Here is a 144,179-nt window from a genome sequence, read left to right on the forward strand (position 1 = left end):
CATCAAGATCAAAAGCTTTTGCACAGCAAAGGAAACAGTTAACAAAATCAAAAGACAACTGACAGAATGGGAGAAGATATTTGCAAACGACATATCAGATAAAGGACTAGTGTCCAAAATCTATAAAGAACTTAGCAAATTCAACACCCAAAGAACAAATAATCCAATCAAGAAACGGGCAGAGGACATGAACAGACATTTCTGCAAAGAAGACATCCAGATGGCCAACAGACATATGAAAAAGTACTCCATATCACTTGGCATCAGGGAAATACAAATCAAAACCACAATGCGATATCACCTCACACCAGTCAGAATGGCTAAAATCAACAAGTCAGGAAATGACAGATGCTGGCGAGGATGCGGAGAAAGGGGAACCCTCCTACACTGTTGGTGGGAATGCAAGCAGGTGCAACCACTCTGGAAAACAGTATGGAGGTTCCTCAAAATGTTGAAAATAGAACTGCCCTATGACCCAGCAATTGCACTACTGGGTATTTACCCTAAAGATACAAACGTAATGATCCGAAGGGGCACGTGCACCCGAATGTTTATAGCAGCAATGTCCACAATAGCCAAACTATGGAAAGAACCTAGATGTCCATCAACAGATGAATGGATCAAGAAGATGTGGTATATATACACAATGGAATACTATGCAGCCATCAAAAGAAATGAAATCTTGCCATTTGCGACAACATGGATGGAACTAGAGCGTATCATGCTTAGCGAAATAAGTCAAGCGGAGAAAGACAACTATCATATGATCTCCGTGATATGAGGAAGTGGAGATGCAACATGGGGGCTTAAGTGGGTAGGAGAAGAATAAATGAAACAAGATGGGATTGGGAGGGAGACAAACCATAAATGACTCTTAATCTCACAAAACAAACTGAGGGTTGCTGGGGGGCAGGGGGTTGGGGGAAGGGGGGTGGGGTTATGGACATTGGGGAGGGTATGTGCTTTGGTGAGTGCTGTGAAGTGTGTAAACCTGGCGATTCACAGACTTGTACCCCTGGAGATAAAAATATATGTTTATAAAAAATAAAAAATTAAAAAAAAACTTTTGAATGCCTTAAAAATCTCAGGCATAATGAGGATAAATTACTCAAGGAAGGTAAAATCTTATTGAGAATTTTACCTCAAGGACAGGAGCTTGGTTAGGTGATAACTGTTAAATATGTAGTGAGGAGCATACTTGGCCCACATGTCACTGGAAAATTATATGTAGCATACACTATCAAGTTTAACAGTGTTGAATGCAGGGTGCCATCAATTTACATTTTGAATAGGAATTTGATTTCCTCCAAAACTAAAGCTTACTTCTCCTTATGCATTAGTATTTTGTTAATGGGAAGAATGCAGATTTACATTTTAAAATAAATTGCTACAGTTCATGTACAATATGAGAACCTCAAAAGAAGAAGTTAGACTTTTTTGGCCAAATATACAGTATGGAGAAGTGGGAAGAAGAACATGCAGCTAGGACCCAGTTTTCCCATCTCTACCAGTAATTAGCAACAAGAACTGGCAATCACCACCTATGCTAACCTCAGTTTCTTAGGAAAATGAAAGGGTTGGCATATGATTATTCCAAGGTTTCTTCTTTCTTCTTTTTTGCATAGATGAGAAGTGCTTCTAAGAAATACTGTTTTTCTGTTAGATTGTAGTTGGGTTTTTTATTTTGCTGTTTTAGGTTTGTTGTTGTTTTTGCCTTTTTAGCATTTTTAAAAAACACCAGTGTTTTCCATTTGGCCGTGAAGAGCAAAAATGGCCACCCCCAAATGGAATTATTTATAAAAATCACAAGAACTAGAATGCAGAAGAAGCTACCTGTATTTTTTGGAGTTAGTTTAGAAAAATGTATGGAAAAATGTAATTGGGTTACATACTTAGGTTTAATACCAGCAAACTGGCAATTATTCCTGTCATCCAAAAGATCATCTGAAAGATTTTATCAAAATGCAAAACAGCCAAGATTTTCTTTGCTTAATACAGTTGATGTCGTTGGCAGAAGAAAAAGTCCTGAGTAGCCTAGCTGTTAAGTTTCATTGGATCTTAGTATTTTTAATACTTGGGCAGCAGAAATTTGAAGTGAAACATTCACTACTGAAACAACTTCACTATTTCAGCTAATACTAAAACCAAGTATTACTTCCTCAAACTGCATATCCAACAGTAGTACTTAGTGAACTGGTAAATGAAAAGCAATCTTCATAATATTTTATGTAAATGAAAGTAAATGTAAAGCAATCTTCGCAATATTGTATGTAATTATTAAATCATTATCGATTATATGGTAAATTAATATATTATCAAAATCTAATGCTTCATTTGGTTCAAGTGCCCATTTAGTAACACTTCTACAAAATGGTGGTTCCCAAACTTTCTATATATCGGAATCACAGGGCTTTAAACACCCCAGTCAGTATGCTTTGATTGGCACAGGCCACTAGAAGCCACCAGAAACTCTAAAAGCTCCCTAGATTGTTCTAATGCTATGGAACATTGGTTCTGACTTTGGCTGCACACTGGAACCATCTGGTATATTTAACAACATATGGGATGCCAAGGCTTCATTCTAGAAAGAATTAAATCAGAATTTCTGAGAGTGAGCCTGAGCATTGCTGTGTTTTTAGGTACTCCCTCCCCCCAGGTGATGCTAATATGGCATTAGAATTACTACTACAGAATATTGCCAAAGCCACTCCTTATCCTCCTCAATACATTTGCATAAAGTCCCATAAGGCTTAGCTTCCAAACTAATGCAAACCTGGCCTAGTCTCAAATACTTAAAGCTGCACTGTGAGTGAGTGGGGTGCATGAAGACAGAAGTTGGGTTATTTCTTGGAATAACACACTGACATAGCACATGGACATTGGGCAACCAGATTCCTGGGCCATGAACCTGTCTTAAGAATCTTCTTAAAGCAATTCTTCCTTAATTGCACTTTTCTGGAAGAAGCCAGAATTTGGTGAAAAGAGTCAGAATTTGGTACGGAAGCACTTGTTATAAGGAATCACTAAATTAAATCATGCCTCAGTGAACATCCATTCTAAACTCCTCAGTGATGTTGACAGTTCTTTATAGTACTCAAAAGCCACATTTAAGAAAAATATTATTATTAATATTAAATATGCTTAAACTACTTTCGGTTCTTTTCATGACTCAAAAGAACAAACAAGGGGCGCCTGGGTGGCTCAGTGGGTTAAAGCCTCTGCCTTCAGCTCTGGTCATGGTTCCAGGGTCCTGGGATCGAGCCCCGCATCGGGCTCTCTGCTCCTCGGAGAGCCTGCTTCCTCCTCTCTCTCTCTCTGCCTGCCTCTCTGCCTACTTGTGATCTGTCTGTCAAATAAATAAATAAAAATCTTAAAACAAAACAAAACAAAACAAACAACATCAGTCATTCATGTTGCAGATATCAATAATCATTTGTTTAATTTCAGAGAATAGTGCTGTCCCTTGGCAGGTGTATGGGACACCTTGGGTGTTTTATTTTATTTTATTTTTTGTTTTTGTTTCATTTTCTCAAGAGAGGAGGACAGGGGAAAGGGGCAGAGGAAGAAGGAGAGAGAATCTTAAGCAGGTTCCATGCCCAGTGTGGAGCCTGACACAGTTCAATGTCATGACCCTCATGACCTGAGCTCATGACTTGAGCCAAATCAAGAGTTGGATGCTTAACACACTGAGTCACCCAGGTGCCCCCACCTCAGGTAGTTTTAAAATAAATCAGTAAGTGATACAAAAATGATCTATTCAAAAGTCAATTGAGAATGGAGAATAACATTGACCTGAGGACACTCAAACTAAAAGTGGGGATTTTAGGTATGAAGTTAGTATAGACCAAGTGATTTAGTACAAAGAACCTGGATTTGATATCAGAAAACGTAATTCTATGTGCTCTGAGCCAATTATATCTTGGGAAACTCACTTTAACTCTCTGAGCCTGTTTCCAGTCAAATGAGGCTAGTAATGCTAGTTATATCAGTAACCTGGCATACATGATCTGTTAGGAGATTTTAAAGCCAGGAAATATGTACCATACCTGAATAAGAATTATATATAAAAGCCTTAAATTGTGACTGAGGATGGAGAGGGTACAATTCAATTATGGTTAATAATACCGGTAAATGTTTTCTTTTGTTTTAATGATGAAAACTAACTTCAGAAAGCTTGAGTTATCTGAAGATGAAGCAGTAGCAACAGCACAGTCTGGGCAGTGGAGAGGGGCTGGTCGGCACTGGGCAAGTCAGGGAGACTGTGGGTATGAGTCGGGGGTTTGGAGAAGCCTGGGGTAGATGTCTGAGCAGGGCTGAATGCTCAGAAATGGAAGGGAAACTGACGACTATTACTGAGTAAGTGCAACTCAAGGGCTGTTGGGCTGGAGCAAACCAAAATGATCATACCTCTTCAGTGACTCAAAGATGAAACTTTAAAGGTGTAGGGTAAAGCAGTTTTACAAATAGACTATTTGGCATAGGGAGAGAAAGAAAAAAAAAAAAGCATTTCAAGGATGAAGGAAGTTGTATGGTCATGGACCAGCTGGCTGGTTAGTAAAACCTAAAGGGCAAATTTGAGTTTATTGAATTAAACAAGAGAACTGAAATTATGTGCTTTTAACAGCCCTATAAAATTGGAGTCCATTAGGCTAGAGCCAAGAATAAACCGTAAGGACAACTATATATATATATATAGAGAGAGAGAGAGAGAGAGAGAGAGAGAGTGTTAGTTTTCTTTGTATATACATATATTTTTTTGTTTTGTTCAGACCAAAAGAGCATAGAAGGGATGCTCCTACTTGAGATAAATAGACAACAAAGAGAACTCATTCCTTTCTTCTTCCTTATCATGAAAAAATAATCATTCAACTGAAAGAGTAAAATGAGCTCTGTGAGAACTAATTACAAACTTAGGTGAAGAATTTGCACGAAGATAACCTAGCTCCCTAAAGCTTAACTTCTCTTGTCTACAAAAATTATATCTCAGCAAGGAGAGTTTGCAAATAAGGACTTTCATCTCGAATCAGCACAGAGAGAGATGAACACTAAAAGACCAGAGATGGACAGGTAGAGTTCCAATTTTCAAAAAAGCAGCGCTTAGATTCCTGAAATTAAGACAAAGGGCTTTTTACATATCCTGAGAAAAATCAATAAACCTATTCTTACGGTAATATTTAGGCATTTAGAAAAGTCAGAAATCCAGGAGTTAAGAAGAATTCGCTAAGTAGTCATTTCCTTTTTTTGACAATGTTGCTATGCCAGTAGAGCAAGGACATCTCATAGACAACACATTTGTCTGTATCTGGGAGGAAGACGTTGCTTTTTCCTAATCCCTTGGCCTGGGTATGGGTGGGTAACTTTTTCTAATTTCTACAAAGATGCCAAGCACATATGCACTTTAGCTGCTGCTCTGGAACAAGAAAAGAAGATATGACTAAGTAACACGTGAGTCCTTCATTGATGAGAATATTCATCAACAGCGTGCTAATTCGGTGTTATTTGGCAGTGGGAAGTGCCTCAGAATGAGAACTTGAATGATGGCATGGCAAACAGACCAAATTTGCAGAAGACATATAATTGGGAGGTAGAATTACTCAATTAATTACATCAGTGATATTCAGCATGTCAACGAGCTAAAAGAAGAGGCGTGACAGACAGCACAATCCAACTTAACAGAATCATGTTAAGGGAGGAACACCAACTAGAATGCGTGTGGGTTGGGAAGATGTGTTTCCGAGTAGTCACGAAGAAGCCTTGACTACTTCAGAGTTTTAGGAGTAATCCAGGAGTCATTAGGGTAATACTGCTGCTCTAATAGCTCACAGGATTTACTTGAGGGAATACAGTAATTAGAACAAAGCCATTCAACATCCTTTTACTCTGTTATTTAGATGAAACCTTGAGTTTATTATTGGGGTCAGATTTTAAGAGGGACAATGGCAAAGGAAACTGCCTTCTAAGAGGTTTTCAGAAAGGATGCAGAAAAGCTGATGCATTTAGTTCCAGACAAACTGGAGAACTTTTCAGTGCAGTCAAGGTGCCAGACGCTTCCTGGAAGACACCAGGGGTCAAAGTTGCCAATCTTTGAAGCCTTTTGTAGAGGGGGCTTTTGCAAGGGGAAGATGTTATCCAAAAGCAGATTCTAGATCAATTGAAAGCAAAACTGGGGGTGAAGGGAAACAAATGACAATAGGTACTGTCACCTTTGAAGAGTTCTAGATCCTGGTTGCCCATTATGATCACCTGCGAAGAGATTTTAAAGGCTGCTGCTTAGATTCTAGCCCTAGAGATTCTGATTCATTGGTCTGGTGTGGGGCCCTCATTAAAAGTATTTTATCAAAGTCCCTCTGCTGATTTACTGTTCTAGGTTGGAAAATCGCTGACCTAGATGACTACTTGTTGAGAAGTTAAATAAATCAAACCAAATGCTTTTTCTAAGGTGCCTTCCAAATTCGAGAAGATCAATGGAAGTGAACACTTCTGGATTACTTTCTTTCTACAGCCAGGCACTTTCACAATTAATCCTCTCTAATTGAATTAATACATGTAAATCTCTTAGCACAGTGTCTGGCATGTAGTAACTCTCAAATATTAGTTATTTTTATTGTACAACCATTCAGCGGAGGTACTGTATCTCTACATTACTGATAAGGAAACCGAGACACTGCAGTTAGTTTTCCAAGGCCTCTAGTAATAAATCACAAATAAGAATTTAAAGCAGATTAAAGCCAGTTCTAAATTAGAGAGCCCTTTCTCCTCTGCTCCACAGGTCACCTTTAAAACTTCAGGAAATTTATGCAGATCAGTGGTTTACCTGAGTGAACATTTAAAAAAATTTAATGAAACCACTTCCTGCTGAACTGTAAGGAATCTCTCTTCAAGTGCATTTTTTTTTTTTTTAAAGGAGAAGTATAAAAGTAGACATCCACATTTTTCCTAATGTGGCCTAATGTGGAAGTTCCTGAGAACCTCTGATGACAAGGGAAATGGATGGAGGTGGCCTTTTAGAACCCAACAAAGCACTTTGAGGCAAACCCAGGAAAAACTGCCATCTGGTAAAACATCTCCGATTCTAATGAATGCGTAAACATCACTTTCGTACCCCTAGCTCTGGCAGGTTTGGTTACAGGCTAACACGGAGAGGCAAAAAGTCAGGCCTCAGGTGATGTCCTGGTCATATGGGACACCTTCCCGGAGTCAAGATGGACCAGGCTGCGTTGCGTGCAGTGGCTGCTTTAAGAAAAGGGAGGAAACTTCTCCGAAGAGGTTGTGACTACTAAGGTTGCAAATCCTCCACCTGAAAAACTTGGAGGGATCAGAGGTCTCTCTCCTCTCCCTCCTCCTTCCTCACCCTCCTCCCTACACGGGCCTAGGAGGTAAGGTAAAAGAAATTTCTTCTTGAAAGCCGAGAACCTCAAATGCTCTGTCCCAGATCCCTTTACCTTTGATGATTTAAAATCGGTTGAGTTTGCAGGGATCAGTGCTTTAGGATTTAGAGATCTCGTCAGTGCAGTTAAGGAGAGAACTGCTTCTAAGTAGGTGATTTCCTCCCTTCTCTCTGAGAGTAAAATCGAACGCAGGAAAAAAGGAGGAGTAACGATGGTGGAGAAGGGGAGGGGAGTGGGCCACAGCCCCGGGAGCAAGGTTTCCTCGATTTCCTTCCCAGACTCTGCGGAAGCATCAGCTCCTCCCCCCGGGCCTCCAAAAGTATCGCTCACAGTCGAACCCGAAGCGTGTGGGTCACTTGGAAACTAAAGGGACTCGGAGCCAAAGAGGCCTGGCAAGGCAGGGGTGCGTGGAGGGGAAGGGTGCGCGGGGCCCCAGTGGAGGGGAAGGCCGAACGCAGCGCGGAGCCCGGAGCCCGGAGTCCCCCGAGAGGAGGCGGGGAGAAGGCGGGGGCGGGCCGGAGGTCGGAGTCCGGCGAGGATTCGGGGGTCCCCGTTTCCCCCTCCCCATTCTCGCCTCCCCGGGCTCTGGTGACGTTGCGGTTTCCTCCTCCCTCCACCGAGCCTCAGCGCCGGCCGCGTCCCGCCCTCCTCCCGCTTCGCCCACACCCCACACCCGCCCGCCCGCCCGCCCGCCCAGCTCGCAGTAGCGCCGCCCGAGGCTGCAGCGGCGCATCCCGTGGCGCGGCGCCCACCGGCACCCTAGGCGCGGCGGGCGCGCGGAGGGCTCGGCTCTGAGGGCGCCGCGGGCCCGGGCGCCCTGGGGTGAGGGGGCCGGGAGGGGGCTCCGGAGCCTGGGCCGAAGCTGGGGAGACGACGCCCGAGAGGACGAAGCCGCGGCGAGGAGCGGTAAGCGGAGGGGCGCGCGCGGCGGGCGCCGTTCTGGGCCCCGCGCGGCGCAACTTTCTTCCGGGGTCTCGGGCGGGTCCCCGGGCGCCCGCGGCACAAGGAGAGCCACGTCCCCTGCCGGGCGCGGAGCGCTGCGGGCGGCTCGCCCGGGCCCGGCGCGGCTGGGCTGCTGGAGGGCGCGCGAGGCGTGGAGCCCGAGCCCTGGGCTTGCCGGGTTAGGGCAGCTCCTGGCCCCTTCCCGCTCCTGCAGCGCCCGGCGCGGAGTCGGCGCACCGTGAGGTCCGGGACACCGCTTTCGGCGCCGAGCTTCCCCGGCCCGCCCGCGGGGCTCCCGCTGCCCTCGGACGGGCCGGCCGGCACAGCCTCGCGCCCCTCTTCCCCCGCGTGCCCCGCTGGTTGGGGAGGGGGTGGTGGTGGTCGTGCGTGCGGACCCCTCGGTGCGCGGGCGGCCCTTCCGTGCGGCTGCGGAAGCGGGGGAAGCCCGTCCCGAGCCTCCCCCGGTGCCGGATTCCAGCGCCGCTTGGCTCCGCCGACGCTCGGAGACCGCGGGTAAAGCTCTCTCGCGGCAGCTCCTGGTGGTGGTGGTGGGACGCTTGACTCACTGGCTGGGAAGCTCTGTAAGCAATGCCACATGGGCTGGAGATCGGTCGCGGCTGCAATCTGAGCTAAGTTTGTGACCCGCGAACTTTCTCGTTTTCATCGCTCGTTTGAGGTGGCTGCCTCGGCTTAGCTGGCCGCCCCCGGAGCCTGAAACCAAACCCGCGGCTGAAACGCAGGAGCCTCATTTACCTGGAATTCCTTCGCTCGGGAAACGACACTTGGAGTTTCTAGGGATCTTCGTGTTGTCAAGTTCTTTAACTTTTCTTTCGTTCGACCTGGTTAATGAGACATTAAATTTGAGCAACGACGTCCTCACTTAGACATCTTTTCAAAACAGGCTTTTCAGTATTTTTGACAGAATTTAATCTTTCAGGAATTCCCTTTTCTTCAGCTTTTTAAAATCTTCTCAATAAATGATAACTTCTGAAATGACGTATGTGCCATATTTGGTAGACTGTTCAGACAGTACTACCAAAATGGGATCACAAAAATGTAATGACCTTGGAAGAATTGAGTATGGGATGATCTAAATATTTGTCCTGTGTTAACTTTTTTCTTTTAAGGTCACCCTATGGGCCTAAGTCCATTTCTGAAGTGTGTAGGTTAGATGTATTTCAGTAAAAGTGAGAAAGGGTGAAATTTAATGCCTCCATCATCTACCGACCCCGCTGTGTGGGTACAGCAAAAAATGCAAGACCGTGCTCCTAACTGAGGAGATCTGCAGACGTCTGTAAGAAACTGCCCTAGTTCTCGTGGCGTTGTCAAAATCCGATGGGAGAAAACAAAGCAGCAGCACCTGAGAGTTTGAGCCTGGGAAGTGTCATTTTCCATCATTGGTAGATCATGTCAGTGTCAGTTTCAACAATTTTTGGTTAATAAAGACAGTGGCCTGTGAAGTACATTTTTACATTCAGGTTAGTAACTACTTACAGTTCAGTCATCTCTGAGGTTAGGGGCCTCGTGTGAGAAGACACCGGTAGGAAATCAGCTAGGCTCGCCACATGAGGTCAGGGCCATTATAGTGGCTAACATTTGTGTGAGTGTCAACTTTAGTATTTATAAAATTAGTTCACAAATTAGCTAATACATGTTTTCAGTGAGATCTGTGGTCTGGCTAGTCCAGGTAATCTTGCACTGCTGCCTGGCGGGGACATGGTGGACATCCATGAAGTTCTTAACTTCGCAGATGTCCTGCCTTCCTCAGTGCTTCTTTTTAAAGCTTATTTAACCTCTGAAAAAGTGTTTTATGATTATAGGTGAAAGTGCATTCTGCAATTATGTAATAAAGTACTTATACATATTTTCATGTTCTTCGTGGTAGATTATTTTGGTATTGATTTGTACTGCCTCAGATTCACACTGTGTTGTGTGAAAGAAATTACATTATTCCCATTCAGTATTATGATTGCAGCAAATGGTTGGAAATGAATAAAGATAAAATATTTAAACTTGGCTTTTAATATATCATATTAATATGTCAAAATATATAATTTAATATACATATATGTCATGCAGTATATATACATATATATATACTTACTAAAATATAGTAAGTATTTTTATCATTTTTCAGCCCTCCCGCCCCTTCAAAAAAGAGAAATAGTGTTATTGTCCTGGATTGTGTTTGTGACAGGCCTTGGAGTGAGGAGCCCATGATAGAGGGAACTTCAGCATCTTAGTGGATATTGGTATTTCATTTACCGAGAGGGGCTGGACCTTTACTATTTTGAAGGAGTTGGTGAGGGACTTGATAAGGATCGATGGGCAGCAGCCTTTTGGAAGAATGTGTCCAAGCAGAGGACAGGACAGTTCTTGTTACTGATGCCTGAGGGGTTCTTCATCTTGGAATTACACTATCTTCCTCTAACTGACAGTCGCCCCATTAGCCAGAGATGTTTGGACGAGACAGTGAAATTCTCTAAACGTAGAATCAGTGCCCAACATGGGAGTTAGGCAAGTGTATAAGCCCCGACTACCAAAAAGAGAAAATGTTTTCCCATCAATTCATTGGGCGAGTTAGTGGCAGAATAGGAACTAGATATTAAAATCCCAGATTCCTGAGGCACTGATCTGTGCGTCCATCTGGTGACAATGATAATTAAGGATGGATGAATTTCAAAGTGTTGCCAACGTTAATGCCCGATTCTAATAGGAAATTCCCTTTTAAAAATTAAACTTTGGGGGCGTCTGGGTGGCTCAGTCCGTTAAGCTGCTGCCTTTGGCTCAGGTCATGATTCCAGGTTCCTGGGATGGAGCCCGGAATTGGGCTCCCTGCTCAGCGGGGAGCCTGCTTTTCCCTATCCTGCTTCCCCTGTTTGTGTTCTCTGTCAAATAAATAAAATCTTTTAAAAAATTAAACTCTGCATTAAGGGGATAATTTTTTAAAAAGATTTTATTTATTTATTTGACAGAGATCACAGGTAGGCCGAGAGGCAGGCAGAGAGATAGAGGGAAACAGGCTCCCTGCTGAGCAGGGAGCCCAATGTGGGACTCCATCCCAGCACCCTGAGATCACGACCTGAGCCGAAGGCAGAGGCTTAACCCACTGAGCCACCCAGGCGCCCCAAGGGGATAATATTTTTAATTGAAATAGTTGTTCTTTAAAGAAAATCTTTCTGGGGCACCTGGGTGGCTCAGTCATTGGGCATCTGCCTTTGGCTTGGGTCTTGATCCTGGGGTCCTGGAATCGAGCCCTGAGTGGGACTCCCTGCTAGGTGAGAAGCCTGCTTTTCCCTCTCCCACTCCCCCTGCCCGTGTTCCCTCTCTTGCTTTGTCTCTCTCTGTCAAATAAATAAATAAAACCTTAAAACATAAAAAAAAAAAAATAAAGTCTTTTTGTTAGTGAATAAACTTAGTCCCATGTTCTGATCTGTCTACACTTAGTGTTTCACAACTTCTAGTCACACACAGAAAAGTGGTTTGGTTAGCAGCTGGTGGAGAAGTGTCACAGAAAAGACTCAAACTAGTAGAAAGTGTTATGGGTGGGGTAAAGAAGTGCCATTAGGTTTAATAAACTCTTGCTCACAAATTCATATGTTTAGACAATTGAAGGAAAGGAAAAGTCCCTGATAGATCATATGGCTACATGAATACTTGCATTTTAAAATCGCCTAGTACAGTGAAGTATTTTTTCATATCTAGTATTTTCATATTTTAGCCTATGGAACTGAAGAGTGATACAGAGCAGGTGTCTTAGCCTCATTTTAGGGGTGTGGAAGTGCAAATACTGTGGAGGTAAGAGACTTGTCTGTCATTTTACAAATAATTAGTGGCCTACCTTAAGTATGAGGTGAACCTATATTGCACTTTTAATTCTGCTTTTCTCCTTCATGACTTCAAGTTCATGTGATTAAGACTCTTATATTTCATCTTCCTACAGATGTTGTGTATTATCCCTTTTTCTACTCACTACTGACCAGGGACTGTCAGCTCCATCCAATGCTTATGTGCTTCCCAGACTGCTGTAAACTGGCTGTTTACAGACCCTCTTCCCACAGCTCTGTCTTCTTCCACTCTAGGCCTTGTAAGGATTCCATTGTGGGGCCTCTTCTCATTCCCAAATTCCTACAGAGTCCTAGGCTCATGGCTCAGTTCTCATTAGCTGCCTTAAGGTCTTGGGGTGCTTTACCAGTTGTGTGGCTTGCTTCTGCCTCTCCAGGCAAGCTCCAGCCTGTTGAGGGTGTGGAATCCAGATCCTCTTTCAGACGCCCAGAAGAGTATAAACCTGCAGGAGGCAGAGTGAGCCTTCGCAGAGCCTGTTGGAGATCACAAAGAAGAAAAGGGAATGATTTTCATTTGGCAAGAGAAGAAAAGACTGTTGAGGCCATCTGTTTATTTCTTGAATGGGGTAGTTTGTTCAGTCCTTAATTCAGGAGAACACTATGAATTTTTAACGTGTATGGAGATTACCACTGGATTTCCTTCTAGTTGTTTCAACTCCTTTGAGATATTCCATAAGCATGAACTTGGTAAGTGTTGTCATCAAATGTTAGTAAACAATTCCTGAAAGAACTGAATTTGCCTCTTCAGTAATATCTAGAAGCTATAAACATACTGATAATAAGTGTGGTTTGTTTTGACATTTTATATTTGGGAATGGTTATTGTTGTTAGATAAGTATGGTCCTGTTTTTAAAAATATAACAGAAGACATATATGCTATTAACTCTCCATGGCTTGTACGTGACATACGCATCATTGGTTATCTGTGCCCATCTGCATTGTCCTAGACAGGGTCAGAGAGAGTTTGTGACTGAGCGTATATTTCTGCATGCCAAAAAAATTTTTTGGTATTCTTTATGGAATTAATATTGCCTCTCTTCTCCCCAGTTAATATGAAAAAAAAAAAAAAAAAGGATAATCATAGTAAACTTCTGTGTGTGTGTTTAAATTAGCATACATTGCTCTTTAGTAGAAATCAGATAGGTCCACAATCAGTTAAAGAGCTGTCATTGAAATCTTTCCGACTGAAATACTCATGGCATACACAGATGCCTTAGAGTTGTAAATTTGTATTGTTGATTAAATCAAGGCTTCTGCATTTTTCTCGCGTGTAACAAACTTAGCTACTAAGCCATACGCTCCTGATGCGTGCAGATGTTATACCACACTAAAGCTGAATCAGCATTTCATAACTCTCAAGAGGAATTTGTAAAGGAAATGGGCTTACCAAACTTGTGGGTCTATAATATTTTTATTGATGAAGTACACAGGCCATATACTGGCTTTACTGTTGGAGTCTCATGGCTAGTGCAGGAAAAATGGGGTTATTTGTTCGCAATTCATGAAGTGGGAGGTAACAAGCTTAGGCTGGTTATGTACGTTTCAGTGTACAATGTAGGAAGTACCTACACATGTAGTAGCACATGTCGTGACGCTAGCAGGAATTACTGATTTCCAGATGTCACAGACGACAGAGGGACGCTTCCATTTAGAAGACTGCCTTAGAGCGAAGCAGGGAAAGGGTTATTGCATTGCTAAAGTTAGTGTGCGTCCAGAAAGTTGCGTCAGTGACAAGAAACTCAAGAATTGCATGATAAAAATCACCAAGTAGTTTAAAAGTGTTCCCATGCCAAGGTACACTCAACAGCCTGACAGGCCCGGTAGAGGAGCAGGGAAGGTGGCCTGCCCCCGACAGCCCTGCTTACCTAACTCTCTGTAGCGCTGCCTGTCATTCTTCTTGAAGCAGCCCGGTTTTAGTTGAGCCTGCTGAGGTTAGACTGGCAATCATGGATCTCTAAATTCCACAGATTCTGGTGAAGAGCTCTTCTTGGGGCCTTGGCCGTTTACTGATAGCATTCTAGGAAGCACAAATGGGGCCAGACTTCCCAACCTTGTGGGAATCAGGGTTGGGCCAGCTGCATTTTGGAATCACCTGCAGTGTTTACGCTTCTCCCCTGGGGGGACTGGGCCTGGCAGGAAGGAAAAAGTAGCCTGAAAGGGAATGTTGAGCAGCTGTTTTCCATCGTCCCTGAAGAAAAAGTAGAGGAAATCAAATCGACTTACAGCAAGCATCAAGAGGGATTTATGCTAAATACAGGGAAGTTTTTTTTGAATGTTTTAACCTTTAGAATGGCTTTCTGAAGGAGGCCTTGGAGTTCTTCTGTGTTTAGAAAGGTTTAAGTGAGGCTGTCCTGGAGGGATGTTAGCATCTGTCTTCTCAGGTTCTGATTTTATGATGTTGGCTCATCTGGATATGAAAATCTTAGGAATTAAAAAGGATTTAATTATATGAATATAGAAGAAATGGTCAGTTTTAGTGTTACCTTTATGGTTTCTGTTTACCATTTTTGTTATCAGAACAAAATATTTGCTCACAGGCTAAATACTGATTATGTGTGAAAATCCATTAACCTTTCATTCAGGTACACATAATACCTGAAAATTCCTCTTCTCTATACTTAATATTTTCTCCCCCAAGGTTGCTTTTCTCCACATTTCTTTTTTATTCTAGAAAACCTTAAAAAAAGGTTTTGGCACCAGACTATAGTATTCCATTTGGGTTTTTCAGTAATATCTTTTATGTTTTTCTGCTCCCTCTTTTATGGCATAACTAGACCGGCAGTAGTGGCCACAGGAACATATGGGGCATTCATCAGTCATGTGGTCAAAATACAGAGGTTGCCTATGTTAGAGAGAGCCTGGAAACTTGTCTCATTTACCAAACTCCTTATAGCAGTATTTATGGTTAAAAATTAATAATGGTATTTATGAAAATGGAAAGTGAACTTTGTTTCAGTTTGTTTAAGAAAACAGAATCCCCAAGAGAACCAAGGGTTTCAGGCCGGTGGTTCTGTTTTTTTTCTCAATATTAAAAATTAGGCAGTACTTGAGGTGTAATTCTCTTAAAAGCAGGTTCATTTCGATACAATGCAAAGTGTTGGAAAAACCGCTCTCAGCCAGTGTATGAGGTTCAAGTAGAGTGATAGCAGTGCACAAGTAGTAGAACCTAGCAAAGTCAGGGTCTTAGGCTATTGGTGTTAGGTGTTTCAACTTAGTTTTACAGTACATGGTTTTAAAGCAGTTTTGAAATGTTTTCATAATTACTTTTCTCAAAGGAATTCTTGATTCTTGGAGGCACTGAAAAACCTGCAGACTTATCTTAGGTAAGAGTGTCTTTTGCTGGCCCCTTTGGTGGCAAGCTTAATTTCTTCTTTACCTCCTTTATCTTCACCTTAAATCTTCCATGAGTTAGAAGCTATATCAGTTCTACTCAGAACCCAGTAGAAGTAGAGAGCAAAGTAAGAATCTGTTAGGGTACCTACCTGGCCCCTAGCTGGAAGACCTAGTGAGTCTTGATCTCAGAGTCTTGAGTTCGAGCCCCACAGTGGGTATAGAGATTACTTAACTAAATGAACATTTAAAAAAATTTTTTATAAAGATTTTATTTATTTATTTGACAGAGACCACAAGTAGGCAGAGAGGCAGGCGGGGTGGGGGGAGCAGACTCCCTGCTGAGCAGAGGGCCCAATTGTGGGACTCGATCCCCGGACCCTTAGATCATGACCTGAGCTGAAGGGAGAGGCTTAACTCACCATTTAATTTAAAATTAAAAAAGTTAAAATTTTTAAAATTAAAAAAAAATTTTAAGCTCCGCCATTTCTTCTAAGGAAACAAACATTGTTCAGATTGGATTCACCACAAGTTAACCATGTACTATGCTATGGTTCTAAGGTTCTCACCATTAAAATTTTTAGACTTACTGGGACTTGCATAGAATTATTCCATATTAAATTCAAATTAACAAATAGTGCTATGAGTATCTGCTGCAAGAATTTGGGAACTTTACAAATTCAATTTCATTTCTAGTTGTTGAATTTCATCTTGCAAGTTTCAGGTTAAGTTGGACCACACTCAGTATCACTTCTTGGGGAAGAAATGTGTGTTGTATTTATATTACTAAATTGCCATAAAATGATAAATCCTATGCCTAAAGAGGGTGAATTGAGCTAGCAGTGTTCGGGCGGCTTCATAACAGATCCTTCTTTGTATGCTTACACCTTTTTTTCTTGTTGGTGAAGCCACTGAAGTTTGGTTCAGTGATTGCAAGTTTTAGAAAAGATAAATCTGTGTTACTTGGGAATGAATGCTTTGGTATATAACTTTTTCCAATGCACTTTTGAACCTGGAGAGTTAGATGAAAGAACATTATACTTCAGTGATAGAAATACTGAAAGGATTTAGTCATTCAGCAAGTATTTGCCAGGTACTTCTGTGTTTGAAGGGACGTCTGTGTGGAGGTGAAGAGGGAAAGCATACAAAATAAATATGACATGGTTTCCAGCCTTGGGGAACTATAAAATCTGGTGGGAGAAGGATAACCGAGTATGAAACTTCAGGAGAACAAGGAAGGGAGGACCAGACCCGAATGCATGCAGTAGAATTGCAGGAAGGAGGAGATCCGTAGTAGGATTCCCCAGGCACAGAACACCCAGCTGGGAGGGGTGAATGAACTGGGCCTCCGAGGACTTTATGCCAGAAAGGGGAAGGAAAAAAAGGCATGGCAAGCAGGGCAGCTGAGCCAAGGCACCCAGGAAGCAGAAAGGGAGTGGCTGCTAGGTTGAGGAGAACTTGGGAGAACTGTGGGAATCCACTTCTCTCCTGTAACATTCTCTCTCCTTTCTTCCCTTCATTCTGGATCTGTTCCTTCACTGTTTTCCCCGAGTATTTCTGGAAGGTCCGATTGCATGTAATCAGCTGTGCATGCCGCCAGAGGAAACAGACCAAGACCCCTGCCTTGCAGACCCCTTCGAGCCCAGTGGGTAAGATTTACCTCCAATCCAGAGAGGACTGAAACCGTAAATATGAGAGAGGAAGATAACATACACCTCCAAGTAACTCGGCATGCATGTAACTAGTACTAAATGCATACATTACCAAATGCATGTAAGGCTATAAACATTTTTATGGACCCCTTTTCGGGCCCAGGTCAGGCACCACCTCCCAGTCCATCTTTCTCCACTCCAGCTAGTTTGTCATTCTCATGCAAACATCCTTCGTTTTATTTTAGTGGTTTGGGTGAAAATTTCATTGCTTTTGCCATCTTATAAGATGGTGTAAGCACCTTCTTGGCTGGCATTGTTCCTGAATTCTCAAGGTCTATCGAACGGTCATATATGAGGCCACAGGGGAGACCGCTTACAGATGAGTTGCAGGAAAGGCATCGTAAAGAATGTTGCATTCTTTTTGAGAAAGACAAGAGGTTGGGTGTGAAGCATCATGGAGGGCAAACCCCAGGAAAGAGACTAACAATGGGAATAAAAATGTGAGTTGTGCTCAAGGAAGAGCAGGTAAGGGCAAAGGTCGAACTTTGTGTAGGGAGGAAATGAGTGATAAAGTGGCAGCAAGTGTTAGATTGTGGAAGCTCTTGGGTGGGAAATTTACTTATTGTGAGAAATAGAGGCTTTCTCGGCTCTTCACTGTCTGTGACCTTGGATAACTTAGAAAACCCACCTATGCCTCAGTTTCTTCATCTGTAAAAAGGGGATGATATTAATATCTACATTATGGGCCTGGTGAAGATTAAATGAGTTAATCCACTTGAAGTCCTTAAAACAGTTCCTGGCACTTGGTAAGCGCTATGTATATATATTGTTTATAGCAATAAGAATTATGATCTTTGCTTCAGAAATGAGAAAATTTAGAGCTAGGACTGTATTTGCTAGAGCTGTTGTAGCAAAGTGCCTCTGACTGTGTGGCTTAAACAGTTCTAGAAGTTAGACATCCATAATTCTAGAGGCTAGAAGTCCAGGATCAAGGCTTGGATGGGGTTGGTTCCTTCTAAGGCCACAAAGGAGAGTCTATTCCATGCCTCTCTGCTGGCTTCCGGCAGTGTCTGCCAATCTCTGGCATTCCTAGGCTTGGCAATACTTCACCCTGATCTCTGCCTTCATCATCCCATGGCATTCTCCCTGTGTGTCTCTCTGTCTCCGAATGTTCTCTTTTTAGAAACATACCATATTGGATTAGGGACCCATCCTAATGCAATATGAGTTTTTCTTTATTAATTATATCTGCATCAATCCTGCTTCTAAGTAAGGTCACATTCTGAGATGTGGGTGATTTGGACTTCTACATGATGAACTTTTACAAGACACAGTTCAACCTGTAGCAGACTCCAAGTCAGATCTTTTGAGTCTACCGCACTGTGACCATGGTGTGCCAGAAGGATTATGGAAAAGTGGAGGAATCTGTAGGTTTGTGTGAGAAACGGTTAATGAGCTCTCCTTGGTTCTTCTCTCTCCTGTTTGCCTGGACCCGCACCATTCCCTGAACGGCTGCAATGAGACATGTCACAGAGAGCCCTGGGATATCGGCGTATCCCGGTCTCCTGAAGGGATCTTTTGCATTTCTTTCTTCTTTCCAGAATAGCAGTCTTTTGCTTCTTTCCATTTGGGGATTGGAGATAAAGGTATTCAGAGAAGTTTAGGGATATTTTTACTTGCAGTGGATAATTTCAGTCTTCTCTATAAATTTGGATGATAGATCACTGTCCATAGTATAGGTGATAAAGGAAGAATTGAATACTTTGGGGAAGAGGTAAAAATCGAAAGTATCAACAGTAACGGTTTTACTGAAGAGTCGATGGAAGGTGAGTAAGCGGGTCAATATGCTGAGGTCAGATAGAAGCTGAGGCCTCTCGGGTTTATTGTTGGAATCGAGGTGGCATGGGCAAGTATGGTTGGGGTTTCTAAGTCACTGAGGACATTAGAAATATCCCCAAGCAATAGAAATTGCCTGTGATGGTTAAAAAGAGTACATCCACATGTGGGGATTTCAAGTGGCAAATGTACCAGGAGAGTTACTGAGAGAACCAAGGGGTGGGCCCCAGGAATCAAAAAGGCTCGCTTTACCTCCCTTGTGGGTTGGGAAGAATGAGGTTTGGCCTCCCAGAGAGCACAGCAGAGCATAGGGTGTCACTGAAAGAATCAAAGTTTCTTTTTTTTTTTTTTTTTTTTTTTAATATGTTTATCCCCAGGGGTACAGGTCTGTGAATCACCAGGTTTACACACTTCACAGCACTCACCAAAGCACATACCATCCCCAATGACCATAATCCCACCCCCCTTCTCCCAAACCCCCTCCCCCCAGCAACCCTCAGTTTGTTTTGTGAGATTAAGAGTCACTTATGGTTTGTCTAAGAATCAAAGTTTCTTTATAAAATCTTTAATTTGGAAGGAGCCTAAGTGACACCTGGTTCCCTGCCTCATTTAACTCAGGTAGTTGTCTTACCTCCACATTCATTTAGGACGATACATGAAAAGGAAGTTTAGAAAATAAGCTTAGCACAAAAGGAGTTTTCTCCAGCATCCAGCTCCACGAAGAGAATGCCATCAGGTTTGACCAAAAGAAATAGCTAGGTGGAATCTGCTTGTGAGCAGAGGTTGGGTGAGATGGGTAGGTGGAGATGGGAAGTGTGTGCCTAGATTAGGAGATGGGGAGAACAGGCTAACATTCCCAGAGTGGGATGCTACAGACAGTGCAACACAGAGACAGTTGATTCACCAAGACATCCAGTGAAGCATGCATGACCTTGGACATACAGACACAAACAGTAAATATCTGGCCATGTTTCAGGCTCTGACTTGGGGTATTTTTGTCAGGACACTTTTTTTTTTTTTTTTTTTTTGGCCTGCAGATCTGTGGCCAGGAGTTACTCTTTTGTTCTGCACGGTGATCATAGTTTCCAGCAGTCTAGTAAAGCTTTTCCTTAGATTGTTTCCTGGCTAGTAACACTTTATAGATCTATAGAAACTCACCATAATAAGATATTTAGCACAAAATAGTAGGAGTAGAATAGGTATATGAAAAATAATTCATTAGAGAGCATCCAGATTCTTTTGCATTCCTGGCTAAAAGAAATGTTATCAGTCCAGGAACTCTTTTTTTAAAAATTTACAAATAGCACTAATAAAGCCCTTATACCAAACCATTAAATAATAATCTTTGGGAATACAGTTAAAAATGAGGACACGAATCACTCTAAATTTCGAAACAGAACAACTTCAATAAATGTCTTAGCACCAGACAAGCAGCCATCCAGCAGAAGGAGAGGCCTGGCTGGTCTGGGCAGGAATAGTGGGAAAAGTGGTGGAATGTCTAATCCAGTGTGAGATGGGCTGAAAGCTTTGTGGTGGCCTTTAGAGAAAGATCTAGAGAAAAACCCATGAAAACCACCTATGGACCGTGGGAAACAGAATGGGATACTCAGGATGTGGAGTGTGGTCTGAGGTGAGCCAGGCACGTAACAAGGATGTGGCAAGGCTTGGGGGCACAGCAAGCCCCCCGCGGCCTGGGGCAGATACGGTGAGAGCTTGGTGCCTAAGGGAGGGTTGGGAAGGCAGCGGGTGCGGTGGCAGCTGTCAGTAAAGTGTCACCCTGAAAGGATCAAACACTGTAGTCCGTTTTACCTCCAAATGGTTTGTCTTGGCACACAGAGATTTTTATTGCTTCTTTTTATGTAATTATAGTAATATATTATATAATTATGTATATAGTTATCTCTGAGTTTTTAAAGGTTAACATTTTTTTAAAAAGATTTTTATTTATTTATTTTGAGAGAGAGAGAGAGAAAAAGTGAGAGAGAGCATGAGAGGGGAGGTCAGAGGGTGAAGCAGACTCCCCATGGAGCTGGGAGTCCAGTATGGGACTTGATCCCAGGACTCTGGGACCATGACCTGAGCTGAAGGCAGTTGCTTAACCAACTGAGCCACCCAGGTGCCCCAAGGTTAACATCTTGACACATTTCTGAATCCATTCAGTAAATTAACTCTGCATGTTTATTAAGTGTTGGGCACTCTTCTAGATGTTGGGGAAAGAGCAGAAAGCAAAGTGCCCTCATGGAGCTTGCTTTCTAGAAGAGGCAGCCAGGCAGACAAAAGAAATAATAAATTATGTAGTAGATTCGAAGGTTATAAGTATTATGAAGAAAAGTAAAATCTGGAAGGGAGTTAGGGAATGGTGATGATTGATTTAAATAACATGGTCACAGCCAGCCTTGCTGGGGAAGTCACATTTGAACAAAACCTTAAAGGAAGCAAGAGAGCAAGCCACGTAGGTGTCTGGGGGTTCGCATTCTCGGCAGAAGGAACACGGGCCCTGAGGAGGGGTGCGGAGGAGGGAGCGCGCCCCGTGAATACAAGGAGAGCAGGGAGGCCACATGGCTAGAATGGGGAGAGAGAGAGTTGGAGGTCAAGAGAGCAGAGAGGCAACACGGGCAGGCCATGCAGTACCTTAAGAGTAATTGTAAGCACTTTGGTTCTTGCTCTGAATGATGGGAAGCTACTGAAGGATATTTTATTTTATTTTACCTTAATTATTTATTTTTAAAGATTTTATTTATTTGACAGAGAGAGAGCAGGCAAGCATAAGCAGGGGGAGTGGGAGAGGGAGAGGTGAGACTCAATCCCAGGACCTGAGCCATCCAGGCACCCGGCTGAAGAATTTTAAACAGAACAGTGACATAACCTGAATTGTAATTGAACAAGGATGGCTCCGGCTCCTGTGTTGAGAACGGCCATTGGGAGGTAAGGCTGAAGGCCGGCAGACTAGTTTGGAACCTTTTGCAGTAATTCCGGCAAGACATGGCATGGCTTAGGCGTCATGGCAGTGGTGAAAGCGTCTGGATTCTGGATGTATTTTGAGGGTGGAGTCAACAGAATTGGCTGATGGTTTAGACATGGAGACAGAGTGGGTAAGGGAAGGAGGGGGGAGTTTGGGCCTCAATTGCTGGCAGGGTTGATTGCCAGTAACGGAGATGGGCAAGCCCTGAGAAGACAGTGCCTGTGTCTTTTTGGTTAATCACATGTATGTATCATTGTTTTACAAACCAAAGCTGTGGTATTCTGAGTTTTGATTATGATTCATAAGAGGACGTTTGGAAAGTACTCAGGGATTTTGGTGCCAAAGAACTGTGATCTGTGAGACAAAAATGAGAATTGAAAAAAGTGCATATAAAAATGTTTGAGAAAAAAGTTAAATGTTGTTATTGGTGAGTATTTGAAGACTAGAAAAATGGAAGAATGCTTGAATATAAATAAGGAATGAAAAAGAGCTTCATTATAGAGAGAAAAGCATCATTCTCCAAAATATACTCTGTATACATACTCATGAATATATATATACACTCATCCAATACATGAAATTTTTATTTTGATTGAATAAGCTGGAATTGTAGGTTTAATGCCAGCAAATTACTTTCCCATGGAACTCTTTTAAGCCTTTTGCCTAACATCTGTGTGTTTCATTTTTTTGGATAATACCTACAACTTTGAGACCATCTCTAAGTCTTGTACTATATATTTTGCTCTGTCCTTTGCTTCAACAACAGGATCCTTGGACAGAATCATTCTTCTGGGAATAAATCCTAGAAAAACAGCAGAAGTTGAGCACCATAAAAAGATTTGGTGAATAGTATCCCAGTACTTTCTAATGGGGCCAATTGTATGACAAGACTCGCACTTCTAATAAGAATTTAGAGGACTGGACTAAAAAGACTGGGGAGGGGGTTCCCCAAGACCACTGCCAGACCCAGTGATCCACTAGAAGCCACTCACAACAAGGTGTTTTAATCATGAATAAATATGGTTTGACACAGCCAAGGATACAGATTAAAATCAGCAAAGGGGGGTGCCTGGGTGGCTCAGTGGGTTAAGCCTCTGCCTTTGGCTTAGGTCATGATCTCAGGGTCCTGGGATCGAGTCCCATATCAGGCTCTCTGCTCAGCAGGGAACCTGCTTCCCTCTCTCTCTGCCTGCCTCTCTGCCTACTTGTGATCTCTCTCTGTCAAATAAATAAATAATCTTAAAAAAAAATCAGCAAAGGGAAAAGCTACATGGGGCAGAGTTCAGGAGAAACCAGGCACAGGCTTCCAGGTCTCCTCTCTTTGTGGAGTGGCACTCCTGATCACAGTAGGCGACAACATGTGCCAAGTGTTGCCAGCCAGGAGAGCTCACCCCAGCCTTGGTGTCCAGGGCTTTTACTGGGCTCCATTCATGTAGACATGCAGCACCCACATGACTGACTTCAGCTATTCCGAATCTAGCCCCTCAAAGCAAAGATAGTCGTTTGTCATCAGTCACACTGTTAGTATAAACCGTCTGGTCATGCTGGTACGACCCAGCCTGAGGCCGCAGGTACACAAACAAACTTGAATCTGGTAGAATAGAACAGGCCCTTTTTAGAAATTTTGCAGGGTTTGAGTGGTGAGCCTACCATTTCCTGCATAGGGTGGTTAGCATGGTAGGGCCTTGAGGATGGTATTAGTGTTTCCTAGAGTCATTATCAGAGGCTAACCCTATAGGACCAGATCCTGGAGGAGAACGATATCAGGATGTACCCCAAATATATATAGATTTAGCTAAATTCATAAATGAGTGACACTGAGTAGATTACAAATGAGAGGTTAAGTGTTTTGCAGTATGTAGCCTGAGAATCTGTAATTGATGTCATGGCTGGCCCCATGGAGGTTTGCAGATACTGGGCTAGAGGAGCAGGGGACCTGACCTACAAGGACATGTGGTGTTGACTGAAATCAGGAAAGAGGTGGAAAGGAAGAAAGGGAGCCTCTTTAAGCTGACCCTGCCGCAGAGGAATTGGTTCGTTCTAGTCTGGAGGCGGAGAAGTCCTATGATCTGCGCTCTGCAGGCTGGAGGCCAGGAAAGGTGTCGGTGTAACACCAATCCAAGGGCAGAAGAAGACTGATGGCCCAGCTCTGGCCAGCGGGCTGGCAGGCAGAGAGTGTGGAGAGAGTGAGTGCCCATGAATAAGAATGAATTCCCCCTCTTTCTTTTGTTCTGTTCAGACCCTCAGTGGGCTGAATAAGGCTCACCCACATCAAAGAGAACAGTCCCCTTTACTCTTATTTAGTCTGCTGATTCAAATGCTAACCTCTTACGGAAACCACTTCCTGGAGACACATCTAGAAGTAAAGTTTAGCAGATATCTGGTTGCCCATAGCCCATCAAGTTGACATATAAAATTAGCTATCACACCTGGTAAGAAAGAAAAAGAGAGTTGGTTATAGAATTACAGGTAGTTTTATCTACAAATTCTAGGAGTTACCTTACTAGCTGAAAGTTAATGTGTATTGCCTTTTAGGGGAAGTAGAAAAAGTACTTCAGTCAAACATCAGATTTTTTGAAGTTACATTTAGGTTCAAAGTGGGTTTTTTTTTTTTTCATCTTTTAAATTTTGTCAAGACTGGTGTTTCTGTATGTAGGATAATTTTCTTTTTTTTTTCTTTTAAAGATTTTATTTATTTGATGGAGACACAGCGAAAGAGGGAACACAAGCAGGGGGAGTGGGAGTGGGAGTGGGAGAAGCAGGCTTTCCGCTGAGCAGGGAGCCTGATAAGGGCCTTGATCCCAGGACCCTGGAATCATGACTCCAGCTGAAGGCAGATGCCCAACCACCGAGCCACCCAGGCGCCCCTGTAGGATGTTTTTCTGACTATAAACCCATGTGTGTCATTATGGTATATCAGAAAACTTTATCTCTCTATATAATTATTGGTTGATGAAGAAATAGTATTAGATTGAAGACTTCTTTTCTTTTTCAGATGTGTTGAGTTACTTGGAATACGTAGCCTGAAAGTTATAAATGTGCTGTTGAGAAGGAAGGAGGAGAAAACTCTTGGCTGCAGATACTTTATATTTGTGAAAATTATTTGATATTTTTAGGCTCCCGATGACTCTGCAAGGTCCTGAACACACGATGCATTGTACCTATTTTAAAAATAACATTCTGCGTGTGATAGTTTAGTGAGCGCTTCCGCCTGGTTTGATGGCACACTTCGTCTCCATTGGACTAACCTTGGTTTCGCTGAGAAGAGGGTGACTGCTAGTACTTACTGAGCACCTGATAAGTCCTAGACACCCTTTTAGTGTTTTAGGTGTATCAGCAAATTGAAGAGCACAGATACCCTATCAGGAAGGTATTATTTTATCCAGTATACTTAGGGGAAAACAGGCACCTAGCTAAGGCTGTGGTGGCACCGGGATTCAGACCTTGGAAGTCTGGCTCCAGCCTGTGGCCACAGCCACTAATCATGTTCTGAGGTGAACAGTGATGACTAGCATTTTTGGGGAAGTCTTAACCAGAAGGTGTTAAGTGCTGTGTAAGTGTTATCTCATTTAATATCCCAGCTGTTATATGAGATGAATACTATTTTCATCTTCATTGGAAATGAGGGACTGGGTTTCGATAGTTGGCTTGTCTAAAGTCACAGGTAACAAAAGCCACTCTGATCCCCCTGTGAGCTCTCTCAGCCACGTCACTGGTCTGCCCTTGTTGATCTATGGCAGGAAGAAAAATTGTGCTTTAGTTTTCATGATTATTTATGGTTTTGTTTAACTGTTGTTTGAAATTATATGAAGTTATATTTAGCCACCAGCTTCATTCTCTTTATCTTCTTTTCTATGCTTTCTATTTTTAGCCAGTAATAATAGAAAAGTGTTTTCATGGTTAAGGCTATTGCTGAGAAAGCCATAGCTGGATTTGTAGAACCTTCCAGAGAATTTGTGGTTACTTACTGTTTAGAAGAATTGTGAGGAAAAAAAAAAAATTGTTAATTTTCTTTTGGGGCCAGCTATAGTCAGTTAAATAAATTACATTAGACTAAGGGAGAATTCCTAATAATTTTTATTGTCAGAGTAATACAAGTTCAAGAGTTTAAAATGAACCAACTCAGGGGCTTGTGAATGGCTCAGTCGATTGAGTGGCTGACCCTTGATTTTGGCTCAGGTTGTGATCTTATGGTCATGGGATTGACCGGCGTGGGGCTCCGCTCCTGATGGGGAGTCTGCTTGGGATTCTCTCCCTCTGTTCCTCTCCCTGCTCATGTTCCCACGAATGTGCACCCTCTCTCAAATAAATAAATCCTTAAAAAAAAAAAACCCTCAGAAAAATCATTTTCTTAGATTTTTATCTTATAATTATTAATAGCAGAGCATAATTTTCCTTGTTTACTTTTTATCACTATGCCTACCAGGGTTCCTGGATTTAATAGTTTCTCAATACGTAGCTGAATTAATTAATTAATATTTACAAGAAATTCTTACCCCTGACATGGATGGGAAGTGGATCTTCCAGTTCTGGAAAACAATGCATTGGAAAACTTAATGTGCATAAATTACTACTTTTTTAGGGACACCTGTGTGGCTCACTGGGTTAAGCGTCTACCCTGAGCTCAAGTTGTGATCCTAGAACCCTGGGATGGAGTCCCATAGCAGGCTCCTTGCTCAACAGGAATCCTGTTTCTCCCTCTGCCTGCAGCTCCCCCTGCTTGTGTGCTCTCTCTCTCTCTCTGACAAATAAATTTTAAAAATCTTTTTAAAAATTACTACTTTTTAAAAGCTTTGGAATACCAAAAAGAAATACACTTAATTATATCGAACATTATATTATCAGAAAATAGTATCAGAATAAAAAAATTTCTTAACCATTTTATTTATTTATGTATTATTTTAAAATATTTTATTTATTTGACAGAGAGAGAGAGAGAGAGAGCGCGCATAAGCCAGGGAGAGGAGCAAAGGGAGAGGGAAAGCAGGCTCTCTGCTGAGCAAGGAGCCAGATGCAGGATGTGGGACTCAATCCCAAGACTCCAGGATCATGACCTGAGCTGAAGGCAGATGGTTAACCAACTGAGCCACCCAGGCACCTCCCAGAATTTTTTTTTTTTAAGGTATTTTCCTTATTCACTTGAGAGAGAGCAAGGGAGAGAGAGAGAGAGAGAGAACACAGAGGGAGAGGGAGAAGCAGAGTCCCTGCTGTGCAGGGAGCCCAATGTGGGGCTTGATCGCAAGACCCTGAGATCATGACCTGAGCCGAAGGCAGACATTTAACTGACTGAGCCACGCAGGTGCCCCTTGAATTAAAAAATTTGAAAATACTTGACATATTGTATTCTAACATCATCATTAAGAAGATCAATTAAAATTGTAATAAAGAGGTACCAATTAGAAGGTGTTCAATTGTTAGACTGCTAGGTAAACTAGTATTTACTTAGAGCTTAGAAAGTATAACCAACCATTTTATTTTTCTCATTTAGACTTTTTATAGGTAAAATTAGCTGCTTCATTGATCTCCTCAGTGACTTTGTAGCTTCTCCTCACCTCTACCCTGCTTTCTCTTTGCCTCCATGAAAGTACAGATTTTACTTCCTTCTTATTTTCTGTAAGACAGTCACACTCTCAAAAAGTGGATCTTATTTTTTTTTTTTTTTTAGGTAATACCTTTTCTTTCTTTCTTTCTTTATTTAAAGTATCGTCTATTCCCAACATGGGGCTTGAACTCACGATCTCAAGATCAAGAGTTGCATGCACTACTGACTAAGCGAGACAGGCTCCCCCAAAGCTGGATCTTAATGGTTCTTAGTTTTGTAGTAATGCACACCAGGCAGAGCTCTACCACGAAATGATGCCTTCAGTTTGATAGCCACTAAATTACTTACTCAAGTAGTCCTCTGGTGAATGGGAGATGGAGCCTTCATTTTAAACATAATTTAGGTTAACCATTCTTCTCACAGAAGGAAGTTATATAGGGTTCATTGTTGGTCTAGAAAGAAGTGAGCTTCAGATTACATTGTCAGAAAAAGTGTTATTTTCACAAAAAAACTTTCCCAGGAACAATATAGAAATGGTCTTGAACTGCACAGAGCTGCACTTAACTTACAAACCTAACTTAAACTTTCTCCAATGTTGAGTGTGAAGGTGGTGAGTACCATTATTATACACAGTGTGGTTTTGCTGTGTGGGTTCAAGGTTGTAATTACTCCCTCAGTAGTGTGTGTAAATTCTTAGGGGTTCCATATGCTATAATTTCATATTGTGGATTTTGTTTTGGAAATGACTTTTTGGGGAGATATATTTCATTTCACCCTAAATAAGGAAAACAATAAACCCTCAGTGAAAGGAACTTTTCATTTTGATTAAGAGCCCATGGTTTTTAAAATATTCTTTTTTGGCTGAGTCTACAGGCTTTTCACATCAGGGAATATAATTTTAGCAAATGATTGTGTAGTACCAAAGCCATATGTTTTCTTAGGATTTGATGTATGTAAGAATAATGTTAGATTTATTTCACTACAGAAATTTACCAAGGACATAAAAGGTTTTGATATTGAGGTAAAATTATTTTTCAAAAAAATGGATCCTAGGGGCACCTGGGTGGCTCAGTGGGTTAAGCTGCTGCCTTCGGCTCAGGTCATGATCTCGGAGTCCTGGGATCGAGTCCCGCATCGGGCTCTCTGCTCAGCAGAGAGCCTGCTTCCCTCTCTCTCTCTCTGGCTGCCTCTCCGTCTACTTGTGATTTCTCTCTGTCAAATTAATAAAATAAAATCTTTAAAAAAAAAATGGATCCTAATTATACATTTAATAAAATTGAAATAGAAAAGTAAGGAGAACTTTAAAAATATGTACCTTCTCTTCATTAAAATATGTGGAAACAGTGAAGTAGTATGTGTGAGGCCACAGCACGCTGGTTCTCAGATACTTGGAAATAGATTTCTCTGAGAGTTAAATCCTAAAATAGATTAAAGAAGGAAATGTGCAACTCTGTGAAGGTATATGTTAGTCCTCTCAGGGCGTCAGAGTTTGCCTGAAATCTGACTGGAGGCCTGAAAATGAGGGAACTTGGTTTTCAGTGGCGTTGTAGTTGCTAGCTTTTATAGCACCTATACATTTTCCAGGGAGTAGGATCCAAGGTCAGGGGCATTCTGTTGTCTGGTTTGCAGGACTGTTTTAGCCCCTCATGGATACGGGCACATCCAGTTCTAGTGTGGGAAGTCTTTAGCTGTCCTAATCAGGTAGCTGGCTACTGGGCCTCTCCATTGGCTTGGGCAAACAGGAACATGTACTCTCGAGCTAAAATCGGCGGGGGTGGTGGCAGGAGCTGTGGGGTATGTACATTTTGCTCTCTCTTAAATATCATTACAATTCAATTTAAAAATTTTTGTTTTTAATGATATCCCAAGGGCATCTGTGACAGATGCTACAGTGCAGCCTCCTTTCAAGCAAGTCATGGCGGTGCTCTTGACTGGTTGAGTTGCCCCAAGCCCAGGGCCCCTCACCCGTCAATTATCAAATAATTTCACTACCCGTGTGGTTTTCTGATGAAGCCAGAAAATATTTCCCAATCTGCTTGATAGTTGTATTTCTCATCAATGAAGGCACTGACATTGTGGTTCTATGTATGTTCGGGGAGGAGGGTTTTAGTTTTATTAATATCGGATAGCGTGTCCAGGGTGATCAGCTGAGATACTGATGACATGGCCTGAGTCAACTGTTTACCTTATCAGCTCAGGCGGGGCCAGCAGATGTCTCCCAAGTACTCATGTAGCGTTTCAGTCATATAAATTTATCGCTAGGAAATACTCTCCTGCCAGAGATTTTATTTTCCAGTCCCTGTTGTATCACTGGGCCTTTTTGAAAGAACATAGCAAGAAGCAGTCACCTTTTATACCCCACGAATTATGGGCCTTGGGAGGCAATCAAATTCAGATACCATTTATTTAATCATTATTCTTTTCTTGGAGGGCAAAACTCCTGACAAATACTTGAAAAATCTCAAGGGTTTTATGCTTTCTTTTCCAGTGAGTGTTGAGCTTACTAATGAATGATGTCTTAAAAAGTCAGGAGCATCGTGTTTGAGTTTCAGATGAGTTTCTAAAAAGTGACATTGACCTTGCCCAGTACTTAATATCTGTGATTCCCCTTCTTTTCCTTATAATATTCAGTTTCGTTCAAAAAAATATTTTATGGATAGGTTAATATAATCTTGCATGTCTGAAACTTCTTCCCTTTTATTAAAAATACTTATAGAGCTCTTCACGTCAGGGTCTATGCTAAGTACATCACTATGCTATGTGAAGTTGGGATTGGTTTATGGATGAGAGAATGGAGACTTTGAAAGCAGGAGTCAGTTGATCGAACCTAGCAGACAGCAAAGCAGGGGTTTATTCTTCTGTCCATGCCCAGTGTTAATCATAATGCTGTGCTCCTGGGACTTGACACATGCTGTAACTGCATTTTTAATCCATCTTAATTTGGAACATGTTTTATTTTCTACAGGGTAAGGTCACTCTTCAATCCTTATGCTTTCTGTATTTTCTAAAGCCAGGGAAATTGAAAGAACTTTTGTGCTACCATGTGTTTCATTTATAAACAGTCCCAGACCATTTGGAAACCTACTTCATTTTGAAACTTGATGTTTCTAATAGTTTTCAGTTCTTTTCCTTCTGAACGTATTCTTTCTGTGCTTTCTTTGTGTAAGGATGGCAAAAATGGGAACTTTAATGTCACTGAGTATTATTAAAAATTTGGTTAAAGAAAAGAATGTTGGCTTAGGATTTAAGAGATGGGTTCTAGTTCTTCCTCTAAGATACTGTTAGAGTATCAGTAGACACTAACTCTTAGTACTGTTTGTCACATCAAGTTATCGTAAAGTAAAAGATCAAATATTTGAAAAGGGTTTCACCAAAATTTCTGTGTGTCAGCAATCATAATAGCTACAGTGGATTGTTGGAACCAGGATTAAAGCAAAATAACTTTAGGCTTATTGTTGCTTTGTGAGGACCTACTTAAAATAATTAGAATTCAGGCATCTTGTTAAATACTTTTTGTAATATTTGGCTTGGTGTCCAACTTGGTGCCCAATATTTGGCATATTGTCCAACTTGGACTGCTGCAGAGATGGGCTGGGCATTCTGGCAGGGGGTTGATCAAATTGCTGTCTCAATTATCTGGTAGTGACAGGGTAATTCGTAAATGACTATATTGTACTCATTGATTAGGTGAAAATTTAGGAATGTTTTGCTTTCAGAGCTGTGTAGAGTGAGACAGAAGAATGAGAAGAAAACCAGATAACAAAAACTACTGTGTTATAGTGGAAGAGAAGAGAAAAGGCTTTTAGGGGAAATGAGGCTCCATCTGGGTCATTCAGAAACATCCTGAGAATTGAATTATGGGTAAACTGAAATATTAGTGGCAGGTACCACACGGGCAGTCGCCCATGATGTTGCCATGTTGAAAATGCCATGCTCTTGAGCTGGACTGAGTGCACCCTAAAGATTTAAGGGAGCCAGCAGTGCTCCGCTGTGTCTGCAACACACGATCTAGGGGGAGAATGGCTTGAGAGATCACCCACAGACATCTGAAAGTACAGACTTGTTCCATGTGTGAGTGTGAGTGTGTGTGTGTGTGTGTGTGTGGCGGGGCAGTGGGAGAGTCAGAGTTGGCCCTTCTGGTAAACTTAGTGGCCATTATTTCACTTAGCATTTCAGCATCTCCCAAACTTTCATCATTCAGCTACTACTCTCAACAATTTTTGCCCTATTTATTTTTTTGACTTTTAAATGTAAATGTGTTTTAAACAGAAACTATATATTTTAGATTGATGTTGAAATCTCCAGTTAGATGTACCAGTGATGGTTTTCCCATTGAAATCAGTTGGTGTAAAACCTGTCCCTCCGTGGCCCACCTGAAATGATCGTGAGAATCTCTCCTTTCATGTCATTTCAGCTCTTCTCTCTGCAGAGTGGTACGCAGAATGCTGAGGGTCGAAGGGGAAATCCAAAGCCTGGAAATGTGGGGGCTTTTCAAGGTGATTTACTGGACAGATTTAAGATGGCAGATGTCTCCCTTTAGGTTATCAGCTTAAAATAAGTTGAGCTAAACCTGAAGTTTAATTTCTTTCTTTTCTTTTCTTTCTTTGAAATTTGCTTTTAGGCTACAGAAGTTTCTCAGCCTTGTGAATATTTACCTCTATATAAGTTTTCTAGCAGAAATTTTTTCTGAAAAATTCCAAACTTGCTTTGGCTTCAAATAAGGGGGAATAAGTTTTCTCCTTGCTCATTTTAGTGACGATATCTACTCTGCCAGCGCCTAAGTCCAAGGGTTAATTCAGTTCACCCAGAATCTATGAGGTGGCTTTTCCTTGTGAAGCACAGTACTAAGTCCTGTGATGCAAAGAGGAAGCTACGCCCCCACCTTCTGTGAGGCACAGCATATAAAAAGCCCAAACAGGGGTGCCTGGGTGGCTCAGTGGGTTAGTAAGCCTCTGCCTTCAGCTCAGGTCATGATCTCAGGGTCCTGGGATCGATCCCCGCATCGGGCTCACTGCTCAGCAGGGATCCCGCTTCTTCCTCTCTCCGCCTGCCTCTCTCTGCCTACTTATGATCTCTGTCTATCAAATAAATAGATAATCTTTAAAAAAAAAAAAAGCCCAACCAGTTCCATGTGATACAGGTGTGATACAGGTACGTGCTAGATCCAAAGAAATGAACTCTTTGGATAGATCAACAAAGGCCTTAATCTCAGAAGACAGTGGAGGGAGGGTGAGTTGAGCGCAGTATAAAAGGAAAGCAACACACTCTGTGACATGATGAACGTTACAACCCTTTCTTCTCAGGCTGTCTGTGTGCCTGATTGTTCTGTGGAATTTCTGTGGGATCTGCATTGGCCCATGTGGTATCCCAACAAGAATTTAGGTTTTGAGTGTGCAGTAAGTAGCTCACAGCCTTGCTGCCCTGACGCCCTCACGTGAATCTGAAGCAATAAGGAGGGAAGTTTCACTAACAGTTGGCATACGGAGGGGGTGTGATTCCCAAACCAACATGGTAATGAGATTCTGGGCTTCAGGAGCAATTTTTCTTGTTTAAATATACTCGGGCATGAACTACGCCATGGGAAGTAATGTGGCTCACCTCCCCACAAACACCTAGAACGTGAGCTACACATTGAAAAACCAGTAATAGAGATCTTCTGTACTCTTCATGTAGGTGTCAGTTAAAGGAGAAACTTCCAATTAATCCTCACTTAGGGCGCCTAAAAAACCTCCACAATGTTAATTGCATTGATAACTGCATCCAATTTTAGGCTTTGAGGCATTTAATATAGGCAGGCTTTTTTCTTCTTCTTTTTTTTAAATTGTTCATATGAGTGTTCAATGAAAAGAGCAAAAAATAAACCTCAGGGTGGAGGGTGGGGGTATTGGGACCCAGCATTACTTTCGACCCAGCCATGTCTCTGTGTTGCCAGAGACCACACCCCCCTCAGACATAACCACAGAGGACTATTTCTTTTGGCCGGGTCTCTGACCTTGAAGGGTCTAGCCAGCCGCCTGGAAGCTTTGGGTGCTAGACATAATACAAGTACAGTCCAAGAATTATTTCTATTTTTTAAATTTTATTTAGCATGGTTATATCAATTTTTTTATTAATATGTTTGACTCTTGAAATACATCTAAAATGCTTTACAAAATTGCAACCCTTGAATTTCATATATATATAATATTCATACATATTCATATTATATATATATAATAGTCTAAAACACATTCAGAAATACAAAGAATACTAGAATTAATGGCAACATCCATAAGTAATGCCATATTGCCTTTCTCTGGGAAATACAGTAAGTTGAGAATAGGGATCGATCTCTAGTGTATGTTAAATCTTTGGTTTTCTTCCTTGTGAATGTGACGAGGCAGCTTTTCCTTAGAAAAATAGTTTGTGTTCAGCTGGGGAGGCTGATTTTTCTCCATCAGTTTCTCTCTTTAATAATTGAAAACTACTGTTCATTATTTACATAAAACTGTCTTTTTCTGGTCTGCTTCCTATAACCTTTCCCCTCTGAAGAATTTTAAGAATTCCCTTACTTTCCTCTGGGGGATTTTATGCCTGCTTTATCCCAGATGTGGGACATAGACTAGGCTGAGGTTTTTTGGTTTTTTGTTTTCTTTTTTTCTTTCTTTCTTCTTCTTTTTTTTTTCTTTTAAATATCCTTGTATTTGAAAGATGTTCTTTTAACCTGTGCCACTGGAAAAAGGATTTTTAAGAAAGTTAATCAGTTAAGAAAATACGAGCTTGGTTTCAACATCTGACTTACCGAGTAACACCAAAGTCCCATGCGCAAAATGAAAAAGTAGACAGCGGTTTCACATAATAAGGGGAGAATGCACACGTGTTATTTCAGCCTTTTGATTCTGGGATTTTATTTTCTGAATGCAGCCCTGTCTGTTTCTAGTCCCGGCAGCCCCTTGTCTGCAGAGCCTTTCCATACATGCCTGCTGATGTCAGCCCAGGGAACGCATGGGTTTGGCTGTCTGTCACCCTGCTTTTGTCTTTTCTGTCCCCACCTTCTGCTGACACAAAGAGGATATAGACTTACTCATAATATTTTGTCTGCTTGCACTCTTACAGTTGCATTCATCCTAATCCCTGCTTCAGAGTGTAGAATGTTAGGAAGCCTGAAGAAGCCAGAGTGATGGAGCCTATAATTAAGACAGGATCTTCTCTTTCTTTCCTGATGTCCATTCAGATTCCCAGACAAGATTTCGCCACCAGCTTTTGGTTATTGTGGTTTTCATGTTAATGTCTTAAAAAATACCTTAAGTTGTAAACTTTTTTGAGTTACAAAATATGAGAAAAATGCCAAGGAAAGTTGGTCTTCCCTTCCCTTGTGGTTTCCCCGAGTCCAGAGTTCTGTTTTCCTCAATGAATACATGCCTGAAGTATCATGTTCACTCAATTAATTCATCAGTAAAACTCTTAGATTTCTTATTTGAGTGTAGCTTTGTTTTTTTTTTTTTTTAAAGAATTTATTTATGAGAGAGAGAGAGAGAGAGAACCTGAGTGAAGGGTGGGGAGAGAGGCAGAGAGAGAGGGAAAGGGAAAAGCAGACTGCCCGCTAAGCGGGGAACCCCCTGTGCGGCTCAGTCCCAGGGCCCTGGGACCATGACCTGAGCTGAAGGCAAACACTTAACCGACTGAGCTCCCCACGCACCTCTGTTTGAGTATAGGTGACACACAATGTTATATTAGTTTCAGGTGCACAACTTAAGACATTTGGCAAGTTTGTACATTATGCTATGTTCACCCCAAGTATAGCTACTGTCTGTCACTATACAATGCTATTACAATATCATTGACCGTATTCCTTATGGTGTATCTTTTATTCCTGTGACTAAATTATTATGTTTTAGGAAGTCTCTTCCTAGTTCAAATTTTTGTTGTTTTTTTTTTAAAAAAAATCTAAGTTGATAAGCTTTAGTTTGTAATATTTAGACCTTCTCCCAGTAAGCAAGGTTGTCTTTCCTACTTTGTCCTGTTCCCCTGTTGATGTCCCCTTTTCTTTTTCCTCCTGTTAGGATCTTTCGAAGATGGTTTGGCTGCCTGGGAGATTTGGAGATCTGATGCCACGATGAGGACTCACACACGGGGGGCTCCCAGTGTGTTTTTCATATATTTGTTTTGCTTTGTGTCGGCTTACATCACCGACGAGAACCCAGAAGTCATGATTCCCTTCACCAATGCCAACTACGACAGCCACCCCATGCTGTACTTCTCCAGGGCGGAGGTGGCAGAGCTCCAGCTTCAGGCAGCCAGCTCCCATGAACACATCGCTGCCCGGCTCACTGAGGCTGTGCACACCATGCTGTCCAGCCCCTTGGAATATCTTCCTCCCTGGGACCCCAAGGACTATAGTGCTCGCTGGAATGAAATTTACGGCAACAACCTGGGCGCCTTGGCAATGTTTTGCGTGCTGTATCCTGAGAACATCGAAGCCCGAGACATGGCCAAAGACTACATGGAGAGGATGGCAGCTCAGCCTAGTTGGTAGATTTTTGTCTTTTTCTTCTTACTGTATTAACTCTGCAATTTAAAGAAGGAATCTATACACAATGAAACCTTAGAGGCCAGATTTTCCCATACATGTGTGAGTGAATGGGTGGGGTTCCTTGTTATTTGTGGTTTTAGTGGCCTATGAATGGCCCATAGTTTCAAAAGACCCAGTCATGTCCTTGTTTAAAGTTCGCAGGAAAATATTTAGATACAACCCAGCCAAAGAAAACATAATTTGCTGTGTTGAGTAAATACTATTATCTCGATGGTTGAGAATTCTTTCCTCCATGTTTAACAAGCATGTGTTACAGTCCTCTGGCGTTAGGCTCTTATTGCCCCCCAAGTGGTTAAAACCCTCTGCCAGCAAGAGATTTTTAGCTAATTAAGATTTATTTAAATTTTATGACAGTTAGGAGCTAAAAAGAATTGTGATAGGATTAATTGGCGATTTATAAACAAGATCTTATCCAGTAACTACCAAATTGCCCAAACCTGTAGGAAAACCTGTTGTATAATTATGTGAGGGATTCTAACTACATAGTAATTTATCTTCAGATGTTCTAAGATCTGGAAACAAACTTGCTGCCCCTTTTTGATTAGCTTAAATTTATTTTATTTGTTCATAATGGATATGTCTGCCTACTTCCAGAAAAATATGGGGTGGTGGGTTGATTAGGGATTCTGTGGGTATTCTTAACCAAATTGTGTTTTAATACATATTTATGGTACAATTGCACCAAAAAATTACAAACTCTATGAAATACCGTTTTACAATTACAGAAGCTTCGTCCTTATAGGGCTATAGGGAGCTCAATTTTAAATGTTTAGAAAAATCAGTGAATGCATTTAATGCTGTGATGTGTGACATCACACATCTCATAGGAGTGAAGAATGGTCTTTTGCAACCTTTCTGAATTCTGTCAATGTGATAACAAAATTTAATCTTTCCTAAATTTCTGCCAAAATGATAAAAATGCTATTTGCTTATAGAGTTTGAAGGATTTTCTGAAATTTCTTAGTGAAGAAGATTATGGAAGAGTTGCCATTAAATCCATAGCAGAGCTGAATTTTTTTTTAAGATTTTATTTATTTATTTGACAGAGACACAGTGAGAAAGGGAACACAAGGAGGGGGAGTGGGAGAGGAGGAAGCAGGCTTCCCGCTGAGATGGGAGCCTGATGTGGGGCTTGATCCCAGGACACTGGGATCATGACCTGAGCTGAAGGAAGATGCTTAAAGACTGAGCCACCCAGGTGCCCCTGCAAAGCTGAATTTTTAAGACTTTTTTTACTTACTGTGGGGTGCCTGGGTGGCTCAGATGGTTAAGCATCTGCTTGGGCTCAGGTCATGATTTCCAGGTCCTGGGAATCCCAGCTCAGCGGGAGCCTGCTTCTCCTGCTACCTCTGCCTCTCCCCTTACTTGTGCTCTCTCTCTCCCTCTCTCAAATGAATGAATAAAATCTTAAAAAAAATTTTCTGTAGATATGTATAAACATTTTGAAGTTTATAATATTTTTAAGTTGAAAAGAACATTTTTATTTGATTTGTTTCAAAACTGAGCCATGTATGCAATAGTTTCTGATTTTGATTCTAATTAATTGATTTTACTCTATTCTTGACATCAAGAAAGAAAATAAAAGATGTATGAGAATTTATTTGATATTTGAATTAGAAGATTATATTATCAAATGTTATAATTACTTGACATTGGTTCTAATTGGTTAAAAATGGCAACCATAACATACTTTAGGGAAAAGACCTCCATTGCCTGTAGAGCTACTTTTTTTTTTAAAGTCCATTTTTAGATAGACAAGTTAAATAAGATACTGATAAAAATGTTCCAGAGAAAAGTTACAGTAAAAAGCCATCAATTTCACTTCATAACAGAGTAGATAACTGGGAAGTACCATTGTTTCATGGAGATTTTTTAAAAACACAAATACAGTAACATTAAGAGAATTATACAAAACCAGTGCAAATGTTATAATCTAAAGCATTCAGGAGTATAAATACCACCTTGGATGCGTGCTATCATTAGGGAGGATTAGACTTCTAGGATAAAAAAAGGGAAAATTAAATAACTTCGAACAAGACTGGTCATTTCCATATTGTTTCTACAAGTTGAGATTTATCAGTTATTGGAGGTCTGTATAAATTTGCCAGAAGACTAGTACTTTATTCATGACAGTATTGATAAAAATAGGTATAACTCTATCTTATCTGGTCACTAAAAAGCCAGTCTGTGATTTAATAGAGCTGAACAGCGGACTTCTTTCTCTTGAAGCTGAATGTCAGAAATGGAAAATTTACCTTTACATCTGATTTCTAGTGCCAGAAGTGATCTTAGCAGAAAAAGTGGAGCTACTGGAACATTTTGTCTTGGCAAGTACTGTTACTAGATTATACTTCTAGATGATTTTATGGAAATTTTAACTCTGGGTTTTTTTTTTTTTTTTTTAGATTTTATTTATTTGAGAGAGCATGAGTGGTGGGGAGGGGCAGACGGAGAGGGAGAAGCAGGTTCCCACTGAGCAGGGAGCCTGACACGGGACTCGATTCCAGGACCCTGGGATCATAACTGGAGCCAAAGGCAGATGCTTAACCACTGAGCCACCCAGGTGCCCTGGAAATTTTAACTTCTTAGAAGCTACCACACCCAGCCCCTAGATTCTTATATTTTCATTTAGATTTATAGTTGAAGTAATTACTTTTTGTCAACTTAAATGTTTTTTCTAATTCAGCTTTGTGTTTAAATCAACTAACTCATATGTTTCCACAATGCACAGAGAAGTATATTGTGGATGTTGTCACTGTCTTAGGATATAGTTCACCTATACTGGTTTCAGTGGGAAAAAAAAAAGAACTAGCCCTTATTTACCAAAGAGATCAATAATTAATATCATACATTTGTTTTTTAGAAAGCTTCCTGCAATGGCTTTATCAAACTGAATACATTTGCCATTTTCCTTGAAGGGCATTTCTACCCTTTTTAAAACCAATGGCTAAATTGTGTTCACTCACTTAGTCAATCAGCTAACTTTTATTGAGCATCTACTGTGTGTCATGAACTAGGCTGGGTACCAGGGATTCACAGATGCAGTAATGGCCAAGAAATTGGATACGTCACCCCTAGAGTGAGGCGTGCAAGCCTTGGGTATTTGAAACCTAAGCCAGGGCTGTGCACTCTTCTCAGAAATGAGTTGTGAGATTCACTTAATGAGCGGTGTTATCGGTTTCATTCATGACAATAAGCGAAGGTCTGTATTGTGCGCACTCTGGTGCAGTAGAGAAGTGCTAACTCCAGAGTCTTTTTTTTTTTTTTTTTTCACTTATTTGACAGAGGGGGAGAGATCACAAGTAGGCAGAGCAGCAGGCAGATAGAGGGGGAAGCAGGCTCCCTGCTGAGCAGAGAGCCCGATTTGGGGCTCATCCCAGGACCCTGAGATCATGACCTAAGCCAAAGGCAGAGGCTTAACCCACTGAGCCACCCAGGCGCCCTAACTCCAGAGTCTTACTACGGCCTGGATTGGACTCCCAGGTCCCCACTCCTCAGCTGTGGTACTTCAGACAAGTGTTCTTCATTGGGCTGTGCCTTTAGCATCCTGATCCGTAAAGTGGCCCCAGCAGCAGTATCTCCCTCACAGCCTTGTTAGGAGGATTAAACAAGGTAACGGAAAGGACTTGGTGCAGTCCCTGTCACCCAGAAAGCTTTCGGTAAGTAAGAATAATGACATTAATGATAAGTAGTATTGCTGTTATTTACTCAGTACTTAGACCCTGTTTGACTTATCATTTAGTATATGTGGGCTCAAAGGAAATAGTATTGGGGATTTATTTGGAGATTATATTCATCTTTGTTCCAATGCCTCTCTAAACTAGAACATCTGTTTAACTCACAAAATTTCCCTTTTGGCTTTGTTCCATGAAAATGCTCAGAGATGCTCCCGAGGGCCCTTTTTTAATGCATATAAGAATCTGATGGGAAGGCCAGTGAGTAAGCCTTAGTGGAATGTACCAGTGATATGTCTTTTGTCTGGTATTAAAAAGAAGTACATCTGAGATACGCGTGCATACACATTTGTTAATATGGTTCATTTCATTTGAGTATTTTGTAAGTGAAGAGCTAAAAGGTAACATCTATATAGTGACTTATTTAAGGCTCTTGGGTCATTGTGAAAGAAAGATTAAAGAAAAATGTTGTCTGATCCACTGATTCTGCTTTTTATGTCCATTTTATGTGACACGTACCACAAAGTAGAAAGCGGAATCTGGAAGAGTGGTCGTGAGGATGGTAGTGATTGAAAACAGCAGCATGTGAAACTTCTTTCTTCTCTTGGAGTTACACTCGCATGTATCTCCCTGTCCACCCCCCCCCCCATAATCGGGCACCACGGAAAGACGCGTCCTGTCTGTGTGCTGGGTCTGCCTTTGCAGAGATGCCCCGACCTTGCTCACACACTCTGTTGTTCTTCTGACTTCTGCTAAGGCTCATATGTTCTTCGTAACAGGAAAATTAACAGTAATTTAAGCCTGTTCTTAGCCTACATCTAAAAATCAGATTTAAAAAGATGTCATTTTAACTTAGATATAAAGTGGCAAATCATTTTCAGCACCACCAAAAATGTCTCTAACCTTTGAATGAATAGCCTTTTTTGGGTCTTCTATAGATCTCGTCTTCCAAATGAAAACTAGGATTTGTATTTTATATAAAGGGTTGTATTTTATATAACTGAGTATTTTATTATGCTGGCTCTGTATTTTATATAAAGGCTTGATGAGACCTAAATATGCAGCCACTTGAAGAAAACTTATGAGCTGAGCCCCTAAGTCTAGAGCTGGTAACAATAGAAAATGCATTTTAATTCACTTCAAGTGAATTCACTTTTCATATTCTGTTGCCTAGTCATTAGAGCAAGGTCTGCATATGTCAGTTAGCATATGGGGATATTCTCACGTGTAAATGGTTGATTTCTGCCTTCAAAACTTACATTAGTTAAAAAAGAACACAGATTCCAAATAAATATTCTCCATTAGCTCCCCCCCCCCCAAAAGCTTAAGCCTTAAGGTAGAAAAATAATAAAAGCAGTTCTTAGTACAGATTTAAAAGAGATATCTAAAAAGTTCAATTTTTGGAGTTTTGGGAGTCAGCACATATTACTCTACTTTCTTAAAAATTTTATATATATATATATATATATGTATATATATATATATATTTTTTTTTTTATTTACTTATTTCTACTATAGGTTTCCCCCAGAAGATGAAGGAAACAAAATACAAGATTCAAATTAAAAGGAGTTGACAAAGAAAAGGGAAGAAAAATGTTAGAGACATCAGCTGAATTAGGAATGAGACAGTTGCTAAAATGTTGCATCTCACAGACCATGAGTGGTCCAAAGTGGGCTCTGGTTTTTTTAGCTGTACAAAGAGTAGGCTCAGGAAGTTTTGAAGTGTAGAGTGTCCATGGAGCAAAAACAGATCAGTTACTCTATAGAACTACTACTCAGTATCAGACAGAATTATCTCCTGGGTTTTTTGTGAAGAACCTTCACAACGGTCTCATGAACATCTCTACAATGCATATGTGATGGGTTGCATGAGACTTTTTTTTTTTTAATTAAGATTTTATTTATTTGAGAGAGCATGCGTGCATACAACCAGGGGCAGGGGATAGTGGGCAGAGGCAGAGTAAGAAGCAGGTTCCCAGCTGAATAAGGAGCCTGATGTGGAGCTCTGTCCGAGGACCCTGGAATCATGACCTGAGCGGAAGGCAGATGCTTAACTGAGCCCCCCAGGCGCCCAGTGAGGCTATTTTGTGCCAGATCAGACTCAAGGCAGGGTTGTGGCTTTAGCTTGCACATGTACCCTCTTCCTCTTAGCACGGTACATAGATTTCTGACCAGTGAATGAATGAATCAATGAATACTATAGCATCCCTGGATGAAGCATCTCCAAAATGAAGTTCATTGAAATCCAGGTATGGGAGTAGACGGGATGGATCTGTGGTTTAGCCCAGGCCACTTTGTCCCCTCGTCTAGCTTATTAATCTTCCAGGAGAATCTTGCGTACGTATCAGGCAGCCTCCCTGTACATCATGCATCTCACTCAAGCTCATGATAGATGCCATTACAGTCCTTAGGAAGTTCTTGCAGTGATCTGGGATTAAAAACGAGCCAAAGCAGCAAAAAAAAAATCACACAAATGATTATTGGAAAACAGTACAGATCCTGAATCGCTTAAGAAAGGCTCAGTTGGAGGGACACCTGGGTGGCTCAGTTGGTTAAGAAAGGCTCAGTTGGGGGCGCCTGGGTGGCTCAGTGGGTTAAGCCTCTGCCTTCAGCTCAGGTCGTGATCTCCATCCTGGGATCGAGCCCCACATATGTCTCTCTGCTTGACAGGGAGTCTGCTTCCCTCTCTCTTTGCCTGCCTCTCTGCCTACTTGTGCTCTGTCTCTCTCTGTCAAATAAATAAATAAAATCTTTAAAAAAGGGGGGGGGGCTCAGTTGGGGCTATTTCACATACTAATATGAAGAGATGAATGCATTTAAAAGAAATTTAAGATAGGATTGTAACAAAAAGGCCATGTTCAGCTCTCGTTGATAGTGCCTCGTTATCCTGTGTGCATTTCCAGGCAGCAGGCTTTTGTGCAGGCATTGTGAGTCCTGGAGAATGGGCGTCGTGGAGGGTCTTTGGAGGCCGAACAGTGCCCGTGCCTTGAGTCAAGTTTTATTAGCCTCGTATGCAGGTTTTTTAACCCCTGTAAACCACAGTGTCTTCATCTGTAAAATGTGGATGATCCTTCTGGTGCAGTGAGATAATGCATGTAAAGCTCTTTAGTTTTACTAAAAACTCTGTTGTTATTACACGGAAATAGGTATGAACGTGGAGCTTGATTCTCAAGCTTCTTGGTACACAGGACCCCGTTTTACCTGCTCTGTCACTCTGGAGTCCTGTTCTTGAGAAGGATTCACTGTGAATCGCACTTTCCTCCTTTCTTCATAGTAGTTTTGCTTACTGATGGTCAGCAAGTAAATCACAGAGGAAAGAAATTACTTCACCCTCGCATTGGAGCCAGTCAGCTACAGGAAGTCAGCGCTGGTGAGGGAAACAAAGAAAGTTGAACTTTTGGACAGAGAAGTAATTGTACTTTCGCTTGCAGCTGACTGAGTACTGAATCCTAACCGGCCGATTGCAGACTTCTGGAAAGTGACATCTGAGAGTGCATTTGCAAAATAAAGTAAAATAAACTAATAAGGTAAAGCGAAGGAGAGAGAAAAAGAAAAGCCTCTGGCATGTGGAAATGAACCAATCCGTTTCATTCCTGGACATTCCAGAATGAAGTGTGTGCCAGTCTTTCTCTGCAGAGCCCTGCTGGGCTCCAAGTACAGTTCCCTACAGTTGTTTCACAGACTTTTGACGTTTCTGAATTGTTCGTTAAGGCTGGGAATCCAAGGAAGGGGGAGGGTAGCTGGGTTCCCACATGTGGAGCCCCAGCGCCGTGAGTGAAAAGATCAGGTTTTCCTCTCATGACCTTACAGCGGTGAAGACTGGGAGGCTTAGCCCAGAATGCACCTGGAAACCATTGGGTTCCAGGAGACACATCCAGGGGACCTGGGGAAGCAAATGCTGGGCTCTCAGAATACCCAGCCCCCAAGTCCCCCAGCTTTTTCTCATTCCTCTTTACCTTCCTTTTACCCTTCCCCCACCTCTTCTTTTTGCTTCTCTTTTTCCTCTCCTTTTCATTCTGTAATCTGAAAGAAGTCATTCCCTTTTACCCGACTTCAGATCCTTGGAAATAGAAGACTAAAACTGAGGACTATGGGGCTTTTTAGGATGGTTAGGTTTTTTTTTTTTTCTTTTTAAGAGATCCTACATTTATTTTATTTATTTTTTTAAGTAACCTCTACCCTAACGTAGGGCTTGAACTTAGAACCCCAAGACTGAGAGTCTCTTGCTCTACCCAACTGAGCTAGCCAGGCACCCCTGATGAACGTTATGGAAACACATGTTAATAATCTCTTCTTGAAGAGAATTCTCTTCTTGAAGGCTATTTAATAGGCAGGTTATTGCCGCAGAATAAGAAACGAAACTCCTGGGCGAGAATTGAGGTCACGGGACCCAGAGCAGGAGGAAGCTTGTGAAAAGTTGCTAATCGAGAGGCAGCATGGGGTGTGCAGATTAGATGAGCATCTCCTTTAGAGTATGGTAGTTCAATACATGGCAGACAAAGTGCTCTCCATCTATTTCAAATGCACGTGAGGATAAAGTAGTTGTAACAGTGCTTCTTTCTAATAACAAATTTAAGATATTTTATAGCAGCTATAATCCTACACAAGTGAACAGAAATCCAAAGTTAATTTTCTTTGGGAGATCGGTTTGTTGTTTGACTCTGAGAGTCCGTATTGGTGATGAGTGACCCTCTCTCTCCTACCTCTTGACCTGTTAGTGTCATTTTCCTTTTTAAGTGTAACAGGGGCTTTCAGAGCAGCCAGAGAGAGCTGTGCTTAGGGCCGGGGGAATCCTTGTCCCTTTTTTAATAGGGTTCTAAGCCAGAGTCCATCGCCCCATATATACAAAAAGGGCAGCACCAATGTTCCACATAGTCTTGATAATCTGGCATTTAAATGTTTCTAATATGAAAAACTTACAAGCATGAGGTTTGAATTTTGTGCATTTCTTGCCCCTTATCTTGAGAGAAGATATTAATTGGCAAGTGCTGCCTGTGTATCTGTATTCTATTCTAATGATGCTTCTTAGTCATTTTTTTGTTAAGTTGGCTTTATCTGTTAAGTAAAATAACTGTTCATTTCTTTTTTTTTTTTCCCAAAACTTTATTTGTTCATTTGAGAGAAGAGAGAACAAGCACAAGCTAGGAGGAAGGGGAGAGGGAGAAGCAGACTCCCTGCTGAGCAGAGAGCCCCACGTGGGGCTTGACCCCAGAGCCCTGAGATCATGATCTGAGCTGAAGGCAGATGCGTAACCAACTGAGCCACCCAGGGGCCCAATAAGTATTTAGTTCTAATGATGACTTTAGTTCTAATGACTAAAGATGTAGAGTCTTGCTAACATTAGGTTCTTCCTAATGCTGGGCAGATATTTATAACTCCTAGAGTGTAATAATGCCATAAGTACGCCCATGGGGTCTCTTATAAGCCAGGTAGTTCATTTTACATTAGTTATCTTCAGAATGGCTTTTTTATTTCCTCACCTTCTGCTGCCATATCCACTAAGGAGACTTGTTTCAGCCATGCTCAACAGCCTCTCATCCCTCTGCCCTTTTCCTTTCTGGTGTCCATACGCAGTGTTAGGACAGCAGGAGGAGACATTGTTAGGGGCTGCCAGATCATTGTTTATCCTACATAAGCTGGCGGTTTGGAAGCTTTGTGCGTGGGACGGCTTGGAAGGGGAGGAATCAGGAGGAGGGGGAACTAGGTAGAAGCTCTTAATATCTGTTCGGGGAGGAAGTGAAGACCATAATTAAGACAGTGATGGTGGAAAGACAAAGGAGTGACTTAGGACAGAGAATCTGCATGGAGATTGATGGCATTTGAGACACTTTGTCTCACAGTGTCACAGTGTGCTGCCTTTCTTTTTTTTTTTTTTAAGATTTATTTATTTATTTATTTGGCAGAGAGAGAGAGAGATTCTAGAGATCACAAGTAGGCAGAGAGGCAGGCAAAGAGGGAGGGGGAAGCAGGCTCTTTGCTGAGCAGGGAGCCCAATGCGGGGCTCGAGCCCAGGACCCGGAGATCATGACCTGAGCTGAAGACAGAGGCTTAACCCACTGAGCCACCCAGGAGCCCCAGTGTGCTTCTTTTGTTAGAATTCTATAAATATCCTTTTTTTCGGGCAGGGGTAGTTAAAAATTACCTCTTTTCCTCTTAATCTTGAGTTTAGGCACCAGGTTGGGCATGAAGCCTACTAAAATAAGTAATAAAAATTTTAAAAATTGGGGCGCCTGGGTGGCTCAGTAGGTTAGAGCCTCTGCTTTTGGCTTGGATCATGATCTCAGGATCCTGGGATCGAGCCCTGCATCGGGCTCTCTGCTCAGCAGGAAGCCTGCTTCCCTTCTCTCTCTGCCTGCCTTTCTGCCTACTTGTGATCACTGTCAAATAAATAAAAATCTTTAAAAAATTTTTTTAAATTGTCTTTATTTCATATCTGCAAAATCATCCTATAAGTCCAATTCATTTATAACAAATGTGGTTACCAGTGAATTAGGGTTTTTTCTTTAATCGAAGTATAGTTGACATACAATAATAGTTTCAGGTGTATGACATAGTGATTGAACAAGCATATCAGTTAATAAATGCTCACTGTGATGAGTGTAGTCACCATCTGTCACCATACGACGTTATTACAATATTATTGATTCTATTTCCTGGGCTATATTTTCCATCCCTTTGACTTATTTTTTTTTTACTTCTAGTTTATACCTCTTAATCCCCTTCATCTATTTTGTCCATTCCTCCATACCCCCAGCTCTGGCACTTACAGTTCTCTGTATTTAGGAGTCTATTTCTGGGTTTTTGTTTGTTTGTTTGTTTGTTTTTTTTTTTTGGTGTGTATATGCTCATTTGTGTTCGTTTTCCTTAGGTTGCACATATAAGTGAAATCATATGGTACTTGTCTTTTTCTGTCTGACTTATTTCACTTAGCATAATACCCTCTAGGTCCATCTGTGCTGTCAAGAATGGCAAGATTCCATTCTTTTTGATGGTTGAGTAATATTCCACACATCTATATACCACATTTATACATTCATCTGTCAGTGGACACTTGCTTATTTCCAGGTCTTGGCTATTGCAAATAATTATAAAATAAACACGGGGTACATATATCTTTTTTTTTTAAGATTTTATTTATTTATTTGACAGAGAGAGGGATCACGAGTAGGCAGAGAGGCAGGTGTGGGGGAGAGGGAAGCAGGCTCCCCTCTGAGCAGAGAGCCCGATGCGGGGCTCCATCCCAGGACCCTGAGATCATGACCTGAGCCGAAGGCAGAGGCTTAACCCACTGAGCCACCCAGGAGCCCCAACACTCACTATTTCTTGTCTCTTTGTTACTAGCCATTCTGACTGATGAGAGATAGCATACAGTCCTAAAAAGGCAGATTCCTGGGCCCTACACAGACTCAGTGAACCTCCTTGTTTGGAGTGGGCCGAGTAACCTGTCCTTTTTAACAAGTCCCCCCATGTGACTCTGAGACACACTAAAATTTAAAAAGGAAAGGAAAGGGACGTTTTAAAAAAATGGCACTTGGTTTTCGTCTTGGGCTAGCTAACTGGTTGCACGGCGATGCCCAGAAGCGGGAGAGAATGGAGGAGAGAGAGGATGGTGAACTTTTTCCCTGTCTTTTGGTAAAGTGACAGTCTTTCTTCTATCCGATGTATCCATCTCACTTTGTTGATACCAACCGTGTAGACAGATGAATTTCAAAGCCTTGTGTCCCTCTTGTCATCACAAAGGCTCAGAGTTACCGGCGGTAGGTATCTTGCTGTGTATTTATTATTGTACTTACTTGGGCCTCCCGGCCGTATCTGTTCCTCACGGAAGTTCAGTGTCATCCGCTTTCACCTGTTCTGTGGCTTCTGCATTGTTGCTGCTACACTGTTGACCTCAGGCCGTTTTTCTCGTTCCTTGCCACTCTGCCCATGCATCTTGCTCTTGTTGGTGTCATTGCTGAATGTGGGCGAGCTCTTCAGGAAAAAGTATTTTTAGGTGTCAAAAAAATGATCAGCCTGTTCTCATCAGCATCATAAAACATGTCCCTATCCCGAGCTGACAGATGTTTTTTTAAAGTCTTATTTTTCCCAGAATTTTGTAATTTCAGTGTTTTAAGCTTTTCACTGACAGACATTGATGTGCATCTCCCCCGTGGTCCACCTGGACCACACGTGCTGGCATTTTCAACTCTGCCCCTAGTCTCGAGGCAGCCAGTTTACCATATAGCAGTGCGGAGTCCGCTTTCTGTCCTAGGAGTCCCAGCTGTGTCTGTCCCTTTCCCTCCAGCCCTCCTTGGACTTCAGGATCCAGTTTGCCTTTTCCTTCCTCTCTAAGATTTTTTCCAGCCTGTTACCCTTCTCAGTTTCCACAGTTACTATGTCTCATGTGACTTGTCAGTTTATAGTAGTAACTAGGTTATTTACTACTTGGTTTTCAAATCAGGAGTATATAGCTTCAAGACAAAGCCCCCAGAAATGTTTATCTGGAAACATCCTGGCCTCTAACTTCTACCCTTACCTTGTCCGGTGTGATTCAGAGATGCCAAGAGAACCATGCAAACTTCTTATAGGGTGTCTTGGCTGTACTAGAATTCTAGTTCGTTCTAGAATCCTCTTGTTTGTACTAGAATTCTCTTGTTTGTACTAGAATTTGCGTACCAGAGTTCTTGGTCCTACCCCACATCGTCATTTTTCACTTTTGAGTCCTGAAAGCCATATATGGTCACAAAGATGCTAATAAATGAGTGAACGCATGAGTTCATTTTGATTGAAAGTCTTTGCTTACCCAGAGCTAAAGTCCTGGATCTGTTTATAACTTTGCATCAGGTTTGGTACCTTGGGCAGCATGGGCATGAGTATGTGTCTGCCTCACTGTTGCTTCGAAGGCCTGCCTGTAATCACAAAGGTATTGTTCCTTGGCCCGGCTGGAGGCCAGTAAGAGGTATGTCAAGATTTGACATCTCAGTGTGGTCTGCTGGCAGAGTCAGATTACCTGCTCTCTGAAATGCCTGTTCAGATCCTCAAATTTTGGCATCCAGCATATTTTTTTTTTAAGATTTTATTTATTTATCTGACACAGAGAGAAAGGTCGTAAGTAGGCAGAGAGGCAGGCAGAGAGAGAGGGGGAAACAGGCTCCCCGCTGAGACTCATCTCCGGACCCTGAGATCATGACCTGAGCCGAAGGCAGAGGCTTAGCCCACTGAGCCACCCAGGTGCCCTGGCATCCAGCATCTTAATATGCATATCATATTTGTGGCTATTCCCTGTCAGTGACCTCAATAGAATTCTGTTCACTTTTCTGTTTTTTTCCCATTAAAACCACTTGCTTCAGTCTTTGAAATGTATGGTAGTGATGTTGGTTGGGCAGTGGGAGGTGATAGCTTATTGGAATTAGAGCAAGGACTGTGGAGGCAGATCCTGTGTTCTCATCCCATTTATGGGTCTGTGACCTGAAGCATGTTAGTTGGCTTCTCTGTGGTTCAGTTTCCTTACATATGAATTGGTGATAAATGTAATACTGATGTCGTAGTATTTAGAGCATTAAATGAGTTAATGAAAGAGTATCTAGCGTAATGTTATTGTTATCTTTATTACTTGGCTCGTATTTTGTTTTCTTATAAATGGATGCCAACAAAGGTAATTTTCATTTATCATAAATGGATGTATATATTCATTTTATTGATGTTTATTTTGTACTTATTCTGTTCTAGGCATTGTGGTAGGAAATTGGGGATATGTTAAGTTCTACATCTTGCCTTATTGTTGACCGGCAGAAGATATCCACTAATAAATATGAAAGCAGATACGAAATGCTGTGATTGGGAAAGGACAGTGTGTAATGGGTAGATGGAAGCGGACTTCACCCAACATTAAGGCATTGGGGAAGACTTTCCCACTGCGGCCTGAAGGATGAACAGGAATCACTAAGTGAAGGGGAAAGAGAGTGCATTTGATTTTTTTGAATGGCAGTAACTTATGTTCAAAGACCATGACATAAGAATGCACAGTACTTTTCAGGAACTGAAAATTTAATGTAGGGAGGAGACTAGTAATTGTTGAGGCTTTGAGTAGAGAGCCAGGTGCCACAAGACCTTGTCTACCGTGTGAAGGAAGGAGCTTGTACTTTTCCTGACAAGCACTGTGAGGCCATAGAAGGGTTTTAATGGGACAGTGACATGATCCAATTTCTGTGTGTGTGTGTGTGTTCTAATCTTTTCAATGCAAAGTGAAACAGAATGCCATATGAACAAGTGTGTAGCTTAATAAAGCAACTAAAGGAAACTCCCTGGTGACCACAGCACAGGCCAAGAAATAGCTCTTTGTCTGCCCCCCCGAGAAGCCCCCTCTGGGCGCCCATCCCAATCCCAGCTCCATCTGTCCTCACAGAGCCTTCCCTGACCTCAGACCTTCTGCCCTTGAGTTTCTTTATAGTTCATTCAGGTGTGCATCTCTTTTTCAAAGGTTAACTAAACCTTTTTTTTTTTTTTTTAATATGCTATTTCTCCTCCATCTATTTTTGTTACGATTTTCTATGGAAGAGCTTGGGACCTTTGGCCTGCGCAGCTCCCCACAGTCTGGAGGTTGCTGACTGTGTGCTCAGGGGGTTGCTGGGGGAGCTCTTCTACCCTTGCTGCTTCCTGCAGACCAATGAGTTGCAGCCAACTGCTGTGATCACTCTGACAAGCGTGGGCGGTGACTATGTTCTCGTCAGGAGACATAAAATGGCTGCTGTTTTCTCCATGTGATAGACTTTTGTTTTAGGAAGAGTCTCTGACCACATGGGGAGAGTAGATTGGCGAGGTCAAACGAGAAAGACCAGTTAGGCCTTTTGTGTTTATACAGATGAGAGCCCGGAATAAGGGCTCTGAGAGTGGAAAGAAGAGCTGCGTTCCAGAAAGTCCTAAGAATTCATGTGTCTAAGACTTGACAATTGTATTGGAGGACAAAGAGGACAAAGGAATTTCTTCATGGGATGCTGAGAAAATGATGAGACCTTTTGGTGAGGAGGCAACACGTGGAACTGTTAGGGAATGCTAATAAAGGGTTCGGTTTTGGATATACTAGGTACAAAGTACCTATGAACCCAAGAAGAGATACTGAGTTCACCACTCTCCAGCGTTATTTTTAGCAGCTTCCTGTTTGCCCTGAGTGTATTGTGACTTTAAAAAATAAAGTCACCACAAAAAAGATTTCATCAAGTATAAAATGTTCTTTCGAATACAACATACATCACTTCTGTGAACGATAGAAAAATGTAGAAGGAAAGTTCAAAGAAGGTCAGATTTAATTAAAGTAGGACTACCACAGTAAAGAAATGAATAGCAAAAAGAGAAGAGTGAAAAGAAAAGGCAAGGGCCTGACAGGGTGGTACAGCCACATGGCTGTTTTCATGTTACTTTGTGAAGCTGAAGCCAAAATGGAAAATTATGCAGGCAGCACTCCAGGAGGAAGGCATCAACTTGAGAGAATCCTCCTGTTTCTTTAAAGTGAGAAAAAGAGAAGAGATTCTTGAGGAAGCGTGCGTAACTATTCAGGCTTGTAACAACAGAGTAAGCAATTTTGAGTTCCCTTCTGTGATTCATGTACAGGAAATTCACTCTTAGAACAAAAAATCTGGGGAAAGGAGAAGATAAGAATAAATCCACAGATATTGTGAAAACCTTATATTAACTTTTATCTTCCTGCCCTAAACTTTTGGCCATAATTTTGAAAAATCAAATGGAATTTGCTGTTTTACCTTCTTTGGAGAACTTGTTGACACAGGAGAGATTTGAATATTACTGAATCCAGTTTGAATTTTTTCCTCTTGTTTGTTTGTTTTTACCACAGCCTGTCATTGGTCAGAAAAGGTGTGAGGATGAGATTGCATTCGGTTTTTGGGGTGGGGTCAACTTTTATTTTCAAAATGACGTAAGTCTAGAGTGAAACTTGGGAGTGTTTAATGCACATGGCATGTTGATGATAGCTTATAAGGTTAGCTCATAATTGAAACTTAGTTTATTCATTAATTTTTTTTTTCTGGCAACATATTAGATAGTACATCTTGCAAATGTTTTTATGATTCAAAAATCCTAAACTGACTTTTCCACTTTACTGCCAAACTGCTTTTTAAGAAGTACTCTAAAATTATGTCCCAAGGACATGAAATAAAAAAAAAAAAAAATTACTGATACAGACCACTGTTCGTAAGCATTATTTTATTGTCTCTCTTGAATGTAGTTGGCTTCAAAGCCAAACAGAATCACTTTGGGGAGGATGAGAGATGTTTTTTTGGATAGTGATAAAATAATTTTCCATTCCTGAATTGACTGCCTGGTTCTTGTTGGGTGTTTTCTGTCTGCCTTTATCCTACAGTACCTTCTGCCCTCTGCTTTCAACCAGACTGAGCTGGTGCTCTGGGTTCCTTCCTGGTGATCTCACAGTGGGATTTCCCACAGAATTGGCTTGGCCCTGTGCTGGAAAGTACTCTGGGTGGCCAGGTCTCAAGCAAGCTCCACCCGCTGAAGCAGGGCCTGGGCCCAGGTCCTCTCTGCCTGGAGGATGCATCTGGCTGGCCGCTTGTTTGGCGTCCAGGGTACCCTTTTCAAACCTTTTTGAATGTGCCCCATAGTAAGAAACAGAGTTGGCATCACAACCCAGTATACAGGTAACTATGTGTGTGTGTCTGTGTGTATAATACATAAATATAATATACAAATATGTGACATATAAGATAAATATGAGTGAAAGTTGCATGAATCGGCTCTTGTATATAAGCCATGCTTTTCACCACACAGTTTTCTGTTCTATTCCATTTCATTAAACTCAAATATATACAGATATACTAGTCATAATATACTAGTCATAATCCATTATATTTATTTCACAATCTATTAATGACTTGTGATTTAAAACTTGAAAACTCTAACATTCTGATAAACACATGATTCCTCTTCAGACGACCCTTTCTTAATATCCCACTCGAATCCTGCCAGTGAAGGGAATGCTCTATTCTTTGAGGTGGCTTCTTTCTTCCAATATTTGAGTGCTCAGAGTCCTTGTTTCTAAAATATATTAGGAAGCATCTTTTTTTCATTAGGAAGGAGTGTAAGTCTGTGATTGATGATGCATTTCAGGTTTTCAGGGCTGAATGGAATAAATTCTGCAGCACGTTGTTTCCTTTTGGTGCCCAAATAAAATCAGCCACCACTCACTGACTGTTTCAAAAAGGCAATTTCAATAAAATCCTTAGAAAGCATATTATAAGCGAATAGTTTTGATAAAGCATTGAAACATGGGACTCTTAAGTAAATATTAACCCTACTGAGGAGATTATAGGAGAAAGTAAAATATCTTTTCATGTATTCTAGCACCTTAAATTTGGCCTCACTTTGGTTTTGATATTTTCCTACCCTTACAGTGGCACGATTTAGCAATTTGAGTACAGTTTTTGCTTTGTTAAGCGTCCTCCAGTTTTTAAACTTGCTATTGCAGGTAATTCTTTTCTCTTTTGCATGTTGTGTGGTCAGACTAGTAGCGGATCGCTCTTTAAAATAAAGGGGAGCGGGGTGCCTGGGTGGCTCAGTCGGTTAAGCATCTGCCTTCAGCTCAGGTCATGATCCAGGGTCCTGGGATAGAGACCTGCATCAGACTCTGCTCAGTGGGGAATCTGCTTCTCCCTCTCTCTCTGCCCCTCCCCCTGCTTGTGTTCTCTTCTTCTCTCTCTCAAATAAAACATAAAATCTTAAAAAAAATAATAAATGGGAATATCCTCATGTTCAGCGGCAGGAAGATGGCGGGTACAGGATGACGGTGATGGCTGGTCAGGCTAGGGCAGCTGTTAACAAAGTATTCATTGCTGGGGCAGCTATAAAAAATACCACAGATGGTGTGTTAACAAACAAATAGAGGCCAGGAGTCTGCCATCAGTGGGGTAGGTTCCTTCCCGAGGCTCCAAGGGAGGAACTGGCCCATGCCACTCTCCTGGCTTCAGGTGGCTGTAGGCAGCCCTTGGCATTTCTTGGCTTGTAGATACATCACTAACCTCTCACACGTACCCTCCGCCACCCACACATGTATACTTCTTATCCCTCCATGCTTCCTATAGAGATATGTTGTAATTTTAGTTAGATAAATTTTAAGTGTTTGCCGGGCGCCTGGGTGGCTCAGAGGGTTAAGCCTCTGCCTTCGGCTCAGGTCATGATCTCAGGGTCCTGGGATCGAGTTCCGCATCGGGCTCTCTGCTCAGCGGGGAGCCTGCTTCCTCCTCTCTCTCTCTCTGCCTGCCACTCTACCTGCTTGTGATCTCTGTCTGTCAAATAAATAAATAAAATCTTTAAAAAAAAAATTTTAAGTGTTTGCATATTTTAACAAGGCAAAATTTGTTGACATCTAAGCCCTATTGTATACTATGATCTCTTTTCAGTTTGTATACAACTTTTGTTTTCTTTAGGATTAATAACAGCTTTCTTGTTTTTAGTTAGTTTCCTATATATTTAGCACTACTTATCAACCAGACTCTCACTCAGCTACATAAATCCTCTCTCAATTTACACAAGACATTCTTTTTTTTTTTTTTTTTTAGATTTTATTTATTTATTTATCGGAGAGAAAGTGAATGCACAAGCAGGCAGAGTGGCAGGCAGAGGTGGAGAGAGAAGCAGGTTCCCTGCCGATCAAGGAGCCCGATGCAGGACTTGATCCCAGGATCCTAAGATCATGAGCTGAAGGCAGCGGCTTAACCCACTGAGCCACCCAGGCATCCCACACACATGACATTCTTTTTTTTTTTTTTAAAGATTATATTTATTTATTTGATAGACAGAGATCACAAGTAGGCAGAGAGGCAGGCAGAGAGAGAGGAGGAAGCAGGCTCCCTGCTGAGCAGAGAGCCTGATATGGGACTCGATCCCAGGACCCTGAGATCATGACCTGAGCCGAAGGCAGCGGTTTAACCCACTGAGCCACCCAGGCGCCTCACACATGACATTCTTAATGACATTTTAGGTCCTCCCCATCCAAGAACATCTTTCCTATAAAAACTTACAGAAGCTGAAATGGCATAAAGCAAAGAGCCAGTTACCATTAATTTATATGGAAATATTTTTTAGTGAGCCTGGACCCCAAAAATATCCTGTCTTAGATTGTTCTGATGACTTCGGACGCAACTTACTAACAGTGCACAAAATAAATCCTGATAAAGCGTAGATGCTCAGACACAGTTTTGGCAGCCTGATGCTGAGATACTTGTGTAGTTCCCAGGGAAGGCGCCTGGTGGCGCCACTGTCACCGCTTAATTGTGAACAGCCTCCTCATTGCTTGCTACAAAACAAATGCTTAATGCTTTTTTCACTTTTCTACTTCTGCTGTTAAAGCGAAAATCCTCTTCAGATTTCTGTCAGCCAGCAAAAAATGCGTACTAATGTGTGGCTTTCGTAAAAGTGATCTCGTAGATTTTAAACTTTGGGAGGGTGACAGATACCTGTAATTTTAACGGTTCATCTTGTGAGAGAAGTGACTAACCAGAACTTTTTGAAATGCCGTGGTCTAGATCTACTGTCCAGCTGTTGACTTGTTCTCCTTTTCTGTTTTGTTTTGGATTCCCTGTGCCACGAGAGTCAGGTTGTCCTCTTCCTAATTTGGTGGGGAAATTCTCCATTGGTTTCCAGAGACAGTGTCCATGAAAGGTAAATTTTGAAACCTTGGGTGTCTGCATGTGTTTCTTTGGCCCTTGAACTTGAGTGTAGCTTGGCTGGGTATGGAATTATAATCTGGAAATTGTCTCCCTGCGTTTTGAAGACGTTGTTCCGTTGTCTTCTGGCTTCTAGTGTGCTGTTGAGATGTCTGATCTTGCTTCGATTCCTGATATTTTGAATGAAACCCAGTTCTTCTCTCTGAAGCTTTCTTTGGGTCCTTTCTGTCACCAGTGTGGTGAAATTCTGGGTCTTGGTTTGGGATGAGTCTCTTTTCAGCCACGTCCTATGCATCTGATGGCCTCTCTCCATCTTGAAACTCCTGCATTATAGTTCTAGGAATTTTTCTTGATATATTTGATTTCTTCCCCTTAGTTTTTCTTTGTTTTCATTTTTGCTTTTTTTCTTATTCAGATATTCAACCTCTGGGGCCAATCTTCTAATTTTCTTTTCCATCTTCTATTTCATTGTCTCATATCTCTCTTGATATTTATTCAGCTTTCAATCAGCCCTCCTTTGGAGCTGGTCTTCCTGTTATTTTTCATCTTTAAGAGTTTTTCTTTGTTTTCAATCCTTTTTTATAACTGCATAATTTTTCCCCCTAGCTGCACTTATCATTTTGTTAATCTGGACCTCTTCTTCCCTATTATGGGATTTCCTTAAATCTCTGGTAGTCATTAACTGTCTAGTCATATATGTAGAATTTTATATTAGTCTCCTCTTGTGGCTGAAGCAAAATTACCACCGACAGTGACTAAAACAATACAGACTTACACGAGATAAGATGTAAGGTTAGAACTCTGGGGCGCCTGGGTGGCTCAGTGGTTTGGGCTGCTGCCTTCGGCTCAGGTCATGATCTCAGGGTCCTGGGATCGAGCCCCGCATCGGGCTCTCTGCTCCGCAGGAAGCCTGCTTCCCTCTCTCTCTCTCTCTCTCTCTCTGCCTGCCTCTCTGCCTACTTATGATCTCTGTCTGTCAAATAAATAAATAAAATCTTTTAAAGAAAAAAAGATGTAAGGTTAGAACTCTAGCATGGGTGTCACTGAGATAAAATTATGGTGTTAGTAGGACTGCATTTCTTTGGAGAGGCTCTGGTAAGAGCATTATCTAGTTCCTAGAGGCCACATAAATTCCTTTGCTTGGCTCCTTTCCTACACCATCTAAGTCAGTAACATTGAATTTCTCTGGTTTTTCCTCTGTAGTCACATCTCTTTATGACCATGGCCAGGAAAAATTCTTTGCTTATTTATTTAATATTTATTTGAGAGAAAGGGAAAGAGATAGAGGAGCAGCAGAGGGAGAGAAAGAGAATTCTAAAAAGGCTGCATGGCCAATGTGGAGCCCAACACAGGGCTTGATCTCACAACCCTGACGTTGTGACCTGAGCTGAAATCAAGAGTCAGGTGCTTAACTAGCAGAACCACCCAGGTGCCCCTGGGAAAGATTCTTTGCTTTTAAAAACTTACATGTTTGGATTTGGTTCACCTAGATAAACTAGGATAATCCACCACTGCAGTCCTTCATTTAATCACATCATCACAGCCCCCTTTGCCATAGAAAGTAATATAGCCATGGATTCTGGAAGCTAGGATATAGATAGGATGGAGAAGTCACTGAAGACACCATTGTTCTGCCTACATCAGATTTTAAATAGCTGATTGTCCATTCTGTGTGTGTGTTGGGGAGAAGGTTTCGTGCCCTATAGGGCTGATAATAATTTGACTCCACCTCTTTCCTTAGGAAACCTTTCATGTCAGAATCTTTAGATCTTTATTCTAGGTCATAGAGTACTCAGCCTTTATGTATCGTGTTATGTTTGAAATAATCATTTTTAATTTGCATGTTATAAAATTTATATTGGATTTTAGAAGATTAATAAATATGTAAAGATACACAGAATTATTATAACTGATCAGCTGCTGTAAGAGTCAACATGTATAAGTTGTCATTTTTTTCTGAAAATTTTAATTTTGAAAACTTTCAAATATGCATAGAAGTTAATTATGTAGTCAATATCTACTTACATATGGAATTCCTGCATTCAACATGTATTTGTATTTCCAGAGTCAATTTTGCCTTGGTTGATTTTCTCTAACTACTTGTCTGTTTTGTGTTTCATAGATTTTTGTCTTTATTTTTGTTTACTACCATTAATGTTGGGTTTAATTTGCCCTTCTTTTCTAGCTTCTTAATGTGGAAGCTTAAATCATTGATTTTTTTTTTTTAAAAAGATTTACATATTTGAGAGAGAGAAAGAGACAGTGCACATACAAGTAAGAGTGGAGGGAGGGGCAGAAGGAGAGAATCTTCAAGCAGACTCCCTGCTGAGCCGGGAGCCAGATGTGGCTAGATCCCTGAGATGAGCCAAAACCAAGAGCTGATGCTCAATTAATTGACCAGGAGCCCCTTAGATCATTGTTTTTTTAATACCTTTTCTTTTCTTCTCTCTTTTTCTTTTTTTCTTTTTTTACAGATTTTATTTATTTATTTGAGAGGAAAAAAAGAGTGCACAGATGTGGGGAGGGGGCAGTGGGAGAGACGAAGAAGCAGCCCTGCCAAGCAGGGAATCCAAGACCCCTGAGATCACAACCTGTGTCAAAGGCAGACACTTAACTGACTGAGCCACCCAGGAGCCACTTTACGTTTTTAAGAGAGAGAGAGAGAGAGAGAGAACATGTGTGCACCCACATGCGCACGCAAGGGTGCGGGGAAGGTGCAGAGGGTGAGGGAAGGAGAGAGTCTTGGGCAGGCTCCACGCCTAGTGCAGAGCCTGACTTAGAGATCATGACCGGAGCCAAAATCAAGAGTTGGACACTTAACTGACTGAGCCACCCAGACGCCCCTCCTTTATCTTTCCTCTAAGGACTATATTAGCTGCATCCCACAAATTCACACATGTTATATTCTCATTATCATTTGCAGTAATTTGTATTTGTAATTTGTTCTTTGACCCATGAGTTATTTAGAAGTGAGAGTAGCTTTTATAGATATATTCAACTTTTCTAGGTATCTACCTCTTATTACTATTTTAATGCCTTCGTTGCAGAAGCATACTTAAAATGATTTCAGTCCTTTGATATTTATTGAGACTTGTTTTATAGCCCAGCAGTAAGTAGGCTTTGGTGAATATTCCATGTTCCTTAAAATAATGTGTGTGCTCAAAAAACTACTAGAACTGATAAATGACCTCTGTAAACTCACAGGGTACAAAATCCATGTTCAGAAATCTGTTGCATTTCTATGTACTAATAATGAAGCAGCAAAAACAGAAATTAAGAAAATAATTTCATTTATAATTGCACCAAAAATAATAAAATACCTAGGAATAGACTTATCCAGAGAGGTGAAAGACCTGTTCTCTGAAAATTATAAAACATTAATGAAAGAAATTGAGGACAACACAAAGAAATGAAAAGATATTCCCTGCTCAGGAATTAGAAGAACAAGTATTGTTAATATGTCTGTACTCCCCAAAGCGACCCACACATTTAATGTAAGTCCTATCAAAATATCAATAGCATTTTTTACAGAACTAGAGCAAATAATCCTAAAACTTGTATGGAACCACAAAAGACCCTAATAGCCAAAGCAGTCTTGGGAAAAGCAGAGCTGGAAGCATCGCAATTCAGGATTAACTTTGCGGTTATACTGCAAAGCTATAGTAATTGGGGCACCTGGCTGGCCTCAGTCACAGGAACATAAGACTCTTCATTTTGGGATCCTGAGTTTAGCTCTACATAGTGTGTGGAGATTACTTAATAAATAAAATGTAAAAACAACCTAAACTGTAGTAATCAAAACAGTATAGTACTGGGGCAAAAACAGACACTTAGATCAATGGAACAGAATAGAAAAGCCAGAAATAAACCCGCAATTATATGGCCAGTTAATCTTCAGCAGAGGAGGAATGAATATCCAGTGGGAAAAAGTCTGTTCAACAAATGGTGTTGGGAGAGCCACATGTAGAAGAATGAAACTGGACCACTTTCTTTGACCATGCACAAAAATAAACTCAAGATTGGTCATGGACCTAAAATGTGAGACCTGAAGAACTGATAGAACTCAACACCAAAAAACACTCTAATTGAAAAATGGGCAGAAGACATGAACATTTCTCCAAGGAAGACATCCAGATAGCCAACAGACACATGAAAGATGCTCAACATTGCTCTTTCATCAGGGAAATGCAAATCAAAACTACAGTGAGATAGAGCCTCATACCTGTTGAACTGGCTAAAATCAAAAACAAAAAAAAGCAACAAATGTTGAAGGGGATGTGGAGGAAAAGGAACCCCTGTGCACTAATGGTGGGATTGCAAACTGGTGTAGCCACTGTGGCTGCACCAGTGTGGAAGTTCCTCAGAAAGTTAAAAATAGAACTATCCTATGACCCAGTAATCACACTATTGCCCATTTACCACCCCCCCAAATTTAAAAACGCTATTTCACGTACTGTTATGTTCATTGAAGCATTATTTATAATGGCCAAATTATGGAAGCAGCCTAAGTGTTCATTGTCAGATGAGTGGAGGGGAGGATGTGGTACATACACACAATGGAATATTATGCAGCCGTAAAGAAGTGGGGTCTTACCATTTGCAACAACATGGATGGAGTTGGAGAGTATAATGCTAAGTGAAATAACTCAGAGAAAGACAAGTACTGTATGGATTTCACCCATATGTGGAATTTAAGAAACCAAATAAGCAAAGAGAAAAAAAAGAGAGAAACCAAGAAACCGATTCTTAAGTATAGAGAACAAACATGGTTCCCAGAGGGACAGTGGGAAGGAGGGTAGGTGAAATAGGTAAAGGGGATTAAGATAACGCTTACGATGATCATTGAGGAATGTATTGAGTTAATGCATCGCTGTGTTGTACACCTGAAATTAATATATTAAACACTGCATGTTAACTTGGTGGAATTAAAAAATTCAGTTTTTTAATTCATCCCACAGTTGTGGGATGTAGTGTTTTATAAAGGTCAATTAAGTTCAGTTGGTTGATAATACTCTTTAGATCTTTTATATACTTACTAATTTTTTTCTTTTTCTGACAATCTATAGAAGAGTATTAACGTCTCCAACCGTAATTGCAGATCAGTTTTTTTTTTCCTTTCTGTAGTTCTTTTTTTAAAGACGTTATTTGAGAGACAGAGAGAGAGAGAGAGAGAGAGCGAAAGCATGAGTGCACTAGCAGGGGGGAGGGGCAGAGGGAGAGGAAGAAGACGACTCCCTGCTAAGCAGAGAGCCCGATGTGGGACATGATCCCAAGAATCTGGGATCATGACCCATGTCAAAGGCACATGTAACTGACTGAACTACCCTGGAGCTCTCTTTGTTTAGTTTTGCCAATTTTTGCTTTGTATATTTCTAAAGACCAATTAAGAGGGTACAAACATTTAGGATTATTTTATTTTCATGATGAATCAACACATTTTTATTATAAGACTTACCTTTTAATATCTGGTAATATTCCTGTCTTAGAGCCTACATTGATATTAATATAACCATTCCCACATTTTTTTTATGTTTATCTTTTCTCATCTTTTACTTAAAACTTATTTTTTGTGCCTATATGTTTAAAGTATGTCTTTGTAAATACATTTCCATTTTGTTTTTTTACATACAGCCTGGCAATCTCTTTACGTGGTGGGTTTGTCTCTTTACTTTTATTGTAACTAGTGATGATTGGGTTCAAATGTATTAACTTGGTATTTGTTTTCTATTTATCTCCTGTTTTTGTTCCTCTATTTTTCCCCTCCTGCCCTCATTTATATTAATCAGGTATTTTTTAGTATTTCTTTTTAGTGTTTCTGTTAGCTTTTAGCTATACTTTGAGTTACCCTAGTAGTTGCTATGAATTTCGTTATTTATAAGATATAAATTATACCTCTTCAGAAAAGATGTCGGAAACTGACAGCAGTGTAATTCTATTTCCATCTCCCCCTTTATGCTCCTACATGATATTTCTACATTTGTTACAAACCTCACAATACATTGTTGTATTTTCTTTAAAGAGACACTCATCTTTCTTTAAAGTTTAGAATGAGTGAGTATTCGTACACCCATACAAATATAAAAGAGGTAAATGTCTTTCTATATTTGCCCACATGATTTTCCTTTTTGGTGTTCTGGATTCCTCTGCATAGAGTCCAGGTTTCATTTGTTACCATTATCAGCCTGAAGGAGATATTTTAGCATTTCATATAACACAGGTTTGCTGGTAACAGCATTGCTCAACTTTCATTTTATCTTAAAATTAAAGCTTTAATTCATGCTCATTTTTTTCCACCTTTATTTAGGTATAATTGACAAGTAAAATTGTAATGTATTTAAGGTGTACAACAGGATGATTTGACAAACATATACACTGCGGAAGCATACCCATCACCAATTGATTAACGCACCCCTCACCTCACATATTTACCTTTATTTATTTATTTTTTTATTATTTATTTATTTATTTTTTTAAAAGATTTTATTTATTTATTTGACAGAGAGAAATCCCAAGTAGGCAGAGAGGCAGGCAGAGAGAGAGAGAGAGAGAGAGAGAGGAGGAAGCAGGCTCCCTGCTGAGCAGAGAGCCCGATGCGGGACTCGATCCCAGGACCCTGAGATCATGACCTGAGCCGAAGGCAGCGGCTTAACCCACTGAGCCACCCAGGCGCCCCATATTTACTTTTTTTTTAAATGAGAACTCTTGAGTTCTGCACTCTTAGCAAATTTCAATTATACAACATGGTAGTATCGACCATGGTCACTATGTTACACTTTAGCTCATCAGACCTTATTCATCTTTTGTTTTAAAAAAAGATTTATTTATTTATTTATTTGACAGAAAGAGTGAGAGAGATCACAAGTAGGCAGAGAGGCAGACAGAGAGAGAGGAGGAAGCAGGCTCCCTGCTAAGCAGAAAGCCTGATGCAGGGCTCGATTCCAGGACCCCAGGATCATGACCTGAGCTGAAGGCAGAGGCTTAGCTCACTGAGCCACTCATGCACCCCCAGACCTATTCATCTTAAAGCTGAAAGTTTGTACCTGTTTCTCAGCCTCTCCCTGTTTTGCCTACTCCCCACACCCTGGCAACAGTCATTCTCTCTGTTTCTATGAATTTGACTTTCTAAAAAAGATTTTACATATACTGTACAGTATTTGTCTTTTGCTCTGTGAATTATTTCACTTAGCTTAATATCTTCCAGGTTCATCCATCTTGTCACAAATGATAAGATTTCCTTCTTTTTTTTTTATGGCTGAATAATATTCTTCTCTGTGTGTGTGTGACATTTTCTTTATCCATTTATTTGTTGACAGACATGGGTTGTTTCCACACTTGGGTATTTTGAATAATGCTACAGGGACCATGGGAGTACAGATATCTCTTCAAGATACTGATTTAGTTTCCTTTGCATATATACCCAGAAGTGAGATTGGTAGATCATAGGGCATTTTTGTTTTCAGTTTTTTGAGGGTACTCCATTCCATTTTCCATAGTGTCTGTTTATGTTCCTACCAACAGTATATGAGAGCTCTCTTTTTTCTACATCTTCACCAGTATTTTTCTCTTGTCTTTTTGATAATACCCATTCTAATAGGTATGACATGATCATCTCGTGGTTTTGATTTGTATTTCCCTGGTGATGAATGATTTGAGTACCTTTTCATTTACTTGTTTGTATATATTATTTGGAAAAATGTATATATTGTTTTGGAAAAATGTTTGGTTCCTCTGTCCATATTAGGATTTTTTTTTTTTTTTTTGCTATTGTGTTATGTAAGTGCCTTGTATATTTTGGATATTAACCCATTATCAGATATGTGTTTTGCAAATATTTTCTTGAATTCCATAGGATGCCTTTTCATTTTGCTGATGCTTTCCTTTGCTATGCATTTTTTTTCCCCCTGAAGCATTTTAGTTGTTAGGTTGTCCTACTTGCCTGTGCTTTTGGGGTCAAATCCAAAATATCCTTCCCAAGACCAGAATCAAGGCGTTTTTTTTGCTGTGGTTTTTGTTCCAGAAGTTTTATGGTTTTAGCTCTTATGGTCAACTTTGGTCCATTTTTATTTGCGTTTTGTGTATAGTATAAAATAGGGGTCCAGTTTCATTTTTTCTCGTGAGGTTATCCAAGTTTTCAGCACCATTTTTTGAAGACACTATCCTTCTATCATTGTATATTCTTGGCTCTTCTGTCAGAAATTAATTTGCCATATATGCACGGATTTATTTCTTTGCTCTCTGTTCTTCATTAATCTATGTGTCTGTTCTTGTGCCAAGGCTATACAGTTTGATTACTGTGGCTTTGTAGTATTGTTTGATATCAAGAAGCGTGATGCCTCCAGCTTTGTTCTTCTTTCTCAAGATTGCCTTGGCTTTACAGAGTCTTTTGTGATTTCATATGAATTTTAATATTTTTTTCTTTTTCTATGAAAAATGCCTTTGGAATTTTGGTAGGGATTGCATTGAATCTATGGGTGGCTTTGGGTAGTATGGGCAGTGAGGACACCAGCAAAGAGCCCAACCTATCCACCCAGGTGTTACCCAGGAGGAAGTACTCTGTGCAGACTTCGAGACTCTCTGCTTCCCCCACTTCCCAGGCAACCAGTGACGCACTTCTGGCTGCTGTGAGCCAATGACTGGCCTCTCTCCTTTAGCCCCTGTCCAGGAGCCTGGTGATAGGTACCTCATGGGAACTGGCCAGCCCATCCTTAGCCCCAGCCCCTTCCTCAAAATATTTTTGAAGTGGTTGAATTACAGAGATGGGAATCTGGAGGGCTGGAGGGGTTGTGGGAATGGGGAGAAAGTGAGGAAGTTTCATTGGCTAGTAAATATCTCCACAGAGAAACCACTGATGGCCTCTCAGGCTTATAAAGCAGGGTTTGGTTTCTGACTTCAAGGAGAAAAAAATTCTTTCAATTCATGAGCATAAGATAACTCCCCACTTATTTGAATGTTCTTCAGTTTCTTTCATCAGTGTTTCATAATTTTTAGTGTCAAGATCACTTACTCCCTTGATTAAGTTTATTTATAAGTATTTTATGCTATTATAAATGGGATTTTTTCTTAATTTCTCTTTCTGATAGCTCATTGTTAGTATATAGAAACAATTAATTTTTATACCTTGACTTTGTATCCTGCAACTTTACTAAATTCATTTATTAGTTCTAACAGTTTTTTGGTTTTTGTTTTGTTTTGTTAGTAGAGCCTTTAGGGTATTCTATTTATAAATCACATTTTTAAAAAGATTTTATTTATTTGACAGAGAGAGAGATCACAAGTAGGCAGAGAGGCAGGCAGAGAGAGGCAGGGAAGCAGGCTCCCCACTGAGCAGAGAACCCAACAAGGGGCTGATCCCAGGACATGAAGACCATGACCTGAGCGGAAGGCAGAGGCTTAACCCACTGAGACACCCAGGCACTCCTCATATTTTCTTTAAATAGAGTCAGTTTTACTTCCTCCTTTCTGATTTGGATACTTTTTTCTTTTTTGCTTAATTGCTCTGTCTAGTACTTCTGGTACCATGCTGAATAAAAATGGTGAGAGTCAGCATCCTTCTTTTGTACCTGATCTTAGAGGAAAAACTTGCTGCTAAGTATGATGTCAGCTGCGGGTTATCATATATGGCTCTTATTTGTTGAGGTATGTTCCTTTTATACCCAGTTTGCTGAGGTTTTATGATGAAAGAATATTTAAATTTGTGAAATGCTTTTTCTGCCTCTGTTGAGGTGATCATATGATTTTTATGCTTCATTTTATTAATGTGAGTATATCACATTTATTTGTTTATCTTTTCAAAAGACCAGCTTTATTTTCATTGATCTTTTCTGTTGTCTCTTTAGTCAGTTCTATTTATTCCTGCCTAATCTTCATTATTTCCTCCCTTCTGCTAAGTTTGGGCTTAATTTTTTCTTTTTTCTAGTTCCTTGAGATGTAAATTTAGCTTGTTTATTTGGGACCTTTCTTTTTTCTTAGTGTAGGCTTTTATCATTATGAAATACCCTCTTAGAACAATTTTTGCTGCATCTAATTTGTTGTGGTATGCTGTGTTTCCATTTTCAGTTGTCTCAAGATTTTTTTGATTTCCCTTTTGTTTTCATCTTTGACCCACTGGTTACTTAGGAGCATGTTGTTTAATGTTCACATATTTGTGAATTTTCATATAATTGATTACTAGTTTTATACCATTGTGGTTGGAAAATATGCTTACTACAATTTTTTTAAATTTATTGAGTTGTGGGGCACCTCGGTGGCTCAGTTGGTTAGGCAACTGCCTTTGGCTCGGGTCATGATCCCAGGGTCCTGGGATTGAGCCCCATGTCCGGCTCCTTTCTCAGCGGGAAGCCTGCTTCTCCCTTTCCCTCTGCCTCCTACTCTGCCAGCTTGTGCTCTCTCTCTCTGTCAAATAACTAAATAAAATAAAAAATAAAAATAAAATAAAATTTATTGAGTTGTTTTGTACCTAACATATGATCTGTGCATGAGAATATTCCACATGGGCTTGAGAAGAGTGGGTATTCTGCTACTTTTGGATGAAATGTTTTCAATATGAATATGTGGTCTCTGTGTATATATGTCTTTATATATATCTTTATAGTCTAATGTGTCATTTTGCTTTTATTTTTGGTTTTGGCTTTTTGGTCTAATGTGTAATGTAAGTATAATTTTCCTTTCTGATTTTTTTGTCTGGATGATCTTTTCATTGTTGAAAGTGGGGTATTGAAATTTCCTACTATTGTTGTATTGCTCTGTTTCTTCCTTCAGAACTGTTTATATTTGCTTTATATATTTAGGTGTTCCTATGTTGGGTGCATAAATATTTACAAATATTATCATTATGTAATAACCTTCATTGTCTCTTGTTATCATTTGGCCTAAAGTTTATTTTGTGTGATCTAAGTGTAGCTATTCCTGCTCTCTTTTGCTTTTTCATTTGCATGGAATGTCTTTTCCCATAACTTCACTTTCAGTCTATAAATCCTTGAAGCTGAAGTGAATCTCTTGTAGGCAGCATATAGATGGGTCTTTTTAAAAAATCCATTTAGCTTCTCTGTGTTTTTTGATTGGAGAATTTAATCCATTTATAACTTAAAGAATTTATTGATAGATATGGATTTAGTTGTTAATTATTTCCTGGCTGTTTTTTAGTTCTTTTGTTACTTTTTTCCTCTCTTGCTCTCTTACTTTCTGATTCAGTGATTTCCTGGTGATTCCTTTCTCCTTTGGTTATCTGCTATAGGTTTTCTGCTTTGTAGTCAATGTAAGGCTTACATCTTATAGGTTTAGCCAAGTTTTAAGTTGATGACTTTACCTGCAACACATATAAAAACTCTACACTTTTATACTCCTCTCCACCACATTTTATGTTTTCAGTGTCAGAATTTACATTTTTTAATAATGTGCATTCATTAACAAATTATTGTATTTGTATTGTGTTGTATTTTTAATAGTCTTCTTTTAAAATTTATACTAAAGTTATAGTGATTTCCTTACCATGATTAAATATTAGAGTATTCTGAATTTAAGTATATATTTATTTTTAGCTGTGAATTTTATACATGTTACTACTTATCATCCTTTCATTTCAGCTTGAAGAAGTTCCTTTAACACTTCCTATAAGGCTGGTTAATGGTGACAAACTCCAGCTTTTGTTTGTCTGGAAAACTTTATTGCTCCCTCATTTCTGAAGGACAACTTTGCTGGCTAGCATATTCTTTTTTTTTTTTTTTTAAGATTTTATTTATTTATTTGACAGCGAGAGATCACAAGTAGGCAGAGAGGCAGGCAGAGAGAGAGGAAGGGAAGGAAGCAGGCTCCCTGCCGAGCAGAGAGCCCGATGCGGGCCGAGCAGAGAGCCTGATGCGGGACTCGATCCCAGGACCCTGAGACCATGACCTGAGCCGAAGGCAGCGGCCTAACCCACCTAGCCACCCAGGCGCCCCTGGCTAGCATATTCTTGATTGGACTTTTTTTATTACAACACGTTGAATATATCGTCTTGCTCTCTTCAGGCCTGAGAGGTTTCTGTGGAGAAATCTGCTTATAGTCTTATGAGGGTTCCTTTGTATGTTAACAAGTTGCTTTAGTTTTGCTACTTTTGATATTCTTTATCTTTAGTTTTAGACAATGTAAATGTATCTTGTGAGTCTCTTTAGATTCATCTTTTTGTAACTCTTTGTGATACCTCAATCTGGATGTCTGTTTATTTCTCTCCACTTTAGTCATTATTTCTTTGAATAAACTTCTGGCCGTTTCTCCCTTTTTTCTATCTAAGACAGTTATAATGTTTATATAGGTACTCTTGATAGTGTCCTAGAAGTCCCTTAAGCTATCTTTACTATTTTTAAATCCTTTTTTCTTTTTGTTCCTCTGATAGGATGAATTCCACTGCCCTGGTAATTCTTTCCACTTGATCTAGTATGCTGATGGATCTCTCTTTAATTTTCCAGTTGTATTTTTTTTCTTAAGATTTTATTTATTTGACAGACAGAGATCACAAGCAGACAGAGAGGCAGGCGGGGAGTGGGGGTGATGGGGGAAGAGTAGGCTCCCTGCCAAGCAGGGATACTGATGTGGGGCTCGATCCCAGGACCCTGGGATCATGACCTGAGCCAAAGGCAGAGGCTTTAACCCACTGAGCCACCCAGGTGCCCTCCATTTGTATTGTTATATTCTTTAGCTCTGTGATTTCCATTTGGTATTTTTTAATATTTTCTCCCTTTTTGTTGAAATGCTTGCTTTTCCCATACATTGCTCTCCTGACTCTGGCAAGCATCTTTATGATGGTTATTTTAAACTCTCTATCAGGTAATCATTCATTTTCATTTCATTAAGATTGCTTTCTAGAGATTTATCTTGTTCTTTTTTGGGAGCATTTGCCCTATTTGTTTATTTTATTTTGAACATTTTAGTATTTATTTCTGACATATTTAATTTTAAATATTTGAAACATTTACATAGTTTACAATGTGCCATGTCAGAATCATATTACAGATATTACACATAATTCCATGATAAACAACCTTATGCATTTGTGCTTTCATATTCATAGAGGTGTATCTTTGAGGTGAATTTCTGTAAGTGATATAACCAGGACAAAAGATAAAATGTGTACATAGTTGTGTTAAATTATTCCCAAACTCTACACTATAGGAATTGTAAGATTTGAACCCCTAACAGCATTTTAAGAGAGTCCCTGTTTTCTCTACAGCTTTACTGGAGTGTTTGTCATATTTTGATGTTTTTATTAATCTGGATGTTATCTTGTTGTTGATTTAATTTTCATTTCTTTTACAATAAGTGGAGATGAGAATTTGGGAGAGGAGATATTTACCTTTCTTTTTTGTCAACTGTCTTCTTTGTCTTTTGTTAATTTTTCTAATGAGATTTTGCTCTTTTTCTTAAATTTTAAGAGCTTTTTGTATGTTTGGGTAAGTGTAACTATATTCAAGATATATGATGCAAATATTTTTTACCAGTTTGTTCTTTGTATTTGATTTCATTTGTTGTTGTTGTTTTTTTTCCTCAAAAGACAGAAGTTTTTTTAAAACTTTTATATGTTGCTTTATTTTTCTATTATTATTATGAAATCATAGCTGGAAAGGCTTTCCCTTCTCCAGGTCACAAAAGAAGTCAAGTTTTCTTCTAATAGTAGTATGAGTTCATATTTTACATTGAGATGCCTAAATTACTTAGAGTTTATTTTGTTTTACTCTGAGAGTTTTAGATTCAACTTTATCTTTTTTCAAATGCCTATCCAGTTGTTCCAATATAACTTTTTTGAAGTTACTTCTTTCTCCTATTTATTTTTGCTGTTACAGAATTTCTTTATGTTTTGCAGCTTTTTCTCTTTGGCTTCATTAGTGTGTCTGTCTCTTTGTATGTCCGTCCACCCAGTTTTTATTGGTGACGTTTTATAGTTCATTTTTTTCTCTAACAGAGTTAATCACCTTCCATCATTGTTCTTTTTAATTGACTTCCCTGGCTATTCTTCCATGGTTAATTTTTCTCTTACAATCAAATTGACTATTTCTAGACATTGTTTCTTCTTCTTTTCTCCCCCCAGGCATTGTTTCTTATATTGTCACTGCATAGTTGCATAGTCATTGAGTAAAGCAATGACAGCAATAAGGTGACCCACTAAACTCTTTGAAACATATTTTACATTGTATACATATAAATATAAAGTATGTTAAACTTATAAAATACCAAGGTAGTTTTTTTGTTTTTGTTTTTGTTTTTAAGATTTTATTTATTTATTTGACAGAGAGAGATCACAAGTAGGCAGAGAGGCAGGCAGAGAGAGAGGAGGAAGCAGGCTCCCCGCTGAGCAGAGAGCCCGATGTGGGACTCGATCCCAGGACCCTGAGATCATGACCTGAGCTGAAGGCAGCGGCTTAACCCACTGAGCCACCCAGGCGCCCCTCCAAGGTAGTTTTTTAAATGGGCAAAAAAAATCATTTGATTAAGCTTTGTGAACAATAGAGGCAAATCTGTGTTATTCTCTCCTTTTCTTTGTAGGTTTCAGGATTTCTATGTTATAATGAGCTCTTTGATAATTTTTCATTAGAATTTGATAAGTAAGGACTAACCCCAGTCCTTTGAGCTCTGCCACTCCAGTGACACAGAGGTCTTGTTATCAAATTTGAGTCATCTTGCCTATCATGTTTCTCCCTCTTATCTTTTCAGGCTGGACACTAGCCCAGGCTGGACACTAGCCCACTGGTCAGTTAAAAGGGATTATAAATGTGTTTGATTCTATTTAAATATATTGTGCTTGGATGGCATACTTGGATATTTGGTTAAGACTTTGTGTCAGTTAGTTAAACATTAGAATAATGACATAGCAGTGCCTTTTCCCATTTAACAACACTACTGTACATTTTATTCACATTAGCTTGGTATATTTTGACATTCAAATTAATTCATTTTCTCTACACATTATTTAGAGTACTATTTTAAGTAAAAAAAAAAATTCTCTTTGGTTTTTGCCTTTGCATAATTGATTCCTCAGTATTCTGCTTGAGTAGAGCCAACCTGACCTAAATTTTTGCATTTTAGAATTTAATACTTGGGATACTGAATTCTAAACTTTGAAATGAAATTACTGTAGTGTTCTGTTATACTGAATCTAGTAATTTAATGAATATAGAAATATGGATAGTGAGAGAATATGTTTTTACATTTTAGGGCTGATAAGTTATTTTTCCTGAAGATTTTTTTTTCTTTTAAAGATTTATTTTGGAGAGAGAACAAGGCAGAGGTTGGGAAATTGGGGGGGGGGGGGAAGGTCTTAAGCAGACTCTGAGTGCAGAGCCTGACATGGGGCTCGATCTTATGACCCTGAGATCACGACCTGAGCCAAAACCAAGAGTCAGATGCTCAACCAACTGTGCCAGTCAAGTGCCCTGATATCTTAATACAGTCAATTTCCAGTCTTTCATACTGTTATCCTTCTAGCACTACTTTTCAAGTAGGGAATAAAGTAGATGTTGGGGGAAAAAGGTCATTGTCCATTTATGTTTATTATAGCCCTGTCCAGCTTAAGGAACTGATGGCTCTGAGTGTCCAGTGTCAGGCCCACTAGCCCTTGTACCAGCTATACTTGGAGTAGTACATTAGGAGCCCCAGGTTGAGCAGACATCTGTGGGGAGAGGAACAGTTGTTCTGGGCATTCCATGTGATTGGTATCTCATGTTCTTTGAGTGGGTCTTGAGCAACCATATGAACATGGAGTCATGGTATCTCTTCTAATATCTCCCTCTTTTCTCACATTTCTTGCCTTGTATCTCCCTTGGTATCATGGACATGGCAGAGCTTGGAACCCTGGACTGTATTTCTGCCTGGCTCTTGGTACGTCTGCTAACTCTAGCACTTTCTTCTAGCTGGGTTCCTGTTGTAAACGTGGTGACTATCTTTGAAAGCACTGTGCTTTCCCTCACCAGGAAGAAATAAAAAACAATTCTAGATTCAGATAGCCTTGGGTTCCATTCTTGGCCTCACCATTTAACTTAACTTTCTGATCTTAAACATGGAATTTTCCTATCTAAATGCCAGTTTTACAATTTGTAAAATGGGCATGTAATAACCTAATATGAGATTTGAAGATCAGATGAAATAAAGTATATAAAGGGCTTGGCACATACTATGTGCTTACTTAATATGAAGTACAATTTCTCTCTTTCCTCCTAGCTATAAATAGGGAATTTTGCTCGATGATGCTAATCCCACGCTTAGCCACTGATCAAACACTTAGAATATGGACACCAAGCCAGGCCAGAATTCAGCTGAATCTACCTCTTGGATACCTGGCCACCCACTCAGAGGTCGCCACATCCAGTCTCTCTAAATTCCAGGCTCCCTCGGCTCTTCTTGGCAAATCACTGTGAAGGCCCCAGTGTGCTTCACAGGTGAGGCCCCACAGCTTAGAAATCCACTTCCTTTGGCTAGGTTTACGGGAATAACTTAGAAAATTTACTGTATTACTGACATTTAACATTCATGGTTAGTTTTCACGTTTAACTTAAAGAGGGAAAAAAGATGAATCATAACCCCCATTAGTCATGTTTTTAGAAACAGTGGTCATATAGGGCTCTCCTAACTCATAGAAGTTGTTGTTTGCAAACACACGAAGACATTTGGTGGAAAATGGAATGACTTTCTATCAGATTACTGTCTTCCGGACACTTTTAGAATGAATAGACTAATTTACATTTTAAGATAGATGTGACCTTATTTTGGCATATTTGGGTGGTGTGACCAAGTGCACCTCATAAGCAGAGGTATGGCATATATACGTAGACATAGTTGCAGTGAAGCTGACAAAAGGCGGTTGCTACTGCTCTAGCCTTCTTTCATTTTTCTCTTAACATTTATATTGATGTAAATATCTACTGTAAAAAATAAATCAGATTTTTTTACACCTCAGATACACACAAATTTTATTTATATATTACAACTCATTACAGCTGAAAAAGGGGGAATATGAAAACATACAAACAAAAAAACAGAAAGAAATAACTCATTGCCGAATTCAAAATTGCATAGATTTTCTTGTATGTTGTCTTCTAAAAGTTTCATAGTTTTGCATTTTACATTAAAGTCTATGATCCATTTTGAATACGTTTTTTAAAAGCTGGGGGGAAAAAGAAGTGAGATTTTAAATGAAGGACAAATCCTTTAAAAAAAAGAGAGAAAGAAAAGAAAAAAAAGGACAGATAGTCTTTAGTAGCTCTGGGGCTTCTTCACATTAGGCTGGGACCAGAACAACTGATCCCAGGCTCCTCTGTTTGATTTCCCAGCCATGACACAATGAGCTGCTCAGGCAGCCAACTTGGCTCCCTTACTTGTTCTATGATGTGGACTGAAGTCCAGTATAGTGAGGTTGGCTTCTTTGCAATTACTTCATTGGTGTCATAACTTAAGTCATAATCTAGCACTTCAGATTAAACCAGTTTTTTTTTTTTTAAGATTTTATTTATTTATTTGACAGAGAGAGAGAGAGGTCACAAGTAGGCAGAGAGGCAGGGGCTGGGGGAAGCAGGCTCCCTGCCAAGCAGAGCGCCCAATGCAGGGCTCCATCCATGGTCCAGAGATCATGACCTGAGCTAAAGGCAGAGGCTTAATCCACTGAGCCACCCAAGCGCCCTAAACCAGATTTTTTAACATGAATCTTCTACTTTATGAATTCACTTAGGAAATACGTTATGGGCTTATAAAACTATGTTGTCTCAAAATGAGAAAAAGGATTGTTTTGAGTTCCGCTTTTTTATAAAGGTTAAACAAACAATAGAACTTCATTTAAGCATAAAAGTAGATAACTTTGCCTATACCATGGATCACATAATGATCTTTACAATATAGTCACATATGGAAAAGCCTGATGTAAAACTGTTAAGCTGTAAAATGTGCTAGATAACTAAACTAATAACCATAATAATATTTTAAAGGGTGTTACGAGTTTCCCCATTGTTTCTCGTGTTTATTTTTTGTATACTACTGATTCACTTAAATAAATATCAGTGTTTCTTGACCCCTCTTAGGTTTTAAATACCAAACTTATATTACTCCACGTATTTACTTTTACAGTACTTGTGTAAATGAAATAAATGTATAAAAAGTTAAACAAGATTATATAAGGAGTTCTGTGAACTTTGTAATCCTAAATGTTAATCTTTTCACAGATGGTTAGTTTCTAAATTATTGTCTATTAAAACTATATGAAAAAAATTTAAATATACTCATTTGATCATTCTTCAATCTCTACAAGTAAAAATAGAGGCCAACATTATTATTTGACTTCTTTTTTGTTTTGTTTTGTTTTTTATTTGACTTCTTTTTATTAGCTTTCTTAATCAAGTAAGCTGTCCACCTTTAATATATGTGCTGCCGAAGCGAGCACAGCTGTCCACCTTTAAGTAATAGAGACTGAGCTTGCCTATTGTACTCCATACCTAATGGATAGTTCAAAAGGCATTTATCATAAGGGAGGCAGTCTGTTCATATAAAACTGGTATAAAAATTTGAATCAATGAAGCTATTACATTTTGGAAGGATTTTTATGCCTCTTTTCTTCCTTTGACAGTCAGCAGGAGTCATGGAAGCAGCCATCTTGATCAGCTCTGTGCCCTTCCCTACCAACACCATGCCCTTGAACTTGGACAATTCATTATTCATTTTCCTGTTCACATCATTCTGTGTCACATAAATTTGCTTAACTCATCTTTGAAACCATTCTAGGAACAGTTTTTGAACTTTCTGGACTCAGAATTCTTTTACATTCTTAAAAATGAATGAAGATGTCAGAGGGCTTTGGTCTGGACCAATATCTAAATATCAATATTCACCGTATTAAAAATTAAAGCCAGAAATATTTAAAATAAGTATGCACTCATTGGGAAAGTCCATTTCTTTCTTTTTTTTTTCCTTTAGGGTGAAAAGTCCATTTCATAGTAACATTAAATAACATTTTTAGGAAGAAATAACTGTATTTTTTAAAACAAAGTACTTAGTGTGAAGGAGGTCATTGTTTTACATTTTACATGTCTGCTGTATCCAGCCTGTGGCAGTGTGGTGTTTTGGTTGACTTATATGAAGAAAATACAGCTGCTTCATAGCTGTATTTTTTTACAAACAACGTGATTGTAAAGGATGGACTATTTGAAGAATCTTTTCAGATAATTATGGATATTCTCTTTTTAAGATTTTATGTATTTATTTGAGAGAGAGAGCATGAGTGGAGGGGAGGGGCAGAGGGAGAAGCAGACTGTCCACTGAGCAGGGAGGGAGCCAGACCTGGGGCTCGATCCCAGGAACCCGAGATCATGACCTGACCTGAGCCAAAGGCAGACACCCAACTGACTGAACCACCCAGGTGCCCTTGGATGCTCTTTGTTACTGTACTAGGACTTGACAAGTGGTGGTTTCATGAAAGTTAATTTTAAATGGACTCTGGGTCAGAAAAGTTAGTTTCAGTGTGGAATCTGAAACCATGTTATCTTTTCATTGGTAGAAAAATCCATTGGTATATTTTGCACTTACAGTGGATATTTTTTTAAAGATTTTATTTTCATTTGACAGACAGAGATCACAAGTAGGCAGGGAGGCAGGCAGAGAGAGAGGAGGAAGCAGGCTCCCTGCCGAGCAGAAAGCCTGATGTGGGGCTCGATCCCAGGAGCCTGGGATCATGACCTGAGCCGAAGGCAGAGGCTTTAACCTACTGAGCCACCCAGGCGCCCCTACAGTGGATTTTTTTATGTATGGTTTGGTAATATCATGCTTTTTTATTTTGAATGTTTGTTTGCTGAGTTATTCTAGTCTTCTAAGTGTTGACATGTTTAGTAATACAACATAAAAATAAATCACATTTGTTATCACTGACCTCATCAGAAAAATTTGTAAGTATTGGTAAACTCTTAAGAACATGGCAGCAGATACAAGTTTTCTAAAATTTTTATTTTCTCTTGAAAAAGCTCAAATTTTGTCATAGGCAGCAAAGGCTTTCAGTTTTCTTTAAACTCACAGGCTTTCTTGTACATTTTCAAGGAAACTTCTGCTTACATACCTAAGTCTAAGTAACTAGAATTTGTCAGTTCCTCATTCTCACACATAAAAATGATGTTTCATGAAAAAAGGAGCGAGCTCAGCTCCCGATGCACAATTTCTTTTCATCGTGACAGTTCCTGCACTTTGACATCCACTGCATTTTTTAAATAATACTTCCCATTTCATCACACAGAATATGGAAGAGAGATCTACCCAAAGGATTGAGATTTTGTAAAATTCTCATTTTACCACTTTTCCAAGGATATCCTTAAATGAAACTGGCTCTTTTTTTTTTTTTTTTTTTAAACTTAGAGTGCATGACTGCATGTAGAATCACACAAGGTTGGTTAGAGTTTGGTGCCCCTGCCTGGATTCTTGCTAAAGGTGCCAGCATATTTTATTTTTTTAATATTTTATTTATTTATTTGACAGACAGAGATCACAAGCAGGCAGAGAGGCAGGCAGGGAGAGAGGGGGAAGCAGGCTCCCCGCTGAGCAGAGAGCCTGATGCAGGGCTCAATCCAATCTCAGAACCCTGGGATCATGACCTGAGCCAAAGGCAGAGGCTTTAACCCACCGAGCCACCCAGGCGCCCCAAGGTGCCAGCATTTTTAACCTGTTAGTGCTTTGGCATCATCAATGGGAATATCAACATATAACATCTTTATATTAGGAAAGTAATTTTTATTTGAGGTTTCCTTCAGAGATGCTGGGGGTCCATGGACCTTTCTTTAAGAATGGCTCTTAGGAAGAGAAGGTATAAGTTATAAAAAGAGGACTCCAGTAAAAATTTTCCTAACCTTCCTCTTAACTGACTTGCTGGTGAAATTCACCTCCCTTGCTCATGTAATCTAACAGCAACCCTCCCAGAATGCTCAGTGTCAAGGCCGGTTGGCTGCTATGTCCACTCATCTCTGTTCCTGCCAGTAGGATAATGTGCTTTGCAAGTACCAGTTGTATTTGTTCTCAAACAAGTTTATGCCTAGTTTATTAATACTCGTAATTATACAATTTTGGTAATATGTAAATAGAATGAGTGTGAGTTCAAAAAGAAAAAGAATATATGTTTCTAAAACTAACTTAAATGCTTTGGAATAACTTACTGTAAAAGATTGCTATCATATTTTAGTAGCGTTTGTAAAAGTTTAGAAAAAAAACATAAAAATCTGGAAGGATTTTACATTCCTTCACAAATATCTTTAATTCTTTTTTTTTTTTTTTTTAAGATTTATTTATTTATTCGGGGCGCCTGGGTGGCTCAGTGGGTTAAAGCCTCTGCCTTCGTTTCAGGTCATGATCCCGGGGTCCTGAGATCGAGCCCCGCATCAGGCTCTCTGCTTGGCAGGGAGCCTGCTTCCTCCTCTCTCTCTCTCTGCCTGCCTCTCTGCCTACTTGTGATCTCTCTCTGTCAAATAAATAAATAAATAAATAATCTTATTCGACAGACAGAGATCACAAGTAGGCAGAGAGGCAGGCAGAGAGAGAAGGGGAAGCAGGCTCCCCGCTGAGCAGAGAGCCCGATGCGGGGCTCAATCCCAGGACCCTGGGATTATGACCTGAGCCGAAAGCAGAGGCTTTAACCCAGTGAGCCACCCAGGCGCCCCTCACAAATATCTTTAATTCTTATCTTACAGAGAAACTAAGGCTTAAAATTGTGAGGAGGGTTTTGTGTGTCCTTTGCAGGAAAGAACAATGAACTGATCTGTAGACCTATTTTTAAAGAAAGGCTTGTAGCTCACCTTCAAAAGCTTGGTGAATGTGTATACATATAGGTATTTTAAGCTGAAATAAAATTCATAAATTATTATCTGTATCCCCCCCTTTTTAAAAATAGCCCACTCAGCCAGCTTTCCCAGTAGATTTATTAACCAGTAGTCATGATCACATTGAATCAGATAGTTTCTTTGCTGCCATCTATGAGCTAGAAGCAAATTTCCTTTGGTTTCCATGACCTTAAAATATGCTCTTTCCCATCACTGCAGAAGTTGACAGCTAGGTCAGCTTGTATTGGTAAAGGAGTTAGATAACCTTTTAGAACTGTAACTATTACAGTTCTGGTTTTATAATAGAGCGATGAGCCTGATGATATAAGCTTTTTTAAAAATTTGGTATATGAACATTTTATTGGATTGGAAACTGCCTGGAATAAACAAGTATATGGGGGAGTTTGGAGATTTTCACAGAAATTGCATAGTAATACTTCCTGCAATATGAGAATGATAATATGTTCTTTGATCTATAAAAATAAGTTCACTGGTTAAAAAAGAAAACAATAAGTTCATGGGGTAATCAGATGGGTCAGAGTTGGGCAGATGGTAGCTGTTCCTTGATGTCAGCTCTGCCGTTGTTAGGTGGACTTTATAGCTGTCATTTATAGATGCATCGTGACATGGCACGAAGACACAGGCTGGGAAGCAAGTGACTCAGATTCTCTTCTTGGCTCACCAACCACCGGGAGTCACTGAAGACTGTGTTCTAACTTCCTGACAGTGAGCTTGCCGGAGAAGTTGTTTTTTTCCCTAGAAGTGGGGAATGAGTCCACCCTCTCCATAGTCTCTTTCCAGCCAGTCCACACTAGCAAGCTAACTGGCAAGGTGGCTTTATTTGTGACCAAACAGTTTAAAAAAAAACTCATCAACCTTAGTTATTTGAGCACCACGCCATATCACCACTGCTAACCAAACACGGGAATTATTATTAAGTATTAAGAGATTCCTCCAAATTCCTGATTCTGTGATGATCATATAGTCACTGTTAATAGTGTAGCCTAGTTTTATAGGCCTGTTCCTTCTTTTTCTTTTTCTTTTTTTTTGGTTTCCAAGAATGTTTACTGAGCATCTACTATGTGTCAGACACTGTTGTAGGATTTAGGGATCCAATAGTGAATAAAATAGAGGAAAAAATAAGACCCTGCACTTGTAGAACTTAAAATCTAGTAGAGGCTGCATATACATATACACACACAAACACTGAAGAGGACAAAAAAGTGAGAAAGGGAAATGAGGCACTGTCAGTTGGAGAGTAATGTTGAAATTCTGCAGGGTGACCACAGAAGGCATCACTAAAATCACATTTTCCATACAAAACTCCTAAAAGAGGAATATAGTCTAGAGGAGGTGGTCTCTCAGAGCATTTTTAAGTATTCTGTCCTGGGATCTGTGGGGTTTGTATGGGAGAAACACAGCATCCTAATTTGCATGAACTTTAGCATTTCTTATTGAAATGCTAGTTCATGGCATTTAAGTTTCATGAAATTTAGCATTTCTTCCAAATCATGAACATAGGTGACCCCTAGAGGGATACTGGGAGAACGTGTAACTTTGTCATAGGTAGGTACAGATATTTGCATATCGCATCATACTTATCACAGATACTATTATTTATGTTCATCACAACATAAATTATAGTGTACTAGCTCTGCTATTAAATCTTGTTTTTTGGTACTATAATAAAGGACAGAGATAACAATTTTTTTAAAAAAATCTGTATTAAGGGGCGCCTGGGTGGCTCAGTGGGTTAAGTCCTCTGCCTTCTGCTCTGGTCGTGGTCCCGGGGTCCTGGGATCGAGCCCTGCGTCGGGCTCTCTGCTCAGTGGTGAGCCTGCTTCCTCCTCTCACTCTCTGTCCGCCTCTCCACCTACTTGAGATCTCTGTCTGTCAAATAAATTTTTAAAAATCTTTAAATAAATAAATAAAAATCTTTTTAAAAAATTTGTAAAGATAGCTACATGTCAAAGTAACAGATTTCCTTATATCACTTCATATTCTAGCTTATGCATTTTAAAGCATTGAGAAAGAGGCTGAACCTTCATGAGATTGCCCAGAGGTCAAGAGGCAAGCTTTCAGTTAATCCCTAGTTGAGTTTTCTTATGCCTCCCATCTATACAGCACACTCTTCCTGGGTGTTCCTGTCCTCAAGATTACTCAAATATGTCTTGAGCACATGGCGAGGGCTTTCTAGATAGTTCCATTGAATTGTGGTTGTGAAAAATCCCATCTAAGCTTCCTATATAATGCAGGCCACACACTGTAAAACTACTTACAGAATAATGTTGCCAGCCAAGCAGAAACTTGGCTTCCTAGAAAAATGGTGTCCTCCTTCACAGGTCAGCTTTTACGCTTCTCTGAGAGATACTCAAAGGACCTTAAAGGCAATGTAGTTCATCTTATGAGAAAGAACAAGATGTAGAAATCAGAATTAGAATCAGCTCATTTCACTCACACCAGATTTTTAGCCACCCTCCTCATCATGGCCTTGGCCAAGTGGGTCTGTCCAGATTGAGAGGTCATAAACTTGAGGCCAGGATACCTGCACCTTGACCAGCCTATGGGAAATAAGATGGGATATTTGCGTTCCACTGGTTTGCCAAAGTAGCCGTAAGAACAGAACTGAGACCCTGTAACTATGTGTAAAAAGAGGAGGGTGAGTACTAGTTGGATGGATATTCCCGAGAATTTTGCCCTGCCACTTAAGCATACATTTTGTGCTTTAGATCTATTTGAACATAGTCTACCTCTCATCAAGAGTAAAAAATCAAAAGGAAAAATTCTCAGCATCTCTTGATGTTGCCAGAAACCCCAAAAAAGCATTCACTATGTAATTTTTCCATGGGACAAGCTTTATGCTTGTGTCTAATGTGGAAGGCAGCTAATTCTGAGGCCCTCAACCCTTCGGATTGTATCTTCGATTGTGCCCTTTCCTCCTGAGAAACAGACACTCGAAAAGTGTGACAAATGCTCTGAAAGTGTTGTGCTCATTCACGTGGTTGATTTCCCCTCTGCAGGCTGGTCAAAGATGCTCCTTGGGATGAAGTCCCACTTGCTCACTCCCTGGTTGGTTTTGCCACTGCTTACGACTTCTTGTACAACTACTTGAGCAAGTCACAACAGGAGAAGTTTCTTGAAGTGATTGCCAACGTCTCGGGATATATGTATGAAACGTCCTACAGGAGAGGATGGGGATTTCAGTACCTGCACAATCATCAGCCCACCAACTGCATGGCCTTGCTCACGGGAAGCCTGGTCCTGATGAATCAAGGTGCGTGTGGACACAACCGAGGGAATGCCTAAGCGCTGGTCCTAGGTGCCTTGTGCGCAGAGCGTTTTTATACCAGCCCTAGTACGTGTTCATATTTGGATCCTAACGGAGCTCATGAGTTGAATTAATACCAGGGCATCTCTTAGACAATTGAGAGACATCTCTTCCTCATTTCTGCTACTTATATCAGCCTGCAGGTTTTTTAAGTCAGGCTTTTGATTGCCCCAATCATTGTGACAGTGAACATAGCCATCCTGGGTAAATGGAGTTTTTAAAAGCTTAACGAGAAGTTTATTATTTGAAATGAATCTTCTTTGCACACAGATGTCTGTCATTACAACACTATTTTTTTTTTTCTCTAAGGACCTAAAATAACCAATCGGGGTCATTTAGGTCAAATTTGTAAGTGACTTTTGTGGATCATGTAACTATTTTGCTTTAATGTATTACATAATTGCTGATACTACATTGTCTCTGTTCTTGTAATTCTGATTTAATTACAACACTTTAAAAGTCTGCACATGATTAAATTTGACTGTATTTAAGAAAAGCAGCCCTAAGATCACAGTGAATTATTGGGATATTAAACCTATACTTGGGGCTGGAAAATCTGACAGAACTCAACTTCCCCACAAGAATTAGTATGCATTTTGTAGATTATCCAGCATCAGATTTCCTCAAGTCTAGCATTCTCTCTTGTCTTATCAACCAGCCATCACTTTTTAAAAAATTATTTTTATTTTTTTTTAAGATTTTATTTATTTGTTTGTCAGAGAGAGAGAGCAAGCACAGGCAGACAGAGTAGCAGGCAGAGGCAGAGGGAGAAGTAGGCGCCCCACCGAGCAAAGAACCCAACTCGGGATTCCATCCCAGGATGCTGGGATCATGACCCAAGCCGAAGGCAGCATCTCAACCAACTGAGCCACCCAGGCGTCCCTAAAAAACTATTTTTATTAACATATAATGTATTATTTATCCCAGGGGTACAGGCCTGTAAATCATCAGCCAGCCATCACTTTTAATTAGTCTTACAGGAAAAGAAACTAATATTAACTGAGCATGTGGCACGTGTTATTCCTTGTCCCTATTTTATTTGTCACATCAACCATATAAGGTATCAGATTTGGACCCAGTTTTGTCGAAACTCAGAGTGCCCTCCCCATCTATATTTTGTTGCCTCTCTTAGAATAGAGATTCAATTTATAGTGATTTAAGCCATATTTTAAGAGAGCCAAGTTTCATCTTGGCTCCCTTTGCCCCCTATTCTCACAAGAATAAACAGGATTTAAAAGATCAAAATGCGAAATAAAAAATAAAAGATCAAAACACAAAATATCAAATCAATAAACAAATATCAAAGTATTTATTTATTGATAAATAAATCCCAAGGCCTGTGAAAAGACACCCTCATGAAATGGTGGAAAGAACCCAGGACGAGCTGGCTCTCAGCCAGGGCCTTGGGTGTCAGCCTCGTAGTCTTGTTTCTTTATATAAATGTTGAGTTCTTTAGTAGCAAGATAAGAGCTTATTTCTTCATTCTTTGTGGTAGATAAGATTGCTCCAGATACTATGCAGACATCAAAAATACCAATTCAGGGGGCGCCTGGGTGGCTCAGTGGGTTAAGCCTCTGCCTTCAGCTCAGGTCATGATCCCAGGGTCTTGGGATCGAGCTCTGCTCAGCCGGGAGCCTGCTTCCTCCTCTCTCTGTGCCTCTCTGCCTGCTTGTGATCTCTCTGTCTGTCAAATAAATAAATAAAATCTTTAAAAAAAAAAAAAAGTTAAAAAAAAAAATACCAGTTCAGGTTGGGGTCAAAAGGTGTAGTCCTCCTCTCACAGGAGTTTGCGAGTATGTTTATTTCCTGACGAAGGTTACGATGTGCTCAGCAAGACAGTGTTTCTAGAACTCTCACGCAGGCAGTGTACACATTCATAAGACGAGTGGACAGAAGAAGAAGTGAAATCCCCAGCCGGGCCCATCTCAGTTAATAACCAGGCTCGCCGTCCTGGCTCTGTTGGCAAACACACCACCATGAGGAGTTTCCTCACAGGCTGTTTGGACAATCCCACCTTCTCCAGACTGGCCTCACAGATGCTGGCAGAGCTTAGTGTACCAGTAATTCCCACAGGACTCCCACAAAATCTCAGAAGGGGGAGAATCAGAATGTTCTCTCTGCTCTGCTAACTCTCTCTCAGGCTCAAGGATCAGGGACCACAGGATCACACATGAGCCGTTTGCAAATCAGTGGGAAGGAAGCCAGTTGTGAAACATTTACACGAACAGCATTACCAGAGAACGAAAGAAGAGCTGTCATGAAACTCTGGTTAAATCCTGATTGAGGGTATTCAGTTTGAATTGAGGAGAGCCATGTTTTTTATGTGAGTTTGAGAAGGTTCACAGAACTTTGAAATAGAGGTAAGTCTGGATAAGTGAAGAAATGAAGAACATTCACTTCTGAACATTCATTCAGCAAGGGGTATGGATGGTGGGCGAGCCCAGGGCAAAGCATCAGTAACAACATCAACTCCTGAAACCGAGGTTGCACTGTATGTTAACTAAAACTGAAATGCAGTAAGAGTATCAGTGTCTCATACTGACAGATTCAAAGTTTACAAAGGTAGACGTTGCCTCATCTCTCCCGAACAGGGTTGTCTTTGGGGGGGTAGGGGGGAAAGAAGGAAAAGCCAGGTCATATGATATCAGGGTGATAAGTAGCAGGCCTGATTTTTTTTTTTTTAAGATTTTATTCATTTATTTGACAGAGATCACAAGTAGGCAGAGAGGCAGGCAGAGAGAGAGCGGGGAGCAGGCTCCCTGCTGAGTGGAGAGCCTGATGCGGAGCTCGATCCCAGGACCCTGAGGTCATGATCTGAGCTGAAGGCAGAGGCTTAACCCCCTGAGCCACCCAGGCGCCCCAGCAGGCCTGATTTTAGGTATCACGTTGTGGAGTCTGGTTAGAGATGGAGGATACAGAGAAGAAAAAGAGGAAAATGATTAGAACTCTAAACCCTAATGATTACAGAATGGAAACTAAAAACTCTCCAGAAGACTGGCCTGGCAGGTGTACAGCTGGACAGGAGGAGTCGGGGTACGATTCACAGTCACCTCTCCAGGTGGAACCCAAACAGTGCTTCCCTCAGGATATGGGAGCCAGGTCTAGAGCCTGGCACCTGGGATTTAGGCTGGGATCTGGTGGTCCCAGGGGCCCTGGAAGCCCTCACACCCAGCACACACGTGGTGGGCCGTGGTAGTGTTCAGCACTGGTGATCACACACATCTGTGCAAGCAAAGCAATGAGATTCTATCCACACCGGGAGGCGAAGAGCTTACTTTCACCCTCACTGGTTGTATGTTTTTAAACAAAAAAACAAACAAAACAAAGCTGAAATCTAAAGACCTAGGTTCAGATCAAAGTTCTGTTCATTTTTAGTCATGTGTCAGAGGTCTTGAACAAGTCAAGCTTTCTGTAATTTTGGAGCAATAATGCCTAATTGAATTGGTAAAAGGATTAAGTAAGATTGTGTTCAGTGCTGTGTAAATTGCAAATGTTTTAGAAATGCGAGTTGTGATTGTTACCTAATGCTAGTCGCAAGAATTTATAGGAAGCTAGCATTTTTGAGTCAAAAGTATTTCATTAAAATTTTAAGGCCTTTAATTTTCAGTTGCAGAAGTAGAAAAATGTGATGGGTTAAAGCTCTTGAACAAAATTTTAGCTCGTTTTTGGTAGACTCAGGACTCCCCGTTGATATTTTTTACCATCAGAGTAAAAGACAGCACTCCAGTGGTGTCTCTGATCCACTATGCTGCCTTTTGAAATCCTGTGAAATCCTGTGGCACATAAAGGATGAGAGATCTTCCTCTAATGACAGAACAGATCGAAGGCTATCTGCTTAGCCTTTATAGTATTTGCAGCTTATTAAAAATCCTCTGAACTAATGGTGCAAGTTTTATGAGGTGATAAGCTTCCAAAATATTTTCAAGTAGTAGTTTTTAGAAAAATTGAATAAAAGTCTTAATACACAGAGCTCTTCTTGTAGACACAAAGTTACAGGCAGTTTGTAATCTTAGATGTGATGGGGTTTCAAATTGATTAAAGATTGGAAACTGAAGCTCATTTCAGGGTTTATCTTCATTTAATAAATGACTTGTATTCGAGAACTTTTTAACTTAAATCATGGACCGGACACAAGCCTGAATTAGCAGAATGTTATTTATATTGTTGATAAGTCCGAGTTTTACAAAATGCTCTTTGTACTGAAGTCAGATAACTCAGAGCATTTTTTTGCTCATAATTTTGTTTATGCTTCCTTATAGCTAGAGTCAGTGTTTCCATGTGTTTTCATTCTGCAGGGTATCTTCAAGAAGCCTACTTATGGACCAAACAAGTTCTGACCATCATGGAGAAGTCTCTGGTCTTGCTCCGAGAGGTGACAGATGGTTCCCTCTACGAAGGCGTTGCCTACGGCAGCTACACCACTAGATCACTCTTCCAGTATATGTTTCTTGTTCAGAGGCACTTTGACATCAACCACTTTGGCCACCCGTGGCTTAAACAACACTTCGCATTTATGTACAGAACCATCCTTCCAGGTATCGTGAGGAATCAGAATTGGGAGAGCAATTAACTATGATAGTTCTTCCCAATTATGAAAATGAGTCAGACCAGGAAAAGAAATGTGGGGTTCGAGTCATGTCGAGATGAAAGGGATTTTTTTTATAAAAAAAAAATCAAACAATGCAATAGTTGTATCTAACCAGAACATTTGGGAAGTTACTGTGAGGATTTGTGATTTATGTACTGTAAAGCTCGGAGCGTAATGGATCAAATATAATTTGTAGCCCCCACAGTACTTTTATTTTTGTAGATGTAAAACTTGGGTACATATACTAATTCCTTTTCATGAATCTTTTTTTTAAATTTCCAAAATATCATTGTGTTTATTTTTTGCATATTTGAAATAGCTCCCAAAACAGTAACTTTGTATTTTTCTGATTCATCTGCAAAAATAACATTTCCTTTTCTTGAATCTTAACAAGATGTAAGCATTTATGGTTACATGTTCATTTTCCTTTACATGCAATCCCAAATTGATCCTCTTGTTTTTTAGGTTTTAGTTTTTATTTCCAAGCTACATAGATATTCACAATGAAAGACTGTGCCTACATATTTGTTGGAGCTTCAGTATTTTCTTTAAATAGTTTAGTGAAATGCATAATATAAAATATAAAAAATCAAAAAATGAGTTGCTACAAAACTTCTAATTCCTTGTTGTCTTGTAGCTCAGTCTTCTAAGAGAACTAGCTCTAAAAAAAGATGTATATGGTTTAAGAACACTTGGATTTCTAGGACAGTCTTAAAACTCTCCTTGTTTCTAAACAGGACTAAGATGTTAGAAAAAGTTTAGGAGGTAGATTTTCATCAGATGGGAATTTTTTTAACACCCAAAAACCAAATAATCCAGTTGAGAAATGGTGGAGAAGAAGTAAATAGGCATTTTTCCAAAGGAGACATCCAGATGGCTAAAGGACACATGAAAACATCAGTTGTCCCAATTTTAGTATATGTGCTGCTGAAGCGAGCACGAAAACATCAGTTGTCATCGGGGGGAAAAACAAAAGCCTGAGATATCACCTCAGACCTGTCAGAATGGCTAAGATTAACAACACAAGAAACAATAGGTGTTGGCAAGAATATGGAGAAAAGGGAACCCTCTCACACTGTTGGTGGGAATGCAAACTCGTACAGCCACTCCAGAAGCCAGTATGAAAGTTCCTCAAAAAGTTAAAAATAAATCTACCCTACCACCCAGCAACTGCACTACTAGGTATTTACCCAAAGGACACAAAAGTGCTGATTCTAGGGGGTGTGTGCATCCCGACGTTGATAGCAGCAATTTCCACAATAGCCACACTATGGAAGGAGGCCAAATGGCCATTGACTGATGAATGAATAAAGAAGATGTGGCGTGTATCAAAAAGAATGAACTCTTGCCATTTGCAATGACATGGATGGAGCTAGAGCATATTATGCTGAGTGAAATCAGTCAGTTAGAGAAAGACAAATATATATTTCATTCATATGTGGAATTTAAGAAACAAAACAGGTGAACATATGGGTAGTGGGGAAGGGAGAAAAAAGAGAGGGAAACAAGCCATAAAAGACTCAAAGACAGAGAACAAACAGGGTTGGGGGAGGGAAGTAGGTGGGGGCTGGGCTGGATAGGGGATGAGTATCAAGGAGGTACTTGCTGTGATGACCACTGGGTATTGTCTGTAAGTGATTCACCACTGAATTCTCTTCCTGAAATCAGTATTGCACTATAGGTGAACTAACTAGAATTTAAATAAAAATTTGAAAAGGGAAAAGAAAAAAAAGGATGGGGAATCTTCCCCACCACCCCCCAACCAGTGAAATGTAATTATTAGATGGTGATTCTAGCCCTACACTAAAGAATCCAGTCTTTAAATCTTTCTGCTCTGGTTGTGTACACGTGGCTGAATAGAATCTCCATTATTTGATTAGGTATCCAAAAAATACTGCAGAGCAAAAGAATGATAAGCTTCTTAAAGTTTAGTTGAGAATTAACTTTCAGAACCCCATTGTTTTATTGCTTATTCTTAGATATGCAGGAGAGGCCTGTTTTGTAGCTTATCTTGATAAAGGCCATGAGGCCAGGGACCTTGGAGAGGTCTCAGTGCTTTGTCATTTGATCTGAGATCTAACAGCCGGCCGCATCAGGGCTGTGAGCTGTGTCTGTGGCTGCATTCGGAACTGGAAAGGATAGGGGAACACCTCCGCGAGGGGGATTCGTGTATTTCTGTCAATTAATCCAACAAAACATTACCGAACATCTGTGTGTCAGGCACTGTTCCAGAGAGGGGATTCAAAGAGAAATAAAATATATCTGCTTTCAGGGAATTCACAGATTAGTAGAAGAGTCAGGAAATCACATTTTATCATAAGATTTACTTGGAATAGCATTTACTAAACTGGCAGAGGAAAAACATTAGCTGTAAATTATGTAAATATGGTCATGGTATCATTTTAGAAGGGATTGTGTGTTAAAAGTCAGTCTATTCTTTTTTTTTTTTTTTAATTTTATTTATTTGACAGAGAAAGATCACAAGTAGGCAGAGAGGCAGGCAGAGAGAAAGCGAGAGAGAGAGAGAGAGAGAGAGAGAACCAGGCTCCCCACTGAGCAGAGAGCCCGATGTGGGACTTGATCCCAGGACCCTGAGATCATGACCTGAGCCGAAGGCAGCGGCCCAACCCACTGAGCCACCCAGGCACCCAAAAATCAGTCTATTCTTAACAACCTTTCTCTCTCTCTCTCTCCCCCCCACCTTTTTTTTTTCTTTTCCTCAATGGATATTCTAGTAATGATTATTCCTGTCTGGCTCAGAGCTGTCTCCTATTCTTTTTCATGAAAAACTGGAGTATATCCAGTCTTACCTGCTTTTGTTTTGATGACCTATTCCCGTATGATCTTTGCATTTTCTTTCTTTAACTTGTGGCGGTATATATTAGCAGGATCTTCTGTGGGAATTAGGAAGTTTTCTTCCTATATGGGGGCACCTGGGTGGCTCAGTCAGTTAAGTGTCTGCCTTTGGCTCTGGTCATGATCCCAGGGTCCTGGGATTGAGCCCCACATGGAGTTCCCTGCCCAGCATGGAGCCTGCTTCTCCCTCCCCTGTTCACTCCTGCTTCTGCTCTGTCTCTTGCTCTCTCCGTCAAATAAATAAAATATTTAAGAAAAAGTTTCTTCCTATAGAAATGCAATGTCTCCCTTAAGCCTTATAACTTCCACTTTATTGGATGCCACATTGAAGCACCTTGTGTCATCATCTTGGTGTAGAATATGGGATAGTGAGTAAGACAGCTAGAGCTCAGTCCAGGTTCAGGAACTCACTGTGCTCCAGAGGAGAACCTCTGTGTCTCTGCAGATATGATGCCGCATAGCATGGACACTGGAAAATGAGGAAGGTGGGCGGCATACAGAAGCATTAAGAATTGTGGCACTTCCCTTCCCAGTGATAAGTAGCCACGTAGCAAATACAAACTTGCGCACAAGATTTGTGAAAGAGGTCAGGTCAGAGGTCTCATTAACTGGTTTGGGTCTCATTAACTGGGTCTCCTTAACGTGGATGTCATGCTTTTGGGTTTTTTAAATTCAAGGTACACAATCAATTCCAATTTGCAACCAGGATTGGAAATCATTGTTTAGGTCTTCAGTGGAGTGTGCAGTTTTAAATCTATCTTCATTCTGTCGAACTTCTCTCCCCAGGGTTTCAAAGAACTGTGGCTATTGCAGACTCTAATTACAACTGGTTTTATGGTCCAGAAAGCCAATTAGTGTTCCTGGATAAATTTGTCATGCGGAACGGCAGTGGTAACTGGCTTGCTGACCAGATCAGGAGGAACCGTGTGACCGAAGGTCCAGGGACACCATCCAAAGGGCAGCGCTGGTGTACTCTTCACACGGAATTTCTCTGGTAGGACATGTTGGGCGGCCTTTAAAAATAAATTATACCCAGGGTGAACGTGTGCTAGATTCCTGCATTTAAAAAAGAAAAACTACATAAAGCACTTTGTAACCCCTACTCCATATGCCGCCAGCTCAGCTTCGGCTCCCGTTGCAGCTTTGGAGGCTCTGCTGGAAACATATCCTTACGTGTAGGATCTCATTACTCTTGGCATTTTTTGGTTTTCTTGTGTTAGAGATGTCCTGGGCTTCCACTATTTCATAGATGGTCATGTTTCAATTTACGTCATTTTTGAAATCCTATAAAGAGAAAAAGCACAAAATGTAGACTAGGTTACCCTGGCAATCACAGCAAAGAGAGAAATAAAGGTAGGAAAATGTTTTGTTTTAATAAATGGAGCATTATAATCTTCTAATAGCAAAGTTGTTACTAAATTTCCAAAACCGTTTAAAAGTGTTTGACAGTATTTGACAGTTTCACTTTGATAATAAAAGAACCATGTAATTTTTCCTGCCTTAATCCTTTAAGCCTAGAAAGAGAAGCCAGGATCTCCTTTTTAAAGTACTGCCAAGTATATTGTTGGCATCCAATAAATTAAAATAATAATTACAGGGAACTGGTTAATCATTAATTCTTGATTTCTTTTCAAGCTATTGAAATGTGTATTCAATTCCAAAGTATGCTTCTGTTTTGATTGGCTTCTCTTCATTATTCTTTTTTAGTTTAAACAATTAAGAAGAAAACAATATTAATAGAGTTACAACCAGTTACAATTTAACCAACATTTTTTAAAACTATTGTCACAGGTGGAGCAAATATATTAATATGCAACCATTTCTGACTCCTTTTAGGGGTATGAAGTAATTATTTAGTAGTAATTTCACTTATCCTAAATAAACAACCAGGATAGTTCTATAAGCTGACTATAGGAGTCAGATTAATGCTAAGTCTAACTTGGTTCAAAATCTGCCATTTATAGGAATATGCAGACTGACCAAATCAGAGAGGTATGGCCAATTAATTCATCTTGTGTCTGGAATTGTTAAATCACAATAATTAAACCAACGTTATTAACTAGACCTAAGTAAAGATACGATCTCTGATGGCCTGAGACTCTAGAACAGCAGACGAAACAGCCAAAATCAAACACCAGTAAGGTTAAACATAGGTGATCAATTCATTTTAGAGAAAAGTATCTAAGAGCTAATAGTATAGGCCTGCCTTTCTTCCCTTGAGCAGGAAATCATCTACACCCATCAGAAATGTTCATCTCAATCATCATGTTTATGATTCCTTCAGGGGCCCTCTCTGACTCACAATACTGTGTTCTTAATCACTGTGGAAGTTTATTGTTAATTCTTATATTAATATGATAATAAATATTTGTCATAAATAAAAACGAGAGGCCATTTTTTGGGTCCAAAATCCATGATCTCATCTACAGATTCAAACAGAACCCATGGCTTTTGGTAAGCAGGGGTAACCACAATTATAAATCTCCCAGTATGAATAGTTTCTTGAATTTCATCTACTTACCTTCTTAGATGCGGTATAGGCAGTAAATTTTATCTAATACGTAAAGTTCAACTCTGCTAACATTTATTTTTTTAGAGGGTGAAAATTAGTCTAACAAACTTTCAGTAGTACCGGTTGTCACAGAACAGTAAGTACTTCCTTACAACTGTGGCTTGTTCGAGTCTTGATCCTAACACTGGGTTCTCCAGGATAGAAGTCCCTGGGCTAGAAATTTGGAAGTGTGACCCCGCTGTTTGGAGGGCAGCTCTGAAATCATTCAGTGAAGAAGGTCCCGGTAGCCACGAGCAGGTTCACAGGTTCACAACTATGAAGATAGACTCGTCTCCCTTCACTAACACTAAGGGTGTTCCCCTGCGCAAGCTCATCCATGGGTGTTTCCAGAAATGTCCCTCCTCCAGAGGACACTGCTAACACTCTGGGTAGCATCTGTGCTGAGTCCTCCAGCCACACTACAAAGTGGCACCCCAGTTCTTTTTTTTTTTTTTTTAAAGAAATCACAAGTAGGCAGAGAGGCAGGCAGAGAGGAGGAAGCAGGCTCCCCAAAGAGCAGAGAGCCCGACGTGGGGCTCGATCCCAGGGTCCTGGGATCATGACCTGAGCCGAAGGCAGAGGCTTTAACCCACTGAGCCACTCAGGCGCCCCCGGCACGTCAGTTCTGATGGCTTATTTTAACTTCCACCAGAAAAACCATCTAATTTTGAACAATTCATCCCTTCAGGTATGACGCCAGCTTGAAATCTGTGCCTCCCCCGGATTTTGGCACCCCCACGTTGCATTATTTTGAAGACTGGGGTGTTGTGACCTACGGGAGTGCACTCCCTGCAGAAATCAATAGGTCTTTTCTTTCCTTCAAGTCGGGAAAACTCGGGGGCCGTGCCATATATGACATCGTCCACAGAAACAAGTACAAAGACTGGATCAAAGGATGGCGAAACTTTAACGCAGGGCACGAGCATCCCGATCAAAACTCATTCACGTTTGCCCCCAACGGCGTGCCTTTCATCACGGAGGCTCTCTATGGGCCAAAGTACACCTTCTTCAACAACGTGTTGATGTTTTCGCCCGCTGCGGCCAAGAGCTGCTTCTCTCCCTGGCAGGGGCAGGTCACGGAAGACTGCTCCTCGAAATGGTCCAAATACAAGCACGACCCGGCAGCCAGCTGCCAGGGGAGGGTGGTGGCCGCGGTGGAGAAGAGCGGGGTGGTTTTCATCCGAGGGGAGGGAGTGGGCGCCTACAGCCCCCAGCTGGATCTCAAGAGCGTCCAGAGGAACCTGATCCTCCTGCACCCGCAGCTGCTGCTCCTGGTGGACCAGATCCACCTGGGAGAGCGGAGCCCGCTGGAGACGGCAGCGAGCTTCTTCCACAACGTGGACGTTCCTTTCGAGGAGACGGCGGTGGACGGGGTCCACGGGGCTTTCCTCCGGCAGCGGGACGGGCTCTACAAGATGTACTGGATGGACGACACCGGCTCCAGCGAGAAGGCGACCTTCGCTTCGGTGACGTACCCTCGCGGCTACCCCTACAACGGGACCAACTACGTGAACGTCACGGTGCGCCTGCGGCGCCCCGTCACGCGGACGGCTTACCTGTTCATCGGGCCGTCGCTGGACGTGCAGAGCTTCAGCCTCCACGGGGACGCGCAGCAGCTGGACGTGTTCGTCGCCACCCGCCGGCACGCCTACGCCGCCTACCTCTGGACCGGCGAGAGCACCGGCCAGTCGGCCTTCGCGCAGGTCATCGCCGACCGGCGGGAGATCCTGTTCGACCGGAGCTGCGCGGTGCGGAGCGCGCCGCCGCCCGAGCTGCGGGACCACGCCGCGCTGGTGGAGTGGAGCCTGCAGCGCTTCAAGCCGGTCTTCCAGCTGCTGGAGAAGCAGATCCTGTCCCGCGTGCGCAACACGGCCGGCTTCCGGAAGACCGCCGAGCGCCTGCTGAGGTTCTCCGACAAGAGGCAGACGGAGGAGGCCATCGACCGGATTTTTGCCATCTCGCAGCAGCAGCAGCAGCCGCAGCAGCAGCAGCAGCAGCAGCAGCAGCAGAGCAAGTCCAAGAAGAACCGGAGGGGAGGCAAACGCTATCAATTCGTGGACGCCGTCCCCGATATTTTTGCACAGATCGAAGTCAACGAGAAGAAGATCCGCCAGAAAGCTCAGATTTTGGCACAGAAAGAACTGCCCATCGACGAGGATGAAGAGATGAAAGACCTTTTGGACTTTGCAGATGTGACGTATGAGAAACACAAAAGCGGTGGCTCCCTGAACGGCCGCTTTGGACAGGCCCGGATGATGACGACGACGCGCAGCAGGGCCCCGTCGCTGTCGTCGTCCTATACCAGGCTCTTCCTGATCCTGAACATTGCTATTTTCTTTGTCATGCTGGCAATGCAACTGACTTACTTCCAGAGGGCCCAGAGCCTGCATGGCCAAAGATGCCTTTACGCAGTCCTCCTAATAGACAGCTGTATTTTACTGTGGCTGTACTCTTCTTGTTCCCAGTCCCAGTGTTAGCACTAAAGCCAGCCATTGTTTGGTCGTTTTGTGGTCCCAAGAGTCTATGCAAAAAACAAAACTTGCCGCAGTTTGTTATTGGAGTTTTTATCTCAGATTCCTTTTAACAAATTAAGGGGGAACGTAGTTTCACACAAAAAGGAAGGGATATGGAGAAATCAGAATTGGAAAGACGAAAGTTTATCAGAGGAGTAAGAGCAGCTTGGTTGTCCCATGGCGTTTCTGGAAGTATTTGCGTTGGCTAATTCAGCAATCCCTGTGATACTACCCTTAGGAGAAACAAGAAATCTGGTTTTAAGAAAAAGATTTAGATAGATTGGGTTTTATTAATATTAATTTAATGTTATTAGCAACCTCCAGATACTGTTTTATGGAAAAGACTGAAACACACAATTCTGATAAGTTCAGAAAAAAAAGATTTTTAATCGGGTAGTTTTGTTGAAAAATAAATATTAAGTCCTGGTGTGGGGGTGTGAACTTCCTTGGAGAGTAGTTCATTAATTAAATGAGAGCAGGATCTCCATATCAGATTCCTATTCAGACAAAACAATAAAATCATGGCAGACAATCGTTAAAAATTTAAAATGTGTTTTCAGTAGAAAAACACATATCCGTGATGAATATTTCCTTGGCGATGTTGGTCTCTGCACACACATAATGCATCCACTGGTTGTCCAGTAAATAAGACAGTTCCGGGTAACTTAATTTTCTCTTTTCCTTATAGGGAAAACTGTTGTAAGACCCAGTGGCTCAACTTCAAAGTAAAATGTTTTATATCCCAAACGTTGATTTCAATACCAAAGAAGATGGGGAAGCTAAAATTTGGATATGATTCTTACGTTTTTTAATAGAAAACTTTAAGTTTATTTTGCTAAATAAACATAATTATGATTTATCTATGGTGTCTTCCTTCTTTGTTCCATTTCTTTCTTTGAATCGAAAGAAATAATTTCTCTGCTTATTTACGTTTTTGTGGCATTGCAAACAAAAGCCAGCTTCTGATATTTAAGTAATTAAAAACATAAAATGGCCGTAGTTATGGTCATTCAAATTCTCCTGTGGTAGCAGGAGCAGAGAGTGCTGGGAACATGTCCCACAGGTTAGATTTCAGCAGAAGAAAATGATCTACTTATAGGGAACTTAAGAGTAATTATCTTACATTCTACATAGACGAGTCTTGCAGAATTCTTTCTTGAAAACAGAAAATACACTTGGCTCAAAGTTTATAGTAAGGACACATTCTCTGATTTGAAAGTCTAAAGTCATAATGGCAATCATTTATTTTTCCTTATCCTTTTTACTCATGGAGATACTAGTATGCAATGGAAAACAGGGATATGGAGAAACCCTCAGGAACACCTTTTTGCAGTGCTAATTTTGAACCTTCTTACATAAAGAAAACAAGGTTTGACTTCACTTCATTACACTTGGCATCTAGAAGATGACTTCTGAGGAAGTAGTTTTTCTTCTTTCATGGAGGAAATCTCTAGGGAGGATGTCGTTACACAGTGTTTAAAAGAATAATGTTTTCAAAAGAATAATGCTTCCGTTTGTCCTGCATGGATGCTGTTACTGGGATTTAAATTTGCTTTATGTGACAGATTCTCCGTTTACTTAACCTCATTCAGCATTCCTCTCTCCTCTTTCTCATTCCAAAGGGTGAATTGTCTGAAATGATCAAAAGCAAATTTTGAAAAAAAAAAAAAAAAAAGGGGAAATTGCTCTTTGAGGCTACCAAGCGAACCTGATCTCATTCAAAAACTCAAGGCATACTTTCTAATATGGATGAAAAGCACAAGTGAGCGCCAAATCCAGCTTTCCTTTTGTTTTGGTTAGGTCGGGGCTGACAGTAAATTAGTCATCAGACCATGTTCCAGTCTAACACCTTAGTTCATTCTTCAAGTAATTTTTAAAAATAGGGTAATCACGCATCTCTGAAACAAAATTGATTAAGTAAGTTTTTTCTTCCTAATTGGACCTCATATTTCACTTACAAAGAAATTTCCACAGGCAGGGACTTAAGTGGTTAAGTGAAAAAAAAAAAAAGAAAAAGGAAAAGCTAAAAAGAATCACAGTTCTTTATAATGAGACATGTTTTATATCAGGGATAGTACATATTTGAATAAAACTAAAGAACTCTTTGTATCTTCCAGAAAACCCAGCAATGTTCAATCTCTCTTGTAAAGTGAGTAAGCAATTATGGAACCTGTTTCAGCACTGCTCACTACGAAAGGAGTGTTTCAAGCTCCTTGAATATGTAAGCTGTTGTTTGGGGAATTGGCAGGACTCTTAGTCCTAGCCTTAAAGAAAATTTGGGTATTAAGGAGGGCACGTATCGCGTGGAGCACTGGGTGTTATCCGTAACAATGAATCTTGGAATACTATCAAAAACTAATGATTAAAAAAAACAAAAACAAAAACAAAAAAACTAATGATGTATGGTGACTAATAAAACATAATAAAAAAATTGAAAGTTAAAGAAAAAAAAGAAAATTTGGGCGTTATTAGCATACAGAGCTTGTCTGTGCAGTGGAAGGGGCATATTCCCCGGCTGGTAACTGTTTAGCTTATAAGCAACCATGATGATGATGATAGATGGATTTATCACCTGTTGCGAACATTCTTTTGAGATCAACATTCTTAGGACCACTGATAAACTCAGGTGGGAGACCTTATTCTGGGACCGTTTTAATAATTAAAGTTTGTTGTATCACCTCAGATATTTATTCTTCTACAAATACTTCAGCCAGGATTTTAAAGAAGTAGCAAATATTCTAAGTTTAATAGTTTTAATAGACTGTTATGCCCACTGAATGTTTTTTAATAGAAAAACTTACATTAAGATTTATTCTGTTTTTTAAAAAAAAATAGTTGATGGTTCACAAACCACCCACAAAGGAGTTTGAGATTTCTCCACAAATTTTTCAGACAAAGCAAGTTGTGAAATGTTGTATCTGTAAGCTAAAAAGTAAATTTATGTTTTTCTTGAGACATATAAAACAAGATTAAAATGGATATGATCATGGGTAGAAGGACCATATAATTTATCATCTAAACTAGGCAATTTTAAGAGTTGAAGGAGAAACAAACAACAGATATAGACCAAGACTGTTCTGGAAACACTAGGACATATGGCCATCTATGCCATAGATTTCTTTTTTAAGATTTTATTCATTTGAGAGAAAGAGAGAACATGAGCGTGGGGAGGGGTAGAGGGACAGGAAGAAGCAGACTCCCTGCTGAGCTGGGCGCCCACTTGTGGGGCTGGATCCCAAGACTCTGGGATCATGACCTGAGCCAAAGGCAGACACTCAACCGACCGAGTCAGCCAGGTACCCTATGCCATAGATTATTAATTCAGGAAATAAAGGGGGTTAGGGTGGTACTTGTGAAGGTCTAACTTGAACTTTAGTGCTAAAAAAGGAACTTGAGATGATCTGGTTGAGTGTCCAAAATGTGCAAGGGGGGAAAGAGTCTCCAGCAAGGGAGGACTTTGCTCTCTCCCACTTCCTGTCTGTGCTTATCCCTGCGCTTGTTTCATTTCTGTTGGCAAAGCCCATCTGCTAGATTCTCCGGTCTTTATGTCCATATTGAGAAGAGGTCAGTTTCTGCAGCTTATTTAGCTCACTGGCAAAGATAACATACTTTTCAAGCAATGTTTCAGCTAGATATCTGCTTTATGTTATAACGCTAATCAGCTACTGACATTTCTCAGGAAATGACTGAGAAATCATGCAGTCTACTACATAGTCTAAATATTTAATTTTTAGACATTCTATTTTAATAGGTTCAAGCTCTGTTAAACAAGACATCATGTGAGGCATTAAAGGCCCAAGTTGCATTAGGACTTTCTTGTTCTTCTTGGCTATATACTTTCCCTCTCTTTGTTTTAGGGGTGTCTTTTGTGGTTTTGGATTTTTTCCCCTAAGTTATAAACATACATGATCGAAAAAATCTAAAAGGCTTGTATTTTTAAACATTTCCTGCCACTCCTTTCCTCACTCTACACTTGTGCTTTCTGAAAGTAACCAATTTCTGATCGCCTTAGCTGTTGTGTCCATGATGTCCTTGTTTACGGTAAAGTCTAAATCTTCCTACCAGGGAAGAAGAGGATTTAGCTCTCTGTCCATCTCCCCTCTCTTCACACCTGTTTCATTTACCCCTAACTTTCCAACACAGCAACCATAGTTTCGGTTACATCAGTATTCGGTATTTACATGCCGTAATTACGGTCAACAGGACTTGCCGGTTAGCCACGTAGAATACCGTCTTACTTCCTTTCATGCAGAACTTTGGTTTCCCCAAAGTTGAGGACTATTTCTTTTTTTTTTTTTTTTTCATTTGCTTAGTTGCCAACCCGTTTCATTTTATCCTCAAACTTTTCCGATATGCGTGGGAATCTCTTCACTCTGTTCAATCACTTCTATGTAATTAGGTGGTTCTTCTTGTTCTTGGGATCAGCCCTCCTCCTATGTTGGTTGTCCTCAGATCTCCTTTCCCCATCATTCTAAGGATTCTCAATGCCTTTTGTTGGCCAAATCTTCTGTTTCCTGAGCCCCGTGCTTCCTTTTTCTTGATTAATATCTCATCTTAGTGGAACATATATTTCCTGCGATTTCCGAAGAAGAACGCATGAGCAGTAAATATCTTGCCCCTTTGCATAGCTGAAGAAACTGTTTGTTCTCTCCTTCACTTGATCTAACCAACAAGTGTAGGTTGGAAATCACTTTTCCTCAGAATTGTGAGGGCATGGCTCCATGACTTCCTAAATATTACTGAGTCTTCCCCTGCACAGAGCAACGGGAACCAGAAGAAGTCTTCATTGTCTTCCCTGGTGACCTCAGTGGAGGGAGGCTGCAGAAGGAGGTACTTAAAAGGCCAGACTGCTCGTGCTCTCAAAGTCATGCAGGAAGGGAGCTAGAGGTCCCCCTTACCCTCTGATTAAGTACAGCATGTCCACTGTCAGCTGTGCTATGTCTTTAAACCAGAATCCCTCTTCTCGGTGTCTCTAGGGAGTCAAAACCTCATCTTGGGCTGGAGTCCGAGTACGCTCTGCCTGCCGTGGCCCCACTTTCCACGTCCAGCTGCGTTCCCCGTCAGAGGTACCTGCTGCCAATTCCTGAGCCTGGTTGCAGCCCCGCAGAGCAAACCGGCTTGTTGCTGTTGATGACAACCCTATTCTCTTGCTGGCTAGGATTTCGGCCTCCTCTTTAGTGACATTACCATTCATCCAACTTTTTTCAGTAGGTGTTCAGTGTGTTTCAGGGATAGGAGGCCGGCGTGGCTGGAGCGGAGTGCGAGAGGGAGGATGGTGGGAAGCGAGATCTGATCGCACGTGCCCTCATAGGTTGTAACAAAGACTTGAATTTTGAGGTGAGAAGTCAGCCGGAAGAATGGCGTTACGGATAACTGAGATGTGGCCAGCTTTAGCTGGAATAGCTAGGGGGAGGTGAGTCCAGGAGCTCAGATATTTTGTCTAAACACCCAGTTGGTCCTAGAATCCAGGAATGGGCTCTGGCGGAAGATAGCCACCCGGATTCTTAAAGGTTAAATGGAAAATCATTACTGTGTAAGTGGAGAAAGGAATTCTGGGTAAATGGACACAAGTCTGAAATGATACAAGACACGAGTCTGAAAAACCAGGTCTTGTTCAAGAACTTACCCAGACTGGTGTGGCTGGCCCATAGAGCGCGAAATGGGGAGTGGTTGCAGATGAGACTGGAATGGAAAGCCAGGAGGATGTTAAAGGGAACTTTGTATGCCATGTTGAGGAATTGGGACTTGATTCTGCAGTGAGGGCTCCTCAGGCTTTTTCATGCTTTAGTGTAACCGAGGGAGACAGCTCATCGCCGAGCCAACATGACAGTGACTTTCACCAGGTGGGTTATGTGGATGTGGTGGCCGAAAGGACTCGAAAGAGGGAAGGTGATGATGTCTTACACGTGTGTGGTGGGGGTGGGGGTGGGGGTTGGGGTTTGAGAAATCCTTGAGGTGGCGCTGATGTGCTCCCATTTCCCATACACTCAGTCTAGCGGGAGGTTCCTCCTCTGGTGGGAGATCATTGCAGGCCGTGCACAGCCACTGAAGGATTTTCTTTTTAAATAACCGGATTTGCATTTTAGGAAGACAAAGAGGATGGACCCAATGGGGGAAGAGATAGGAAGCTATTTCCATAGTCTGGCTCCTTCCACAGGTAGGAGATAATCAGCTCCAAAACTCCAAGTCTAGAGAGGGATCCATAGAAGGATCACATAATTTTAAAGGCGGGTCCTAAGGGAAATGTTAATGTTTTAAGATGGGCCTTTGAGGCTTTGGTTTTTATGGGGATTTTCTTATGGTATTAAGGAGGGCACGTATTGCATGGAGCACTGGGTGTGGTACATAAACAATGAATCTGGGAACACTGAAAAAATAAAATTAAGATGTTAAAAAAAAGGTAAAAGCTTCTAAAAACATTTCAGTTAGCTCACACTTTCCAAATTAAACAATGAGAAGTGATTTTGGTATGTATTTAGGAATTATATTCTGAACAAGAAATGTTCCCAGTGGTTTAGGCACCTTCATTTTCTTTCAAACAAAGTATAGGAACAGGAACTAACTTTCTCTGTGGAGGGAACATCTTGTCAGTCTTCTCTACTTTTCACTTTTCAGCACGTGTTGTTTACCACTGTTTAATTTTGTCCAGGATAAGAGACATCCAGTAAAATAAATTTATTGCCTTCCTATGCAGACAATCCTGACTTCTTAGCTCCTTCACCCCCACTCTCAAAGGAATTTCTTGTAATGACAGAAGGGTGGATCCGTGCCATTTATGAGAGTTCTGGGGAGAATCCTTGGAACACTGTATATATTCAAAGCTCTGTTCCTGATACAAAAAAGACTGAAGAAAGGACAACGTGATTATTTTGAAAGATGAATCCGTAGAACTTTTCATCAAAGTTGAAATATAAATTGCAATAACAACTCAAAACATTACTGTTATCGAATACTGCCCTCGGGTAGTTCACACTTAGAAGACACGAAGAGAACATAAAAATCACTACTCTGACTTCCCCACTAGGCTACCCTCCTTGAGGGCCGGGGTTGGGTCCCCTGCTCGTTGTATGTGCATGATTCTTGCACAGTGCCTGGCACACACATGGTATTCAAAAAACACTTGAGGAGGGGCGCCGGGGTGGCTCAGTGGGTTAAAGCGTCTGCCTTTGGCTCAGGTCATGATCCCAGGGTCCCGGGATCGAACCCCACATCAGGCTCCTTGCTGCACGGAGAGCCTGCTTCTCCCTTTGCCTGCTGCTCCCCCAGCTTCTGCTCTCTCCTCTCTATTGGACAAATGAATAAACAAAATCTTATTAAACAACAACAACAACAACAACAACACAAAACACTTGAGGAACTGCCTAAATGCATGAATGGAGCCCAGACCACAGTGCTCTCAGAAGACCTTAAGGCACAGAGCTGCAGCCAGCACAAGAACGGCAGGAACCTCCCACGTAGCCGTGAACTTTGGCCCAGAGAGATGCTCCAGCGAGATCCCAGAGCTGTTCCAACATTGCCCCCTCCGGGCTGCGTGGTGGTTGGAAAATTCAACCTCCAGGACAAGGCGCGTGAGAGAGACAGATGCTAACGCGGCCCACAGGCAGCTGCTGTATGGCTGTTACACACGTGGTGGTCTCGGGGGGCTAGAGAGCCCAGATGCCACAGCGCGACTTAAAATAACACACCATTTGTGTGGGATGTTGTAAACCACCAGTCATCGGCAGACGGTTGCTAAGCTCCGGGAACTGCCGGTGAAGACAAGACGCCTTTGGAGTTCGGGGCATTGTGCAATTCCAGCAAGCCGGGCGCCGCCCGCACAGCTGACGTCCTGACCAGCAGGGGGCAGTGCGGCGCGGGTGCGGGGACGCTGGACAGTCCGCGGGCTTTGCAGCCACACCTCCGCCCGCGCCCAGTCGAGCTGCGTGTACAGCTGCCTTCCCCAGGGAAACCCGCAAGAGGAGTCGCTCCCAGAATTTACACACGTTTTCTCTACTTCTAAATAGCCTTTCTGTGTTGCTCCAGGGGTGTTTCTACAAGTCTTTATAGGTGATGAGAGGACCTCTGTGAATTCACTGCTTAGGCGAGGTCATTTTTGATTTAAAAAAAATAATTTGGATGCCAGGGGAAGAAATAGGGAATGAAAGAGTACTTAATAATTCTGCAAACTGAGTTGTGTTTTTAAAATGGGGTAAAAGGAGCCCCAATATGAGACTTATTTTATGAAATGTGCAATAATTCATGAAAACACAGCTTTGTTCTTACTTAGGCCATGATGTTGTTAAAGCGTACTGGCTAGTGACGGTAACTACAGCCATCTTACTAAGAACCTTAGAGCAAGAGTTTTGCACACGATTGCACACCAATTCAGTAAGGATGTAAGGAAGATATAAGCTACAGCCCTGTCATAAATTAGGAAGCGAGGCTCAGAGAGATCAACAAATGGGACCAGAGATACCCAGCAATTATTATGGGCCGTGTGACGAAGCTCAAAATACAACATTTTAATACTTCTTTTAATTATTTGAAATGTTCAAAATGCCACATTATAATAATTTAAACTATTGAGTGATGAGCGTAGACATGCTGAAGCTTAAAATCTCGCTGCAATTTTTACCTTTAATCTTGTGACACTGAACAGAGTAAGCAAATATTTTTTTTGTCAAAATAGACTTTAAAAAGTTAGATAGACTAAAAGATATCCCTATATTTTATTTTATTCATTTTTTGAAACAATGGCTCTATTTTCCTGCAGACAGTTCAAAGGAAGTATATATGAGAGAGAGAGAGAGGGAAAAAAATGGGAAACCTAAGTGTCACTAGAAGCCAGATTGAAGGATTTACATTTTTAGAAAGGAAATGCATGCAGATTTCTCCAGATAGCAGTTTTTAAAGAAGTTGGTGGTAGGAGACTATGTTTTAAAGCTAGCTTGGAGGGCTTATTTCCCAGGCTTAAAGTAATTTAGGGGAGGTGTCACGGTGCTAGGTTTAGGGTGATTCGACAGTGGTCGGTGCCCTGGGCCTTGGAATGGATCTTGCTGTCACAAAGTGCAAGGTAAGAGACAGTAATCTCGGGGCCAACCAACGTTTTTGGACTGAGCATTCATCACGTGGGCCCAGAGGGTGTAGGCATAGGCGGTGTTGGAGTAGGGGTGTCCCAAACCGTCCGCAGTAGCACAGCCTTAGCAATTTCCCAAAGCCTTGATGTTCTTGTGGAGTGAAGCCAACCTTCTTTTTGTTTCCCTTGGGGTAGAGAAGGTGGATTTCTTCATGAGCCACACTGGGGTCTTCACGTAGCACAGGGGGCTTGCAGAAAGCCAAACCTTCCAGAACTTGCAAACGACTACCTCCCAGCACTACTGGGACTCTAGACCTCTACCTGCTTTGGGTATATCAGCTGTTCCAGAACAAATGTGTCAAATCTGGCCACAGTCACTCAGCCTTCCTGATCATGTTCCATGAGCCCAGTGCCATGGGAGACTTTGAGTGGGTGCTGGTAGGGGAACAGACCTGCACCTTGTATCCTGTACCTTTCCTCGTCCGACGGTGTTCACCAGGGCTGGTGGGATAGTTCGGGTAGCTCATGAAGTTCAGCCGATAGTTTGTCCTCTGAACATTCGGTCTCTCTGAGGCACAGGACATCTGGGGCTTCTTCCTAGACCAGTCTAAACTCTCCTTCTTAATCCAGGCTTGAAGCCCATCCACGTTCCAGGAGCAGCTCTGGAGTGTGGCTGATTTGCCACCGGGTGAAGTTTTCTGATCTGGTGGTGAGGGGGTCCTCAGACAGAATTGGTGCCTCTCCTGCTGCCTCTCTTTCATTTTGCTTTGCTCCCTCCTTATCCTTCTTAGCATCTGGCTCAGTCTTGGGCTCTTTCCTGTCTTCTGCCACAGCTCCTGTTCCCCATGCTTTTTCCACTGTAACGAATACCCTTCTAAGCATGTACCGCATCACCCACTGAAGCCGTATTTTTACTGTGGTACCTGCTTGGGTCCCACTCTGCCTCCCCTCCTCTAAAAGACATCCCCATATTTTGGAAATTACAAGTACTTGTCATACTTTAAGATCCCGCAGCACAGCTTACAGAGAGCATGATATGCCATCAGTGCAAAGTCAGACTTTTGCATGGTTTCTGGTCTCATCTTATACCCAAACTGTGAGTCACTTTGATTTATATGAAGTAGAAATGCTTCATAAACATAAAATCAAATTATTTGCTAATTTCTTCATAGTCATCTCTTAGCTTAGTGTTATTATCTGGACTTTGCTCTTACTCATAAATGCGGTTTTTCAGGTGGTTGAAATGAGTGACATCATATAATGCTTTCGATTGGCTGGCTGTTACTTGACATAAAATAAGCCTACTTTATCATCCTCTTCTAATGAAGACAAAGATTCGTCTGAAATAATTATTACTGGTGTGAAATATAAAAGAGGCTAGAAAATACTTCAGCATCAAAGCATCTCTCGGACAACCACTTGTCACCCCCACTGTGTTTTATTTTTTATTTTTATTATTTTTTAAAAGATTTTATTTATTTATTTGACAGACAGAGATCACAAGTAGGCAGAGAAGCAGGCAGAGAGAGAGAAGGAAGCAGGCTCCCTGGCTGAGCAGAGAGCCTGATGCGGGGCTTGATTCCAGGACCCTGGGACCATGACCTGAGCCAAAGGCAGAGGCTTTAACCCACTGAGCCACCCAGGTGCCCTCCTACTGCTTTTTAAACCCCAGCATTCTATGGAAGGAACAATGTAACTGTTGTTTTGTTTTGTCTTCCAGTTGGGAAAATTTAAACAGTGACTTTTCACTTTTGATTAAACTTTTCACTTTTTGGTTGAATATTTGTATTTTTAGAGATCACACCTGTTTCCTTCTAGAACTAGAATTGTGTATTACAGAATGGTAGAGTTGAAAGGGACCCTGAAGACGGTCTAGTCAAAGCCTCTTGTTTCACAGTTGAGGAAACACCTTGTTTGGCATTTCTTCACTTTAGTGCGGATGAAGGCATCACCAAAATCAATGTTAATTGCTTTGACATTTACATTGCAAGCTGGACCAGCCCCGGGCTGGGGAATAAACAAATAGGGATGAAAACAAGTTTATGACGTCATCGATCCAGCTGTTCTTCCCCCCAATAATCTCAAGTGAGTTGCAGACTTAAATTCCTGAACTATATCATTTATTTCACAGAATAGAGATGGCCGATAATTTGTTTACTAAACTTTCTTTGGTCTCTGTTAGAGGACCCAGTCAAGGGTTAACACCCCATAAAGCGCAATAGCCTATTACGGCAGTGAATTAGCGCCCTCTAGCACATTTCTGAGTTACTACTGCCAAAAAATCGTATAAAATGTAACTGAAACTGCGCTGGGTTCTTTACACTGTCTCACGTTTAATTCTCACAAAAATTGTATGACATCCATTGAGACAGCGGTGTAAGGAGAGAAAGCCAATATGCAGTGTGGTGAGGGCTCCTTCGGGAGTGAGAAGAGCTGTGGACGGGGAATGACTGACTTTCCTGAGTGACACTGATGAATATGAAGAGGTCCTGGTCCTCTGGGGGCTCCCTGATTAGTAGGAGAGAAAGAATTCCAGAAAGGGGGGCACCTGGGTGGCTCAGTGGGTAAAGCCTCTGCCTTCGGCTCAGGTCATGATCTCGGGGTCCTGGGATGGAGCACCGCATCGGGCTTTCTGCTCAGTGAGGAGCCTGCTTCCCACCCCCACCACCGCTGCCCCACCTGCCTCTTTCCCAGTTGCGATCTCTCTTTCTGTCAAACAAATAAATAAAATCTTAAAAAAAAAAAAAAAGAATTCCAGAAAGGAATGTTGCAATAGGCACCTTAAGAACTATTGCAAGTTATTGTATTTTTTAAGAGTGTGGGAGCAAGGAAACAGAACCACTAAGTCCGCTTGGGGGTTGTGAGGATAGCGTCAGTGAAGAGATGACACTGGACAAAGAATTAAAAGAGGAGAGTAGTTTGACGGGTAAAGAACAGAGAAACGTTCGGAGCAGCCACAGGGGCAAGCTTAAGGGCACACAACTGGAGAACACTCTGGTACTTAAGTATGAGTAATGCAGGGGGTCAGTGCTGTTGGAAACCGGGGTGCATGGGATGGGGGGGGGACAGAGGTGTCCGGAGCAGCACTGGGAAAGGCTTCTGTGACCACACAGCGAATATGGAACTTGTTTTCTTGACAATGGGAGTATTGGGGGTTTTCAACTGGAAAATAATATAATTGGATTTCTTTTTTTTTCTGCCTCAGAAGTTGAGAAATATAACCCACGGTCAGAAGACTACTAAAACAAACATGCTGTATAAAGCATAGTTATAAAGCCAACAGTTCTGTACCCCGCACTCTGGTATAGAAATACAACACTGTGAACACTCAGTCCTTCTTTCTACCCAAGTTATAATCCCACTCAAGCCCCCAAAGACAATAACCACTGTCTTTGTGACCCTTATCACTACTTGGTTTTTCTTTACTGTTTCATTACTTGTATGTACTGCCTCAGAAAATAACATTTCCTTTTAACTGCTTGCGAAGTTTTTGTAAATGGAATGGCACTTAAAATTTTCCTTGTGTCTGATGGTTACTGCTCTGCATAATGTCTGTAACATTCGTGCTTGTTGATTGTTGCTGTCACGGCCGTTTATTTATGTGAACTGCTGACCACCCTTCTCCTGTCTGAATACTTTGCAATTTCTCTTGTATGATGCTGTCGGATATTTGTTCTTTGACTTTTTTAAACGAGTTCTTGACCAACACGAACACTCCTGCCATGAGCTTTTTGTGCTTTGTGTCCTACTCACATGTGCAGAACAGTTTCTCCAGCCGACTTCAATTTCTTTCAGGACATGAACTCTGATAGCAGTGCGTGGCATCCACCCGAGGGGAGCGAGGAAATAGTGGCCTGGTCCACTTCCCGTGAGGGGGGAGAAGAGGTCCGATCGGGGGGATGGTCCTGAGGCGGCGTGGCGCTGTGTAGGAAATGGAGTGGCACCTACAGGTGATTCTGAGTTTTCCAGCTTAAAAGATTGATATCCGGGGCGTCTGGGTGGCTCAGTTGGTTAGGAAACTGCCTTCGGCTCGGGTCACGGTCCCAGAGTCCCGGGATCGAGTCCCGCATTAGGCTCCCAACTCCATGGGGAATCTGCTTCTCTCTCTGACCTTCTCGCCTCTCATGCTCTCTCTCACTGTCTCTCTCTCAAATAAATAAATAAAATCTTTTTTAAAAAAAAGATTGATATCCTTAAGTCACAGAAAGATTCTGGGCGAGAAGTAAGTTTTAGGGGGGAAATGAGTTCTATTTTGGGTTTGAGGTGACTTCTGCACCTATAGGCAGAAATGTCTGTGAGACAATCAGAGAAGCCTGTTGAGAACTTGGGAGGGGACAGGCTGGAGGGAAAGGTGTGAAATGGTAACGTACAATTGGTTGTCAAAGATACGTGGAAAGAGAAAAACAGTCATTGACGGACGGCACTTTCTGACAGGGACTAGTCTAAGAATGCTTCATATATCTCAAGAAACACAAGCGTTGGGGAGGATGTGGAGAAAAAGAAACCTTGTGCACTGCTGGTGGGAATGCAAACTGGTGCAGCCACTGTGGAAAACAGCGTGGAAATTCCTCAGAAATTAAAAATAGAGCTACCCTACCTATGACCCAGCAATTGCACTACTAGGTATGTACCCAAAGGATTAAAAAAAAAAAAAAAAAAGGGCTGCTTTGAAGGGGCACATGTACCCTAGTGTTTATGGCGGCACTATCAACAAAGTATTGACCCAAAGAATATGCAGACACTAATTTGTTTTTTTTGTTTTTTGTTTTTTTTTTTAAAGATTTTATTTATTTATTTATTTGACAGAGAGAGATCACAAGTAGGCAGAGAGAGAGAGAGAGAGAGAGGAAGCAGGCTCCCTGCTGAGCAGAGAGCCTGATGCGGGACTCGATCCCAGGACCCTGAGATCATGACCTGAGCCGAAGGCAGCGGCTTAACCCACTGAGCCACCCAGGTGCCCAACTAATTTGAAAGGATACATGCACCCCTATGTTTAATGAAGCATTATTAATGATAGCCGAACAATGGAACAGCCCAAGTATCCAGTGATGGATGAATGGATGAAGAAAACGTGGTATATACACATGAGGGAATATTATTCAGCCATAAAAATAATGAAATCTTGCCATTTGCAGCAACCAGGATGGAGTTAGACAGCACAATGCTGAGCAAAATAAGAGAAACATGAATCCTATATGATCTCACTCATCCGTGAAATTTAAGAAACAAAACAAATGAACAAAGGAAAAAGAGAGAGAGAGAGAGAAACCAAGATACAAACTCTTAACTATAGAGAACAAACCGAGGCTTACCAGAGGCAGGGGGGTGGTGGGATGCGGATAGTTGATGGGGAGTCAGAGTGCACGGATGCGCACTGAGCAGTACACAGAATTATCGAATCACTATATCGTACGTCCGAAACAGATAGATCAATGTATGTTAACCCTACTGGAATTTTAAAAAACTTAATAAAATAAAAAAAAAAGAATGTTAAATGTATCAACTCATTTCATCTTCACAATGGCCCAAGGAGTCACAGAATACTGTTATTTTCATTTTACAGATGAAAGAACTGAGGCACAGAGAGGTGGAAAGCTTACCCAAGATCATAGATCTAGCTAGTGGTGGCTCCAGGTGGAGAGGATTGAATTCTCGCGAGTACCGATATCAGTGGTTGTGAGGAGGAGCCTGGTAGGGACACTTAGCTGAACAGTCACCAAGTTAGGAGGAGAGCCAGGAGTCTAGCTTAAGTTAACTGGGTAAGGTTCGTCAGGTGCCTGGCTGGAGGGGGTCAGCGTGCTAGAGTGCAGTCATAATAGCCAAGCTGGCGATTAGGTGTCAACAAACCCTATTGCTTAGCTCATGGCTTCCAAGAAAGGAAGTGAAACCTTTTTAAGGAAATCTAATAATTAAATATAGAAAAATAGTTACTTACCTTTGGTTGCTGTCTACAGCTAAAGTAAAAAGAAAAATGCCTCCCTTGAGAAATTCAGTTAAGCAAGGCAGGGGAAGATGGTGGACGAATGGGGCTGGTGGTGGGGAAGGCGAGGGCCCTCTCTGTGCCAGGCAGCTCTGCTGAGTAAACAGGCTGAGCTGGGCAGGAAGGAGGAAGTGGTGGGAGAGTCCCTCCTGTGCCAGCACCTGCAGCTCACCGCCCCCTCCTGGGGCTTGGTCACTCTGACGCAAGTGAATGGGAGTGGGTGTCCAGATGGTCCTTCAGCTGCACCTGGAACCTGTCCCATGGCCCTGTCTTCTCCATGGTGTTGTCCTGCTCCTCCCTGGGTCTGCTCCTCCCTTCTGTCTGTCACAAGGTTGGCAATCAGGCAGGATCTCTGTAGAAGGGGTCAAGTTCTGAGCTGAGCAAAGACATGATCCTGACTCTGCAGTAGGAGAAGAGAAAATCCAAGTCTGATTCTCATTCATTCGTTCATCTGTTCATTGATTGATTCACTCATCGCACCCACAGATATTTACTGAACACCTATAATGTCCTGGGCACGAGGCTAAGACCTATGTAACCCAAAAGGGATTAAACCAAGCATGACCCTTGCCTTCATGAAACATATAATCTAGTTGGGGAGATGAAAAAATAGTATGTAGTAAATTAAAGATTCTGAAGCTGTCATGCAAGAGGGTACAAAAGATTAAAGGGTGGATGGGGGAATTTAGAAAAACTGATCACACAACACACGGTAGACTTCCTATGCTCACGCGTGTCCAGTTCTCTCTGCCTTTAATGCATAGGAGAGGACCATACTGCCCCCTTCCCTTGCCAATTGTTGGAGGCTGGTGACTAGTTCGGACCAAGTACTGGTATTTGATGCAGGATTCTTCCTCGATAAAAATCATCTCGCATCTTCCCCACTGTCTGCCCCACTTCTCCACTATCTCCCCATTCCCACCCATAAGGGAATGAATTAAGGGAAGGATTTTTCTTTCTACTTTAGCTGTAGACAACAACCAAGAGGAAATAACTTTTTCTCTGATTTATTCCTAGGTTTCTTATGGAGGTTTCACTTCCTTTCCCCAAATATGTGACATTAGTTTGGCAGTCTCGTGGTGAGCAGCAGGGAAACTGATAGTGCAGGTCTAGAGAGACAGCAACTCTCATTCGGCTGCTAATAAAACTAACTCCTGCATTAATTTGGAAAGATTATGCAGCTAAAGAAAATGTGGCCCTAGGGGGAAAAATTAGAAAACACGTTTCTAGTGTGTTGGTTGCTACTGGCTATGTTTTGGAAAGACTTTATAAGCTTAAAAAGGAATTGGTTGATCTGTAAGCGGAAATGAAAAGGAATAGAGATATTTCAGAAAAATGAGGGCTTGCAAAATTGGAAAACTTGACAGGTTTTAGACCCTAAAATTTTAAAAGAGAGAGTTTGGGGAAACCTTGAAAGACAATGTCCATTAAAGTAAACCAATGGAAAGGCCAAATTAAAAGTATGGCTTTTACACCAATTGGTAATACCTCTCAATCACTTCAGAAACTTTGGGACAAAGATAAAATTAAGATATACAATGGTAAAGCGCCTCAGAAAGATCGAAATAAACGTGTAGCTTTCCCACAGAAAGGTATAGTCTCATGTTTACTCAGGGTGCCTGTACTGGCAAGAGAGAAAGATACATACAAGTTCGAGGGGAGAGAGAGAGAATGAGGCAGGAAGGCAAAAGAATATAGTAGATCTGAGAATCATGTTTTAAAAAGAACTATAACAGTATTGGCAATTACAGTTTACTGAAATAAGAGACAAGAAGCTTACTAAATAATTTTGGGAGAGATTTACTGTCAAAGGAATCATAACCCCCCTGGACTTGTAGTCTCCCAACATTGTACAAGTAGCACATGAACTAAGGGCATATACCCACTGACTACACGGCCAATGGTGACAAAAGAAGAAAACCCTCCAGAGGGGGGAGTCAAGAGATTCAACAGATGTTTTTCACCCCCCCTTGCCTAGGAAAGAGGCCCTTCTGGTGTTTTTGCCCAGGAATAACTTCAGAAACATAACACATCAGTCAGTGTCCCCTGCTGGCTTCCATTTCTCCCTCTCAGAATAGAGTGTTCTGTGTGGTTGTTCTGGCCCTGTTCCTCCACTGTACATTGCCTGTGGGGGACAGATTAATCTATTACTGTTAGTTCATGGTTCTGTAGCTCAAGATGGGCCACATGAAACCTGATGTAGAGACTGCCACGCACTACCCAGAGTCAGGACTGTGAGTTCCATGTTTGGACTTCTGGTTTGTTTCTTTTGGAAAGAAGGCTAGTGACGTGGAGTGGGAAGAAGAGTGAAACAAAAAAGAGTGGCCTACAGTAGTAGAACTAATGTTCATTCCTTTCCTTCTGGCAAATGGGAAGATTATATAATCTTGTCCCCTTGCAGTAAGGTGGACCACCAGACTGTGCTGAAGCATTTAATGGCTACTGAGAGGATACCCTCTCCCCCAGAGGAGTGAGGGATCTCACTGGGGGCCTCTTTTATAAGAGCACTAATCCTACTTATGAGGACTCCACCTTCAAGACATAAGCCCCTCAAAACAGTCTCATTTACTAATACCATCACTTTGGGGGGGGGTGGTCAGAGCTCCAACATATGAATTTGGAGGACGGGGGACATAGTCTGACCACAGCACTGTCTGTAGTGAACAGGAAGAAGGAACTGAAAATGCCCTAAAGACAGGGTGTTACAGAATTATCCAAACCTTGCCAAGATGCAAAGGTTGCCTAGGAGAGGAATGTAGACGCAGAGATGATGATCTATATGTTCATCATCAAAAAGCAATCCCTAAAGGGGAGAGAGTTACTTCTTAAAAGGAGAATATTAAGCCTTCCTAGCTGGAGCTAGGAGAGTATGGGATTCCTAAGAAGACCAACTGGAAGACAGCCGTGTCCCTCTGGCCTGGTTTTCTGGTTGCCCTGAAGATTATGTGTCAGTATGTATGCATGAGAAGCCACTTCAATTCTGTAATGATCTCCAAAGTGCTTTTAATATCTACCCAACTCCCTCCTCCTATGGGAAGAAAATAATAGCACTTTAAAGCTCCACAATCTAACTGCTCACCCACCTCCATTCTTCTCCACCTGCCTTTCCTCTCTGCCTTGTATCTGTGCCAATAATGGGTACGTAGAAGACCCTACAGAGCACAGGTGAAGCCGTCTCTGAAGGAGACAGTGGGTCTTCCATCTTGCTTCCCTCAGGACTTGGATAAATGCCACCCAGTCCCACCTTTTTGTTTGATCTTCTCTTCTCTTCCTACTGCTTTTTGCCGTCTTCCGGTTCTCAAACTCTCAGTTTCTTTATCTTCTGTATTCTTCAAACACACTTTATCACTAGAATTTGTTACTTTTGGCAAGAAGGGGTGAATTGTTAGCATTCCAGGTTCAGGGAGCAACCCTTTATACCAGCTCTGGGTGCAGAGAAGGAAGGACAAGGAAGAGCCCAGGAAATTGCCTCTTCCCGGACTTCCTCCTCAGAGATTCTTCATTAGATCAAAACATTTCATGTGTTTTTAATTGTAGAAGGAACATATGCACATTTTAAAAAAGGACAATCACTAAGAAAGATGTACTACAAGTCTCTCTCCCTGCATTCATTCACAACCCTCTTCTTTACACGCAAGAGGTAAAAATTTGACAGTATTTTTTAATCTTGCAGAATATTATACAAATCTGCAAGGGACATAAATACATTTTCTCCCCCCCCCCCCCTTTTCTTTTATTTCTTTTCACTCTTCCAGCATTCATTGTTTATGCTCCACACCCAGTGCTCCATGCAATACGTGCCCTCCATAATACCCACCACCAGGTTCACCCAGCTCCCTACCCCCCCCCTCAGTTTGTTTCTCAGAGTTCTTAAACAAATGTATGGCATGCAGTCTTTCTGTTCACCTCTTCCAATTAACATGTTAACTCTTGTCTTTACACCCATACCAGCACACACTGATCTACCTCAATCATATGCACCTACTTTGTATTCCATTGCATAGATGTGACTGTTTTAAATATGCAGCGTATTTCATGTGACATATTTTTTTTTCATTTTGTTTCACTTATTTATTTTTAAGTAATCTGCTTACTCACTATGGGGCTTGAGCTCAGAACCCTGAGATCAAGAGTTGCATGCTCTACCAGCTGAGCCAGCCAGGCATCTCTCATGTGATACATTCTTTTAGGGAAGATCTTCCACAACATTTTATGTTCTCCATTGAGTTAATGTAAATTTTTGATATTTTCCAATAATGTCATTTATAATTTGAAGAAATCCAAATTTTCTCCTATTAAATTACTTTTTTCTTGGGGCACCTGGGTGGCTCAGTGGGTTAAGCTGCTGCCTTCGGCTCAGGTCATGATCTCAGGGTCCTGGGATCTGGTCCCACATTGGGCTCTCTGCTCAGCAGGGAGCCTGCTTCCCTCTCTCTCTCTCTCTACCTGCCTCTCCATCTACTTGTGATTTCTCTCTGTCAAATAAATAAATAAAACCTTTAAAAAAATTACTTTTTTCTTTATTCTTTTTTTTAAAGATTTTTAAATTTATTTATTAGACAGAGGTCACAAGTAGACAGAGAGAGAGAGGCAGAGAGAGAGAGAGAGAGAGAGGAAAGCAGGCTCCCTGCTGAGCAGAGAGCCCGATGTGGGGCTTGATCCCAGGACCCTGAGATCATGACCTGAGCTGAAGGCAGAGGGTTAATCCACTGAGCCACCCAGGAGCCCCGATTTACTTTTTTCTTTATTCTTAAACTTTAATCTTATTTGTTACTTATTACTGTTATCTTTGGAAATCCAAATCTTTGGTCACAATTCGCAAACTAGTAAACCAAATTTGACAGGAGGGGAATTGGACTTGTGATGAATCAAAGTATAAGTAAGTGGCCATTGACAGTGAAGCTCTAGTATACTTAAAATCACCTGTGAAACAATTGAGTCAATGGAAAAATGTAATGTAATTTACCAAAATTCCTAATAGACATTTTTTTTCTTGTTTTATCCCTTTATTTGGCAATCAGCGATTAGTTCTCATCCAATATTAACTGTAGATTTTAGAAGTGGTGACAGGTACCATAGGTAACCAATGGACAGAGCTTGTTTGTCAAATCTTCCTCCTCATTATGTTTTCTGGACAACTGTACATGGATGTACAGTATGGAACATTCCTTATTCCTTTGGTCCAGACAACTTTGTTGAGCCTGGTGTCAATGTGCACATCTGGAGTTCCCATGTCCTTCATGGCAAATTTCTGGGTCTCTTTGAGTGCCCAAGGGGCACATTTCTTGAAACCCACTCATGATGCACTTGTGACTGTGGATGGTGTATTCTCTAGTCACCACCTCACTGATGGCAGAACGAACGATCCTTCCTCTTCTTATCACCCTTCTTGGTGGGAGCCATCCTGCTGGGCCCTGGTTGGAAAGGAAGCTAGACATGGGTTTTAAGGGCCATGGAAGGATGCGCACCTGGGTGGCTCAGTTGGTTGAGCATCGACTCTTGATTTCGGCTTGCATCATGATCACAGGGTTGTGGGATTGAGCCCCGTGTTGGGCTCCATGCTCAGCACCGAGTCGGCTTAAGATTCTCTCTCTCTCTCCCTCTGCCCCCCACACCCTCTGCTTGCACTCTTTCGAAAAAAAAAAAGAAAAAGAAAAAGAAAAAAAGAACCTTGGAAGGAAAACTAGAACCTTTATATGGTTACGGTGTCAGATGATGATGACGATGACAACAGTGATGACAGCAAAGACTGACCACATCTAGGTTCTCAGGGTTAAAATAATCATCTTCTGTAAGAAAATACGTTTTAAGTGTGTGAATCTATGAATATTTAAGAATTTATGATAGGTTTAGACAATTCATGCTAAGAAAAGGGGAAAATAATCTGTAAAAAGGTTACTTGAAATGTCATGGGATTGCCATTTAACAAACGACATTCCTGTGTCAGGGAAAAGGTCTACTCTTTCTCCCTTCTTTTTTTTTTTTTTTTTTTTTAAAGATTTTTATTTATTTATTTGACAGAGAGAAATCACAAGTAGATGGAGAGGCAGGCAGAGAGAGAGAGAGAGGAAGCAGGCTCCCCGCTGAGCAGAGAGCCCGACGCGGGACTCGATCCCAGGACCCCGAGATCATGACCCAAGCCGAAGGCAGTGGCTTAACCCACTGAGCCACCCAGGCGCCCCTCTTTCTCCCTTCTTGCTTTATACTTGCACTGGAAGGACTTTTATAAGCATTCAAGAATCTTAAAATAACAGGCTCGAATTTTCAAATACATAGCATAAACAATGTATTCATAAACAATAACGCACAATAAACTATTCCCTAAGATTAAGAGTGTCAGATCTAAATTTACTTGTTATTTTTTGACATCTAAATTTGGGTCTTGCACATGGTAGATACTTAAAATACAGATGAGTTTTGATTTGATTTGATTTGATTCTTACAGGTGGGCCTTGGGACTGGGATTGACACTTCGCTAGAATCAAGAAGTCATATTCCAAGCAGGGTCACACCATTAGTCCGAGTTTTTGTGAAGACTACAGAGAATAACATTTGAGATCTAGCTCACTTGAAGATGACTACAAGAAACTTTTAGATTCACAGAGTGAAATTCCTTCAAGAGTTTCTTTTCCGTGACTTTTTTGAGGTTTCTGAAACCCATTCCTGACAGTGATAATGACAGTGCTGAGAAACAGAGTCCTACAGTTCAAATCATACCAAACCAAACCCATAACTACTGGTGTTCCAGTGTGCCTACCATGAGAATCTCACACTCATTTTTTAAAAGCTAAAGTAAATTGGCGTTAAGTTACAGATTCTCAAAAGTGTGAAGGTCTTTCAAGTATTATTTAGTCTCTCCTCAAGAAAAAATCCTTAAATCCCTCCACACCATTAGTATTTTACTGTTTCCACTAAGTACTGAGCTCAGCAATGTCTTCTCCGGACAGAGCTGGGTATAAGGGGCTGAGCAATGTCCAGTAGACTCCAAACTAGAACCGCCCACTGCTTCAGTGAGGGCAGGGGTAGAGGTCAGGGACTAGACTCATCGGCTGGTACTGGGAGAACATTCAGGCCGGCAGGCAGAGCCCAGACTCTCACAATTACGGTAACCTGTAATAAGTACAGAGTAATCATTGGTATCTGGGAGATCCACGATCGGGGGAGCACAGTGGTGGCGACCTCAGGAGGTAGTGTTTGGAGACACAAGCTGATAGGATAATAGGGCAGGAGGCGGCTCAGTCTGTAATGAGTTTCATGGGCAGGGTTGCAAACCCCATACTCTGGTCTACAGAGGCCCCTAAACCTGACCTTCCCCCTGCAGCTCGACCTCATGACCTCACCTTTAATGTTCCTTCACTCTGGCGTGTTTTCCAACCAGAGACTGCTAAGTTCCCTTGGAGCCCCCAGCCTTCCTCAATCACATTTGTCCTTAAACGTCCTCTCCTTACAAAGGCTTTCTCAGGACACTCTCTACCACGTGATTCCATTTGAATTATTTTCATAACCTTGAGGACTTTCCTCCTCATTATCTATCCTCACTAATACAAGCTCAATGAAAGGAAGGTGTCTGTTTGTCTTGTTCCTTATTGCACCCAATACTAGCAGGCACTTTCATATGTTCCTATCTTATTCTGGGGGCTTATTAAACATTTAAATGAATGACTGAATAAACAAATGAACTAGTTAACTGTTAACAAATGGGTTACTCTAGCTAGGATAGAAGACTGACAAGATGGAAGTTTCTGGAACTAAAAATATTTGAAACCAAATCCTTGATGAAATAAGAGGAGCCAGGGGGAAGAGGTAAGCTGTCACCAGACGCAGAAGTCTTAATGAATGAAAGGAGCGGGCACAGATGGCAGGAGTGAGGTGAGGCAGGAGGTTGTGGGGAATAGCTTGAGCCTCGGTGGAGAATGAACTATTAGAAGATAACAGAAAAGCCTGGGTTTGCACATTGTAATGGGAGGAGGCCAGCCAACCCTCCCTCTTGTTTTGCGAAATGTGTTACTGAAGAGGACTGAAGAGGGCGGAAGGGCACATTTTAGTTAGGTTACAGATGAGGGAGATGTGGATAAGGCCATTTGCATAAAGATTGTGGATAGGGTGGGATTCGTTCATGGTGGTATGCCGAAAGTGTGGAGCGGGGAGGCAACATCTTTGGGAGAATGTGGCAGGAGTAAAGAATCTTCTAGCAGTAAGAGGGGCAGGGTCAACTGAGGGACAAGAGAAGAAAAAAAAATATATATTTTTTTGAGATGTAGGAATAAAGCAGAAATGACGTGCCTCAAATACGGAGCTTTGCTGCAAGTTTACAGGCAGGATCCCGTTTCATCTCAGAGAAGGGGGCCTAACTGTGCTGCATGACAGTTTGGACTCACACAGAGAGAATCGCTTTTCCTCAAAATGCTACAGAATGGTGGTTTGGGGCCAGGCAGGGGTAGTGGGATGTAGCTCTGCCCTCCAGGTACTAACAGTGTTAGGACGTACCTGGGGGTTATAAAAAGGCAGAACTCAGTCCAATAGGTTTAGTCTAATGCCCTGTGGGAGATCAGAGGTGACAATAGTCAAGATGTGAATGAGGCCAGTGATTCTGTCCAGGAGCGGAACAGGAGGGGCCAGAAGATCATGGAAGTACTAGAACTTGAGCTAGGCTTTGTTGTGATTTAGCTTATGAAAGAGGAACCAGAAGTTTGTCCTTGAGTAATGTTTCCTGTAACTGACTAGTTTTTTTTTTGTAATGGTTTGGGTCTGAGAGCCGGCTTAGAAGGAAGGGGGCTGTAATGGGGGACAATCTGGCATTCTGCGTTTATGCAAGTAGAATTTTGTTCTCTTTTCTTTGGGTAGCTGCATCGAATCAGGAAGGGTAAGGAAAGTCCCCTGGTTTCTTGTCCGTTGGGTAGAAACAAAGGTAACCATGGAATCAGCCAAACCAGGGATCCTGAGAGGTCAAGGGTGTATCAGCCAGACTTGGCCGGCTTGAAATAAGAAAGCGAAAGCTCACAGAGGCCCAAGAAGCCCTTCTCCCCAGTCCGGAAGCTGCTGCCGAGCAGAGTGGAAAGCCCTCGACCTCAGCCCACCCAAACCGTTTGCAGGAGCGGGGCCCCGAAGAGGCAGACGCTGAGAGGCCTGTGCACGGCGCCCGCGGGGGGCAGGCGGCCCATGGATAAGTTCCGGGCGGTGCTGGACCTGCACCTCAAGCATCACAGCACGCTGGGCTACGGCCTGGTGACCCTCCTGACGGCGGGCGGCGAGCGCGTGTTCTCCACCGCGGTATTCCAGTGTCCCTGCAGCGCCACCTGGAACCTGCCCTACGGCCTGGTCTTCCTGCTGGTGCCCGCGCTCGCCCTCTTCCTGCTGGGCTACGTGCTCAACGCGCGCACCTGGCGCCTGCTGACCGGCTGCTGCGCGCGCGCGGCGCCCGCTCGGGGGGGCTGCGGCGCGGCGCGGCGGGCCGTCCTGGTGTTCGCGCAGCTCAGCGCCACCGCCGCCGTCGCGCCGCTCACCTGGGTGTCGGTGGCGCTGCTCGGGGGCGCCTTCTACGAGTGCGCCGCCTCCGGGAGCGGCCCCCTGGCGCGGCGCCTGTGCCGCGGCCGCGACCCCAGCTGCGAGGCCCGGCTGCCGCTGGCGCCCTGCAGCCCCGCGCAGGCGGCCGACGTGCAGGACCTGCTGAAGGAGCTCAAGGCCCAGTCGCAGGTCAGGCGCCGGCCGCGGGCCACGGTCGGGAGGATGGGAGAGGGCCGGGGTGAGGGGCGAGCGGGGTTGCGGGGTGGGGTGGGGGGGGCGGCTGGCTCCAGACCCCGGGCCCCGGAGGACAGAAGAGAAGGGCGACTGTTTCCGTGGCGCGAGTGAGAAGGACGGAAGGCGCACGGACAATGGCAGGCACCTGCGCCGGGCCCTTGACCTCCAGTCCTACCTTATCTTCTTGATGCGCCTGCGCAGGTCGCGTTGTTCGTCCAGCCAGAAGGAGGCCGAATTGTTACAATAAAATGGGTTGACCTGGCTCTAAAGCCACCACCCCACGGTGCTTCTGGGCATGTAAAGCTCAGAGGTGGTTCTTCTTCTTCTTCTTCCTTCCTCCTCCTTCCTCCTGCTCCTCCCTTCTTCTCTCTTCTTTTAAAAGGATTTTATTTATTTATTTGACAGAGAGATCACAAGCAGGCAGAGAGGCAGGCAGAGAGAGAGAGGAGGAAGCTGGCTTCTCGCTGAGCTCCCGATGCGGGGCTCAATCCCTGGACCCCGAGATCATGACCTGAGCCGAAGGCAGAGGCTTAACCCACTGAGGCGCCCCAAGCTAAGAGGTTCTTGAACAGGAATGCTTGTTTCTTTGGATTTGTCAAAATTCCACGTTTTGAATTCTCGCATAGTGAATTCTCTGGGCCTTGGACCTGACTTGGAAAATGATTTGTCAAGCAGTTCTACCGAGGGTTTTGGGAGTTATTGCCACTTCTTAAGAGACCAAGACCTGGGGCGCCTGAGTGGCTCAGTGGGTTAATCTTTTGCCCTCTGCTCGGGTCAGGATCCTAGGGTCTAGGGATTGAGCCCCACCTCAGACTTCGGCTCCACAGAGAATCTGTCTCTCTCTCTCATAAATAGATTTTTAAAAAAGAGAGAGAGACTAAGACCTAAAACTGTTGCTTGATCATCATAATCACTGTGAGTAGTTCAAACTCTAGGTAGGAATTTTAAAATTTGGGGGCGCCTGGGTGACTCAGTCGGTGAAGCGTCTGCCTTTGGCTCCTGTCATGATCCCAGGGTCCCGGGATGGAGCCCTGGGTGGGCTCCCTTCTCAGCCAGGAGTCTGCTTCCCCCTCTCCTTCTCCCTCTGGCCCTACCCCCTGCTCCTGAGCGTGCTTGCTCTCTCTCGCGCGCGCGTGTGCGTGCACACACACACTCTCTCTCAAATAAATAAATAAAATCTTTTTAAAAAGGAATATATATATATATATATATATATGATAAATGTGGCTAAATTGCTGGTTTTTTTCTGTGTTTTTTTTTTCCCTCAGGTTCTGGGCTGGATCCTGATAGCAGTTGTCATCATCTTCCTTCTGATCTTTACATCTGTCTCCCGATGTCTATCTCCAGTTAGTTTCCTGCAGCTGAAATTCTGGAAAATCTATTTGGAACAGGAGCAGCAGATCCTTAAAAGTCAGGCCACAGAGCATGCAACAGAACTGGCCAAAGAGAATATTAAATGTTTCTTTGAATGCACGCATCCAAAGCAGTACAACACCCCCAGTGTCAAAGACTGGCAGCAAATTTCCTCACTGTATACTTTCAATCCAAAGGACCAGTACTACAGCATGTTGCACAAATATGTCAACAGAAAAGAGAAGAGTCAGAGTATCAGATCTAACGAAGGAGATGTAGTGATTCCCATTCTTGGCTTTGTAGATACACCCGGTATGAACACTGCTGCCGAGTTATGACCCTATGAATGAATATAGGGAAAGTTCTTTTGAGTTTTCACTTCATTAAAAAATAAAAAGCTTTGGTATCGTGTATGACTGCTCTTTTTTAGATTTTTCAAATTGTGGAAACAATTTTAAATCAAATGAAAAATTAGTACTTTACCTATTTCTTATATTAATTATAAAAAAGGAAGCAAAGTCTGGTGACTCACTCAAAATGACAGACTGGAGCTAGGTCAGAAATTTTATATCCCTGGTCTAGGGTCCCTTTCACTGAATAATAATGAAGTCAAATAAAAGACTTCAGTAGCAGAAACTGAAAGAACAAACGAACTTCTGACCTTTCTTTTAGGTTATCTGATGTTAACTTCAAATTCACTGTCTTTTTTTTTTTAATGATTTTTAAAAAAATATTTTATTTATTTATTTGACAGAGATCACAAGTAGGCAGAGGCAGGCAGAGAGAGAGGGAGGAAGCAGGCTCCCCACTGAGCAGAGAGCCCGACTCGGGGCTCGACCCCAGGACCCTGAGATCATGACCTGGGCCGAAAGCAGTGGCTTAACCCACTGAGCCACCCAGGCGCCCCTCAAATTCACTGTCTTGTAGATTACACCTTGTTTAGAACATTAAAATACTGGCATTTGGGGTGCCTGAGTGGTTCAGTGGGTTAAAGCCTCTGCCTTCGGCTCGGGTCGTGATCCCAGAGTCCTGGGATCGAGCCCCGCATCGGGCTCTCTGCTCAGTGGGGAGCCTGCTTCCTTTCCTCTCTCTCTGCCTGCCTCTCTGTCTACCTGTGATCTCTCTCTGTCAAACAAATAAATAAATTCTCTTAAAAAAAATACTGGCATTTTGTGGTGGTTACTAAACAAAAACCCAAAAAATCATCATGAAAAGGAAAATAAAATTAAAAAAATACAAAACATGGAAAACTAGGATAATTGCAAGCAAAACTGTTGGTTTTCACTTGCAGGATCCAAGGGAAAATTTTAAAGGATTTCATTTATTTATTTATTTATTTATTTATTTAATTTAGTGATTTATTGATTTAACCCAAGATAGCCAAAATACTATCATTTCAACATATCATCAATCTTGAGAATTATTAATGAGCTATTTTGCCTTTTGTGTGTGTGTGAAATTGTGTCTGTGAAATCCAGTGTGTTTTTTTTTTCCAATTCCAACTTCTTTTTTTTTTTACTTTTTTTTTTTACTTTTTTATTTTTTGTAAACATATATTTTTATCCCCAGGGGTACAGGTCTGTGAATCGCCAGGTTTACACACTTCACAGCACTCACCATAGCACATACCCTCCCCAATGTCCATAACCCCACCACCCTCTCCCTCCCCCACCCCTCCCCCCCACCTTCAGTTTGTTTTGTGACATTAAGAGTCTTTTATGGTTTGTCTCCCTCCCGAGGCCATCTTGTTTCATGTATTCTTAAAGGATTTTATAATGGAAAATTTCAAATATACACAAGAGTAGAGAGGATAGTGTTATGAACCCCTGTAGAGTCATGACGCCTCTTTGACATAGTACAGAAGCCCGATAAAACATTTACCATACAAATAAATGTAGAAATACAGGTTATGACCAGATTTAGAGGACGGGAGGAGACTGAAGAAATCTGTGAGAAACTGAAACCGGAAAAACAGCAGAGCATTTCTGTTTGTAGAATAGCATGGCAAGGACAGAGGTGAGAAAAATCTTAGCGCAGCTGGAAGCCTTAAAGGTGACTGGAAGAGGCAAAGCAAGGGACAGGTCATGTAGCTCCTTGAAGTCGTGCAAAGGAGTTTAGTTTTCATGCCATGAGCATTTTAGGAAGATTGTTCTGATATTCTTGTGGGAAAGTTATGGTGGGGGATAGGAAGAGCCAACATGGAAATGGAGAGACTGGTCAGAGCACCACTGCCGTGAAAAGAGGTGGGAGTGAACTTGAACTGGGTTGCTGGTGATGAAAACAGACGTAGAGAGGTTCAAAGTAGATTTTGAACATAGACATACAGGCTTTATTGTTGGAGAGGATACAAAGATTTATTGAAAGCAAGGGCGTCTATAGATAAAATTCTGTTGCTTGAAAATACCAGGGGACAATAGATTGTCATTTATGCACATCCCCCAAATTTATGGCTGTTTTGTATATTTTATAAGGCATGAGGGCACCTGGGTGGCTCAGTCGTTAAGCAGCTGCCTTCAGCTCAGATCATGATCCTAGGGTCCTGGGATCAAGCCCCACATCAGGCTCTCTGCTCAGTGGAGAGTCTGCTTCTCCCTCTCCCACTCCCCCTGCTTCTTTCCTTTCTCGCTGTGTCTCTCTGTCAAATAAATAAAATCTTAAAAAGAAAAAAAAAAAAAAAGACGTGAAAATTGGGAAAGAGTTGAGCACCGGCCCTACTTAGGCCTTCTTACTCTCAGCAGATCTGTGTTGGCCTCTACTTGCCTTTGTTGCACAGGGTCATTAAAAAGAACTAGTCAGCAGAACTGAGTATCTTCTTGCTGTACCATGTATTACAAGAAAGTTGATGGCGGAAACTGCATGATCAGTTTCTTTCTATTCCCCAATGAGTAGTTTTGAAAATTGTAACATGCTTACTTTTACTTTGCTTCTTTTATTTCATTTTCCCATTTCTTTGGTATAATCTTCTCTCTCAGTGTTCCCCCCGCCCCTGGTCTGCTATTTTCCTTTCAACTTCAATGGCATAGTCTCCTTTTGGCTGACTTATGCAGCACTTTATCTTGCACATTATTAATTATTTATTAATTATTAATTATTGTTAAAGTATATATGGTTAAGAGAAGAAATGATAATGGTAGAGAGCTGTGTGAAGTAAAAAATACTTCACTCATTTGCAACATATTTTTACCAGAGGAAGCTATGAACTCTGTGTCTACACAAATATTGTTGTATTCTAAATGATTCTGCAACTTTGTCACATAAAGTATCCTTGTTCTATGTCCGTATGGAACAGTTCCTCTCATTAAAAGTTGCTGCATGGTATTGTACTGATTAGTAGGATATGATCCCTTTTTTGTTAAAAAATACGCATACACACACATTCAAATAAAGTAGATATATAAAGTATATATAAATTTGTCAACTTTGGTCAGTTCTCAAGACTACTAATGAGGCAGGGCGCCTGGGTGGCTCAGTGGTTTAAGCCTCTGCCTTCAGCTCAGGTCATGATCTCAGGGTCCTGGGATCGAGCCCCACATCGGGCTCTCTGCTCAGCGGGGAGCCTGCTTCCCCCTCTCTCTCTGCCTGCCTCTCTGCCTACTTGTGATCTCTCTCTGTCTATCAAATAAATAAATAAAAATCTTAAAAAAAAAAAGACTACTAATGAGGCAGAAGATTTTTTTCTTTAAACCTCATTTTTTTTTTTTTTGGTAGTGAATGATAAATGTTAACTGTATAATTAGAAAAGGTTAAAAAGATTAAGATATAAAAAGATTAAATTAAAAGATTAAAAGATTAAGATCCAAAAAAGATTAAAAGATTAAAGGCTTACAAATATGTAAGTCCTGCAGTCAAAAGGAAGTTTAGTATGTCTCTCTTCATTTCATTTTCACAAGTTTGTGGGATACCCGTGAAACACATGACTGACACTTCCAAGTGGAAGAATTGAAGGTTGGAGTGGTTGTAGTACTAGTCCAAGGTCATACCGTCAGTGGAAGGCAGAACTATAACTAGGGAACTGAGCCTCTCTGGATCACATGGTTCAAAGTGGTCACTTGGTGTTTTTATTCCTGGGCCAGGTTTTTCCTTTTTTAACCCACATGCTCTCATGTGCAGAAAGATGCAGATGTCCTTAGTGACCCTTAATATTTTTCATCCCATTCAGGATCCTGGCAACTGTAGATAGCTGAGACCACTTTGAATAAACAGTGATATCAGGACATAGCAGTTAATTCATGGTGGGAACATGGTCACCACTGTTTGGTAGGACACACTACTCCTGGGAGCCTGTTCCCATATGGACTCATCACGGGCCCACAAGCATTTCTACAGGTGGTGCATACAGTTGATCCTTGAACAACTGGGGCTTAGAACTGATGCCCACACAGTCAAAAGTCCATGTATAACTTTTGACTCCCCCCAAACTTTACTACTCACCTATTGTTGACTAGAAGCATTAATGATCACGTAACTATGTATTTTATATGTTCTATGTATTATTTACTGTATTCTTACAATAAAATAATCTAGAGAAAAGAAAATGTTTTGAAAGTTGTAAGGAAGAAAAAGTATATTTACAGTATTGTTCTGTATCAAAAAAATTCCACATATAAGTGGACTTGTGCTGTTCCCATCTATACTGCTCCAGGGCCAACTGCATTTATTTGCTGGCTTGCCAAATGATTCTTTAGAATCACCTTGGTTTCCTGCTGCCCTGAAGACTCAACTTCAGAAAAAATTCAGTCACAGCATGGATGATTCCGTGCTGTGCTGGATTCGGCAAGATGATACAATTTACAGAGCATCATAAGATGAGGCATGGTCTCTTTGCTCTGTTCAAAGCCATGTAGATACATCAGTGCTCTACAAACTGACTAAAGAAGTAAGTCCTGAGGGAGCATCAGCAGATAGACTTAGCCCCCTACACAAACGTCTCTGGCTGGAAGACATCTCGAAACCCCCAAGTTTCACAACACCTTATCTACCAGGTGTCTATTGTAAAAAACTCTTCCCGAAACAAAAGATGGAGAAATGCTCCCTGAGTCAGCGCCAGCCTCAGCTGCCCCTGCCTGTTTCATCGGGGCAGACTCCCACAGAGTGGCTGCATGTGTCAGACACTGGGTCTGCCCTGAAAGCTCAGCCTTGAGTTGACCGTCTTCTGTCTCTTCCTCTTCATTGCCTCCTTACGAAATCTCTCTTGTGAATTGCAATGTAAAGACAGTGGAATTGATTATATGACATTCTTATCTAAGGCAAGAGAACCGAGTCAAAAAAGGGATACGGTCTGTCAAGATCCTTTGCCACAAGGAAGAAAACATTAAAAGTTCCAAATGAAAGAAATTTCTCTAAGATTTGGCAATTTATTGTCATTTAAAAAATTGTGGATATCCAACATAGAGAAGAGTAGATGAAACATTTGTGTACATTTCACAGGATAATTGCACAGGAAACATCTATCTAACCACTGCAGAGCGGAAAGAAAGGGTACACCTCCAGCACCCCAGAAAACACCTGCTCCAAGTGTCACTCTACAGTCTTAACTCTCCCTGCCTAAAAGTGGTATGTGTGTGGTGGTGGTGGGGATGGCAATCATTTACTTACTTTTATTTATAGTTTTACCATCTATGTGTTCATTCCTAAATTAATGTATCTGTTTTTGAACTTTATATGAATGAAAACATTCTCTAATCATTTCCCTGAGAATTTTTGTCACCTTTTTCGCTTTTATTTGATGGATTCACCCATAGTCCATTTAGAACAACTTATTTACTTTGATTGTTGGATAGTATTCTACTACATGAATATACCCCAATCCAGTTGTCCAATTAACCACTGATGGACATTCGATTTGTTCTCAGTTTCTGGATCTTACAAGCAATATTGGGGTGAAGCTTTGAACTCTAGTATACGTGTGCAAGTGTCGCTTCAGTTTGTGTAGACATACTTCAGTTTGCTAGATAATATCAAATGTTTGCCCTAAGGTGTACCAATCTACACTATTAAGAGAGTTCCCACTGTTTCTCGCCTCTGCATCTTCCTAACCATTAAAGCTTTTTGGTATCTTTTCCTAGATCTCCCAATCATTTGGATACCCTCTTACACAAAATGCCTATTTAGGGCTTTTGCACATTTTTTTTTCCTTTTTGGATTGTCTTTTTCCCATTTATTTATGTGATATCATTGTTATTTATACACGTAGACTACCAAATATTTATTGAGTGCTTGCTTTGTTCTGGGCATGTTCTTGACACTTGGAATACATCAGCGGACCAAGAGCAAAGACCCTGACTTTGTGAAGCTTACATTCTAAGGGAAGAGAGAGGTAGCAAATAGTAAGGATAACAAATAAGCAAATAATTGAATGTACCAAAGAGAAAGAAGACTGTAGGGGGAAAAAAAAAACACAGAGAAAGAATACTCTAAGAGCCATTAGAAACACTGGAGTTCTGAGAGCTGCTGTCCTCACTGAGTAGTCACTTTTGAGCCGAGCCTTGGAGGAGGAGTTTAAGGAGTTAGTCGGCCTAAGTATTGAGCTAGGGGACAGAAGAAGACCATGAGGTCAGAGAGTTGAGGGGGTGGTGGCAGGTCACATAAAGGTCACTTTGGGCCAGTGTGAGGACTTTTTTTTTTTTTTTTAAAGATTTTATTTATTTATTTGACAGAGAGAAATTACAAGTACACTGAGAGGCAGGCAGAGAGAGAGAGAGAGAAGGAAGCAGGCTCCCTGCTGAGCAGAGAGCCCGATGCGGGACTCGATCCCAGGACCCTCAGATCATGACCTGAGCCGAAGGCAGCGGCCTAACCCACTGAGCCACCCAGGCGCCCCCAGTGTGAGGGCTTTGTTTTTCATTCTGAATGAACTGAATAGCCACCTCACACGTTCCCTATAAAGCCTAAATCAACTGATAACTGAGTTAGACCATTGGATACATGGGGTAATCGACCGAAGGCAAAAACATGCCGACTAAAAAAAGAGGAAGTGATACCCTCTAGTTCCATCCGCGTCATCATGCTTAGCAAAATAAGTCAAGCAGAGAAAGACAACTATCATATGATCTCCCTGATATGAGGAAGTGGAGATGCAACATGGGGGCTTAAGTGGGTAGGAGAAGAATCAATGAAACAAGATGGGATTGGGAGGGAGACAAACCATAAGTGACTCTTAATCTCACAAAACAAACGGAGGGTTGCTGGGGGAGGGGGGTTGGGAGAAGGGGGGTGGGGTTATGGACATTGGGGAGGGTATGTGTTATGGTGAGTGCTGTGAAGTGTGTAAAGCTGGTGATTCACAGACCTGTACCCCAGGGGTTAAAAATATATTATATGTTTATGTTTACTTAAATAAATAAATCAATCTAAAAAAAAAAAAAAAAAGGAGGAAGTGATACTCCCTTTTAGACTACAGATGGCCATAGTCCTGGTATTTGGGAAATGATGCCCAAGATCTAATGGAATACGTTACTGTGGAGTTAAAGTCAGATGAAAAGTATACATATATGTGTGCATGGGTGTGTGTGTGTGCATGTGTGTGTACATGAGTTCTTTTATGGTGACGTAAGCACATTTTTGAAAGTTTTTTCTCTTTCTTCTCTTTTTTCTTTTCTTTTTGCTAGGAGAATATTAACCTCAGAAAACTTGGTTTGGTAAGATTATTGATAATGGAGATAAATGAGCTTGTATATTCAAAAGAACTTACATAACCACAAATTGCTTTTAAAACTCTGTGGGTCACCACTTTTTTATACCATACACAAAAGTAATTCAAAATGGATGAAAGACCTAAATGTGAGACAGGAGACCATTAAAATCCCAGAGGAGAAAATAGACAGCAACCTCTTTGACTTCAACTGCAGCAAATTCTTACTAGACACACCTCAGGAGGCAAGGGAAACAAAAGCAAAAATGAACCATTGGGGGATCATCAAGAAATGCCCGTTTCTGACAGGCATTAAGGAAGGCACATGATGTGATGAGCTCTTAGTGTTATATGCCCCTGATGAATTACTGAACTCTACATCTGAAACTAATGATGCACACTCTATGTTGACTAATTTAAATTAAAAAAACAAGATAAAGTCTTCTGCACATTGAAGGAAACAATCAATAGAACTAAAAGGCAACCTGCAGAATGGGAGAAGATATTTGCAAACAACATACCTGAAAAAGGCCTAGTATCCAGAATCTATAAAGAACTCATCAAAATCAACACCCCAAGAATAATCCAGTGAAAAAATGGGCAGAAGACATAAGCAGACAATTCTCCAAAGAAGACATACAAATGGCCAACAGACACATGAAAAAATGCCCAACATCACTCATTATCAGGGGAGTATAAGTCAAAACCGTGATGAGATACCACCTCACACCAGTCAGAGTAGCAAAACTTGACTCAGGAAACAACAGGTGTTGGCGAGGATGCAGAGAATGGGGAACCCTCTTATACTGTTGGTGAGAATGCAAGCTTATGTACTCACTCTGGAAAACAGTGTGGAGGTTCCTCAGGAAGTTAAAAATAGAACCACCCTATGACCCAGCAATTGCACTAGTAGGTATTAATCCAAAGGAAACAAAAATGCTGATATGAAGGGGCAGCCACACCTTGATGTTTATAGCAACACTATCAGCAATAGCCAAATTATGGAAAGAGTCCAGATGTCCATAGACAGATGAATGCATATGGTATACCACATCTTCTTTACACACACACACACACACACACACACACACATGTAATGGATATGGCTACATCTTCTTTATATAGATATAAAGAAGTTATATGTACATACATGTACATACATATGTACATATATATATAACTTAGCCATCAAAATGAATGAAATCTTGCCATTTGCAGTGATGTGAATGGAACTAAAGTGTTTTATGCTAAGTGAAATCAGTCAGAGAAAGACAAATATGATATGATTTCATTCATATGTGGAATTTAAGAAACAAAACAGATAAATAAAGAGGAAGGGAAGGAAAAATAAAATAAGATGAAAACAGAGAGGGAAACAAGCCATGAGAGACTGTTAAACATAGAGAACAAACTGAGAGTTGTTGGAGGGGAGGTGGGTGGGGGAAGGGCTAAATGGGTGATGAACATTAAAGAGGCCAGTTGTTGGGATGAGCATTGGGTGTTATATGTAAGTGATGTATCACTAAATTCTGCTCCTGGAACCAATACTACACTGTATGTAAATTAACTTCAATTTACATTAAGAAATAAAAAAATAAAAATAGAGCCAGTAGCACAATAGTGGTGATAATTTTTGGATTTCATTGATTTTCAATTTAGGTTAAATAAGTTTTGAATTTGTCATATTTTAAAGACTGTATTTATTTACTCCAGAAATGATTTTTTTGCAATAGATTTTATGGTATGACCTTTATTTATCCTTGTGTGTGTGTGTGTGTGTGTGTGGTTTTGTTTCTAATCCAAATGATTACATATGTGTGATTTTGAAAGCCTTGGAAAAAGATTTAAAAAATAAAACTCTGTGAGTTATTTTTAAACGATTCTCCTTGTCAAGTTTTGGGCTCCACTCAGCCAATGTCTTTATGTTCACCATTAACTTCTTAGTATATTCATTTTCAGTCATTCGAGAAACATCCAAACATATATTGAGAATACCTACCACACGTGGGAGTCTTTACAATACTGTGATTAACAGCTCAGTCACTGGAGACAAAGTAGTGTAGCCTGGGTGGCTTATGACCAACAGAAACATCTCTGACAGTTCTGGAGGCTGAGAAGTCCAAGATTAAGACACCATCAAGCTCAGTGTCTGGTGGGTGTTCCTTTCTCGGTTCATAGATAGCTGTCTTCTCACAAGGTAGAAAGAGCAAGGGAGTTCTCTGGGTCTCTTTTATAACGGCACTAACCCCTTTCATGAGGGCTCTGTCCTTATGATCTAGTTGCCTCTAAATTCCATCACACCAAATGGATTGTATTATTTGAGAGAACACAGAACTTGGGACACCACCATTTAAAAAAAATATTTATTTACTTTAGAGAGAGAAAGAGAGCAGTGGGGAGGGCCTTAGGAAAAGGGAAAGAGAGAATTTCAGCAGACTCCGCTCTGAGCGTGGAGCCTATCGGGAGGCTTGATCCCACGACCTGGAGATCACAACCTGAGCTGAAATCAAGAGTTGGATGCTTAACCAACTGAGCCACCTGGGCGCTGGGGCAACATCGTTTTAGAGCAAGTAGTAATCAAGCATGTTCCTTGTCTAAGAAGGGTATTATTTCATCTCTCAATATTGCTTGCTGCAAACACACCCTGAGAAATGGCCTGGGTAAAAAGCAGTCAGAGCCTTGCATTCCTGGCATACTAGTGAGACATGTGAGAGCACGAACAGTACTTTCTGTCTTTCAAGCCCTCTTTCAGATCAACTTCCTACTCAAAACATTCCCCAATGTCATCAGTCCACACTAACTTCTTTCTCTGAACTCTTATGACCGCACCTCTCATAGTCACTGTAGCATTCATCATGTATCTCTCTGTGTTACAGTAACTGTGTTTTCTCTTTCTAGCAGGATTTTTTTGCCTTCTGAACTTAAAAAACATCTTACAAATCCCACAAACAGCAACAAAACTGATAAAAACAATTAAGATTTAAATATTTTTAAAAATTTTATTAAGATGAAAAATTTTTAGGGGCACCTGGATGGCTCAGAGGGTTAAAGCCTCTGCCTTCGGCTCGGGTCATGATTCCAGGGTCCTGGGATTGAGCCCCACATCAGGCTCTCTGCTCAGCAGGGAGCCTGCTTCCCCCCCCCCCTCTCTCTGCCTGCCTCTCTGCCTACTTGTGTTCTATCTGTCAAACAAATAAATGAAATCTTTAAAAAAATGAAAAAAGTTTTAAATATGACAAATGCTTCTTGAAATTTTAAGATACAAGATACATATCCATAGATAGTAAATCTGCACTTTGATAAATACATTATCATTGCTGTACTGGAAAATATGTTCCCAGATGAGGCGATCGCATATCATTTGCTGATCTTTTCTGTAGGACACTGCATTTCTTAAAGGCAGATTATAGAATAAGAAAAGCAATTATATAAATATGTCTAATAAACATAGTAAAGGAATAAAATTTAAAAGACAGAAGTTGGTTTCTGTTTTGTTTTGTTTTTTTCTTTAATGATGTACTCACCAGCAATTTTGGTTTCTGATGTTCCACAGAACACTGTTTGGGAAACATTAGCTCAGATAATCAGAGGCAGATGGAAAATCAACCGTTGTTTGGCTTCTTTCATAATATTCTTAAATATCACAGCCTATCCAAAAATAGCAAACTGAATAAACTCGAGTCTGAGACATGGTCAGGCTGTGGGGCAACTTATTTCGATGGCCAAGCAAGTAGATGGATACATTCCGGATTCATTAAACCATACTTTATTTCACAGAGACCAGATCATCATGTGTCTAAGCATCTTTAAAGATCCCCAAAAGCACTTGGAGAGAGGGCAGTACATAAAATCAAAAACAGATGTTTTTCCTCTCAAAAATCAAAACAATCCTAACTTCTTTCTCAGCTCCCAGCTCTGCTGAAGATTTCCTGATGAGATGATTGTTCCTATTCAATTCATATGTAATCTAAGACTAGCTAAAAATGAGTCCATATTCTTTAACGTTAAATCTGTTTGCCACTGTTCATACCAACAGAATTCCACAGTTTTGCAGGGTCATAAGCACATTTATCCCAGCTAACAACTGCCTACCTCTCCGTGCAGATGCATAATGAAACTTTCTATAAAAGTCTTTTATTTTCTTAAAATCCAAAACTTCATTCCAGTTCCTCTATGTTCCCACTTCAACTGGAGATCGAATAATTCACATCTATTAGAATTCATGTTAGGGTTAGGGTTATTGGCAGTGAAAGACAACTGAAAAAGGTACTCTGGTTAAAGCTGTTCGTTTGAAAGTACATGTTCAACCACAATGAAACAAAGCAAAGGATTTTTTTTTTTTTTTTGGCCTCAGAAAGCAAGTAGAGAACAGGAGAAGAGAAAGGGACACACTTTTTAAGTTGGAAAGCAGACGGTAAATGGTAATTTTCCTAATGGAACTGAGAAATCTAAATCCCAAGCCAGAAGTGGAGAGAGATAAGAAATGAAATGATTTGTACATGGGACTCTTTTAAAAAGCCCAGGAATTAGCAGCATCTGTCACCCCTGGAAATGGGGCTGGTGGTGGGGCTAAAACCAGCTTTCAGCCAATCTCAGATCTCTGTCCCCATTCCAAGTGGCTGGGCAACCACTTCTCTATACCCTAGGAAAAGATGGGAATTTTAAGCTCTAGATACGGTTTTTCAAAAAGATTTCTGAACTGAGGGACGCTAGGCTAGTTGAAGGCAGGGACATTATATTGAACACATGGGAATTAAGTTAAAATGTAGATACCAAATTTTTATTTTCCCAGCCTTCTTACCCAACCTGGCTCCCAGAATGTTGGCATTCAGGTCTTTATTCTCTGGACAGTAGATCAGAGGAGCCAGATCTAGTAAATCTGGCTGCCCAAGAAAAGAGATTTCCATAAAACAACACATTTTGAGATTCACATTTAAATTCCCCAGCTTATTATCTTATGTTGAAGTCCATAATCTACAAACTCTATCAAAGTTCATATTTTATCCAATTTGAGTGGATAACCAAGGATCTCCAGAGATTTGAAAGAAATAAGAAAGACAGAAGTCAAAACAAAGAGAAAAGTCTACTTGGAGAGAGCAGAAATTACACACTTTTAAAAAATTATTTATTTTAGAGAGAAAGAGAGTGAGAGAGTATATGCGCAGGCGCGAGCCAGCAGGGCGGCAGGGGGGGCGGGGTGGGGGAGGGGAGAGAGGTGGGTGGGCGGTGGCACTAGGAGACTCCGTGCTGAGCTCAGAATCTGATGTGGGGCTGATCCCATGACCCCAATATCATGACCTAAGCCAAAACCAAGAGTAGGACACGCAACCGACTGAGCCCCCCAGGTGCCCCAAAATTATACACTTTTAAGAAAACTTTTTAAAAAACTACCATAATGGGGCGCCTGGGTGGCTCAGTGGGTTAAGCCTCTGCCTCCAGCTCAGGTCATGATCTTAGGGTCCCGGGATTGAGCCCCACGTCAGTCTCTGCTCATTAGGGAGCCTGTTTCCCCCTCTCTCTCTGCCTGCCTCTCTGCTTCCTTGTGATCTCTCTCTCTCTCTCTCTCTCTGTCAAATAAATAAATAAATAAAATCTCTAAAAAAAAAAAAAGTGAGGGGTGGCGCCTGGGTGGCTTACTGGGTTAAGGCTCTGCCTTCAGCTCAGGCGATGATCTCAGGGTCCTAGGATGGAGCCCCACATCGAGCTCTCTGCTCGGCGGGAAGCCTGCTTCCTTCTCTCTCTCTGCCTGCCTCTCTGCCTACTTGTGATCTCTGTCAAATAAATAAATAAATAAAATCTTTAAGAAAAGAAAAAAACCACCGTAATGATTTTAGAGATATGAGGAGACATTACATGTATGAAATGAGAATAGAATGGTATTAAAAAGCATTTAGAGAAAAAAAGAGTTCTTGGAGATTAGCATGATATCAGAAATTAAAAATTCAGAAAGATTGGAAGATGTATTTGTAGGAAATCTTCCAGGAAGTCAAAGATTACAATAAACAGATGGGAACGAGAGAAAAGTAAATTAGTAGACTAGTCCAAAGGTCTATCATCCTACTAAGATTCCAGGAGAAAACAGAGGAAAGAAGTAGAGTAAAATAAGAAATCATCAAAGAAATAATTCAGTGTTTCCCCAGATGGAAGAACATGGATTTCTTTCTTTTTTTTTTTTCCCCCTAAAGATTTTATTTATTTAGGACCAAGTCTGAGCATGCAAGAGAGAACACAAGCAGGGAAGGGCAGAAGGAGAAGCAGACTCCCCGCTGAGCAGGGAGCCCAGCATGGGTTCCATTCTGGAACTCCAGGATCTTGACCTGAGCTGAAGGCAGACACTTAGCTGACTGAGCCACCCAGATGCCCAGAAAGAAATGGATTTCTACGTGAAGATTCTATCAAGAAACTAGAAGTGGAAAGATACAAACCCACAATGAGGTGCACCATGGTGCAATTTTGGAACATTGGGGATAAAAAGACCCCAAAGTTTCCCAGAGCGAAATTACAGACCAAGAATTGAAAATCAAGTGACACTGAACTTCTGAAAAACAACTGGAAGTTGGATGATATTTTCACAACTTTATCTCCTATTCACTTTTTATTAGGAAGCTGCTAGAGCATACACTCTTCCAGAAGAGGGACTACACCAAGAAACAGTGACCATAGGATCAGAGAAACAAGAGATCCCATAGAAGATAGACGAGAAGGGAATTCCTAAAATGATGGCAAAAGGAAAAGATAAAAATGATGGCAATTTAGGGGTGCCTGGCTGGCTCAGTTGATAGAGTAGCTGATTCTTGATCTCAATGTTGAGTTGAGCCTATGTTGGGTGTGGAGATTACTTTAAAAAAAATGGTGGTAGGGCCACCTGGGCGGCTCAGCGGGTTAAAGCCTCTGCCTTCGGCTCAGGTCATGATCCCAGGGTCCTGGGATCGAGCCCGAATCAGGCTCTCTGCTCAGCGGGGAGCCTGCTTCCCTTCCTCTCTCTCTGCCTGCCTCTCTGCCTACCTGTGATCTCTGCCTGTCAAATAAAAGAATAAAATCTTTAAAAAATATATATATATGTATATATATATGAATATGTCTATATATGTAAATATACATATATATGTATGTATGTGTATATGTGTATATATATATATATATATATATATATATATATATATAAATGGTGGTAATTTGTCCCTCCATAACAAGATTAGTCCTGTATGGGTTAATCAAGGATTAGACAGGAAAAAATAAAAATTCTAGCAAATTACGAGTTTTAATATTTTCCTGGAAAATCACTGCAACCTCTTTCAAATAGTGTACGGTGGCTTTAAAACATGTCCACAGATTCTGCAAAATGCCTTCCTTCAAGAGGTAGAGATGAGTTCCCTCCCTTGGTTTTGTGCTGGACTTAATGACTTGTTTCTGAGGAATAAGAAAAAGCAGAGAGGACGATATGCATATTCAGAGCATGGGCCATAAAAGGCGCTGCAGCCTCTTGGCTCTCTCTCTCTCCTGGACGGCTCTCTTAATGAATTCACTCCAGGCTGTGAGGATGAGGAAGCAGCTTCTGCGGAGGCCCATGTGGTGACAAACCAAACCCTCTTGCCCATAGCCACGTGAGTGGCCTTGAAATGGTCTTGAAATTAAATCCTCCGGCTGTTGGCAGGCTTCATATGACAGTGGACTTAACTGATACCCTGATGGCAGCCTTGAGAGAAACCCTGAACAGGAACCATCCAGCTGAGCTCCTCTTAAATTATCGCTATTATTTTTAAAGATTTTATTTATTTATTTGTCAAAGAGAGTGCGAGCACAGCATGGGGGAGTCGCAGACAGAGCGGGAGGGGGAAGCAGGCTCCCCGCTGAGCAAGTAGCCTGATGTGGGCCTCAATCCCAGGACCCTGGGATCATGATCTGAGCTAAAGGCAGAGGCTTAACTGACTGAGCCACCCAGGCACCCCTGTTCCTAAATTCCTGACCCACAGAGACAGTGGGATAATACATCATTGTCATAAGCCACTAGGTTATGAGGTGATTTATTCCAAGGTAAAGGCTACTGAAATCTGCTCACTTGACTCTAACTAAGGTCCACCCTCCTGAATTTTGCTAAGTGACAGGACATCTCATTTCCTCTACCTGAGTGTCATAGACTTTTCTTCTGCTGGCCATGGGGCAATTTTTCAAGAGAGTTTTGTACTCTACTCATGTGCAAAAAGATCCATAATTTTGACGGGTTAAGGAAATGAGGTTTGCATATGACCAGCTACCGACTGGTGTGAGCATCTCTCCAGCCTTCCACATTCTCAGCAATATCGAGATCTTAGTTTAAATTTTGAGTAACTTTCCCCTCTGACTGTAATAGCTAAACAGCAAGACAACATTAGAAGGCTTGAGACTTCTTTTTTTTTTTAATTTATTTATTTAACACAGAGAGAGAGAGAGAGATCACAAGTAGGCAGAGAGGCAGGCAGAGAGAGAGGAGGAAGCAGGCTCCCCGTGGAGTAGAGAGCCTGATGTGGGTCTCGATCCCAGGACCCTGGGACCATGACCTGAGCTGAAGGCAGAGGCTTTAACCCACTGAGCCACCCAGGCGCCCAAGCTTGAGACTTCTTTAAGAAGGTAAATTGATAGAAAACGTAATGGATTTGAATACATTGAGGGAACATGTATGTAAGTCACAAATTTGAGGGTTAGTGATTAGCAGAGAGAAAGCTAAGAAAATATGAAAAAGTTCTATTGTGAACTCCAGGGAAAACCAAAAGTTGTGGAGGAAAGGAAATCTCCTCTTAGGATGCCGCATGGTCCAGTGGTCTATCGTGTTTACACAGTCATGGCGTGGAACCACTGAATATCATTCTCAGACCAGTTCCCATATAATAGGAGGGATGCAGGTCAGGAAGTTGGCCTATATGCATGGTTAGGATGAAGGCTGGTGTGTGAGAAAGCCTTCTATTTCTATGTGGAAATAAAAAATGGTGCCTCCAGCTGAGAAATCAGGAAAAGCTATGTAAGACTATGACATAAAAAAATAGAAGGTAGGTGCCAGAAGAATCGGTTGACAGGAATAGAAAGGAGGTGCTGATGTGACTCAGGAAATAGTGGAGGGCAGGAGTGGGGGGAGGTCAGGGAGGGGCGGCAGGAAATGGTTTGTATTCTCACTGGACCTTGACGTGTGTGAATACATTTTTAAAAAGTAAACTTAGAAAGAAAAGAGAAACAAGAGAATCACTAAAATGATCAATTAGAATGTATGGCAAGAATCCACAAATGTTACCAATGTTCCTAATGGGCGCTTTCCATCTTCAACAAACCCCAAGTCGCTTTCAGGGGTCCTCCAAATAAGGTTCTTAATCTCCTGAGAGGAATATCTACATGACGTTAGCTTCCACTTAAGATCTTCCTGTGTTTTCTGAAGTGATTAAAAATAATTTTGTGACTGGAGCCATCATGGTGTGCTGTAGAGAGGAATTTTGTGTGTTTCCTGAGATGACACAAAATCTTTAATGACCTCTTTAGCTCTGGTGACTGTTTTGTTTTCTCTGTTGATTTAGAGTATGAAAAAAACATTCTGGTGACTGAATAGGTTTTTTTCATTTTAGCCTTTCCTTCTCTTTGCAATGTCACTCAGAAATTTTTGAAGCAGGAGTCAGGTTGATTTAATAAATATTTATCATGCATCCATGGTATGATCATAACCTAGTGGGGGGGCAGCGCCATAATAAAAAAATTATAATGTAGTGAAATTTGTGTGAAGATTAATGTCTGTGCACATCAGAGAAATGGGAGAGTGATAATTTGCCAGAGAGCTGCCACAGATATTTAAGGAGTTGAGAGAGGTGAGAAGGGAAGCTTTTAGAGAACATGAGCCCTGATGAGGGTTTTGGAAGAAGAATTGCTCCCCAGGTGTATGAGGAGGGGAAGAATATTGCAGGAACAAGGAAGACCACATGAAAAGTCAGAGGCACCAACAGCCCTATGTACTTAGGGACCAAATTACTTTTGCATTGCCCTGAAGGCAAGGGCTGGGAAGCAGAGCCGAGGTCGGGTCATGGAGGGCCTCGGGTGTCATCACAGGGAACTTACACTTGGCCCTGCAGACAGTGGAGAGGCAGTAAGAAAAGTGGGGATACCATTGGGTAGAGGTGATCATCCTGGTGAAGGATTTTTTTAGACTTGGTATTATGAAAATTTTATAAACACAGAGGCAAAGAGAATAGTATAATGAATCACTCTAAATGCAGATTTCAGAACTGTAAACATTTAAAAAAAGTGTTTATTACTCCAAAATATCAAAAATAAACATAAACAGAGAAAATAATGTGTGGAAGCCTCTTGTACCCCTAAGTCAGTTTCAACAGTTATCAACGCATAACCATCTTGTCTACCCTCCAACACACTTCCCTGCCGCTGCCAGTCGGCGAACGGGAGAGGAATGAGGCACAAACAAGTCAGCGGCAAGAGACTGGGAGCGGGGGACCACAGTCGAAAGACGGCTGCCCCGAGCAGCTCCACAGTCTGGCTTTTATTAGGTAAAATCAGTAACCAACAGAAGAGTCGATGAAGGTCAAACATTAGTCATATGCCTTGTAGATAAACAAGGAGGGCAGCATATATCTGTACAAGCAGTATAAAGTTTATAGTTGAACAAGCACATTCAAAGGACCTAGCTAAGTAGCCACAGGTGCTCTCCCGGGGGAAGGGGAGATAAGGGGAAAATGAAGCAGGCGGCCTTCCGCCCTGAGCGAGCCGGGCATCCCCAGCTGCTGGGCTTCAAGGCCATAGATCATCCTCTCCCCCAGAGGCCTGTGGCAGTATCTGTTTTTCTTAAGGCTGTATCTAAATGCGCTTGGTAACTAGTAAAATTTCCCGGGGGTTATAAGTAATACATTGTTCTGACAGGCAGTTGCACTTCCCTCCGTTCTCGGATTGTTCTGAGGCACATCCCGAAGGTCATACAATTCCACCGGTAAATATATATGTCTGAGAAAAAGAGTACTTAAAACACCCACAGGATGTACACCACTGGGTGTGAACAGTGTGAACCGCAGACTCCGGGGGATTGTGATGGGTCAGTAGAAGTTCCTGAGTCTTACAAACGTACCACTCTGGTGGAGAAGTTAGTAATGGGGGGTGCTGTGCATGCGTGTGTGTTGGGGGGGCTGGTCAATGGGAAAGCTCTGCACCTTCCCCCTCAGTTTTGCTGTGAGCCTAAAACTGCTTTTAAAAAGTCTTTTTTAAAAAAAAGATTTTATTTATTTATTTGAGAGGGAGAGAGAGAGAGCATGCAGGGGGAGGGGCAGAGGGATGAGCAGACTCCCTGCTGAGCAGGGAACCCAATGCGGGGCTCCATCCCAGGACCCTGGGATCATGACCTGAGCCAAAGGCAGATGCTCAACTGACTGAGCCACCCAGACACCCCTAAAAACCAAATTCTTAATTAAAACAAAAACTAGAACAAAAACCACCCCAAAAAGCAAACAAAGAAAATCCATCATACCCTTATCATACCTAAAAAACAATAATTCCTTAATATCATTAAATATCCAGTCTGTATTTAAGTTCCCACAACCCTTATAAAGGTATTATTTCATTTTTTTTTTAAAGTTTGTTTATGCTCTAGTAATTTCTACACCTAAAAGAGGGCTCCCACTCATGACCCTGAGATCAAAAGTCACACATTCTTCTGGCTGAGCCAGTCAAGTGCTCCTAAGATATTATTTGTTTAAATTGGGATTCAAATAAGGTCCATATACCACATTGGCTTGTTCCTTAAATGTCTTTTTAAAATATCAGTTATTTTTTTAAGGTTTTATTCATTTACTTGACAGAGAGAGAGAGCACAAGCAGGAGGAGTGGCAGGCAGAGGGAGAGGGAGAAGCAGGCTTCCGCTGAGCAGGGAGCCCAATTTGGGGGGCTCCATCCTAGGTCCCTGAGATCATGGCTGAAGGCAGATGCTTAACTGACTGAGCCACTCAGGCACGCCCAAAATATCAATTCTTTATTGTAGTCATTTGATTCAGTATTTTAAAAATTGTTAATTGTGGTAAAATACATACCATGTAAAATTTACCACCTTAATCATTTTTAAGTGTCCACTTTAGTAGTACTAAGTATTTCAATCATCACCACTGTCCATCTCCACCTGCATCTTGCAAAACTGAAACTCCATACTCATTAAACGATGACTTCCCAACCCCCTTTCCCTGAACCGCTGGTAACCTCCGTTCTATTTTCTGTTTCTATGCGTTTGACTACTCTAGGAATCTCATGGGAATGGAATCACGTGGTATCCATCTTTTTGTGACTGGCTTATTTCAGTTAGCATAATGTATTCAAGGTTCATTCACGTGTAGCTTCTTTCAGGACTTTCTTCCTTTTTAAGGCTGAATAATATGCCATCATAAGTATATACCAGATTTTGTGTATTCATTTAGCCTTTGATGGACACTTGGACAAAAAGTTTCAACTTTTTGGTTATTGTGAATAATACTGCTATAAACATGGGGGTACAGACTTCTCTTTGAGACTCTGTTTTTGATTCTTTGGGTCTATACCCAGAATTGGAATTGCTGAATCATATTTTTAGTCCAATTTTTAACTTTTTGAGGAATGACCACACTGTTTTCCATGGAGGCTGCACAATTTCCCATTCCCACTAACACTACACAAGGATTCCAGTTTCTCCATATCCTCAACATATTGGTTAAAAAAAAAAATCCGTTTTGTTTGTTTCTTTGTAATAGCCATCCCAATAGGCATGAGATAGTTATCTCATTGTGGTTTTAATTTGCATTACCCTGATGATCAAACCATTCAAGGTATTTGCCCATTTTTTTTTCACTGAGTTGTTTGTTTTTTATTGTTGAATGGTAGGAATTTTTTTTTTAAGATTTTATTTATTTATTTGTTGGAGAGATAGAGGGAGAGAGAGTGTGCGAGCACAGGCAGACAGAATGGCAGGCAGAGGCAGAGGGAGAAGCAGACTCCCTGCTGAGCAAGAAACCCGATGTGGGACTCGATCCTGGGACACTGGGATCATGACCTGAGCTGAAGGCAGCCACTTAACCAACTGAGCCACCCAGGCATCCCTGAATGAGAGGAATTCTTTACATATTCTGGATGTTAGCCCGTTATCAGATATATTATCTGAAAATATTTTCTACTACTTCACAGGGTACCTTTTCACCACTGTGTCCTTTGATGCACAGATTTTTTTTAAAAAGATTTTATTTATTTATTTGAGACAAAGAATGATAGAGAGCATGATGGGGGAAGGGCAGAGGGAGAAAAGCAGGCCCCCTGCTGAACAGGGACCTCCCCCCCAACCCCAATGCGGGTCTTCATCTGGTAACTCTAGGATCATGACCTGAGCTGAAGGCAGTTGCTCAACCAACTGAACCACCCAGGAGCCCTGATGCACAGAATTTTTAATACAATTTGCCTATCTTTTTCCTATTTTTGCCTGTGTTTTTGGTATCATAGCTGGATTTTTTTAAATTAAGATACATTATATTGATAGTTTCCAAATCAAATTCTGAACCAAAAAAAAATTGTGTTTTTTTTTTTTTTTTAAGATTTTATTTATTTGTCAGAGAGAAAGAGTACAAGCAGGGGAAGTGGCAGGCAGAGAGAGAAGCAGGCTCCCCCTGCTGAGCAAAAAGCCTAATGCAACAATATATTCTAGAAGTCATCATGCTATACAATAAAAAAGATATTACTCATTTTTGATAGCAGTATAGTACTCCAACAAACTCTAGTTTATTCGATCAGCCTCCTCCAGGCAGACTTTTTTTTTTAAGTTAACACAAATTAATCACCTTGTGCAAACATCTATAATATTTTGCCAATGTTTGATTAATATTTTTTGTGACTTAAAGACAAATACAAATATGTTGTCTTTTCCCAAAGTTGCTTAACATCTATCTGTAAAGAGATGACAATATCCTAAATGACTACCATACCACTCACACACAACATAAGGAAGAAAACAGTGGTGCCTTTTCAGGAGAAAGCAGGACAAGAGGATCACCGCTGTGGTGATAAGGATGACAGCTAAGGCAGTGGTAGTGTGTAGGGAAAAGAGGAACCTGATGTTTAGAGAAGGCGGGGTATTATTTAGCAAGACTGGGTGATATAATGAGCACTCTTACTTGGGTTTTTAAAGATTACTTCAATTTACCTATGAGGGTCAATAAAATCTGTTTTGAGAATGTGTGCACTTTCATTTTATTATAGCCCCTATGTTTCTTAATTTTAGAACATGTGCCTTGAGGAAAATGAACCCTTGAGGGAGCCAAAGGACAAGTAGAATAAGGAACATTCACCCTATTTGTCGTGGAGCCTCTGGTCATGCCAGAAAATTCAGGGGTAGAGCAAATCTGCAGTGAAGTTGGTTCTCCTGCCTAATCGGCTCCTTCTAGCGATCAGTGTAGGGACCCTAGCGATCCTCATGGCCGGAGGAGTCTGTAACTTCACAGACACATTCCATGTGCTTTATACTGGTGTTTTGGGAAGCCTTTCTCTAAAATCTTGACCTTAGCAATAGAATGCCACACAAAGAAGACAAAATGTAGAACAATCTTCCAAAGTGGGCCAGTGAGACCTAGAAGTTAACACCTCAGCCATTCACTCACTCATTCACTCAGTACATTTTCCACTCAAAAAATCCCAGTAAGTGTTGGTTGTCAGGGACTGTGCCAGGTGCTGCAAGACCAAGATACATAAGATGTGCTCTTTGCCAAAGAAGAACTCACAGACTAACTGGGGGAAAAAGCCATGTGAGAAAATACTCAGCATATAGGGTAGAGATATGTAAAAGGTTAAAGAGATCGGAAATTAGTGGGCAAGTCACTCAGTTCAGGGGATGGGGCGGGGAGATGGGCCATTTAGGATAGTTTTTACCGAATCGTGGACATACGTAGGAGGGGGAACTAGACTTTGCCTGACGGGTAAGGACTATAGTATGGTCTAGAAGCTGTATCCCATAGACAGGAAAACAGAGATTTGCAGTGTGGCTGCAGTGGTATCTGATTTGTATATGATAGAGATCACTTGATTCCAGAGTGGAGAGAAATAGACATGAAAAAATCACATCAGGAAGCAGCTTAAAGAGTACAGATGAGGTCCTGAACTAAGAGGAAAAGAAAGATCAGAGGGAGTTTAGGATGTAGGATTAACAGGGCGTGGTGACAAATTAGATGTAAGTGTAAGAGGGAAGGAGGAATCAGAAATTAACACGAGGCTTTTAGTGTTAACAATGGGATGCTTATCTAGGATGTAGGGTGTTGGAGGGAAAAGAGGTTTTACATGGAGGGAGAGGACATGATGCGCTGGCTTTGGGATGCACCAAATATATGCCTCTGGGACATGTAGGCAGAGTAGGGAATAGGAGCAGTTGGATGAAGAGGGTAGAGAGGAGAGGTTTTCTGGGCCAGGTGGTACTACCCAGGGACAACATCTACTTTGAGCAAAGTGCCGAACACAGCCTGCATATAACAAAATTTGGGCATGAAACAGAGGAACTGGAGAAGAATGAGAGAGACTTAGAATGAACAGTCAGCTGAAATGCAAGAGAGGAGTCAGGATCGAGAAATTTAAGATAAGCACTGGTAAGCATTTTAACATAGAATTAGACACTTTCGAAGCCGGCTCTCTTTGGCAATTCGGGCTGCTGTATCTGAACTCCACAGGCTTGGTGGTTTACACAACAGCAGACATTTATTTCTCACAGTTCTGGAGGCTGGGATGGTCAAGATCAAGATGCTAGCAGATTCAGTGTCTAGTGAGGACCCTCTCCTTGGTTTACCGGTGGCTGTCCTATTGTATCATCTCACAGAGTGGGGAGAGAGAGATCTTGTGTCTCTTTTTCTTTTTCTGAGCATTAGTCCCATGATGAGGGCCCCACCCTTACGTCCTAATCTAACTGCAATCACATCCTAAAGGTCCCACCTCCAAAAACCATCACATTGGGAGTTAGGGCTTCAACATATGAAGCGTGGTGGGAGGCAAACATTCAGGCCATAGAACATTTTCTTACTACATCATACTTTCTTAAGGTTTGCCAATAGAAGAAGGGAAACAGTGTTAAGAGAATGTTTTTTTTTTTTTTTTTCCCTAGGATGGTAGAGTCTTGAGTTTATTTTTAGGCTTATGAGAAGGAGCCCAATGGAGAATGAAAGTGCATCGGTGACAGAGTGAAGTCCCCAGTGAGGTAGTGGGAACTCGAATACGCCTGGGTCTGTGTCAGAATAAGCAATTCCACAGGTTAGTATTTATTTTATTCAATTTGCTGTTTTCTGGGGTCTTTCTTACGACATCGTTATCACCTTTCAGATCTCAGTAAACAAGTAGTCCACTTTAGATCTCTCCAAGACCATGTTTGGTCCTAAGCTTCTCTTTTTATAGCTTTCTCTGTAAAGTGCACCATCCCAGAACTGAAAAGCTCTTTCTGAGTTATTGTACGTCTCTTTCCCTGCCTCCAGGCTAAATCTGCTGCCAGACACAGAATCAAGACTTAGTTCAACTCTGTTCAACTATATTTAACTTTAGATTATGGAATATAAATCTTTGCCAAGAGACAGTTGGCCCCGTCTATGCACAGAAACACCATCTTAATCAACTGCCAGGCCTGAAGTAGTTGAATTCTTGGCAAAGAATTGCGTTTTGAGTTGTCGAAACTCAAGCGACTGGTTTGGGGGCTCCTTTCCTCTCATTCATTCTTTGCGTTTGACATCTTTGTGAGGGACACCACCCCGCAGGTGTTCAGAAAAGCTTAAAAAGCCAGTTTTTCACATCGCGAGGAGGTTGAAAAATATATTGTTCATAGCCGGAGCTTTTCCTGGCCACCAGAAATGCCCTGGGCGGCTGGAAGACAGTCACAGGTCACACTTGACAGGAACTACTGATGGTGGGAGAGGGGGTTTGCTTCTTCCTGTCAGTTTTAAGCATCTGCAGCAGTAAAAATTATGTCTATGGACACTTTTTACTTATTAACTCCAGCTTTTGTGTGGCTTTCCCTGGAATGGTTTTATTTTTTTCCCCCCCAATGGTAGCATTTGCTAGCTCTTCACAAAATTCTCTATGAACGCTTGGAAAATCTTTCCCAAAGGGAAACAATGTCATTTATTTTACATCTTCGGGAAAATCGCCTGACAAGCCTTGGTAGTCCGGTTTTGGGGGTTTCTGTGGCTTTCCTTGCTGCTTCCTGACAGTGCATAGGAGAAGAATGAGGCACGAACAAGTCAGCTGCCAGAGAAAGGGAGCGGGGGACACCACTAGCAAAGACTGTTGGCCCCAACAACTCCTCAGTCCCGTTTTTATTAGATACAGACAGTAATCAGCAGAAGAGCCGAAGAAGGCTAAACGCTGATCATAGGCCTTGTAGATCAA

General features: G+C 41.3%; 2 protein-coding genes and 1 pseudogene across 7 annotated transcripts; 2 read left to right on the top strand and 1 right to left on the bottom strand.

Annotated features, from left to right (window-relative positions):
• The first annotated feature begins 8,166 nt into the window (after nt 1–8,166).
• On the top strand, nt 8,167–93,906 carry DSE (dermatan sulfate epimerase). Of its 6 annotated transcripts, none has more exons than XM_059401246.1 (7): nt 8,201–8,294; nt 31,912–31,993; nt 35,540–36,008; nt 80,232–80,485; nt 84,835–85,074; nt 88,770–88,977; nt 91,223–93,906. In XM_059401246.1, exons 3-7 carry the CDS (start codon nt 35,593–35,595, stop codon nt 93,009–93,011), a joined length of 2,907 nt encoding a protein of 968 aa, XP_059257229.1. In that variant the 5' UTR covers nt 8,201–8,294; nt 31,912–31,993; nt 35,540–35,592; the 3' UTR covers nt 93,012–93,906. The 6 variants fall into 6 exon arrangements, with proteins under 6 accessions (XP_059257230.1, XP_059257229.1, XP_059257228.1 ...); XM_059401245.1 differs by lacking the exons at nt 8,201–8,294; nt 31,912–31,993 and adding exons at nt 15,461–15,498; nt 17,058–17,154; XM_059401247.1 differs by lacking the exon at nt 31,912–31,993 and having other exon boundaries at nt 8,167–8,294.
• An 8,112-nt stretch (nt 93,907–102,018) lies between these two features.
• Nucleotides 102,019–102,984, bottom strand: LOC132018725 (DNA-(apurinic or apyrimidinic site) endonuclease-like; annotated as a pseudogene).
• A 13,849-nt stretch (nt 102,985–116,833) lies between these two features.
• On the top strand, nt 116,834–119,584 carry CALHM6 (calcium homeostasis modulator family member 6). The gene is made up of 2 exons (XM_059401250.1): nt 116,834–117,775; nt 119,089–119,584. The coding sequence occupies exons 1-2, from the start codon at nt 117,242–117,244 to the stop codon at nt 119,509–119,511; spliced, it is 957 nt and encodes a 318-aa protein (XP_059257233.1). The 5' UTR covers nt 116,834–117,241; the 3' UTR covers nt 119,512–119,584.
• The last annotated feature ends 24,595 nt before the right edge of the window (nt 119,585–144,179 follow it).

This window comes from Mustela nigripes, chromosome 5 (assembly GCF_022355385.1).
Source record: "Mustela nigripes isolate SB6536 chromosome 5, MUSNIG.SB6536, whole genome shotgun sequence".
Taxonomy (NCBI): domain Eukaryota; kingdom Metazoa; phylum Chordata; class Mammalia; order Carnivora; family Mustelidae; genus Mustela; species Mustela nigripes.

What these genes read in the sequence shown, in the direction of transcription:
- DSE (XM_059401247.1), top strand. Translation starts at nt 35,593, where the DNA reads ATGAGGACTCACACACGGGGGGCTCCCAGTGTGTTTTTCATATATTTG. An exon ending in GTACAGAACCATCCTTCCAG is followed by an intron (nt 85,075 to 88,769) that starts GTATCGTGAGGA and finishes TTCTCTCCCCAG; the next exon opens with GGTTTCAAAGAACTGTGGCT. An exon ending in CTTCACACGGAATTTCTCTG is followed by an intron (nt 88,978 to 91,222) that starts GTAGGACATGTT and finishes TCATCCCTTCAG; the next exon opens with GTATGACGCCAGCTTGAAAT.
- CALHM6 (XM_059401250.1), top strand. Translation starts at nt 117,242, where the DNA reads ATGGATAAGTTCCGGGCGGTGCTGGACCTGCACCTCAAGCATCACAGC. An exon ending in AGCTCAAGGCCCAGTCGCAG is followed by an intron (nt 117,776 to 119,088) that starts GTCAGGCGCCGG and finishes TTTTTCCCTCAG; the next exon opens with GTTCTGGGCTGGATCCTGAT.